This window comes from Cupressus sempervirens, chromosome 9, assembly GCF_028749045.1.
Source record: "Cupressus sempervirens isolate cs-2001-9-10 chromosome 9, ASM2874904v1, whole genome shotgun sequence".
Lineage (NCBI taxonomy): Eukaryota > Viridiplantae > Streptophyta > Pinopsida > Cupressales > Cupressaceae > Cupressus > Cupressus sempervirens.
The window spans coordinates 372,797,962-372,942,140 of NC_143126.1; the positions used below are offsets into that span (position 1 = coordinate 372,797,962).

Genomic DNA, 144,179 nt, shown 5'->3' on the forward strand with positions numbered 1-144,179 from the left:
AAGTAATCTTTACTTTTTAAATAAGAAAGAGTGTCCCATACCTTTTTCCTAAGTTCTTGATATTTGGAGCGTACATATTGACAATATACCAATCCTTATTCTAATCAATGCTAGTAATTTTAACCAACATGAAATGTTTACTAGCATTCAACACAGTTCCTGAGTAATAAGATTTCCTCCATAACTTCAGAGTTCCCCCTGAAGCTCCTTTTGAACTACTTGCTTTTAAACAATAATCTTTAAAAGATTTAAGTTGTTCAACCTTCTCATTTTCCATCTTTTTTTCTTACACTAATAGAAAATCTAATTTATGCTCTCTAACAAAATTCCTAACAACATCAAGTTTATGAATACTATTCAAACCCCTAATATTCCAAATGATAATTTTCATATCTATTTTTTAGGGGTAAAATCCAAAATAGTTGCATGTCTTCCATCAACAATAGTCTGCATACTTTCCATTTCTCTAGTTCTCCTAGAAGATTTCCTTCCAGGTTTCTCTAGAGTACCAACATTTGGTTTCACCTTAGCTAGCTAGTCCAATTTATTGCTTCTAGTCTCCACTCCTTTGGGAACTATATTACTCTTCTTTTCTATATTTTTCCTTTGACTAGGTTTATGTTTAAGATCCTTCCCTACCTCCTTTATCTCCTCAAGCTCAAATTCATTCCTAAAGGGAAAAAATTATTTGCACACAAGCATCTCAAGAGACTTTGGGGTAACATTTTGAATTTTAATTAGCTAGAGATTTTGAGAATCTCCTGGCCCCATTAGTTTACTAGAGTCAAACAGAATTTCACCCTCCTCTAATTCATCCATCTCAACTAGATCTTCCCAATTAACATCAATCTTCTGATAAATTACTAGCCGGTTCATCAAATCCACCATATTTTCTATATTTTTCTAAAGTAACATAGATTCAAGCATCATCCCATCCCCCTGATTTTCAATGTTCAAGTTTTCTTTCAATGACATTTTTCTAGTATCTTGAGGTTCCAAATTCAATTTATCCTTCATATCTTTCATATGAGTAACTTTAGGTTTCCAAACTTTCTTCTAGACTTTTACTTCTTTCTTTTTATCTTCCTTTTCAATCTTAGGGCTATTCTTGCCTTTATTAGGATAGTTTTTCATCCAATGGCCCTATTTTTTACAAGCAAAGTAGGTATTTGGAAGATCTTCATATATAATTTCTTGCATTCTTTTAACCAATTTTGAAATTAGTTCCACTTTTTCTGGGAGATTATTCAAGTTTGCCACTTTCATATATAATTTGGCACTCTGGAGTTTAGATTTTGATTCCATTGCATGATCCATAGCAACCAATTCCCCAAAGGAACTAGTAATTCCTTTAAAGATATCTTCATGCCAAAATTCTAAAGGAAGGCCAGGGAACCTAACCCAGATCGATGTGGCTAATAAGAAAGCATCCATTAAATCCATATTTGGCTCCCATTTTTTAATAGTGAGAGTACTTTGCCAAACAACCATGGACCTCCACAAAGAACCATATTCATATCTTCTTTACAATTAAAAACAAATGAGAAGAAACCATTCAACACAGGGGCTATATCAACATCACCATGGATAACCCATTTCCATTTAATCATTTTTTTCAAAGTATCTATATCTGGTCTAGCCCCTATAAATTTTTTCGCAAGGGTAAACTCCATGGAAGATATAAAAAAATCAACGATTGGGTCCAGAATAAAAATTTGGAACTCACCTTTCTCCTAGCAAGATTTTGAAGTGACCGGAGGGAAGGATGATTTACCACCAAGTTTCCTACCAAACAGGGAAGACCATGTCCTTTGATCACTAAACCCTATCTTTGACCCTTATGATTTCCTCTCAATATTGACCTCCACATTCTCCAAAGGATTCTTTTCATTCTCAAATACCTAACAAGGCACATGAAATGCAATAGAATAATCCAGAGAAAGATCTTGAACCTCGCAACTAGTGGTACCTGCAAACATAGTTTTTTTAGTATAATCCACATTATCCTTGATTCTACCTTTTGTCCCATTAGCTTTTTCCAAATTTTCCTCTATTTTTCCTTATATCCCTCCAGGATATTAGCTTTTGCCAAATTTTCTTCTATTTTTCCTTCTGTCCCTCCAAGATTAGTACCTCCTGCCAAATTTTCCCCTACCAATTTCCCGCATAGTAGGGAACCAACCAATTCAAAAATACTTAGAGCACTAGTCATCAACAATGAGTATGTACTCTCTACAATTTACAACCATGTATTCAAGGAATATGGAAGCTTATACAATGTATGATGATGTTATGTATATTATTTGGTCATGATCTTTTATCCCCAACCATTGTAATGCATTTGCATGTTTCTATGATTTTATTGGTGTAACCTATGAGGTTTCAATTAGTAATATTTTGGTGTTTTCTAGTTGCTTGTATAGGACTAAAGTGAATATTGTAATTTTATGAGTTGTATTTTTAGGAGCATAGGTTAGGTTATCTATGTGTATGTTTGGAAATGTCTTACAATGGAGATCGGAGCCCTAAAGAGGTTGTCTAGGTAACCCATTGTAGGTTGTATTAATAAGTGATAACATTTCATTAAATGGGTCAAAATGACTTAACATGAGTCAGTGCTTTACCTCGCCCATGCCTTGAGTGCTAGTACATGTTGGGATAAGTGTAGAGAGGATGCTTGGTTGTGACCTTGCCTCATTAGTATGTCTTGTCTGTAAGGAAGGATATTGATACCGCATAGAGTCACTAGGGGGAAAAGTTTAAAGAGACTTCCATGGTAACCTTAGAGTTGGCTCATGCAATGACACTTGCCCACTTTCATAGTAGATTTTTTATGTGTCTTTGTTGCCTTTGGGATTAGATGTTACTTGTGTCTTGGTACCCTTTGAGATAAATTTCTATCAGGATTATCCATTTGGGACTTGAGATTATCTCCTCATCATGGTGGGAGTGGGCCATTTAGGTCCACAAGGTCAATTGGTAGTTTTTCTTATACCATTCATATTCGATAGTTGGATGTCATTGTTGGATGTACTTGTGTAGTTGTTCCTTTCATTTTGATCTTGTGTTTATGTTTAGTGATCTAATGTACTTGATTATCTAAAGATCTTATGAGATTTTATATTTATTCATGATATATATTCTTTGAGCTTTTCATACCCTATAACTTGTACAGAGGATGATTTATCCATTCTAGTTATTCCATGTGGCATCTTATGTAATTGTATATTATTCCATTGGACTCATACTTTTGGTTATTCTATGATGTAAATTTTTTATGTATCAGATTTAGTATTGATAAAAGTTATGTATGTGATTCAATGACATGGAACCCTTAAGAGATGTAATTTTTTTATGGATTATTTTTATGTATGTGAGTTACTGTTTTGGCTATATTATCTCTTGTTGTTTTAATCTTTTAGAAAAAAAAAATTGGCAAACTTAGTGATACTTTAGGTTAATATATTTTAGGTTCCTTGGTGAAGTGTTACATCTGGTATCAAAGCCCAATTTTCTATATTGGGAGCTCTGGGTATATTGGAATGCCACTAGATGACAACTAATTAACTTAAATGAAACTTAAACAACTATATGTATCTATTACAACTTGAACACTTTGAACTTCAGACTCGATTTCTTGAACATATAGAAAAAAGGTAAAACTTGAATAACTCTTGAGTTGGATTTCAAACATATTTTCTTATGATCATTTTGTAAGGTAGTATGCCTTTGTTGACTTTGTGAATATTTTGGTGTTCTTTCTTGGGTTTTATAAGATAATGGTGTCTAAGACTAGATTGGTTGTTAGAGGTCATTGTACAGGCTGAGATAGAGGTCACCGGAGAGGTTCTCCTCGAACTCATATAGAGAGTCCTATTTAGGAAGGGAATAGTGAGGAGATCCATAGAGAAGAGAATGTTGACTCAAAAGAGGCTAATGTGAGACAAATGATGAGGACTATCCTAGAGTGCTTACCACCTCCAAGGGGTGTTGATCAAGACGAATCACATCATTCTAGGAATGAAAAGAAGCAAAGGTCCAGGAGGCCTCAGGGAGACCTCCATAGTGAAAGATAGAGTTCGGCTAAGGTCACTCAAATGAGGGATCTATAGAGATCCAAGATCAAACCTTTCACCAGAGTAGGCATAGGATATGTCATAGAGAAGTGGTTAATTGCAATATACACACATATTTTTTGATGCAATACTTTGACTCCAGTTTCAAAGCAAGGTATGCCATCACACACCTAGAAGTCTTTGCAGCTACATGGTGGAACATTGGAGAAAATAAATTGGGTGTGGATATGAACATTGTTACTTGGGAGTTATTCCTTAAGAAATTTTGTGATCGCTTCCTACCAAAGGAGTGGCACTAGCAGAGGGCAGATAAATTTCATAATCTGAGGTAGCATACCATGACTGTGGTAGAGTATGAGAAAAAATTCTATGATATCATGCCTTATGCAGGGATCAGTGACAATTCATCATTGATGCTACAGCATTTCATTCAGGGTATGTATATAATTTTTTTATGGATTATTTTTATGTATGTGAGTTATTGTGTCTACTATGTTAGCTCTTGTTGTTTTAATCTTTCAAAAAAAAAAATGTTTGCCAAACTTAGTGATACTTTACGTTAATTTCTTTTGGGTTCCCTATTGGGGTATTACAAGTGCAATACTTTCAAATGGTTCAACAATATAGTTATCTATCTGACTAGATACTATAACAATCTTTCCTATGGAATGAAAAAGAGAAACTTGCAAGCCAAGATGTGAAGCTTGCAACTCAAATAGAAGTATTGTCACTCTTAGTCCTCCTCATATCTAGATGATGTTTGTATGAAGAAAATAAGAAAAAGAAAGTTAGATTATCATTCCAAAGAAAGAAAAATAATATCTAATGCACTACGAAAATTGAGTTCAAATTAGAGATTAAAATTGTTGTAACATAGGAAAGAAGTTAGAGAAAAAGGGCACATATTATCGCCAACCACTCTACCAAAATGGCTAGGATAACACCAAGTGATTAAAGATCCCCAATTGGTATATCTAGAAAAACTCATAATTTTGTTCACTTTTTTTAAATATGAAATGAAAATACAAAAAATAATGAGAAAAAAGATTATGTAAATGCAACTACTTCACACCAATGAACTACTAACTTAATTGCAACCAAAATATCATCTAAAAATCCATACTAGGGGTTGTAAAGAAAATAGAAGGATGATAAATTTTATATAAGTCGTCTGTCATAATGTCCTAATTTTCTAAAAAATGATGAAATGTTGTGTTGTATTAACCCCCACATCCAAAAAAGTATAGTAATAGGTTGGCAAAATAGTTTTATGGTCAAGACGATAAACTAATGTTGGTTGAATTGCATCAAATTCCACCAATTTTTGTTCACATTGTGAAAGAAGGAGAAAAATTTAAAGTCCACCAATTTTAGATGAGTTCCCTATTCATTGTATTAGCCTATGATAACCACTACTAATAGGTTATTTGTGCTAAAAATATAAAGTGCCTAGGAAGGCAATATTAAAGTGGAAACATTTAGCCTGGGTTAACTATGTCAAAAGCCCCCTCAATAGGACAAAACATATATTGAAGACCACCAAAATAATTCTTATTTCTTCATATTTAGTTGTGATCAATTATTAAAGATGCCTTCATAAAGAACCTTTTAATTTTACCTAAGCTTGAAGCAAAAGAGAGAATATAAATTCTTATAAATTTGATGTAAATAAATTGCATTATATTGATGATTTGAATGGCCCCCTTTTCATTGTCAAGTCCTTATCACTCTGCTTGGTTTTGGTGTGTTCTAAGAGTTTTAGGTGTGAGTAATCTTAGTATCAAAAATCACGATTGTCTAGAGGGTACTTCCAACTTTACACCTTAGAAATGTAATTTATAGATGTAATTAGAGGGGGGTGGAGGTTGATCTTTGGATTTTTGTCAAGATAAAGGTTGCAACTCATACTAATTAACTTTAATTGGCTAGACAATAACAAAAGTCAACCATGAAGAGAATCACCTCAGAGTGGTCAATAATCATTTGATACCTCACATTATAGAGATAAAGACAGCAAAGGAGATGTATGATTTCTTGATCACTCTATATTAGATTATCATCCTTTCTTGCAAGATGCAACTAAGTGCAATCTCAACAACTCACATGATATATATATCCACAATGGCTAGTTATCTTATGAATATCAATGATATTTGAAATCAAATTGTTGCTATTGGGATGAAGGTGGAAAATGATGAGTAGGTTCTTATAGCTATAAATGGATTCTCTTCATCTTGAGGCCCATTAATGTAGGGTATCTTCACTTGTGAGAAGATTTAGAATGATTTCACCTAGGAGAGGACTTGATTAGAGATTGTTCCACTCAAAGTGGAAAAGTCAAAACCAAGCTCTCATTCAGAAGATGAGTAAAGCTGAGGTGAGCATCCAAACATGAAATAATTTCACCAGGGTGGCATTCCTATCCACTCGTAGAGTTCTAGTGTAGGGTGGTATGTAGACAGTGAAGTAGTCAAACTCATGACCTTTAATAAAAAGCCATTTAAACTAAAAGAATGTGAAGATGACATGCAAGTAGAGTTGGGAAATGATGCCACTTATCAGTTAGAAATGTACAATTTATTTTTATTTTGATAGTTAATAAGTGAGTATTAGAAAACATAGCCTTGAATTTGGTTGAGTTTTGGCTAGAGTTTAAGATAGCTACTTGCTAATATAGTCAAGCTTGTAAGGATGTCATGGAGTTTCCTTTCACCTTTGTAGAGAGAATCTCTAAACCTATTGTGCAATCACTAATTGATTCCATTTATGCATTTGACAAGAGTATTGAACAAGGCCAGGAAAAATTTATTGCTTAAGAATTTTCCTCAAAGATGTACTTGACCTTGATGAGATGCTTATCTAGTTGCTTCAGTTTTTTCTAAAAAAGATGGAATTGATCTTACTGAGGCTTTTTCTTGTGTCACCTGAGGTTTCCAAGTGCATACAATATGATGAGCCTATAAAATTTCATATTTATATTCATCTACTACAACACTTTACCCCATGGTTTCAATATATTACCAAGCCATTTCCATGTATTAACTTGATTTATGAAGCATTAACTATTATAAATGATTTATTGATTAGCATTTTTATGTGTAGCTTGTTGATGTTAAATTGTGATGATTTATTATGATAAATGGTTATTATTGAATAATAATTGTCTTGAGGTGATTAATATTTTTTTTGTGAGATATTTGAGTCATTCATGCAGCTGGGAAGAACAAGAAGCAAGTTGACACTTACCAATATTCAACAGTTACAGGAAATGCAAAACAAGTCAAAAGGAAATTTGGTAAAATGGTCATATCTCACTCAATTATTAATAAAATTAAGAATGACTTAAAGATTTGTAAATATGAAAATAAGGCACACAAACCTTTTGATATTTTGAGTTAGTTCAAAATAGTTAATGAGTAGTGCAGATCATAAGTTGATCGAGTAAAAGGTGGCACATTTTCAAGTAGAAGAATACCCCTTTCAATAAAATGATCATAACTTCCACGTTTCTTCATGAAATTGATATATTCAAAATGATATGGAAATTTAAAAAGGAGGATCATAACTTGATAAAAGGGTTCAATCTAACTCGAAATAATAAAGGAGAACCAAGTGTTTTGAGTGGACTTTTGAAAATGTGGAACAGAAAATCATCACACTGAGTCATTAGTTTTGTAATAAGTTGCTTCTTGTTTAAAGGAATGATGAGACACTTGTTAGATGGTTGTTACGGAGTCAATAAATATATTTAGATTTGTAATCAAGCATTATATATATATATATATATATATATATATATATATAAATAGATGTATATAGAGATATATAGATATATAAAAAGTTTTAGTATATAGTTCCTACAACCACTACTGTGCAATTTCTTGTAGTTTCCTACAACTATTACTATGTATTTATATTTATTTCTAGAATTTTTATAGTTTATTATTTGCAATGATAGAATAAGTTAGAGAGTTTTATAGTGCATATACTTTTTAGACTTGTTTCAGGTATATGTCCTCGGGTTGACAATTGAAATAATTCTTCTCCATAAGAAAGATGGCTACTCATTTTGGATGTCCAATCGATGAGTTGTGTTTTTAGAACCAAGTTATTGATCTAATTGGGAAGGCAAGACACAAGACACCCATGAATTCAAATGGAAGAATGATTTGTATGGGTTCATGTGTGCATCACAAGTTTTCTATTAATCTATAAAGATCAGTAAGATTTTTCTCAAGTTGGGGTTTCCCAAGTTTGGTGCAAATTTTATTTCTTTATTTGATAGATATGATCCACTTATCTTGGTCATGTATAATAACAAGTTTATTACTGTAGGAAATCCTAAATAACTTGGTGTGAGAAGAATTTTAAAATAAATTGGCATGAAGGATGAAGGAGGTGGGCAACTTACTGATGAATTTCTTATTGTACTAATATTTACATCTCAATATTTTTGAAGAGATTTGAGAATACATAAGGGAATGAGTGACCCAAGCTTATAGTTTTCAAGTTCACAAATTGTCAACATGACGATAATGGTCCTAGAAAAGGGGAGGTTCAAGGTTCTAAAATATTATCTTGCCTTGGTAACACATTTCTATTAAAGATGAAATGTTGAGGGTTTTTATCTAATTTCTCAGTCTGTGTTCTTCTCGGCAGAGTTAAAGTTATGGAGTGGGATACTATACGGAGTTGATGATGTGGCACCCTAATGCTCATTATGTAGGAGGGGCACATGCATGTATTTGACATGCATGTAGACCTAAGTTTAGATTTTCTTTTTTCTTTTTTCCTAGCCTTCTATTTTTTATCTAGAAAGCCTCAATTTGCGTGCATGTTGTTTTAGATTTAGAAATCTAAGTTTAGACTTTTTTCCTAGCCTTTTTAATATGAAAGGCAGAGATGTAATGCCCCACCCAAAGATCCTTGGAACAAGGATAAACAAAGGCACATATATATATATATATATATATATATATATATATATATATATATATATATATATATATATATATATATATATATATATATATATATATATATATATATATATATATATATATATATATATATATATATATATATATATATATATATATATATATATATATATATATATATATATATAAGATGAAACAACAACTTACACCAGAAAAAAAATGGAAGACTAACATAAACCAACACCAAAGATCCCCCAAGCATCACTACTTACCAACTTAGAATCAAGGACCATATGAATCATGAGAATACACAAAGAGATGTTCTTTGTAAACCTAAAGAAGAAGCTCCTAGTATGGTTAAACATACATGTACATTTCCAACTATCTCAAACATAATCAAGAATAATATGTAGAGACCCTCAAATAGTCATGCACAAGATGAAGGCTCGAGGTTACAACCACTCATCTACTAGACACCATATTGAACGACAAATGTTGAACCCTAAAATTTGGCTAAGTCTGAATTCTTGAAGCTCTAAAATTTTCTAGAATCTTTATCTAAATTCCTTCTTATTTCTTATACATATGATATATTTTGTATATCCCTTAACTATAAGAAGAAAGAACACCCAAAAGGGTATCCAAAACACCTTCTAAAACACCAAACAACTTGAAAAGTACCCATTGTTTGGCTAAGAAGGTCTTCCTCGAGACTATGTGTGATACTTTACTAGTATCATACAATAATTGATATAGTACCCATATGGTAGGTTACAAGTATTGTACGATACAACCTATAGTATCAATACAATACTTTACCAATATCATACGATAACTTTCACTACTGTATTGTGATACTTTACCAATATCCCACCATGGTGAGAAAATGTTGCCTAGATTTAGAACATAAGGCCGATTGGCCAAGAGGCAAAGTAGGGTTAGAACCTCCACACCTTGGAGTACCAGAACCACCAAAGTCAAGGATTAATCACTCAAATGCATAAAAGAAGATAAAATAACCCTAAAAAACAAGAATGAAGAAGCAAAAGCATCTATCCATCTAAACCATACCATCATAAGTGAAATGTGAATGCAAGAAACAACTGAATATAATGCACCTTTCTTGTTTCCTCCCTACCATAATGGCATCATGAGATCTCAAGGTTCCTAACCACACCACCAAGCATGAACTCTCAATCCACCAACAAGATCGTTAGAGTTTCTTCATGATAACTTTCTTACCAATAATCCATCCAATAACATCACATGAAATAAGAAATATCTAACATACTAATCAACAAATAACATTACATGAAACAAGAAACATCTAACATGCTAATCTACCAATAACATCACCAATCCAAAGTAGTGGTAAGAAACATCAACTAATCAATAAGATAGATCATCGTGATAAAGAAATGCATTAAGTAATATTCTAAACATCATCTAAACATGATATCAAATGCATCCAAAGAAAAACATAAATCACAAGGGAATATACTCCAGATAAATCAGAGTACCAAGTGAACATCTAGCACCATCCTCAATGGAAGTATACCATCTTTGTACAACGGTCCCCAACAGTGGTATAGGTAGTTGCACCTCCTAACCATGTGGTACCCACAGGCTCACTCTCATTATACTCATAGAGATAATGATCTGAACACAAATATAAAGAATAGTCATCCAAGGCAAACACTCACACCAAGCAAAACAAAGGACTAAAACCAAGATCATGAGACAATGTATTATAACAAGTCCTAGTCAAACTCTCTATGAGATAACTATGTAGGGACACTAGTGGAGTGTAGATTGCTTGGCATCAGGAAGCTCAAGCTACATATGATATGGATAAACTCCCCTTGGGAGGCCACATACCTTGCATGGCTCACATCCAATAGGAGGCCACATGCCTTATCCTTGTATGTTATAACTCAACTCCCTTAGAAGGCCACATACTGTAAGAGTGCTCTTATCTTATCATTAAGTTTTGTTACCCAATTATTAATTTTCTTATCACTTATTTAAACCTCTTCACGTCACCTTATCGACCACTTTCGAACAAGGTTACATGAGAGAAGCCACTCCACATGTACCTACCCTACATACCCATGATTCTCATCCAATAATGTCGTTCATATAGGCAATCAAATTCTCCAACCCAACGTCAAATGAATAGTCTCTCAACCGGCCTAAACCTAGGAGTTTGGGTCTTACAAGATCTTCTCATATGCAAGCGCACATTTTTTGTGTATGGGCACAACCATCCACACTAAATCAATGATAAACAAGAGTTGGATGAGAACACCAGAACACCAAATGCAACACACTCTTGACTGCGCATTCTATCGGGAGTACAGATTCAACAAGAATTCTAATGAAAACACAATAAAACCATGGTCGAATTGGAAACCTAGAATTCATTATGAATCAATGACCAAAATCAATATCCACCACATCATAACAACAAACCTCAAGGGATGTCTTGGCATGATCAACATGATGGGATCTAGCGTCAAAGGCAAAACATCATTTATCATTAGTAGAAAGAGGCTTGGGTGGAAGGAAACACCCACAACACTGATAGACCAAAGAACATGCCTACTCAAAGAATTCCCAGTGAGAACACGTGAAAAATCATTGGAATCCCCTACTTGAGCTTAGTTCGAACACTAATTACTAGAAAATCCCAACAAAATGGTTAGAACAATTAAGCCCTAGAAGGGTGACATAAATTACACCAAGAGAAGCCACAACAAGTAAAAAGGCACTAGGGATAGATGTACTAATCGTAGAAGTAGGTACAAGTGCAAGACTTCTCATATGAGTGAAAAATTATCACCTGACCAAAAGGAAACATCATTACTTCTCAATGTGGCTCCAAGAATGACGACTAGTTATGCACATCTGTATAAGTCTTTCTAAGAGAAGCACACACATAATGATGAAATAAGCATTATAAATATTATGCAAGGTGTACAACACCATATCCCAAAATTCTCCAATTGTATAGATTGCATAAGAACCAATCAATGAAATACATCTTTGTAACCATACATAAAACTACATGAATCTTTAGTATGCTCTCATAAGGACTCCTCTCATTCTCCAGCATCCAACCTATAGAAGAAAAGGGAAAATTGAAGGTGAACATGCACTAATCCAAGAACAAAGGCATCAACTCTAATGTATTACGTTTTGATGACTATATCAACCAAAGAAAAATAGACTAACATTAATGTTTTTAAATAACTAGCAATTTTGAAATATAGCAAACTCATATTATTAAAAAAAAATTGCATTCAACTCTTTATTTTAGATTGAACAAATTAATTTAATTTAGTAAAAGAACTATTTTTAATATGATGTAAAAGATACTTTTGTCAAACTTTATATATAATATTAAACATACTAAGAAAATAATTAAAAATTGATTTATAAAACTATATTACACAAGTACAGTGTATTGTATTATGTATATTTTTAAATACATTATGGAAATATGGTTGAACTTTATATCTCATATTTTGATTAAAGTGTATAGTTTAGATTTTAGGTTTTAACATATAATTTATTTATGATAGATAAAAGTAGTATGTATTTTAGTAAAAATATGCTTATATAAAAAGCTTAAAGAGATCTAATTTTTTACTATGTGCCAAGATACATTTGATCGATTTGATAAACTAAACTATGTCAAAAAGCTTCCTTCATTGAGCATTTTTTTCTTAATTACAATGCAATGAAATTATTCCCCTATTTTTGAGCTTGTCATTTCTCCCTTAGACCATCAATTTTCTTACCTCATTGTCTGAAGGTCAATGCATAGATGGTCATCCCATCAGCCATAAGGTTGGAAAGGGGATCCACTCTTGAGTTGGCTTAGGAGGAAATATGGTTTGATAAGTAATAAAGGATGTGCTCAAGAGTATGAATATTTTTTCCTAAAATTAGCTTAGTGGAAATTTTGGTTTGGTAAGTAATTAGGGATGTGATCAAGAGAATTGAGAATTCTACCTAAAATATCTTGGACATTCCAATTAGGAATTGAGTGATACCTACTAGTATTGATGGCTAGTGAAAAGTCCCTTTCAATTTCTATGAGTCATCCATCATGCATGGTATAATGTTCAATCATGGAAAAAGGAATGAGAATAGTTTTCTTAGTCATGTATATTTCATTATCAATTCTTGAAACTAGAGGGAGAGAGAATAAGAATAGTTCTATCCATTGAGGGTATTGTAAAAGGAAACCACTACCAAATGGTCTTGGATTGCTCTTAGAGACTCCATTGAAATTCAATTTCATGCATCCTATATAAGGTGGCATCAACAAAGAGGTGCGATCAACTCAAAAACCCTCATTTTTTTTAATTTTTTTTGTATTTTACATTTTAGATCAATATAACATTTTACACATTATATATCATAGCATATGAATTTGAATATTTTAGGATCAGGTAAAAAATATAACATGTTTAAATTTGGCTTTAGAAATTTAGTAAAATTCCAATGTTCTAACAATACAATTGTGAGTTTGATCATAGATAACTAATAGGAGAATCTACAATTTAATTCAAATTTAGATCCTTAGAATCTCTAAGGGTGGGTTAGCTAATAGTCAACTAAAACTAAGACTATGCAAAACTTGTATAATGTATATATTATTTTATGTACTTCTCTTTTCATTATATATTTATAACATGTACTTTTTAACCTAGTGATCATAATTCTTTTGGGGAACTTTCTTACCTTTTGAAGTGTTTGTTTAGGACTGTTTCTTTTTTAAATGTGTTTTATAACATTGCAAAGGTTGTTCCTTCCATTGTTACTAATGCTTGCCTTATCAATAATGGTGCTAAATCTACCTCTTTGTGCGAATATGGCATACCTATCATTGTTGGTTTTGACAATTCCATTGACTCTATGGTAGCCAAATCAAAGAGGGATGGATTGTGGTCAAAGGCAAACCTTCAAAGAAACATCCCTCTCATTCATCAGAACGATTCTTATCTACCACATGTTGGGAGTTAAGGGGAACTCATAATATTGTTATCTTGTTATTTGTTGGGTGGTCTATTTATAGTGTTTACCTTTTCATTGACCACCAACTTGTGTTGGTTGGGATTGTGAGTTGTTTGATATCCCCTTCTTTGTCTTAGCTATGTTTTGTCTATGACTTGTTTCTCTTTGTGGAGCATATGTGGTTTGTATGTACCTTAATTTTGCAGCTACTTTGTGCTCAAGTTTTAGGATCCCTTCAAAACCTATTTTCCCTTAATAAAAAATATATTATAAAAGAGGGGGTGAACTTACATTGAAAGTAAATAAAGTGTAAAGGGATTAGAATGGCATTGCTTATAGAATTGTTAAAAAAATATTTAGCCTTTTAAACCATTCTCCTCTCTTATTTTGATTAATAAAAATAAATAGAATTTATCATCTTATTTACAAAAAACACACTTTATATAATTTGTATACTAATTTCCACATTATACACAAATGCAATAGAGTTCTTGATTACGTGTCAAATACATCAGACTTTAAACTTACAATTAAATAATGTCGTATTGTAATTTTATATTATTTATAATTAGAATCATGATTTGTTTCATACTTCTTTCATATTTCTAGAACCATATTTTTCTCCTATGTATTGCAATTTAAGCTATAAAAATTGCTCTATATAATATTTGTATTAATTTATAGAAGTGTAATCAAAAATATAATGAATTGCTAATTTCATGTTAACATGTCATATATTTAATAGTCACTCACTTACACATTATATATTCCAAATTAATTCGCTATGCATTATTTGATTATAGTATTGGAAAAATCTCCTTCAAAACACTAAGCTATCATTCATTAAACTATCATTTCATGTTACCCCCAGTTGTACGTAATGAAAGCATTCAAGAATATCTTCTATAAAGTATACTTTGTAGATTGAGTGACCAAAAAGATCAATTTCTATTAAATCATAACTGAACAAGAGACACAAAGCGTCATAGTTCCTGCCATTTGTGAAAAGTAAAGCATGGAAACAAGCAATGAATATATTTTTTTATGATTATTATGTGTAAGTGTATCATAAAGGTTATCTTTACAGTGAAGATGTAACTATGCCTACAAGAAGTAAAGCATTGAAACAAGCATCAAATATAATTTTTATGATTATTAAGTATAAGTGTATCATAAAGGTTATCTTTACAACAAAGATGTAACCATGCCTAATGGAAAGGATAAAAAAAGAATCAAATTATCAAGTACTAAATTAGACATCAAGTAATATTGGTTCATTAGTTGAGATAATTTGTAAATGAGAAGCAATATGAGATAAATCACATAGGGAGAGGTTCATAAGATATGCAAAAAAAAAATTCATTTGCAATAAACTACATTTCTTCATAACTAAATATTTCTTGAATCTAATGTTATGATTAGTGAAAAGTCTCAACAATGAAAAAGCAATAGTAACTTAAAATTTATGGCTAATTTGTTCATAATTCAATAATTTGAACTAACCAATAATGTAATGTAACCACAAAAAATATTATGCGACAAGAAAATACTCATCTCATTCTTATTTTGACTACTTAGTGATTAAGTTAATCATCTTAATTAAGTATAAAATTGAACCTAGTCCATTTAAAGATAGTTTTAAAATGCTTGGAAACTCTTATCGATTTAAGAGACCAAATAGTCATAAGCTTTGTGTTGTCCCAGGGGCTGGGACAATGCTGACTTATTAAATTGCAAGTGGCAATGCCTACCAAAAACACTAGAAATGAATTTGGGGGATGGCAATCATGTTCCAGGTCTACATTAGGGCATGTGTGCCCTAGCCAGCCCGCGTCTTGATTCCAAATTTTTGCACAGAGTTTGTGGTGTTTTGGGGGTTAGGGAGTCTCTGTCGCGGGTGGACGTTGGTTGGGGACTAGTCTGGCTGGCAGTGTACCTATGGGTGGTCAGCTTTGTTGAATTTTGTAGCACCAAGGATGTGTTTTGGAGGGATACCTACGACATACGGTGTGTGTGGGGCTTTTGCCCCTTCTTCCTCTTCTTATTGCTGCATCCCGATTCATTGGTGAACAGGGGACCAACGGTTAGCCTCTTCGCAGATTTCTGTCGGCAACATGGAGATGGGTGAGCCATCTTCTTTGTTGCATGCCAATAATAAGACTCTAAATGGTAAACTCCAAGCAGGGGAAGGTGATTCCTCTCCAAACGAGGTGATACGATTAAAGAAAGTTAATGGTTGCTTGCAGAGATTTGAGGACTGGCCTCTTATGGTTATTTAACCAGAACAAGTCTTAGAGGATGTTGAATACTAGAGTAATCATGCCCTTATTTGTAAATTTTTGGACCTTCACCTTTCTTTGCCTATGCTGGAATCTTAGGCTCATCGAGTGTGGAACCTAGAAGGAGATATGGAGATTTTGTTAGCAGCCAATAACTATTTTATGGTTATCTTTTCAAGCATGATGGATAGGAATAAGGCTTTTGAAGGGGGGCCCTATTTCTTTAACCAGGTGGGGCTCTTCATAAAACCCTGGCACATGGGATTCAACTCTGTTGAGAAGATCCCCTCGTGAGTTCTGGTGTGGGTTTTCTTGCCAAGGCTTCCTTTGGAATTCTAGAGGGAGGACATTCTTCACTCGATCTCTTTTCTACTTGGAAAAATTGTGCGTTCGGCTACTCAGACACAGGATCGTAAGGTAATCTCTTTTTCCCACATTTGTGTTGAAGTTGATTTAAATAATCCATTGCCAAATTCTATGGAGATTTGCATGGGATCATCTTCCTAGATCCACCAGTTGGACTACGAGACCCTTCCATTCAGGTGCAAAATTTTCCATGAGTATGGCCATTTACACCACAAATGTCCCAAGAATAAATTCCCCTCCTTGGTTGTCCCTGGTCCCCCTAAGGAGGACGTGGGGAAGGCCCCTCTATCTAATGGACGTATTGACAGTGAGGGATTTATTCAGGTCAAGTCTCGTAACAAAGGCAAAGGTAAGAAGAGAACTTGGATGGACAAGCAAACTAATGACACCTTTAACAAATTTGACGCCCTTGGAGATATGGTTCAGGAAGAAGGTAATCTAGTTGAGCCCTCCCTTGGGGTTATAGGTCAACATGAAATTCCAATTGAGGATATGCAGAAGGAGGATCTGATTCTATCTGCGAGGGACCAACAGGCTAGACAGTTGGATATTGATTTGCCACCTCTTATTCAGGACACCTCCGAGGATCACAGGGTTCAAAGGGCTCAGTCTTGGTGACTCCTGATCCCACTACACCTAAGGGAACCTCGGATTTTGTAAAGTGCATTAGGGATCCTCCTATCCTAGGCATACAAAAGAAATCCTTCAAAAAAGGGTCTTTAGACAAACCATCAAAAAGTGGTAGAAAGATTGATCAAGAGAAGGTGAAGATAATGGGTGAGAATTTGGTTGAGTCTGGGTTTATAAAACCCATTGATTCTCATTTCTCCCAACCCCATAAATGATTGTTTTGTCATGGAATGTGAGGGGGTTGAACATCATCCCCAGACAAAAGGTTGTTCGCAATTTAATTGAGTCTCAGTCTCCAGATGTGGTCTTTATTCAGGAAACTAAGCTTACAGTGGATGGTTTGGCTATTTGTGCCTCGTGGATCTGGCCCCAGGGCTCTTGGCAGGGACTGGGTGCTTTGAATAGTTTAGGGGGGTGTCTTGCCTTTGGAACCCGAGGAAAGTTTCCCCCTTATGGTGGATTTCCAGCCAGTCCTCTATTTCTTTGGTTGCCTCTAGTTTTGAGACTAGAGAAAGGTGTCTTCTATCCAATATTTATGCTCCTACAAACTTTTCAAGTAAATCCCATTTATGGGCTCATATTAGATTCATCCAGTCCCTGGACCCGTTTCCTCCATGGATTGTGGCTAGTGATTTTAATGTTGTAACTAGTCTGGATGAAAAACGAGGTGGCTTGGCTTGGCTGGATATGTCTTCAAATTTGCTCAAGGATATGATTGGCTTCTTGAATCTCATTGATGTGAAGCCAACTAATGGTGTCTTTACATGGAATAATTGGAGATGCGGTGGCAAGGCTATCTTAGAAAGGCTTGACAGATTTTTAGTTTTCTACTATTGGATGAACAATAGGTGGGCCACCAGCTCTAAAATTCTTGACTGGAGGGGTTCCAACCACTGGCGTATTAAACTCTCTATCACCTCTTACAGTACCACCAAGAATCACTCTTTCAAATTTCAGCTGATGTGGTTAAGAGACTTGTCCCTTCCAAACTATATATTGGATTGGTGGTATGAGGGGAAGCTTGCCCATGGAACGGCTATGTTCACTTTTAGTAAGAGGCTCCAACATGTGAAGTACAGGCTTAAGAGATGGAATAAAGAACACTTTGGGAATTTGCATGCTCAAAAGCTTGTTGCTTAGACCAAACTGAATAATATTACCCTTCAAATTCGTGACCAAAGGCTAACCTCCAATTTGAGTAAAGCTGAGTCCTTGGCTCTTATGGGACTGGAAGAATGGAAGCTTCGGGAGGAGATTTTCTAGAAGCAGATCTCTCGCATTGATTGGCTTCAGGAGGGGTATAGGAACACTACTTTCTTTCATAACTCAGTCAAGGCCTAGAGGTAGGGGAACTCTCTCTCCTCTCTTGTAGCATCTAATGGCACTTAGATCTTTTCTTGTGAAGAAATCTTGAGGGAAGCTGTTAATTACTTTTCTAGTATGTTCACCAGGGAGGACCTTTCTGCTAGGGATGAGGAGCATGTCATCCTGGATTGTATTCCCCACCTTGTCTCCATTGAGATGAATGTGGCCCTCTTAAGCCCTATCTTGTTACCATAATTGGAAAAAGTTGTGTTTAATATGAAGAAAGGTAAGACCCCTAGCCCAGATGGATTTCCAATTGAGTTTTTTCAAGAATTCTGGGAGATAAGTATGATCTCCTAGATGTGGTCCAAGAATCACATAGGAACAAACAGATGTTGAAGTCTTTGAACTCTACCTTCTTGGCCCTCATACCCAAGAAAGAAGGGGCTAATCAGTTGGACCAATTCAGGCCTATAGCGTTATGCAACATTGTCTACAAGATCATCACCAAATTGATTGCTGAGAGACCCAAGCCTTTACTCGATTCATTGATATCTACTGAACAGGGTGGCTTTGTTGAAGGTAGAAAAATTTTGGATGGGGTTGTGATAGCAATGGAGGCGGTCCACTCTATGGCGACTTCTAAAGAGAAAGCTATGTTCATTAAACTAGACATGTCTAAAGCCTATGATAGGGTGAGTTGGGAGTTATTACAGAAGATTCTTTTGACTTTTGGGTTTGACAAGGAGTGGGTGGATTGGGTTCTTAGTTGTGTAACTTCGTCCTCCTTCTTTGTTCTCATCAATAGGGAACCTTTAGATCTATTTGGTGCATCTCAAGGTCTTCCGCAAGGGGACCCTCTATCTCCCTACTTGTTCATTATCATGGCGGAGCATCTTGGTAGATTTCTAAGATTTCAGGTGCAGTAGGGTCTTATCCAAGGTTGGAGCTGGAATAATGATAGTCCTTCGTACTCCCATCTTTAGTTTGTGGATGACACCAGGTTGATGGGCATGGCTAGAATCAATGAGGCAGTGAATATCAGGAAAGCTTTGGATACCTATTTGAAACTTCAGGTCAGAGGATTAATGATGATAAATCATCTATTTATTTCTTTAATACCCCTCAGCTTATACAGTGCAGGATTGCTAGAATTCTTAGATTCCAAATAGAGTCCCTCCCTTTGATGTATCTTGGGGTCCCTTTGTCCTTGGGTGCTCAACTGAGGGGTTACTAGCAGAGGATTTTGGATAAATTTCGAAATAAGATTACTGGACTTACATGTGGTTATCTTCTGCTGGGAGAGTGGTTCTGTTAAAGACTGTGGTGCAGTCTCTCCCCATTTACAAGTGTTGTGTTTAGGTCCCCCCCTCAAACTTTCTGAGGGACTTTGATGCTTTATCTCAGCAATTCCTTTGGTCTGGTAGCCTTCTATCCTCGAAGTGGAGTTTGGTTAAGTGGGAGTTTGTATGTAGGCCAAAGCATGCAGGTGGCCTTGGTCTTAGATCGATGGCTCTTGTTGTCACGGCTTTGGCTGCCAAGTTGTACTAGCGATGGTGCAATAATCAAGATCAAGACTGGGCCAAGATTCTTACCCATAAGTACTTTCCTGGAGCTAATTACTTTGATGTGCCACAACTTCCTTTGGTGGGCAAGGGCTCTTGTATTTGGGACACTCTTAAGAAGGGTACACATCTAGTTAAGGTAGGTCTCTTCTGGATTTGCAACAGAGGATCGGAGGCTCTATTTTGGCAGGACTCTTGGGACAACCATCCTCCCATTCTCTTTAGCTATCCCTAGCTTCAGCCTCTTTGTCATACTTTCACTAATGCTAGTTGGTTTAAGGTGGAACATTTTAAGACTATCAAGCAATTGGGTCAGGTGGAGGTGACTTGCTAGAAGGGTCCTCAGGAGTGGCTTGTTGGTGGCTCTAAAGAGGTATGTGCCCTCCTTTCTAAAGCTTTGGAGAATAGGTTTTGTAGCTCCCTCAATGAGAGGGACATTCTAGCTTGGAGTCTTAGCCCAAAAGGTAAATTTACCACAGCTCAAGGATATGCTACACTTGACAGGTACTTACATGGTCTAGATGAAGTGCAATGGTGGAAGAAGGTTTGGAGCAACTTCTCTTGGCCCAAATGTAATTTTTTCTTATGGTTGTTGGCTCAAAAGAAATGCCTCACTTGGGAGAACCTTCGCAAACAAGGTTTTCAAGGACCCTCTATTTGCTTTCTTTGTTCACACAATGAGGAGTGTGCCTCCCACTTGTTTTTTCTCTGCCCCTTTTTGAGAGAGATATGGCACAAATGGTGGGAAGCTTGGTGTCAGGGATGTATCCATTCTACTTCTCTAATTGATTTTTGGGATAGTTTGGGCAGACCTCTAGCAAAGACTCCTTTCTAGGTGGCCTGGATGGTTGGGCCAATTTTCATTCTTTGGAACCTTTGGTTGGAATAGAATCATAGAATTTTTTGTGACTCCAAACTTGGAAGCTTTCAACTATGGAAGGTGATTCTTAATAGGCTTCAGGAGACTATTTTTGCTAAGTGTGATATGTCTGTAACTATAGATCCTGGTGATCAAGTTATTGTGAGGAACCTAAATTTGGGGGATAACAGTTGGGGATGCACTCTTTGAAAAAGATCTCACCCTATTAAGCAACGGGTCTGCCGGGTTGGGAGGTGGACACTCCCTCCAGTTGGAATCTTGAAGATTTATACGAATGGCTCTTCTCAAGGGAACCTGGGTCATGTTGGTATTGGGGCTATAGGTAGAGGTAATGATGGTGATGTTATTTTTCTCTTCTCTATTTACAAGGGTCAACGTTCTAATAATCTGATGGAGGCCCTTGCTATCAAGATGGTTGTTGAGTGTGGATGCTCTTTAGGGTGGAAGAAAATCATCTGTGAGTTTGACTCTCAGATTGTTGTGGATATGTTGAACAACCAGAGCTTGGAGGATGTTAGTTGGCAACTTGCCTCTTTGGCTAGACAAATTCTTAGTCTTTGTAGCTCATTAGACTTTGTCTCCTTTCGTCATATCCCTCACGAATGGAACAAAGTGGTTGATTGTTTAGCAAAGTGGGCTTCAAAGAATGCGGGTAGATGGGATATTAGAGGTAGGGATGAGTTACCCTCAGAGTATTTTGAAATCATTGAGCAATTACTAGTGGAAGATAGGAGTATGTAGTGTTTTCTTGGGCCTTTGGCTTATGCTTTGTATCTTGGTTTTGATTGAATAAATTTTTACCCCTCTTTTTTCAAAAAGAACAATAAAAACACTAGAAACTTCCAAAACAATAGATCAACAACTACAACATGAATGAAGTTACAAAAGACAATTAAAACAAATGAAAACCAAATCAATTGAATTAGATGTTTACTTTTCTAAACCTACTAACAAAAACCTTGATCTCCAAAATTAGTAGATAAAATTAATTAACAAGGGAAAAATGAGAATATAGTTAAAGAAAAAATGTGTAGGCTATTTTTTTTTTGTTTTAAAAAATAATCAGTATTGATAGAATACATATAGGCCCTTCACAAGTGCAATCTGGTTTACATACCTATTGACCCTAAACCCTAAACCCCAAATAAACAATAATAACAAGTTGTCATGAAATTAGTTTTCCATTGTAGTAGTGATCTACAAATCATAGAAAAGAATATATTAGCATATTATAAAGATTAGGGCAACTCTTTAAAGAGAAGTATCACAGTAAAATTAAGAAACTAGTAAATTGAAATTGCACTTACATATTTTGAATTAAAATTTTAAAAAAATTAAATTAAATGTTATATGATTATCGTTCATTTTAATTTCAATTTTTTTAGAAGTAATTAATTGTAAAAAAAAATTATTTTTGAGAGCTTATTTTTTCCTTATTTTAATTATTAACATAGAAAATGAAAACATATATTTTTGCATATAAGTATTTTTCATGTATATTTTATTTTCAAAATTATTTAATGTAGAAATTAATATGAAGATATATTAAGGTTAAATGTTTAATCATTATCAAATTTAAACTTAAAAATTATGAAAATAAAATATGAAATATAATGATACAGTCATTAAAATAGTTTTAAAAATCTTTTTTTTTTTAAATTAAAAATGTAAAATTATATAAAATATAAATATAAGATAAAGAAAAAATAATTTAAAATTATAGAAAAATATAACAATAAATTTATTTAATTTATTTAAATAATTAAAATAACTTTTTAAATTATTGCAATTTAAGTTGACAATTAAACAATTTATGTTCCTCCATCAAGTACAATAGTGAGAAAATTTGATATTGGCTCGCTAATTATTCATAGAAAGAAAGACAATTGTAGAACCGTGTAAATATGTTTGAAAGATATTTATAATAATGATATTATGGCACAAAGTTGTCTTATCATTTAATAAAATAAATGTACATGACCTCTAATTAAATGCTCTAAAGTGACCACAACTATTTCCCAATTAAAATTGTAGAAAAATAGTTTTCTCATTGCTATTTTCAGTAAAGGCCAATAGAATTCTAAATAAATAGTATTTTTCAATTCTATTTAATATATGAAAATGATCAAACTATAGGATATAAAAACAAGTTCAATAATTATAAAATTTGATTGGATGAAATATAACAATAATAATTATAAGAATAATGTGTCATGTAATGAATCCAATAGTTACCTTCCTATTGCAAGAACTAATAAGAACATGTAATTGCTCATACTTCAATAAGTAAACAGTAAGCATTGACTTTATATATTTTTGACATCCACTTTATCGTTTGATTCTTTTAGATTAAAATTGGGAAATACTTTGTTGACTCTAAATAGTTATCCTTTCTAGATGAAGGATGAGTACTAATACTACCATTAAGTCTAGTGAATATTTCTAATCTATGCTGGAATTAACATCATTCTTATCATACAAACAAGGTCAATTGATATTATATCGATAATATTTACTTTGATATTAAATTCTAAGAAATTTACTTCTTACCTTGGATATATTCCTTCTATCTTACAGGTTGTGGGTTCCTAATTTTAAAACTCGGTGGGGCAGTCTAGGTGTTCATTTTTATTGTAGTCTTGATTTTCTAGTCAGTAACAGTTGGCAGTTTTTATCCTGCGACTTTCGGTTACGTTCTAGAATTATAAAGAGTTTCAGGTTCCTTGAAAACATGTTTCTACATTAAGCCTAAAAAAGTTTGCATTGGGTATAATGCAACGCTATTCTACTACATTATATTGACATGTCTAAAAACAGAATTCTTATTTTTGTTCTTACAAATAAGTTTTAGTATGCTTCCATATTTCTAAACATTTTTAAAATAATATATTACAAATAAGTTTTGGAAGATATAATTGATATTATTTAAGCATAAAATCTAAAATAAGTATTGTTCCATAAACGAAAACAAGAAATATTACTGTTTGTGACTTCCGCCCAACTTCAGTTTCCTCTTAAATTTTGTAGATCTTCTTGTACAAACATAGCAGGGGAAGACTTTGTAGGTTTGGTTATTATAACCTTTCCTTGATTCTTAGGAGGCTCCTCTTCCTCAGGTTTTGTTTCCTCTACTTCATCTTAATCATCTTCATATTCTTATCATACAAACAAGGTCAATTGATATTATATCGATAATATTTACTTTGATATTAAATTCTAAGAAATTTACTTCTTACCTTGGATATATTCCTTCTATCTTACAGGTTGTGGGTTCCTAATTTTAAAACTCGGTGGGGCAGTCTAGGTGTTCATTTTTATTGTAGTCTTGATTTTCTAGTCAGTAACAGTTGGCAGTTTTTATCCTGCGACTTTCGGTTACGTTCTAGAATTATAAAGAGTTTCAGGTTCCTTGAAAACATGTTTCTACATTAAGCCTAAAAAAGTTTGCATTGGGTATAATGCAACACTATTCTACTACATTATATTGACATGTCTAAAAACAGAATTCTTATTTTTGTTCTTACAAATAAGTTTTAGTATGCTTCCATATTTCTAAACATTTTTAAAATAATATATTACAAATAAGTTTTGGAAGATATAATTGATATTATTTAAGCATAAAATCTAAAATAAGTATTGTTCCATAAACGAAAACAAGAAATATTACTGTTTGTGACTTCCAAAGTTGCCAAGATCGAGTAAGGTATTTCGTTTTCTCTTCTCCATGACAAAAGAGACATTGTTACTATCTATTTTACAAAATATGTGAAAAATTAACTTGCATAGAAATTGTGTTGGATGGAAGTGGAATGATACGACACCAGCCAAGGAACCTGAAGCCAATTATTACATCCAAAACTATTACAACATACCATTGTCCCTCAATTTATAACTCCCTTACAAATTTCATTTAGTTATTATTCCCTTGTCATAAAGCTATCCATCAAAGCCAAAAGCATTGAACTAAGAGTTTACTACTAAGAGAGATCTCCCGTCCATTTCAATCAATGTTTCATAGGGCATGGCATTGTAAAAGGTATATATATGGTAGAGGCAACCAAGCTCCCAACTAGTTAATCCTCACGCTGAAATTCATGTTGAATTTATACCGATTAAGCCTCATGTGAGAATTGCCACATCTAAGAAATCCCCCGTCTATCCACAGAACGAAATAAAAGTGTCAAAAAGTTTGGTCATATTCAGAAGAAAAAATTAAAAAGGGTACTGTAAATTACTTACCTGAAAACTTAAATCTGCAAGAGCTTGACTACCATCATCTGGGCGTCTTACGTTTGGGTGAGCATAGGTCACTCCAACCTTGAAAACAAAGTCGACCACCATCTTTACATGTTAGGGAAAGAACAATTTCAATAAAATTGAACAAATTATCTACATATCTTGATGTTTAGTAATGCATCTCTTCATTTGAAAAAACAGTGAAGATGATGTCCCCGCCTTAATTATTAATTTCAGTAATTGAAAAACCTGCCACAATACGGTAGGGCACAACCTCACCTGTCTAACCACATTACGGCCTCTTCTGTCAGGATACACAAAGGCAAAGGATAGTTTTGCATCTCTTCTTCTTGCTGCAGTTGCAACCTCTTTCACCTGTAACAAACAGAGGTAATTTTATAAGACACCAAGCTCTATCAAGAACTCGTTTCCTTTACCACATGCCTAAATAGATGTCATATCACCTAGAAATCTCATTAATTTTCTTGCCTGAACCCTAGCCCCATGGTAATTTGGACTTCGAATGGGATTTGTTACTAAACTATGCTGCATGAACCCACGTTTGTGTGATGCTTATTAAATTTTAATGCCATTATTAATGACTCTTATTAATATTATAATGATTGTGATTTAATGCACTGATAATCTGTTATGGTTAGCCCGAACTGACAAATTTGCAGAGTTGTGTGAGAATGGTCGGTTGCAGGCATCAGAGCTACGAAGTAAAGTGGATTCTCTGATCCAGAGATAAGAGATTGACAACAGCTACTGTTGTCCTAGCATCTAGACCTTGCTTAAAAGTTCTGCATTAACCTTCACTTCATCTAATCCAATATCAGGTACGTGGAGTATGGCTAAATGGTCCTTAACGTAAACTTTGAAAGGAGTAAGAGGTTAGTTCCAAAATAAATTCTGCAGCAGAAACAAAAGTTTGGGGTTAAGTTATTAAATATATATTTATATCTAGGTATGATATTGAAATGTAAGCTAAAATGAATAATATATAATAGAAAAAAACTAAAAATAAAACATAAGTAGCTAATAAATATCAATAAATTATAAACTTATAATTTTCACTTATTGGATGTGTAGAAACTTGAAATAGTAAGTGCCAGATAAGTTCATTTTGGGCTACGCCATAAATCAAAAAGAAAAGCCAACCAACATGTAGCAAAAGGAAAAATTAAATGTTAAGGCATGGGAAGAGGCCGGCGGAGTCAACTTGCAGGAGATTTTATGTAGTGGTCAGTTGCCCTTCCTATGTCAAGGAGACCATCTGCACAAAAAGGTAATGGTGCCAGGCATGTACTATACCCTGAGAAGCATGGCTACAGCTACTAAGGCACATTTTTGCAGAATTGACCTGTAAAAAAGAACGGCATGCCACAGGAGCAGAACCCTCTACCTCTTTTATATGTCATTGAAAGCTTCATTCAAAAGGAGAGGACACAAGAGAAAGGCATTGGATGGAGCTAGTACAAGATTAAGAAGGAAGAAAATGCTAGCTGATTGGAAGGTTTTCCAGGCACCAAGTTGAGTCTGAGTGCCCATGCAGGTTCCATCTCTTCTTCTTCTATCAGACTAGGTACTTTCTAAGAGGGTTGTGTAAGTCATTTCTTGTACTGAACGCCTGGTTTGAAACACAATATTATATGCTTGCTGCTATTAATCGTGATTTGTGGGAAAGACAGAAAGTAGAAATTACCTGGAATTTGTTTACAAATTAGTTGATACCTTTGTTGTGACTCACCATTCTCTTATCATACAAGGAATATCAATTGGCCATCTGAACATAGTCAAACAGCACTCGGTACTAATGCTTTCATAGTAGATACTCTAATGCTCTTAGCTTTCATGCAAGACTAGGATAATTCATACAATTCAGAAAAACAAATATTATTTATACGACTCTTTCTACATAAGTCCAACCTTGGTTGGAGAAGGAAGAAGATACTAAAATGCAATTTATCTCTTATGGTTTGGTGGTCACTCTTAGCAGCCATGCTAATAGAACTTGCAGTCGGTCTACCTTATATATCCCTGACTGTTAGTTAAGGGGCAGCTGTTTTTAGTTTTCTTGGATGCTGTAATATCTTCTTTTAAGCACCTGTAAGATTAAATTCTATATGCTGCAATGCAATGCATGAAAAAATATCCTAGAAAAGAAGCAAATTTACAATTCAATAAAAATTTGCCCAGCCTGTTGGAATCATTTGCCGTTATGCCAAACGCTCAAACTGTCAAAACCCTATACAAATGCCAGATTTAACCCGACCTGCGGGAGGCAGTTGAGCCATGTCACAAGTCCCCAAGGAGGTGCTGACCACCAAGTCAACAATCTCCCTCTCAGCACCAACAGAGCCTTGAGAAACCACTAAAGAGAGACTCAAAACTGTGACCCAAGGCTCTGTTACCAATTGTTGGAATCATTTGTCATTGCGATAAGAGCTTGAACTGTCAATGCCTGATACAAACGCAAAATTTAACCAAACCCACGGGAGATAGTCAAGCCATGTCACGAGTCCCCAAGGAGGTGCTGACTACCAAGTCATCACAAACTTACATTGCTAGTTTCTTATTGATGAATTTAAAATATGTGAGTCAGATTATGTTATCCTCAAGAGTATCTCAACCATAATTTATAGTTAGAATGGATACATCAACAGATCACTCATTTACATATATATATTTTACTACTTCACCTCCAATTTGTTCAACATGGTTGGTTGAAGTAAACTAGAAATCTTCTTACAAGTAGATAAATTATAGTTATTTATTATTTGGGACAATAAAAATTGTAATATGATTCCATAAGTGGGTCTCATGAAATGTCACATGCACAATACCCCAGAAGCACTGCCATGCCATAGAGGCGGCCCAACTTTGATATAAACGAAGCATGTGAGAAATGTAGTTCTTAATTTTAAACAATCATCTCAAAATACATAAAACTCAGCTCAAACTTGACTGCTGGATGTACCTTAAGTAAATGGTAGATTAAAATGACAAAGACGTAAGATTTAAACCATCACAGCCTTGCATAACCATAAAAAAAATGATAGCAGTAGAAAGATTTAGGAACTCAGTATAGAAGTATGTTGTTTGGAAAATGCATATTGCAAAGACTTATAATTAATTGGAGTGGTTATTTTTACCATGAATGTTCAATCAATGAATTTGTTGTGGGAAGGGTTTATCAACTAAACTAATCAAGAAAAGGTTGGTCGACTTTAGTTTCAACAAGAGAGATTTTTTGGATAAGTTATATTCTACCCCTACACACTTTCAATGTCAACGATTCCTGTAACTAAACACAGAACAGCTGCAAGGTCTTTTATGCCATGTGAATAGCAGTCACAACTTAGCATATGCCTATATTTGCCTTCTTCCTTGGCATGTTTGATACCTTTTCTCATCTGATTAATATCTGGAAGAACTTCAGAATAAATAGGTGAACGAACTCTGTTTCATTTTACCATTATTGGGAATAGACTAAGGAGTCATCACAAGATGTCTGGTGAAGGGTCTATTCTACCAGCCTTCATTAGGTAGGCTTAGAAACTATCTGCTCTCAAATTAGGATTTTCTTTCCAGTCATAGTGCTAAGCCGGGTACAGGCACTGGCATTCACGATAGAGCTCGGATCATATGAGAGCATTAATAGAGGATTTTATTCAACATGCAGTCTAGGCTCTAGCCCTCTCTATTAGAAGTGATCACCTAAGGATAAAATCCTATTACCCACTTAAGATAAGTTATCTACTCAAGATTGAACATACTTAAATAGCCTATCATGTCAGGAGACTGTCAGTCATAGCACCTATTTAGTGATGATTACCACCAGTTGCAAGCAAACAAGGGATACCACGCATTGATATAGGATATTGGATGAGTTCCGCTGGAAGCATGTGAACCTAAGTACAAATTGCATGCTAGAGATAGATGTTGTCATTGCTTGGTCGATGGATTGTTAGGAAAGGAAGGTTTCTAATGAGAATGGATAGATAACAACCAAAACAAACATCAGTGTGTGACATTAATTTGGTTTACCACTCAAATGGTGATCGACTTGATGACCAATCTCCTTAATGGAGTTCCTTTGAAATGTCCTTGGTAACCTCATGAGGCTCCCAGTAAACTACCCAACCTAAATCCAAGAGCACATCATATTCATATTATAATAAACTTGCCCACATCCCACAAGCATTAAGAACCTCCACCAATGGGCCAGCTTCCCCCTTTGGACCAATCCCATAAGCAGCAGAACTGTCAACTATGATCAATTCCCTCCTTACATCAATTAAAGCACCTCTCCGCCCATATGAGGCAGAAATTAGTTCAAAGGAGCCAGTAAACTACATCTACTTACCTTATTTCCTCCACAACTCATTCACGGTTGACTATGGAATAAAGTAATAAACAAACTCATATATGCAAACACATAGTTTAACCCTCTGCACTCAATAACTAGTAATTCATATAACAGAATTGATTGTATATACGCAAGTCAGATGCATCATTATCCATAATGGCCATGAGGGCTAATTAAGTGCATTATTATTTATTATTGCACATAGGCAGATTGAATGCATAAAATGTTCAGCTTCCATACTGATCCATAGATGCAGTTTCAACTGTTACATTAAAATCCGAAGTCTGATTTCTCATATCAAATTAATCTCTTAGATTGATCTCCCACATTAAAATGGAGATCTATTTTACTTCCTTGATATCAAACCTTATTCATCTTGTTAATGTTATGAGACACTGAGAGGCAATGGGGGTAGGAGGGGGGTGAATCAGTGAAATCAAGAACTCAAATACTTTCACCATTAACTTCCACAAAATATATCATGCAATGGAAATAATAATGTAATAGCAAAGTAAATCAAACGTCCACACACACAACACTTTTAACACAAGTATTTTTCATGTGGAAACCTGGGTCAAAGGGAAAAACCATGGTGGGAATTAGTACCCACAAATTCCCACTACTGTAGTAATATGTTGCCCTATTAGGAGGATTACATCTACCCGGTTAAGAGTATTTAGCCCTGTTAGAAGCTCACAATAAAGATCTTTTAGGATCTCCCTGGCTAAGGGATTTAGAACTCATTCTGAGAGTCACCTTGTTAGAGGATTCAATTTTCAGACCTGTTAGGATCCTGCACACACCCTGTTAGAAGTGACCCTATTAAGGGATTTAGCTTGTCAACCTGCTAAAATCAACAAGTGGTGGATGATTTAAAAGTTGCACTCAATGCATGAAAGATCCAATAAGTTCCTGACCAATGCTCTTCTCTTGATCGCTTCTACCACAGAGTACTGCTGCCATAATAACAAATATCGCACCAACTGTATCCGAACATTGATCTTAAAGATCCCTTCTATACTATTCTTAAGGGGGTGGGAGAACCTTAAAAGCATTATCTTTAGTTGAATCCAAAAGCAATTCAAATTCCATAAGCGAGCGTTGTAACCTTGAGTTTTGTGCCTTGATGTCACCCCAATCTCGGCTAACCACTTTGACTTTTAAACAAACAACATAATATTTACCAGTTTGTTGAATCTATAGAAGTATACTCTATTGGTTAACTGTTCTTCACATTGGGACCAGTAGACTTCATCGAATCTTCACTTCTAAATTTGCAGTAGATATTCTTTCACAAATCAATTCAAATGCCTCTGACAAACATATCTTGTAAACCACTCAGCAGAATTCATTAACCATACTACCACGCATCCAATTTAGTACAGTTGACTGTGCTTTACCCAATACACTATACACTTAACAATTTTATATATTTGATCAATCTATCCATCAGTATAACTGTTCTATGACCTGTAGATCATCTAGCTGTCAGCAATGACAACATAAGAATGATGATCAAACCAATCTAACATGTCTAATCTTGTTGCACATCATCATCATGCCAACACATCTTCAGTTTACTCTTACAATCTGAAAAATATTCTTTTATTGCTACTGCAACCTTTTCAAACTCCCTTATCTCCAACTTTCCTTACATAAATATCATTCCCTTTTGCAATGATCAACCTTTCATAATCACTACCTTTTGAGTGAGCCACTAGTAGAATATTGTAAAAAAATTTAATGGTCCTCTGAGACTTTCATTTAGGTAGCTTCTAGTTTTGTCTTCATGGTTTCATAATAGAAAAATTGTCTTTGTAAATCTATATAAGGAGCCTTCATCTCCTTTATTCAGAAAAATTTGATCTACCATAACATGGTATAAGAGTGGGTCGATATAAGAGTGAGTCGGTGGGATTTCATAAAAATTGTTGTTAAAACAAATTCAAGCCTCTTCTGGTCTGGAATTTTTTTCAGAAATTAGTTTTTTTATTTTTTTAAATTAAAAACGTTGGAGGTATTTAATGAAAGTTTTGTTGTTCATCCTCAAAAGAGTTCTTGCTAAAAATCGTGAGTCGTCAAGGGTTTTGGTCATGTGATTTCCTAGTTTGAGCAAAAATCTCTAACTTTCAAAGGTTGCATGCACTTGTTGCTTGTGTGCATTTTGCGAGTTGCATGTTGCTTGCATATGTTGTTTACCATGTGTAGTCACATGGCTTGCCTCATGAAGGTTTCTCTAATGGGTTTTCATAATCTTTTCCCTCAAAAAATTTCTTCTGGCTTTTCAAAAATAATATCCCTTTAAAAATATTTTGGTAGGGTTTTAATATTTTTCCCCTTGGTAATTTGGGTTTATATGTTTTTCCTTTATTGTTTCCCTCAAAAATTAACGTTTTGCTCCAGTCAAGAAGGTCTCTCTAGGTTCTAGAAAGATTTTCCCATGTTTCGAATGTTTCATATATGTCTTCGATTTTGTGATTGCTATTTGTTTGGTTTTTTTTAATTTCATACAAAAAAATTGTTTCCGGATTCTGTAATTTGCTAAATTGGATGGGATTCCTTTGTGGGTTTTCACTATTTTTCCCCAAAAAAAAGTACTACTTGTAATCTTTGGTTTGGCAATTTTGACCTAAAAAATTGTCACCTTTTCCAATTTGTTTAAGTGCATCGTGCTCTTCTACAAAAATTTGGAAGGTGTGTCGCTTTTTCCTCAAAATAATGATAGTTGTTCTCAGTGTCTCTCTGGCTACAAGGAGGGTCAACTATGTTATCCAACATCAGGTTGGGCATTTTGTGATGATTTCTGATCAGAATCTTTGCAGACTCTAGGAGGTATAGTGGCAAACTCATCTCAAAGGTAAGCTCTTGTCTCTTGTTATAGAGCATTCTAAAGAAAGGGGAAAGCCTTCTCTATATTTTCTAGACCGATTTTGGCTACTCATGGTCATAAACATTTTACAAATCCACGGAACGTCTAAGCAGCAGCAGAATGATCTGAAAAATTAATGACCACATGTACAACCTTCTGCAAGGTAGTTAGACGATGACCATTTAAAGAAGATATTAGAATATTGTAATGTTTTTTATTGGTCATCTTAGTTAGTCTTTAGTCTATTGGGTAGTTTTTATTTTTGTTTTTAGTTCACGATATAAACATTGTCTTTGTAAATATATTAAAGTTGCTTTCAGCTCCTCCCTTCAATAAAAAATAGATTTACCTCAGTCACAACCTTCCATAATTACCACCCTTCGAAAGAGTCACACACCTATTAGTGCCCTTGAGAAGAGTCACTTCTTTATTTTCTTCCAACTTGTTTCTCCTTGCATTAATCCTTCTTTAATTCTTGTACTCCCCTCTTTCTTCCTTCCCCTTTATCTCCTTTCAAATGAACTCTCCTCCCTTTTATATCTTAGGCTGAGAGAGTCACAGCTCTTCATTGGATATATCTAGATCTTTGTGAGGCCTCGCCCCAACCCATCGTAGCATAGTGATACATTACTATTATTTTGATATTCACGACTCGAGATGTCGAGACATTATCTGATGCTTAGAACATACTATACTATTTCATGTTGTGCAATGTTACATTCAAATATATTTGATGTTTGTCATTTAATGTTTCATGTATATGTATGTTGATGAAATCAGTAATGTAGGATTGAGACTTTGATTTAAGAGACTTTAAATGGTTAAGAATTAAGCAGGATGAAGAAACCCTTATTGATGTATGTTTCAATTTATGTGGATTTATGATACGTATACATATATGTACATGTGATTTTACGTGACTACTGATGTGTGCAATGAGTGTGCAGATATTTTAGCCGAGGAACCCTACGGAGGAACAAAACTGATCTCTGTGTGCTAATTTTGGAAACCTTGTTGTTCGTAATTCACGTATTGTATTGTAAGATGTATGTATGTATCTTCCTATGTTCAGTGAATGTTAGTGTTCGTAATTATGTTCTTTTAGTGTCGCTTGACACTCGTAAATTGGTTATGTTCCTCAGTATGCTGATTTGGGGTTAGTTGTGTAACCTTTGGACCCAAGTTGGTTTAAGTTAGTGTCAGTTTGCTAATTAGGTTCTTAATCGAGGTTAGTCATCCCTTAATCCGGATTAGTGCTTAATCTGCATGTTAGAGTAGTTAGAAGGTCCTATTTTATTCCTAGATTTTGTTTGGCTCTAAACCTTTTTCCTAAGGCTTAAAACATGAAATAATTATACCCAAAGGGTATGGGTATGAGTTAGGGGTCTTTTCCAACCCCTAAGCCCCTTTTTTTGACTTTTGAGGCCACTCAAAAAGTCTCATTTTGCCTTTGTGCGAAAATTGAATATGACCATCTTGAGTTACCTCACCTCACCTCCACTTAGTGTTTAACCCTAGTGTGGGTTGAGTTAGGAGTTTCTAGAATTGCTAGTGGCTGAAAGTAGTTATTGCTCCTTTTGGTGGTTGAGTTTGAGGCTTATTTAGAGGCCCTTTTTGGACTTGTGGAGGTTGTTACCCAATCTCTACATTTAGAGAGGAGTTTTTTTTTAGAAGATTGAAGGAAGGAAGTGGAAACTCTACTCAAACTTGTTCATTGCCATTACCTCTTGTGAAGGTAGGAAATTCTCATCTCCCTTATTCAGTTTTCATGTTTGTTTCATGCTTATGCTACCTTGTTGTTGTTTCAATGTTTGTATGTTTGTGGGTATGTTGGGAAGATTTGAAAACCATGTTATTTTGGATTTTTTCCTTTCATGTTTATGTTTGCAATTTTGAGATTTTTCTTGCATGGGTGTTTTGGTATTACTCACTCTTGGAGAGGGCAGAAGTGACCAATTTTGGGAAAGGTCTATTTAGTTGGACTCCAACCAGTGTAGAGTCTCTTCTCAGGATGAGAAGAGGGAGAGAGGGCAGGGTGTTATGGGCCCCTACCCGTCAGCACAAACCTCGTATGAGTATGGCATGGTTAAATGGAAGAACGGAAGTTCTTGGTTAATAGCCCCGATTGGGCATCTCATTTGTTGTTGTGCTTGACTTCTCCTGTTGGAAGAATCCACCTTTCCCTAGTGTTGATTCATTGTGGATCTTATTGTGAAAACCTTGTATGTATATGCATGTTTGAATTGTTCTTGGTCATGTTTTTTGTCACCTAATCTGATTATGTTCCCTCCATGGTTCTAGAATGAATTGCAAAAAACATTATAAATTCCTTGATGAGGGTCATGAAGAAAATTCAATTTAATTGTTGAAATTTGGGATTGATATCCTATTGTAAATTGTATTCTAAACTTTGTTGTAAATGGCAACGAAGCCGAGTTTTCTTCCTAGTTCTTTCTCGGCTGAGCCTTTGAATCAAGTTTGCCAATAAAATTGGTGTTTTGAGTATAACTGGACATCATGTGACTTAATCGTGATTTAAATTTAGATGGATGAATCTCAAAAATAGGATGGAATTGATGATGTTCAATTTGGTAAAATTTCAAGTTTTCTTTTATGTTGAAAATGAAAATTATGATCATGGATGTAGATTCAGGTTGCATGATTATTTGAATCAACAAGTATTGCATTATTGAATAAAATGGATAATTTATATTCTTGGTATGTTAAGGTTGTAATTAGGCTTTATGGACTTTCATTTAAAAGAAATTATTGACAAAGGTCGAATTATTCCAATTTAAGATTTATAGGAGATCAAATGATTTTGGTATAAATGTTTTAAATCTATTCCAAAGAAAAAAATACACCTTGGAAAAAAATATATATTTTGCTTGCCTTGTAATTTCTATACTTAGTAAATTTTTCATCAAAAAAAATAATGTGTGTTGCAAGAGAGTAAAACTCTCTGCCTTTTGTATGGGAGTAGAAATTAAATGGGTTTGAGCAACAAGGAATATTCCTTAAATGATTCTTTTTATTTAAAATTTTGGAATTAAACAAAATAGTTGTTAAATTTACAAAGGAAATTTTAAAAAAATAAAAATAAAATATATTTATAACATCTCCTCCTAATTATCTCCTCGCCTATAAAACTTTATGAGTTTATTGTTTCCCTTTGGCCTTGGACGTCAATTTAGATTGGATTTAGAAAGGTAGTTATGTCCAATCAAGATCTTGGCTGTCTTGATGGGAGGGTGACGTCACCCTGCCACCCTATCCCATCCCCATCCTCCTCCTTATCTAGCGCCCAGTTTGGATGGTAAAACATTTATGTTGGGGGGGGAAAGTTTGCTTGTTGTCATAAGTATGAAATGGGTGGTCTTTTCCTTAATTATTCCTTTTCCCTTGTCTCTGCTCACGTGCCCACTGCTTGGGATGCGTTTTTCTCCATTTTGGGCTGCGTGGGAAGGAGTGTGACTGCTGCCATGTCAGTGACATGACATGAGTTGAGGTCTTTGGTATAAGTCTTGGGTTGTAGTAAAGTTTGCTTAATGAAATCTGCTTTAAAAAACTTCATCTCCTCCATGATCCAGCGTACTCTTTTTTGATGTGAAGGCTTGGATTGCGTGGGGCCTAGGTAGAGGTGTTGGGGGTCAAATCGACTTGACTAGTGGCCAAGTGGGATGATTAGTGGTTAGGGGTAGGGTAGCTTGGATTAGTATAGGTTAGAGTTAGTAGGTAGGTTAGTTGTTAATAAGTTTAGTTGTTTTATATGTTAGTTAAGTTGTTTGTTAATTTTAATTTGTATGTTATTTAATGTTTAAATTAAGTTAGTATTAGATGTTAGTTTAGATTAAGATAAGTTAGTTGGTTTGTTTTAATTTACTTATTTTATTCATGTCATGTAAATTAATTTAGGTGAAGTCAGTTCTAATTTGATTAAGTATAGATAATTGTTTTATTTATATTTAAGTTAAATTTTGTTTTAGATAGTGCTTGATCTAAAACTAAGTTGGGTTTTAAGTTATTATTTATTTTTAAGATAGTTGTCGAGTTGTATTAAAATGGAATTAGTTTAGTATGAAATTAATATTAAAATAAATTTAGTTTAGATTTAATTTAAATTCGATTAAATTTTTGTTGAGAATTAAGCTAAGTTGTAGATTTAAGAAATGTTAGTATTTAATAGTATCTTTGATAATTTGTTTAATTAGTGTCCTAATAACTAAAGTTATTCGAATAATTTTAAAGATATTCTATACAAGTATATAAAATTTCCACTGTGATAAAACTTTTTAGAAATTTGATTGTTAAGATAATTAACCGATTTAATGATGAAGGATAAATCAATGATTAATTCATGTGTGAAAATTTTTAAAACTTAAGATGTATCGTAGAGATCCTATACTTAAACTGTAATCACAATCATTTCAAAACTTGAGCAATATCATTATTAAAAAAAAAATTGTGTGTTTTTGCCCTCGTAGTTTGGGCATGACAATCTTTCCTTAATTAATTTGTAATTATGCTCTATTACACTACATTTATTTAATTATTTTGATACTTTAATTTTAATATTATTATTAAATCCTATTTTCAAAAGGGGGATTACACATGAAGATGTCTTTAATCAAGGAAGTTTAGGTTCTAACATTCATAGAGGAATTATTAAACTCTTACCTAAGGGTAGTGATAAGACCGAAGTTAAGAACTAGAGACCCATTATGCTATTGAATCTATCATATAAAATTATTGTTAGGGTGTTGGCCAAAAGAATAGGGAGGCTTCTCAATGAGTTTATATCTCCAACTCAAATTGGCTTCATTAAGGAGAGATTCATTCTTGAAAATGTGATAACCAGTTGGGAGGCAATGCATTGTGTTGGTTCCCAAAACTGCAGATTGGAAATCCAAGAGCCTGCCACTTTTCCGATAAGATTCCACAATCAATTTTGGCCAACGAACGAGAATCACATTGATTCCCCTGCACTTAGGCTCCGCTACACCCAGACAGGTAGACCTTCACCTCAAACGTTGACTGCCTGGTTTGAGGTTTTTCTATAGCGAATTTAAGCTTTGTTGTTCTCCAGCTGGCAAGGTTTTTGAACTCGATTAATATGGAGTTATGTGATAGTTTCAAATTAATGTTTTGTATAAGGTTTTTAACAATGGATTTAAGGTTTGTGCTAAGGAAGTTACAAATTTTTTTACTTCAAATATAAATCCAATACTTCAATGATAAAAGACCAATGCTTTAGCTTATTCGGGCAACAGAGTCAACTACAATGAATATTATAACGTACAACTTTATAATGTTCTATGCACTTATACTATCAACAGTTTAATAATCAAGATGTGACAAATCAAATATATATACGTAATTCTAAACTAGTCCATATTGTGCTTTAACTCCTAAGGTCGGGGAGACATACTCAACACAGATTCGAAAACAATTAAATATTTCACAATATCTACAATGATCAAGTTTAAAATGTCATAGATGACCCCGTCCACTTATCTGACATAAACTGTTTACAGAATTTAAAAAATGATTATAAAGGACCAACCAACTGGAATTTAATTCTCCATGCCATTTAAATAATCATAAAGCAATAAGTTTTGTAAGTATTGAAATATAATATTAGAATATATTATAAAGTCATATTTTGCTCCTTATTCTTCCAAACAAATAAATATATGACTGTTGAATACTATATTATGAGTACGTTATCCCTCCCTACAAATGCTTTCCTTCTTCTCTTATATGTTTGAATATCTTGTCTTTCTATCTCTTCCACTATTTATAGCCTCTTACTTTAAAGATGTGACTCGTCATATGAAAAGTCACAAATAAAAATTATCGCACCTCTTCATTTTTTAATAACTTTCTTTTGACTTTTGAATAACATAAATCCTTTCGGCACTTTCTTCACTTCATTGTTGAGTATTTAATAACAAATAGCAATTAAGGTAGGAAAATATTTCTCCATCCACACTGAGGGAAAAAGAAATGCTAGGCCATAACCTTTAATTGCAATCTCATAAGTTGTTCTTGAAGAATCCGTGAATTATACAGCTGCACATCTTTCCACCTCTGTAATATTGGTTGAGTCTGTTATAGATGTGTGTCGTGGTTCCTGACTTTTTCGTTGACACCATAATCACCTTTTCCTAATTCTCATCAACAATATTTCACAAGGTCTTTCGATCTTCAAGAAAAATTGAATATTTTTGCAAGGTTTTACAAATGGTGAAGGTTTTGCAAATGGGGTTGCAAGCTTTGGGTTTAACCATGAAGGAAACTCTGTAGTTAAGTGCGCTCAAGCTGGAGTAGTACTAGGATGGGTGGCCTCCCAGGAAGTCCCAGTGCTTCACCCCTATGAGCATCACCTAGATCCAATGAGTGCTAAGTATTCCATTTATTCTCATGTGAGATGGATTCATGTTGAATCACTACTCATGAAACATGGGTCATTAAATTTGACTCAAAATCACACAATTGTCATAAAATTTGTTGTCTTGCTTAATGTCTCTCTCGACTCCTTAAATGTTTGGCGCACTTACCTTTGTTTCCACACATAGACTTTCAGACTTGGTGCCACATAAATCTGATGAATAAAACTTCCTCATTACTATATATGCATGTCTTTATCTTCATTTGTTTCTAACAAAACTTGCTTTTGTATAAACTTGATATCCTCCAACTAAGCTTTGTCGATATTTTTGTGCCACCATTGCACATTGTTAGGATGGCTTTGTATAGATTCATTATTTTTTGCCCTCCGCTCTTTCTATGATGCACTTGGTTTCTCATGCCTTCTGAGGACATCTCTTAAGCATATCACACTTGACATCACACCTTAAATCTTTATTGCTTTGTCCATTATTGATGTCGACTCTGTTAATACCTTCTGTGTGTATTTTGATAAATATCTGCATAGATCATTGGCAGGTGATAGTCAGTTTTGTTACACTGAATATCAGATGCAAATGTATTGGTGGGAATAGGAATTCTTAACCGAGAATTCTCTTTGGTGTTCTAAATCATTGCACACAACAGTAATTTGAACTTTGTAATCCTAATCCCTCAAGTTGTGGAATTCAGACATGTTTTCAAGCTCTTCCTCCATATGACCCACAGGACCCAAACTTTGGCTCCTGAACTACATTGTATCCTTCTAATTCGCTATTAGTATCCCATAATTGTTGAAAAGGACACCACCCAGGATTCATTTATCCATACATAGAGGAGCCATTTCCAAAGGAAAGAATTTTTCAACCTGTAGAACCTACAATATTAGTGAATAGTTCAGCCTCAGAAGATATTACTTCCTTATGTTTCACAGTTATCATTCATCTTTGTATGAGCACATATTGCAACTTCAAAAATGATTATGGAACAAAGTAAATTCCGAACAGCATGTGGGAAAACATGACTGTGGTTGTCACAGACTTGGGACACTTCAGTGGGTCACTTTATAGGTTCATTTATAGCCCTTAATTAACATTGAGTTGTGATTGTAAATAAAAGACAAATGCTGACTGTACTCTGTCACAGTCTTCACAATTTCAATAATGATAAATAGGATTATTTCTTAGAAATGGGGTAGAGTTCTTATCCATGGTGTAGAAAAATGTATTCAGGCTCCTTACATTCATATTCTATATCTTACTCCCCATTAGGACCCTATTATGAAGCATGTGTGAGAGCCTTCCCTAGAGAGGCCTTGTTCCAAGGATATTGTTCCTTTTCAGACTTTATTTTGAAGAAGACTTCCGCTGACCTCTCATTAAAAACACACAATTAAAGTATAGGTGAGTATATAATTTCAGATTCTTCATATGACAATACTTTATCACCTTGAATCACAAATAGGGCTCCATCACACTGTGCTAAGAATGAAGGCCAAAATGCAATGATGCTATTGTTAGATTTTGAGGAGGCTCGTGATAGAATAGAATGGCCCTTTCTTACGGTTATGCTACAAGCTTTTGGCTTTCCCCCTTATTTTTGTGAATGGATTAGCATTCTCCTTGAAGCCCACTCCCCAATCATTGATGTCAATGGTGAGCTAACTGGAAGTAACGCCCTATTGCTCTTGCTCTGTTTGTAATTGCAGCAGATGCTCTGTTATATATTCTCAGTGCTCCTCAACTTGGACCTCCACTAAAAGGTATCACACTTCTTAATCGGGATATACTCCTTAATGCTCAGTTTGCAGATGACACTGCTTTATTTATTGAATTAGAAGAGGATAATTTTGATAACATGACAAACAGGCTTCAGTTCTTTTGCTTGGTCTCTGGGGCTAAAGTGGTTCCCCACAAATCTTTCATAGGTTGGCATTGGCAATGGCTTGGACCCAACTTTATTGTTAGGTATTTGGGAGTTCCTTTCTCTATTGAACCATTCCTCAAAGATATGTGGATTTAGCTTTTCTCCAAAATTGAGAAGAGATATTTGAAATGGCAGACTCGTCTTCTTTCCTTGGCAGGACGGGTGCAGGTGGTTCAAAAAGTCCTATCTACTCACCACATCTACTTTTCCTCTGAATGGCTATTTGCTTATCAATCTAACAGTCTTGAAAGGAATATGAGATTTTTTATGGTCAAATGGTTTGGGAAACAAAAGAAGACATTGTGTTGAATGGGAATGGTGTTGTCTACCCAAAAATAAGGGTGGATTGGGCATTAAAGACATGACCTATCATGCTATTGCTTTGGCTTCAAAATGGATCCTTCAAGCTCTCTCTAGGGAGGAACCCTGCAAGGTCCTAGTTAGAAACAACATTAACAGATTTGTCTTTGAAAAAGGTAAAAGGTTGGACCAATGTTCCTCTATGTGATGAAGTATTTGGAAACTTGCAGATGTCTATTTTTGGTTCAAAAGTCTTTCAATCCCTATGAAAGGATTGGTTCCAGGTTAGAAACCTTATTTTGTTCAGGGGAGCCAGTGGTGGTTCTCCTATATACCTTGTTATTGCTAGATCCCTTTGGTGAGGAGTGGAGAAAAATGGAAAAACTCTTGCATTAACTCAATGTTGCTCTGCTAAAAACGGTACAAATATGGTATTTCTATGGTTAAAGATATTCTGATTGACAATCAGTAGGGTCCTAGGATGAAATCTCAGCCATGTATAAAATTCCTAATACTCAGAAAAAGATTTATCCTATAATAACTAAAGTTGTGGGTAATTTCTTTCCTGGACATATCATGAATACTAATTAGTTCTTACAATGGGTGAAAAGGAATGATGGCACTGAATTTTTTAAGATCTGTACCAAGCAGATTTATAATATGTTAAAGGATGGATGCTTTACCTTTGAAAGAGTGAACCAAGGCTGGGGTATGAGTCTGTATGTCTCTAAATGGCCTTTTTATCTTTGAGTTTTTTTTGGCATTCTCCATGTGAATATAAAAAGTCTTATTTTAGATGGCTTTTATTGCTAAAGATACTGGGTGTAGGATATACCCTCCCTCCTGATAAAGACTGTACCATTATGTGTGGTATTTTGTTCTGTTCCCCAAACGAATGAGCATTTATTTTTTGAGTGTAGCTATACTTGTGGTGTATGGTCCATTTTTTTGGTTCAACCATTACATGGAATAGTAGTCCCGGTCTTTCATGGAGTTAAATCTTAGCTGGTTTCGTGGCATGATTTGATTTAAAAGCTAACACCTTTTGGTTTGTTCTTAACATGTGTTATTTTATGGCTCCTAGTGAAGGAGAGTAATTGAGAGATTTTTCAAAGGAGAAGGAGACAGCTTACTGAGTTTGGATGTAACTCATTCACTTTCAAATTATCACAGGTTGCTGCAGCACTTGAAATTTCCAGGGATAGATTCGTGATGCTGATGAGGAAAGGACAACTATTGATACACAAGAAGGATATAATCTTTTGCCAGTATTTCTCTATTCACAAAGACATGCTCAATCAAAGGGAGCTTGAAAATTTGAACCAGCTAATCATAAACCTCAATCTTGATGACAGACAAGCAGGCCCTAGCAGCAATATTCAAGGTCAACAAATTCCTGAAGATGATGCCAATGGAGAAGGATAAGTATCTCTCCGCTGACTGGAGAGTTTATTATGCTTTTCTTGGTTCCAAATGCAAACCAATTTTGTTCTTGTTAATTCCATTCAGTTATCTAGACAGAAACATATAATATTATTTTGACTCATGATGTCAAAGCCAAATCCTAGTTGGTAGCCTGTTAAGTGATACTTGTTGTGAGGGTTTTACACCATCACCCCAAAATTTTGGGGACCCCCTTGTTTTTAATCGCCTTGGCAAATTTTTGGTTTGTCCAACAATTTTGATTTGATTTTGAGAGTTTTAAGTATTAGACGCCTTCAAGCTAAAAGGGAGAAGGGCTAGGTTTATTTTCACCCGGATTCAACTTGATTTTCCAAGAACAACCAATTTCATCCTTAGGCCGGACAAAATTTCAAAAGCAACACTCAACAGGTTAAAATTGCAAAATTTGTACTTAGACATTTTCTTTTGAAAATTTGGATATACTTGTGTAAATTTGGATAATTTTCAAAAAGGTGAAATTTTGTTAGATTTGAATTTTGGAAAATCTTGAATTTTTCTTTGGTGAAAAAATTTATTTTTGTGATGATGAGATCAAATTGCAAAATCAATTTTAGACTCTAGAAATAATTTTTATTTTTGAAACTAAAATTGCTTAGCAAAATCGATTTGAATGGAATTGCAAAAAATTGGCTTCAAATGGACTAAATTTGCCTTGAAAATTTTTTTAACTTAATGAAATTGGTAATTTAATATTGAAAAATGACTTTAGGTTAGCCAAAATCCGATTTTAATGACATATTAATTGCTAAATCATCATTAAATGGAAATATTTAACATCTCCAAGGTATCATTTACTTTCTTTTGCAATTTTGGTCTAATTGGCAATTTTTAAAAGTAAATTTCATCTTGGCAAAATTAATATTTAGCTATGTACTTAATTGTGGGACATAATTGTGCATTAATTATTGTTTTTCTTGCTCCCAGGGTCCCAATCGGCCAGCTGGGGAGGGCAAACAAATTGGGTATAAGAGGAAACTCTCACCGGCTTAGGATTCTCCAAGAATGAAGCCGATTCCAATTTATATTATAAAAGAGATAAAAATGATATGGTAATTCTGATATTGTCTATTGATGAATTACTAATAACGAGTGATGATCATCTCATAAAGCAGTGCAAGAAAGATCTAACTAGAGAATTTGAGATGAAAGATTTGGTACTCCTCTATTACTTCCTAGGACTAAAAGCACGACAGAATTCTAACAGTATCATACTTAATCAAGGGAAGTATACATTAGACATTTTAAAGAGATTTGGAATGTGGAATTGCAAACCTATGTGTTCTCCAATGGAGACTAATCTACATAAACTTAAAGAAGCAACAGTAGAATCACCTTCCATAGATTCTACTCTATACAGACATTTGATTGGGTCCCTTACGTACTTAGTAAATACAAGACCGAATATTTGCTATGCAGTTAATGCCTTAAGTCAGTTTATGTGTGAACCAAAGGAGATTCACCTAGTTGCGATTAAATACATTATGAGATACTTACAAGGCACTCTTAATTTTGGACTCAAATACGAGAAAGTTGCCTTAGACTTACATGGATTCACTGATTCAGATTGGGGTGGAAGTGTTAAACACAAAAAAAGTACGTTAAGATGTTTCAGTTTAGGATCAACAATGATATCTTGGATATGCAGAAAGCAATCTTCAATAACTCTGAGCTCCATAGAAGCCAAATACATTGTAGCAGCAATGGCCTCTCGAGAAGCAGTCTAGCTAAGGAAGTTACTTGTAGGATTATTTGGGCAAGCCATGAATCCTACGATTATTCATTGTGATAATCATAGTTCCATCAAGCTTTCAGTGAATCCAATTTTTCATGACAAATCCAAGCATATAGAAATTCCTTACTATTATGTAAGAGATATGGTAGAAAGGAATTCCGTAAAATTGGAATACATTTGCACTGCAGATCAGACAGCAGACATACTCACCAAACCTCTATCTAGAGTGAAGATAGAACACTTCAGGAGGAGACTTGGTATGGTTGAGTTCTAATCCATTTGTAATCTTTAAAATTTTAATAAAATAATTTTGTCAGGCTATTGATTGTTATGGGCTTCACCATTTGTATTCGTTATTTAAGAGGTGACGATCTCTGAGATAATAAACACTTGTATAAAAGGCATTATAAGAGGTGACGATCTCTTATATAATGCGCTAAATAGTAGAGTTCTACTATAAGATCTAGATGAGTTTAAGATCGTATCGTGATATAGACATTGCTATGTCTATGAGTCACAATTTGGATAAAGGAAGAATTTTAGTATTCTCCAAGTTTATCCTATATTCTGGTAGATCTTAAACTCAAGATTATGTTGTGATATAGAAATACCAGGTTCTATGAGTCACAACTTGGATAATTGAAGAAAGTTACCCTTCAGATTTATCCTGTAACTTGTCACTAGTAGCACTGATTTGTCATATCACAAGTTTGGTGATATGACATTGTATTATGTGTTCTATGATTTCACATACTAAGAAGATTCTGACAGATATAGAGTATTAATTCTTGCTTATTCATATGTATTGATGTTGCTAGATATAATATCTCTCTATGAGATTATCAAATTAAGAGGGAGTGTTAAGTTTAATAACCTAATAATCTCTAGGTCTAAAAGTGCAGACCGCACTTGCTCTTCTAAGTCTAAGTATCTACGTATGGCCTTATGTATGTGTTCCTACCTCTCTCTTCTAGGCAGCAACTTTCCAAAATTATTTAATATTAAACAAGTGAATCTAACACAATGCATTAGTCACTAACTAATGATGGATTAGTTAGCATATCGCCAATTTTAGGAGTCATTCAAGCCAACTTAGGGAAGAGACCTGCCCTTTAAGGGTCAAGTCTTCTAGTCTAGATATTTAGAGGAATAGTGGTGCAGTTTTGAAGAACACACAAACATAATTCAATCTGCTCCTCCAAGCATCATTATCCAGCAATTTATAGTGCAAAGATATTCTCTTTTAATATTAGATCAAAGTCGACTATTCCTTCTTGTATCAGCATTAGAGAAGTTCAATGTTCTTCAAACATTTCACATTTAAGGCTATTTCCTCAAGCAATATCATACTAATCTATTGCAGAAGTATATAATTCTCTTATCAGAATTATAGGTGTCAACCTCCTCAATATTCAGATTATTAGAAGACCATTCTCAGCAATCAAGGACTGAAATAGAAGTCTGATTCAAGGATACAAAATTTGTAGAATATTTACAAAGGGTGCCAGTAAACAGCATCTCCCTATCTTATTTCCTCCAGTTCATATGTGATTGATTACAGAATAAACACACTCATAAGTGTGAACACATAGTGGTGCAAGAGCACCTAGGGTAAGGTAAAGCCCTAATCTTGATTTTGGTTTGTAGATGGTCTAACCAACCATTGGGATAATAAGGACTAGTTATAAAGTCCCAAGGTGTGTTTAGGTGGTTTGATTTGATAGGATTTTGGATTAGAAGTCTAATTTTGTCAATTAGGTCCTAATAAAGGGTAATTGCAAAAGTTGCTCTAAATGGCAAAATGAGGTAAAATGCCATTAAAGGGGGCAAAGAGTGTGTAAAGGTGGCCCTTAGATGTTCTAACGTCATCCTAGAAGGTTTGGTAACATTCAATCCAAGTTTGAAGAGCCTAGGAGCAAAATTGCAAAAGTTGTCAAAAAGTTGCATTGACAACTTTGCAATTTTTGCAAAATTGTTTGACACTTATAGGCAGTTTTTGAAAAACCAACGAATTGGGCAGTTATGGTTCAAACTGCAGGCTAAAATGGAGCATGAAGTCTATTTAAGACTTTTCCAACTCATTTCAGGGGTTGGACAGTTGGTTGTACAGACCATAGATGGAAAACTCGCAGATTAGTCGACGAGTTTTAAAAACTCGCCGAATACTTAAGCTGGGCGAGTAAATCCCAGAAAAACTCGCAGTTGGAAAAACTCGGCAGTGAGGCAAAAACTCGCCGATTACTCGGCGATTACTCGTCAAAAACTCGACGAGTTTTTGGTTAAAACTCGCGATTTACTGGCCCGCGGCTTGTGACAGCTAAAAAGGGCAAAAAGTGATTTGTATAGTTTAGCACCTATACACTGTATGCTTATTTGTTGGGGTTACCAAGAAGCCCTGATTGTAAAGTTGAGTCATGCTTCACTCAGAATAGAAGTCGTCCAATGAAGGAGGCATTGTACTTTGTACTCACTATTCCCTTATTCTCTTGTGTCTAAAAGTTTGAAGAAATGTTTTTTTTAAGGTATTTTTGTCCTGAATCTACCACATACCATCTAGTGTTCCTCAAGAAACCTAACTCTTTCATAATATAAATAACATCATTTAATGCACCTACAAGAGGTCTCATTCTTTCACAGTTGTAATGGTTTCAAAACCCCATGCTTTGTACCCAGTTGTAAATGTGGTATCATAAATACCCATCTGCCCATTGGATCATGGTCAATGAAGAGGGACCCGCTACAACTAAAGTTGGTTTTTCTAGATATTATGCAAATTAAGGAATTTGGCCTAATTTTGTACTTGATCAAAGCTCAGTGTTGGTTTTAATAAATACATGCTTTAAACTTAAGCAATAAATTCTGCCAAACCTTTAAGTTAGGTGTTACATCATTAGATAAGACACAGTCTTCACTGCTCATAAATTCTTCTTCCTTGTGGTTGGTGACTCTGCAATCTACAGGGTGCAAAGTCCCCAACATGTAGCGTACTCACCAATCTACCACTAATTAACTTGGGTTCTCTAAACTATGCTTGTTTCTTTTGTATTGTCTTTAATTAACTTATTAGATGCATCTTCTCATTAAATTTTGCAAAATAAATGTATTTTAAATTAAATTTCAGCGGTTTTTTAGGTTCCTGAATTTTTTTTTTAAATCGCCGAGTTTTTCCCGATTAAACTTTTGGGAGGCTTGGCGAGTTTTTGCCTTTGGCGAGTTTTCCAACTATGGTACAGATAGCACTTGTAGTAGGACAATATATGCATTTGAAGCATAGTTTTGGAGTTTGATTGGAGTTTTTGGATTGAATAAGGAACTGTTTTTAATGGAGTAGTATCTTGTGTTTATGCCTTGAATCTGTGTGCAGTTGTTTTGTTTTCAAATAAGCATTTGATAGGGTATAGAAAATTATTTGTTCCAGTAATCCTGTTGTCCAGTTTTGTGTAGCAAGCATGAAATGCGCTATGGCTTGAGTGTCTTTGGTGTAAACACCATGGCTCTTGGAGACCAAGCAATAGCCTCTGTAAATAGTGTAAATAGTATTTGTAGAGGTTGTGGAAGGCCAAGTGCTATTTTTACAAGTGAGCCCTAGGCAAGCAGACGAGCTTGGCAAGGTGCAAGGAAATGCTTGTAAAGAGATTTTGTGATGAATAGAAGATTGGCATGGGTCAATCTTGAGTTGGCAATGTAGGAGTAGTGTATGAATGGAGCAAAACTCAAAGGAGGAGGTTGGGAATGGAGTTTGACGGATGTGGTAGAGAAAACACTAACATTGCCTTTAAAACCCTTCAAAAGAGGGTTTCCTGAGTCCGTACTTTACAAACTATACTGGAGCCCAAGACCTACAAAATCTTCAAGGGTTGGCCACAGGGAACAAAAGACTAGAATACACCAAATGGCCTTATTAAGGGTTTTTGTGAGCTATAGCACTTTCCTTGTTTCTAGGACGGTTAATAGGGGCTCTTAGGGCTACAAGGGCTAACTAGGCAATTTGGTGATTTGAGTGAGGGAAACTTGAAAGAATGGTGCAGAATGATGGGAAATGAGTCAAGAACCTCAATAGGAAGGTTCGACCCTATTTTTGAGTCACTTGGTGCATTTAGGGTAATTTTGGCAATCTAGGCCAAAGAATGCATATTAGGTGAATTGGGAGAATGGTATTGAAACTTGAATTGTTGGGAGAGCTTCTCAGAGAAAGGGGATTGTAGAGGGATCCTCTAGGTTAGGGTTAGGAGAGAAAACCCTATAGTGGGCTAGGAGTAGCCTAGGAAGAGCTAAAAAGCTCTTAGTTGAAAAAGCTCCCCATCACATAGTTTAAGTATTAGCCCTCTAACCCTCAATAAATAGTAAATACTAATGCATATAACAGAATTGATTGTTTATGGGTGTATCAAATGCATCATTATTCATAATGGCCATGTGGGCAGATCAAATGCGTTTTATCTATTATTGCACATAGGCAGATCAAATGCATAAAATACTTAAGTTCCATAATGATTCACGGATGCAATGTCGATAGCTGTATACATATCTTAAGTCTGATTTCTCATATCAGAGTAATCTCTTAATCATTTTCCTTCATCAAATGGAATTCTATTTTATTTGCTTGATGCCTATTCTTATTCATCTTCACAGTCTGTTCTTAAAATCTGACAAATAATCTTTTATCGCCGCTGCTCCCGTTTCAACTTCCCTGCTCATCTTTAACTTTCCTTACAAAAATACCCTTCCCTCCCTTTTTTAATCGTCACAACCTTCCATAATTAGCACCCTTTGTAAGAGTTGTGACCCTTCATCATTGCTGGGCCCTCTGAAGGAACCACTTTTCCTTTCCTTCCTTTCTCCTTATATAAATCCTTCTTCAATTCCTATTCTCCCATCTTCCTTCCTTCCTCATATCCTTTCAAATGAATGCTCTTCCCTTTCATATCTTTTGTTGAGGAAGTCACACGTCTTCATTTCATCTCTCTTGAGTAGTCATTCAATTTAATTAACTTGTAATATTATGTTATATTGTTTTTACTTATTTATTTTTCTAGTTTAATTTTATTACTACTAGATCCTATTTCTGAAAGGCTACATTAGAGAATTACAAAATCTGGGTGAAGAGTACATGATGAGATTTATTGACCCTGTGCTTTTTTACTAAGTTGCTAGATTCTCTCCTGGACCTAGGAATTCCTGGTTCAATTATCTCAAAAGTCTGGTCCTTGTCAGATTCTATCAAAAGTCTTCTGTAGAAACCAAATTTCGCTGGAAATTTTCTGAGAGGAACCCAGGCAGAATTTAAGAGACTTTTAAGCAACTGTAGTTTACAGCAGATGAACCCAGACAAAATGTAGGAGAATTTTCAGAGAATTTGATCAAAATACACCCTTTTGTTTACTTTTTCAAGAAATGCTTTTGCCTAAGTAGACTAATATTACTAATCATATTTAATTTGAATTCAATGCTACTTGGGAAGAGGAATCAAGATGTATAAAAGTGCCACATATCTATAATGAAATGTATGTAATACCATAATTCGTGCATATAGCCTAAAATGTATAGATAATTATGGATTCAGCAAAATCTAAAAGAGATATTTACCGTGGATATTTCTGGATCCAAAGCTTGCTTTCTTGGCTTCATCCAGTCTGATCCAAAGCTACTTTCTTTGAACCATCCAGTATGATAGTTAATGTGGGAAGCTTACAATGTGGCAAAAATCACAACCTTGACCTCAAATGGACCTATAGCATTACTTTTTATGAATTACTTGATGGTTTTTTAATATTTTCTGATATTTGATTAATAATGGCTGATTATTAATGTTAACATTATTATTTTTGAACTGAAATATTGATATGGTGGTGTATTTTGCTATGTTAAATATTAGCATAGTGGTGTATGAACTTATTTGCTGCTGTATATATATATATATATATATATATATATTCCTGTATGGACAAACCCAAAATGAATCCAAACCCAACCCCAAAATAATTTGAACGAATTTCGAACCTGAATCTGAACCGTCAACTTAGCTTTTTTATTCATGGTTTCTTATATAGACACATATGATGAAAGATGAAACAACACTACAAACCTAATAAATCTTCCCAAACCAGCTACAATAAAGACATGAAACATAAAAAAAGAAACGGGTCCAAATGAAAAAGAATTTATAAAGGAATCTTGTTAAACATTATTAAGTCTTAATTATTTTCTCTTTGTCAAGGCCAACTCTGAAAATAATAACCTTAAAATTGAACAGAGCAATCAGTAATTTTTAGACAATAAAACATAATAATTTAACTGTCCAAACGAAATTATATATAAAAAGGAATCTCATTAAAGATGTGGTACTAAAAAGAATCATTTCCTTCTTACCAAATCTGTTAGCTCTCTAAGTGTCGCATCCCTCCAGGTATAAATTTGCACTTCATCTTTTGGCTCCTTACCTCTAACTGCAAAGTCTTCAGGGGTATGATGACTCCCAATCTGCCAGAAGTGCACAATAAAATCCTTTTCAGTAATCCATAAAAATAGCTTTGCAATAAGATGAAAATCCTGAACCAAAGGCAAATAAAATTATATTGGTTTGCAGTTTGATGTTCCTCATTAATGCCTTTAAATACAAAATGGTGTACCTTCGTGAATACCCGAAGCAACAATGGGCAAGTCTGCATACAAAAAATAAAACAATATGAAAACCAATATAATATGTAGAAATACAGGATCAAAATCTGCTAGCAACCATCCTTCATGGAACAAAGGTAAAAGCAACCTCTGTCCCACACAAGAAACCTAAGAGGCCAATTTGCACCAATTCACTCCTTCATTTGGAAACACGAACTCTCCCAAGACCCTGGGAACATTACATAAAATGGAAAGAAGAAATAATCAAGGTATAAATGCCTTCTCTTAATCCAATCATTGGAAACATTTCATAACAACCTTTAATTTGATGATGTGGAGATGAAGAAAAAGAAATTCTGTGTTCCAATATTCTGTAGTCATATCCACAATATTTGATCTCAGATCAAGGAAATTTGAGGAAGAAGAAATTCAGAGACCTTTCAATTCTTAACAGGAAATATTTTGGAAAGTGCTTCTGACCTTGCAAAAGTAGGTTCTTCGAATCCTTGTAAAAATTATGCTTGCTATTCCTGTAACTAGATTCATGCACTTGTCCCAAGTGCCTTGAGTTTATTACACAAATAATCGATAGTTTTTCACAAAGGTATTCTGCATTGAGAAACTAAAGTCTGACCCTTTTTATCAACTTGTTTGAATATTTCTGTAAGTACTGTTGCAAAAACTCAGCAATACATACATTTGACTCACGCAGAGACACTGAGACACGCAAAAATCTTGGCAAATAAAAAACAACACGTAAAACACACAAAGAAGAAACACGAGAACCATAAAGAATGAACTTAAGGCCACACAAGTCTATTTTGATAGCAATTTGTCACAAACCAACGATTCCATGCCATTGCCATCCAAGGCTCGAAATTCAAAATTTCAAATATGGAACAACTACACTCAACTTCTTTCCCATCCTAGTGGCATACAACCTTGAACTTAAGGTACATATGAATTACCTTATCAAGAAGGAATGAATCCTCAAGCATGTCATCTTATGGTGCTTATGTTATTAGTAGTTATTGCTTCTCTCTCTGGTTCAAAGAGATTTTCTTAAATGAACATTATATCCACAACTTTAGCTAATCTGAATATGGATCAATTGTTGGCAATGTTGTCATTGATGTCAAGAAGGAAGAAAGAAGAGAATGCTCGCATAGTATCATTGATGGAGAGCAAATGAGCATGGCTATAAATGAGGATGATAGAAGTGTCATCATTAATGTTAAAGGTCAACCCCACTGAAGAAAACATGCATAAGATTGATATCACTCCTGACAATATTCTGATATACAATGTGAGAATATAACCTCACAGCATTGGTAATTCTAGGCAAAAATGCGGAGAATGACAGGTATGTTTATGTTTGATATGTTTGATCAAGCAAACATAATGAGCACCAACCATTCATAAGAAACAATGCACAATATGATTGACTTCCACATAGTCAGCAATCATAATAAGCAATAATACAAGGTGTGATCTGTAGCAGAAACATACAAAAAATCAGCAAAGAAATATTTGTTAAAAGCAGCCCTTACATTCCAGAGAGGCAAGCAATTATATATATTTATTTTTTCCAATCTAAGTTGCCAGTTCGGATTCTGGTATGGATGCAGATTCAAGATTCGGGTTCGAAATTCGTCCTTTTTTTTGGGGTTGGGTTCAGATTCATTTTGGGTTCATCCATACCAAAAACATATGTTTTTTAAAAATATGTGTGTGTATATATGCAACAACAAATAAGTCCATACATCTCTATGTTAATAGTAAAGCAACATAGCAAAATAGACCACCATATCTAGGTTTCAATTCAACAATATATTAATTGCAGCACTTGGCCATACATACAACATGATACATTCGCTTGGTCACCTACATGGAACATATTTCCATATCAAGGGAACAGGTGAGAATGAAAGTAATTGTCAAAACATAAGTGTAGTTATCTGAATTTTTATTTTGTATTGGTTCGAGGATTTCTAACCAGGCTAGATCAAAAGTTGAGATTCAAATTTGAAGTCCTGGATTCAAAGATAACATATCTTTTTTAAAGACATTCATCTATAATCGTCAATTTGGATGTCATCTATTATCAATTTGGATTTCTTCTGAGTTTTCATTTTCATTCACAAATGCATAAAGAACAAAGAAACCATCTTTTTTGGTTTTTTTAGTGGTCACTTTAGGGTTGGGAGGATCGACTAGACCAAATTAGGCAAAAAAAACAAACTTTAAAAAAGTCCAAAAGTATGTTTTGAGATCAAATTCAGCCCAGTTCTGGCCACTGGACACCATCTTCTACAAAATTTGCTGCAAATTCTCCCTGGGTTCCTCTCACAGAATTTGTAGCTCTGCAAGAGAATTTGGACAGAATTTGATAAGGACCAGACTTTGTACAGAATCAAATCAGACTTTGAGGGTTGCTGGAGAGAAGCTGGTAACTTAGTTTCCAATGAACAATAATGGGATTTGTTTATAATAATCAGCGACTTAAGAATTAAATTAGCAGCAATCATAAACCAAAGATAGCGACCGCATAATAGCAATTATTATATAAGGATAAAGCAGTAATCACAGAAACAGCAGAAGCACTTTGTATCAAGGAAAATACATAACAGCATAGCAATTGGTCAACTAAAACCCAGCAATGAGCATCAACATGAAGAAGATTATTATTTATTATATCTGGCTGATTAAATATTTGTGATATATTTAATTTTAAGTCTCTAAATTTGAGCTTATTGCTGGTGTGATCAGACCTTGTCTGGGTGTATCAATGTTTGAAGATAATGGAAACATGGTGGGAATAATTTTAGAAGACAATGAGCAGATTCAATGCATGGGAATAAATTCAAGAGGTTCAACCTATTAATTTGGTAAAATAGTTGAATAGCTAATGAATGAGCAAGACACTCATATATAGTTTACAAGGACCACATTTCTATTACGAAACAATCATTGTTATTAGAAACATTCAAATAATGAAAGAATAAAAGAATATTAGAAACAATCTGATATTTATGAGATACACAATATTAACCATTAAAAGAATAATAAATGAGATATTCAGAAATATTATTCTAATACCGTCCCTTAATAGCCAATCTGTCAACTACACCAAGGAACCCCCTGAACTTAACAAATTTATCTGGAAGGAGTGACTTAGTGAGAATATCAGCAATCTGGTTCGTTGTAGGAATATGGTGCAAATTCATGAATCCATCTTCAACCAATTGTTGAATGAAGTGAAAATGAAAGTCAATATTCTTGGTTTGTACATGGAGGACTGGAATTTTGGCAAGTTTGAGCACCCCTTGATTATCATAGAAAAGGGATGACAGGCCTACATAAAACATATGGATGTCGAAAAGCATTCTTGGAACACAAATTACCTCACAACCTGCTCTGATTGTTCCCCGATATTCAGCTTAAATTAAAGAAAGAGATACCACTTGTTGCTTCTTACTAGTCCAAGTGATAGCACCTATGCGCAAACTGAAGACACAGAAGTGGACTTTTTGTCATCAACATAGCCTCCCCAATCGCGGATCTTCATTTTGTCCATAGAGGATACGCTTTGTTGCAGCCCAATGATCTGAAGTGGGAGCTGCCATGTAGCAAGACATGCAACTCCCTGCAAAGTTGAGATTAGGTCTAGTGGCACTGAGATAGATCAAAATGCCCACTAGTTGTCCGAATGCATATTCATTGTCAATAGGAGAACTAGATGCAGGTATCCGAGTCAGATTAGTTTTCCTCAAAATATTATAAATTCTTAAAAGAAATAATCTACTCTTAATTTTTGAAATAAATCCACACTTTTTAAAAAATTTGATTTTTTGTTTTTGGCAAAACCTGACTTGTGTTTTCTCGTCGCTATTGACACCATTTCTCCAGCCTTTCTAAGTCAGGAGTTTCTTGGTTCATGGTCGTTGTTTGCAAATGAGCTTGTTTTTTTTAGAAGACCTGAAAACAATTTTGAAACTCCATCGTGGTATTTGTAGCGAATCAGCACAATGGTAAGCTTTATTTGAACTTACACCTGGTATTGTTTGGGTTTGCATCCAAACAAAGAAGTCTTAAGGGTTCTGTCTCAGGCTTGGTAGTAACAGAAACCAAAGCAAGAAGATCTTTTCGTTTTATTTTTGTAAGTTCCGAAATTCAAATAATTTGAAATCTATATCTTTTAGCTGCATAAATCAGAATTGAAATTTGATCAGAATTTCAGGTTTGTCCCGATGCAATCAAATTTCCAGATTTATGCCCTAGCTTGTAAAAGTTTTTGTTATCAGATTTTCCCTAGGTTGCATAAATTATTTTCTTGCTTATAGAATCCTATTTGGGGATATTACAAGAGTGCGTAAAACCAAAGAAGAACTTTAAGGACAGGGAATTGTGTTCAAGGCTTAGTTACATCACCATCGAGAACAGGGGGACAGGTTTCCAAGACACTGGGACAAAGGGCCTCAGTTTGTGTTCTGTATACTATACATATGGTACTTAAAAGCTAATTATCAAAGATGCATAAGACTATTAAAAAGTAAAATAGAAAAATAGCAAATGCCAAATACTAAATAGTGAATGCCAACAAGGGATGCCCAAACATCCACAGGACACTCACATGTCCCCCTTGACATCCCCGTTCCAAGAACACTAGGGTTTGGGCGGATGCATCCTCAAGTAACATTTGTTCAAGGAATAAAAGGAAAATGTTGGAAGTCTTTTGTTAGTGCTCATGTTTGGTTTTGTTACAAGTTGTTCAAATATTTTAACAACTCACCATGTTCGTAATTAGTTGTAGCCGTACATGAGAGGTTCAATTATTTATATATGTAATGATCTGAAATCAGATGGGGCACCATATTGACTGTGTTTTACTTATTTGCAACTTCTCTGAGTCTGCCCATATTCTTATTAGAAAAATCTTTAAAGAATATATGTTAAGAGAATAAAGGTAGCAAATAAGTTAATATGCAAATTTGGGAGTAAGAAATATGACCATTCAAATGATTGTCTCTTTTTGAAGAGTCCAATCCTTTCCTGAAGGTATCAAAATATAAAGGAGATCAAGATCTTGAAAGGGAGTATAGTGAATAAGGCAGAGAACAAAGCACACACAAGACTAATGAGGATCCATTAGCAAAGATCAAGTGTTGATTTATAAGGCTTCTACGTGCACATTTGAAAGTACAGGTCTACTGTAGAATTAAGAAGCATTTTCAAGAGCACATTCAAGAGTACTGCAAGAAATTTTAATAGCAGTTTTATAGAGAGATTTGTGATAAGTTTGGTGGCAAATTTGTTGTCATCATAATAGGAGTTTGAGAAAGAGGGATTGTGAAAAAAAATTATCCATCGTCTGTTGGAGAAGCAACATTGACAAGGTGCAAATTCGCAAGGAATCGATGCCTCTAGTAAGTTGGTAATTACAAATTCAATGAGGGGTTGGTACCTCGAGTAAGTCGGTGCCTACAAACATTGTAAAAGAAGAATTATATAAAAGCATTGATTTGACATGGTTTTCTCCCATTAGGATTTCTATGTAAAACATTGCATTCTTATGTGTACGATTGTTGGAATTCAGTAAATAATATTTTTACAATTAATAAAGTTTAAATTAGTAAAAAGAGACATGTTACCCTAAGTTTCCGGGACAAGGGGATGAGGAAACGGGTTTCAAGGGACGGTTTTTTTGAGCTATATATATATATATATATATATATATATATATATATATATATATATATATATATATATATATATATATTCATGAATTTGAGAATTACATAACACTGTCACATTCATATAGCAACATAACTTAAAAATCATCAATTTTATTCATCAAATCAGAATAGAACATAGCATCAAATCGAATCATCATCAAAGAATTGGAACATAGGATGACATCAAATGAGATAATCAATCTGCCATAGATGGACAATATGTTTAAAATTTAGAGCACTTTCTTGTGGGTTTTGGAGGAAAACTGAATTTGTTGTGCCAAATCTTCCTAGAAGGGTAGCAGCCATCTTGTTTGGGCAGTAACCAGCTACAACACTTTTTTTCTAGGCAATTATTGCTGCTATCAGAGCATTTTCAAAGCTGAAAGCCCTTTCTTGTGGGTTTTGGAGGAAAACTGAATTTGTTGTGCCAAATCTTCATAGAAGGGTAGCAGCCATCTTGTTTGGGCAGTAACCAGCTACAACAATTTATTTCTAGGCAATTATTGCTGCTATCAGAGCATTATCAAAGCTGAAAGCCTTTTTCTTGTGGGTTTTGGAGGAAAACTGAATTTGTTGTGCCAAATCTTCCTAGACGGGTAGTAGCCATCTTGTTTTGGCAGTAACCAGCTACAACAATTTATTTTTGGGCAATTATTGCTATTATAAGAGCATTATCAAAGCTGAAAACAATCTAAGTATTCCTCAACCTAGCAGCAATCATTTTCAGGTCTGGTTTGTTGAACAAAAGTTGAAGTTTGAATTTTCAGTCATAGTTGGATGCGAAGTTTGTAATGGCTTCCAAAAAAATAAACTTTCAACATGTGTTAAAATAATACATTTTATTATTTTAATGTGGGGCCTGTGAATGGGCAGAAAATCACCATTTATTAATTTTTTTTGAGTTAAATTTTATTTTAAAATTGGAAACTTCGAGCAGTCCCCGAAACGGATTGGAAACGGCTATGGAGTCCCAAGGATGGTCAACACCGTCTGGAGACACATTGATTGTTTCCAAAGTTTCGAGGACGGGTTTCCAATTTTCTTGCTTGGGTGGGGACGGCTTGAAAATGTTTCCAGCCCTCCCCAAGTCCCTAAAATGGGTACGGTTTCCAAAACTCGAGGCTTAGGGCTGGTAATGCATCCCTGAAAAACATAGCATTATACTGATTCACACACCTCCCCTCTTAATATAGCTGTGTGTTCTTCAACATCAATGTCATCTAGGTCAATAACATCATGAGTCTCCTCACCCTCCACCTTTTTGATGTGAAGGTGAAGATTATATTGGATAAGGAAAGATCATCAAGGCACACTTAGATCAAGTTTTTTTTATGAGAATGCTTTCAAACATGCTCCAATTGTGCTCAAACTAGAAGCAATGCAAGGCTGTCACTAAAATCAGAAGGGCTGCCTAAACAAATTTGGTGTTCAAGCTCCATGATCTTCTCACTAAAAATCTACAAATAAGTGTTTAAAATTTTATAAATATAACCTTATAAATCAAGCTAGATTTGCGTTCATTAAAGAAGTATATGTTTCAATGAATCATTTGTAGTTACATTGTTGTTGGATTACCTTGTTTCAAAAGCATAGAAATGAAGAAAAAAGCCTAGCCTTTACCTTGTAAACTACAATTCATCTATAATTCTCTCTTAAGGCTCTTTAAATGTGTCATCCTCTCTATGCATGTGGCAAAGCCCACCACAACTTTCTCATCATCTATAAAAGAATTGTGACATTTTTGGGATTGTGTAGTTTCCACCATAATAATGTAGTATGGTCATAGCCCTGGACTCTATATGGATTCTGATAACCCATTGGCATTTCATCCTAATTGATAAAAATAAAGGCCATAGGCAGTCATAAAAAGAAAATTTTGGAATTTTGAAAAATAAAAAACATAATTCATAGATCATAAATTATTAAGTTACCTTGAATACTCTTTCTGCACTCTTGATGAACGCATCATCAAATACTATCCTTGCAACATTCTTCCTTTACACCCTTTTGCAATATAAAGAATCCTCCAAGCACCCATTGTTCACAAACATTTTCTACAAAGAAGGTACTGTGCATTATTTGCAATGTAATAAAAGTTGTGGGAAGTCATGTCCCCAATCCCATGAGCTCCTTGGCTTTGGTTTGTCCTCTCATCAAGCTAAGCACCCAAAAGTGGTTGTAAATAAACTTGGTGAATTTCTATCATTTTCAACTATACTTTTGAACCATTCAAGCTTTGCAATATCCAAAAAGCAGCGAGATGCCTCTCTTAGAGAATTCTCCCTGTGGCTACATGTACAGTTGTGCTACTGTCAATGATGATTTGATCAGCATTCTCTACCCAAACCTCCTCAACCACCTCCTCCACCAAATCACATAACTTCTTTGCATTCTTTATTTACCCTCCTACCAAATATAAAGAATACTTCAAATATTTAAAAGAATTAATGCTGCATCTCAAATAGAGTAAAGGTATAGCTTTACCACAGATGATGTTATAACATAAGTCGACCAAAGATGGTCTACAAAGGATTAGTGTTAATCCGAGCAGATAATTATTTAGTAATTTATGTTACATGTAAAAGTACATCTTTATTTATGTATATTATAAATAAACAGTCATGTATATATGCCTTCTTGCAATCCATTTCAACTGTAGAATGGACCAAATCAAATATCTCAAACTTGAATTTGTAAAAATAGTGTTTCCCTCCTCCATTCTACCATTGTCCATAACCTTTTGATTTCCGACTTAAGTGACCTTTTAATTCAACTTTATTTTTTGGCCCAAAAAAAAGTCACTTTCATTTCTCTCTACCAATACCCTTTTTAACAACTTAAACAGTTAATCCTTTAAATATTAAATAAATTATTATTTCCTAAGTTGCTAATTCGGGTGCGGATGCAGATACAAGAATTGGATGCACAATTGCACAAGTTTTTTGGGGGGTTTGGATGTATTTTAGTGTGTATGCATATATATTGTTTTAGGTGTTTTTGGGCAAAGTTATCAAGCATTGCCTAGCTCAAATTTCCTTGTTTAAAGAAGCCATTGACCCTTCTTGTTTCACCATTCAGTATCTATTCAAACTCCAGTTTAGCGGGAGTTCATCATTGCATTACTGCCCACACACAAAACTGCAGTTCAAGTCGGCAAACAGCAGTTCTTTAAGGTTTTGTTTATTGTTTCTATTAACATAGGAGTTTGTAAACTGTAAACCAATGCAATCTGCTTTAAAATAATCTTTTGTTTTAGCAAAATAGATTTTCTATGAACATTTCTGAATTGAACCATGGCATGCATTCTGATTCAAACTGCAGAATTTTCTCATTGTCTCTGTTATTTTAGCATCTGTTATAAATTGTTCATATGAAACATGTGTTTCTGATACCTTCAAACAGGAACTTCATTAAATCGTGATCAAATCCCCATATGGATTTCACTTTAATTTATACTATTCTCTATAGATTATCTTGTCATCACATGGTCATTAAGAACACGCTGTGACAATCATGATTCTTCATCTTTGCATCAAAACAGCTACTTAAAAATTGTTGCAAACTCTGTCTTTTTCTCATACTATAGTGACTGAAGTACCCTCCACAGTTTTGGTGTTTTTATTTTTTCAGGACTCCCAATGCACTTGGATGCGCTTTGGATGCCCCTAGAGGCGCCCAGGAAGTGCATCTCAGGGCTGCTTTTTTCAGGACACCCAATGCACTTGGATGCACTTTGAATGCCCCTAGAGGTGCCCAGGAACTGCATCTCAGGGCTGTGGATGTGCTGGAACGCATCCAGAGCCCTGAGATACGCTTCCTGAGCGCATCCGCATATGCCTTCGCATCCAAACCCATCTGCATCCATGTCCAGGGGTGGGCCAAGAAACATCAAAACTTTAAGTTCATAAAATATTTGTGCACTCTCTAAAGAGGACAGTCTTTTCTGAGAAACTATGAGTGCTCCCAAAATGTCAAGTCTGTAAATAGAAAGTACCATCGCACTCCATTTGGCTCCAAGAACTCTGTCACTGTCAAAATACTTTTATAGTATAGTTGGCACTCTACAAGAAAGTACGTGATTTCCAAGGATATTGGAATGGATGAAAAAAGGAAGATTAAAAAACTTCCACAGAAGCATCTATTTCAATCAAACAAGTATTTGGTTTTCCTCTTATTGCCTTGTGTTCTGTCCATAAAACAGTCCTTTGATGCCGTCTCTTGAAACCATGATATAAAAATGTACCCCTAGCAATATCTTTTCCATTATCTAGAAGTGTATCCTCCACAATTAAATTTAGTAATTTATTTGAGGAGCTACCCTTTCTTTCTGGGTCTTTACAACAACCTCCTTGTCCAATACCACCCTACTTCTTGAGTCTATCATATTAGCTAATGACATTGACTTCCTCTCATCAGACCAGAGCAATCTCTCTGATTATTAACTAGGTTCATGATCACCTTCAATCATCACTAGTAGACAAACTACATGCCAAAGCTCCCTTTCAAATCCCTCTTACAAAAAAACAACTTTGGGGGTTCACAAAGGAGTTAGAATTTTGGAAGATAAACTATTCAAGATGCCCTTCCACCATATTTCCATAGGTCGTGTCTATGTTTAATCTATATTAAACAAATTATTTAGCTTTTCTACAGATCATAGGTATTTGTGCCCAAACTTATTGCAGTCTTAAAAATATACTCATAATCAGTTGAAAATTAACAGTAGTAGCTGAGCAAAGAAATGTTCAAAAGAGGGACTAAAATTTCCCTTTCCAACCATTAGTGAGATTTCAAACAACCATGGCCAAAATTCTCAAACGAATTTAGCAAATCCTTCACCAAACCAATGCTCAATGCTCAAAGTGTTCAAAGGCAAGTCAATCCATACAACATAGCCTTCATTTCTAACATTCATACAAAGCTTGCTTTCATTTCTAGTGATTTAAGCAAAGCTTTGAAGCCCAAAAAACAACAAATATAGAAGTGTATTTCAAAGGCTCAAGCAAATCTTCATGTCAAATATCCAAGATTAGCAAATAGTCAACAAAGATGGCTCATACTTCCTCAAATTCAACAAATAAACTGCAGATGTGACTCATATTTCCCAAGATTGGTATTCTAGAATGAAAAATGAGAAATCCTCAACAAATATACCAAAAACTTCCCACAAGATCCACAAGTACTTGACAAGTTTTACCCCTGCCTTCCAAACTATCATAACAGACATTAATTTGAGGAACTTCTATGGCATGGACTCAACAACAGGCATTTTTATAAAGGAACAAGAAGAAGAAAATCCAAACAGATTCCAACAATGTAACCAGAATGTTGGGTTTTAATATCAATTCAAATCATTAACCTAGTCACAATGAATGAATATATTATGTTGGGCTATCATTTAGGCCTAGAAAGACCTAAAAGCTCACCTAAGGCGTAACAACTCTCAGAAATCTCCATCAGTTGTCAGCCTGAATGATGAGAAATTAAAGCATTACGCATTACTACGTAAATGCAGTCTACAGAAACTTGCACGGATGTTGCAACATCACTTGAACAAATCCTTTATAAGACAATATAAATACATTCATCCTGAAGGTACACAATAATAGAGGAAGTGGACATTAAATTACTCAAATTTCACAAATTACATCAAAATATGCAGGTTTTGGATTAAAGGCAAAAACAGGTTTTGAAGGGACCCGAAACCCTTTACAACAAAAGCCTCTTACAGGCAAATACACATGATAATGACAGTCATAATAGAGTTCCAGCAAAAAACAAAAAGGCAACTAACAACAAGAAATTGTGCGGCATCAACAACAAAAACGATGAGAGTGAAACAGTCCAACAAAGACCCAGATATCAAAAAAGACCAAAACAGAAAAAGCCAGGAAACTAGACCAAGTCCAGGAGAAGACGCTCTGTTTGATTTTCCAGATCTTCCAACTTCTGCAGAGTTTGAAGGATGGAGTCCTCTTTTGGCCCTCGTTCTCTTTCTAGGACCCGTGATTTCATCAATTTCTACCTCGTCCTTGTCTAGATTAATGACCTGTTTTTGCAGCATTTCATAGAGCTTTTTATGGTTCATCTTGGACGCCTTTAGTTGCTCATGATTATGGAGCAAAATGGTAACCAGCATAGTTTCATTCTTTTCTGTACTTTTAGTCAAATTCTTAATAACCGATCTACTCAATTCAGTATTCTTCTCATCACCAGTATCCTTTCTAGCATCCTTCATTTCCATTTTAATTGACTGAATTTCATTTACAAGTCAGTTGTCAAACTGAAGGGAATTAGAAAACCTAGCTTGAGCGATGTCAAGAATCTTCAAGTTAACCATTTCCTTGTCCTTATTTCTAGTCTAGGACTGGTCCAGCAGCATAGTATCCAGGGCTTTGACAGTGTCCTGTTCATTTCAGTATTACAATCCACCCTATTATCATTAATGTCATTTAGGGCTTTCACTGCCATGGCTTCCAAATTGGCGTGCTGACTACAGTTCGCATTCTCCTAAGACCTGGGAAACAGCCCCTTAGCTTCCTCAGTGTAGTCCTCCTCAATCTCATTGCTGGCATAATTTTCATACTCTAGAATCTCCTTGTCTTCCAAACCATACCCTTTGTCAAGATCAACATTACCCTCCGCATTATTACCATCTTTGTTTTCCAGTTTTCCTTCTATCTTATCCTTGTGGGGAGAGAGATCTTCATTACCTTCCCCACATTCATCTTCCATGTTAATCTTTTCCTCTTCCTCAGAGTCGGCATGTTCATCATCATCAGGAACGCTTACCTCCTCCCCTTCAGAGCTACCACTTTTCTCAGTATCCTAGCCCTCTGTTTCCAATGAAATTGAAATATCCTCAAAACTATCAGAAGGGGTGGATGAAGCAGTCCCTTCTGATTTGATCACTTAGAATTTTTTCTTCTTCTTAAGGTCCTTCTCTGAATCAAAAGAGTCATCAGAGGAGTCCTCCGGGTCCAAGTTAACAACCCTTCCTTTCGTGTCCTATTTCACCTCCCTCTTCCTTTTCCTGGTAATCTTCTCATTGGACTTCTCCTAGTTTTTAGTCTCCAGCAAATCCTCAACTTTGTGCTTCTCACAATACTCAGCAGTCAATCGCATTAAACCCTCATGAAGAACAGGGTTAGACGAGTTCTTGCAATGCTTTTCAAGGCTTTTAACCAGAGAATTGGAGTGATAGAAAGGAAAGAGACTTTAACCTCATGTCTAAAGGGATTAAGAAAAACAAAGTGGTAGTTACGAACTCTTGTGAACCTACCATCAAGAGTGATATACTCCATAATCGCTCTAACAACATTTCGTCATTTCTTCTTAATCAGGTGGATTTCTAAGAAACTAGCACGCTTCTTAACCAGAAGGCCCTTTTCCTTTTTCTTAGTTGGGAATTTGTTTAGGGCTTCCTTCGCATACTTTATATCTTTAAAAGTAAAATTTACTAGAATTAGACAACCCAGTAACTTTAGAAATGTCAATGTTGATAGTAACCCTTTGATTTTGCAGAATTACCTTAACATTCTCCCACATCTTCACAAATTGTTGAGTAATCTCCTTGTCGGTGCCATGGACCTTCCCAAAAAACTTCACCACACCACCTTTCTTTAAAATTCTCCAAGTGTTTTTATGCTCCTTCCACTGACAATCCTCCGGCTCGAGAAAATTAGGATCAATCCCCATGGTCTATTTCGTTCTGTGAATATTAAGCCCTTGTAACACTAGTCTTTGCATACTGCTCACTTTACTAATACCATCCTCTTTACAATCTGAATGAGTCTTGAACCCCACACAATCCCAAAATCCAAAGTTGTTCCTCGTGAGCTAAGTATTGGTGTTAAAAAAAATTAAATCTTTCCTTCATTTTGATTAATAATGACCCCTGCCCAGGAGTTTAATCTATCATGATCAATTATATTAACGATCTCGTCTTCCATCTTTTCCATGCCTTTCCACTTTATAATTTCATTACTCCTTGTGGCCAAATTAACCAGCCCATCAGCAACTTTATTTGCTTCTCTAAATTCATAAGACACATAAATTTCTTCAAAAGTTTGGATTTCAGTTTTGATTTTGCCTATAATATGACTAATTGTGATACTAGGATTCTGCTACCCTATTATACAATTAAAAAAAAAAATTGAATCTCCGACCAGCCAAACTCATTTATTGCCATTTTCACTGATAGTAGTGAGAGTTGTATTGCTTCCGCACAGTGACTGGTTTGAGTACCCAAAGGCATCGCAATCGCACAAAAACAACTCCCAAACTCATTTCTCAATATACCACCACAGCCAGCAACAATTGGGTTCCCTTTGGCAACACCATCAAAGTTGCTTTGACCCAACCATGTGAGGGAGAAGTCTAGACCACATCTTCCCTATTTTTCTTTGTATCTTTCTTGAACTTAGAAATTTCCCAGCTCTCAAGGCTTTCCTTATCACTCACCTTACAATTGTTGTTTTCATCATTAGAAATATGAAAATTCTCATTAATGAAAAAAATAATTCATTCCACATTATCTTTAGCCTTCCTATCCTTATCCCCGAAAATATGATTGCTTCTCTCTTTCCATCAGCCATTGATCTTCCGATTGATGAGAAGCAAGGTTAGGGTAATCCTTCATTGGTTTCTCCATCAACCATTGATCATCCCAAAAATCAATCTTTAGACCATTACCCAGAACCCAACCACTCCCAGTTTTCACTTGATTTCTACTCTTCTAAATACCATTCCAAATGACTAAACCATTAATTTTCTCTTCAGAATCTAGGAAGGAATGCAAATTATTAAAATTTGAAAGATATTTGGCTTCAAGAATACTACTCCATTCTTTGTCTGAGTCAAACACTCTTCATAGTTGTTTGGCAAGAAGAGCTTTATTTGTCAACCTTATAGCTCTTAGCCCAAGCCCACCAAAATTCTTCAGTTCATAGACATCTTCCTATTTGACCAAATGATATTTGTTCTTCTCCTCAGCCATCATCCAAAGAAAGTTTCTCTGGATCTTTTCTATAGCGTCAGCAATTTTTGCCAATATAGAGAAAAGACTCAGTGCATAGATAGAAAGATTTTGCAAAGTAGCTTTAAGGACTTGGATCTTACCAGCTTGACTTAGAAGAGCCCCTTTCCGTCCTACAAGTTTAGCATTGAATCTGTCAATTAATTTGTTCTTGAAGTAGGCATCCACCTTCAAACCCAAGTTAAGAGCAAGATAATGTTCGAGAAAGCTCCTATCTTGCAATCAAGAATCGCAGCGATCCTGACTTGGCTATAAATAGAAGTATTCATGAAAAAATAGAGCTCTTAGACCAGCGAATAAGTTGACCAGAGGCTTTAGTATAAGTAGTGAGCACTTCCTTATCTTTGCTTCTTTTATTGTTGATCTACCCATCAAGATAGTGTCATCAACAAATTGCTCATGAGAGCAAGCTCTAGGCCCAAAAGAGGGATTAAGACCTTTTATTCTATTAGTTTCAACAAAATAACATATAAGTCTCCCCATAGATTCAGCCATAATAGCAAAAAGGATAGGTGAAATTAGGTCACCTTGTCTAATACCTCTAGAAGGTTTAAAAAGAAGAACCATTCACTAAAGTAGACGTAGAAGAAGTGGTAATAAGTTGTCTAATCAGATTGACAACTCTATTATTGAAACCCATCAAATGAAGCACCCAAAAAAGGAAATTCCAATCAACTCTATCATAAGCCTTGAACAGGTCAAGTTTCATAAGGAATCCTCCTTTGTGCGATATCTGGAGGGAATGAATATTTTCATACACTGTAATAATAGAATCCAGTATTTGCCTTCCTAGGACAAAACCATTTTGTTGCTCCGAGATAATAGAAGGAAGAATAGCTAGCAATCTTGAAGTGAGCACCTTTGAGATAATTTTGTATAAAGAGTTGCATAGACTTATTGGTCTAAAACCATCCACTTTATCAACTCCAGGACTTTTAGGAATTAAAGCAATGAAAGTCGCATTGAGTTTAGTAATCAAAGTTTGGGACCCAAAACACTCTTTGACAGCATTAGTCACGTCACCTTCGACAATATGCTAGAACTTTTGAAAAAAGAACATCGGAAAGCCATCAGGGCCTAGAGACTTTTCCCCTTCAAAAGAAAAGACCGCCACTTTTATTTCCTTAGCCGGGGGAATGGTTGTATGATTCTTATTCTGATAATCATTTATACCTTTGGGAATTACTTCAAGAAGACTCTCCTGCAAATGAACATCCAAATTTTCTTGCTGAAGTTTAGAAAACTAATCAATCATAACCTTTTTGATTTGGTCATCCTTATTCCAAATACCATCCTCAGTTTTAATGGTGTTGATTCTTAAGGCTACTTTGTGCTTGGAGGCAGTCATTAGAAAGAATTTGGTATTTTTATCACTAGCTTGAAGAAATAAGACCCTTGACCTTTGACTCCAATAGGTTTCCTCTTTGGAAATAACATTATGGGCTTTTGTATGAAATCTCCTTCCTCTATCTTTAGCTGCTCTATAAATCCAATTTTTTGGATAGCTTCTTGAACTAAAGACAGCTTTGAGAAAATCTCCTCCTTTTCTTTAAAAATGTCTCCAAAAACCATTTTATTCCAAATCTTGACTTTGGTTTTAACATTACTAGGTTTTTTAGCAGCTTTGAACATAGCAGTTCCTTCAACCTGTATATTCCACCATTCCCTTATTCTATCATCAAGATTTTTATGGAGCCACATTCTTTCAAACCTAAAAGGACAATTGACTTTACCCGAGACAGCCTCAACATAAAAGCACAAAGGTGAGTGATACAATCCCACACGAGGAAGCGACAACTTACAAGTGTAGCTCGACAATCAATCCAAAAAAATTAAAGCTCTATCAACTCTAACTTGTATTTGATCCTTTCCAACCCTTCTGTTAGACCAAGTAAACTGAGAACCAATAAGATCCACGTCTAGCAAAGCATTATTATTAATAAATTCTATCAAGTCAAGTCTGCTATCTAGATCCGGAGTCATCCATCTTGATTTTTCATTATCTTTGATAGATGTGTTAAAATCCCCCATAATCATCCATATGTCCATTAAATGCTGATCTCTAAATGTTTCAAAATTATTCCAAAAAGTTTTCCTACTCAATCTCGAATTGGGGACATAAATATTAGTCGCTATCCATTCAAATCTATCTCTAATGAAAATGAACCTAATAGCAAACAAATTATTATTATTAAAGAGAAGGTTACCTACCACATGATTTTCATTCCAAAAGATAGCAATATCACCAGAAGCTCCTTCAAAGTCACTGCCTTCCACTCCACCATTCTTAAAAATCTTAATTATCTCCACCTTTTCCTTTGACAATTTGTTTCTTTAATCATGACACTATCAAGTTTGTCGTCTTGGACCATGTTTCTTAAAATTTCTTGTTTATGAAGACTATTTAATCCTCTAATATTCCAAGAGATGATTTTCATAACTTTAGAGATTGGCAGACCTCCTAGATGGTTTTTTGTCTTCCATCCGCTATTTCCTGTTGGCATTCATGATCTCGTTGTTTTTTGCTTGACGGTCTTCCACGACCTGGTTTATTTAGACAACATCAGCTTTTCCAGCATCTGCTTTCACCTTTTGTCTCATGTTGGCACCTCCTTTAGATGTTCTAAAGCTTTCTTCATTGCTGGTCCCCTTCTTTCTTCTTAGAGAATGAGTGAATCCATTTGTTTAGTGTTTCTTCCTCAAGATCTAGAATCTCCTCTGACCAGACCACAATCTGTGATTCATTCATTTCTATCGTAGCTGGGATTTCCTCCCATTCTCACTAGGTGAGTTATAGGTTTCATGGCTTTGATGTTTACTCTTCTGTTGATTAACATTACCCTCAGGTTCATTAAGATCATCTATGTCTTTTAAATTAATATTGACCTCACTTTCCTCAATTACTATTTTTATGGGGTTGTTTTCCTTGATTTCCCCTTCTTCATGATGTTCTTCATCCTCTTGATTCACCTGTTCTGATGTTAGATCATTCTCTTGATTCCCCTGTTCTAATGTTAAATTTCTCCCTTGGATCAATTCTTCTTCTGTCGTTTTTTCCATCTCTTTCACATCTTCCTTAGATTGTTTTTTCTGCCATATTTTGTCCTGCTCCTTTCCCTTTGTTTTGAGTTTTTCCTTGCCACTATTTGAGGACACTATTTTACCCAACGTGTAGTGCCTCTCCCATTTGACTTTTGTAAGTCATCCGGATGGCCGCAACTTTGTTGATCTCTTCTTGAGAAGGGATCATGACTATGACCATGAGTGGTCTACACCGTTGAGGTGATTGGATTTATGTTTCTGTATCAGTTGCTTTGCTTATGCTTATGGCTGATTTATGAGATTATGATGTGATTTATGATTCACTGAGGTTTGTGCCAGTGGTTATCAGGATCGATGTGGTATCATGATGTTGTTCCGTGATTACTTTGAGATGTGTGCAGAGATTGCACTATGCACTATTACCATGCTACGTTGGACTAGGTTCTTGTAGTAGTGGTTAGTCATGTTTATAACTGTGTTCGCTTATGTGTTTTAAGTGCCTTTTCATGTTGTTTAAAAACCATTATTAAATGCTTAAATAATTAGAAATGGTCTGTCCATGTTGGATTCATTGGGTTTGTGTTGCGGATATTTACTTTGTTATATTTTGATTCGAGAGATACTTGTTACTCATCAAATGTTATACTTTGATTTCAGTATCATAGATGTTAGACTACTATGTTGTTTAGTTGATCATATTGCATGACGATGCCATTTTGAGATGACAATGTGTTTTATGATGATATCTGGTATTTGGACATATCTCTGATTATGTTAGGTGATGGATTTAATGCTATGGTTATTTACTTCATTCCTGCGTTGTTATGCTTTATGCAAGTGTGAGTGATGTAAATAGATTATTTTAATATAATTAAATAAATGGTTAAATTAGGTGATTTAATACATTTATTGCTTCGGCTATGTTATTATATGCAATTGCATTTGATTGTGTTGTGTAATGTGTAGGATTTATATCTCTAACAGTGGCACATGGAGTTAGTGATTCAAATATTCATATTTTACCAATGTCATTCTTGTTTGGTCAACGTATCTTTATTTTAATTGTTTAATTAAACTTTTTGGCGACTATTAAATCCGAACTCATTTGCATTATGTGATTAGCCCAATAAGCGTGTCTGTGCATTTAGAGGTTCGCATTGTCGCAAAAGTTGTTAAAGAAATTTTTGTGTTTTTGTGTTTTCGGGCTTTTAATTTATTTATTTTAATTTCTAGCAGCTTTGCCACAAATGAATTCCTATTTCTAGGAATAGCCTATTTTCATTTGGGTCGATTCGAGGTTTAACTAGGTTAGTCGGTTATTTGTCATAATCGATTATTCACTCAAAAAGTGAATAAGTATCCAAAAAGGAATTTAGTTCCTCACTTCTCACTTTTGAATTAGAAAGTTTGAGGGTAAAACCCAAAATCCTCTTCATGAGGATTTACTATTTTGTTCCTTGTGGGAGCTACGAGCATGGGATTGTCGCGAGGTTGGGCTTGTTGGATCCAACTTAAGGAGACCTTGGAATGTTGCGATTTTCAGCTACTTTGGCAGGCTTTTTATTTTATTGCTCAGATTTCCGTTTTGCCCTTTTGGCTGCAAGGTAGGGCTCTCCCATTTTATTGTTCTGGCTTTGTTTCTGCTTTTGTTTTTTGTAGTTGTTTGTTAGGAGACTGAGAACTAGTGTTCCCTTCTGTTTTTGTTTGTTGGTTCTGCCCGGTTGGTCGGGTATGAGCATTTCCCTGTTTTACAGAATGATGGTTTGGGGTTTTGCGTCGTTAAGCTGGCTGTTTTTGCATACGATGTCCGAACTCATTTTTGTATTTTTGGGGTTTTTGTACCCAAAGGCCAAATGGGATTTAATTTCGGAATTTTTCCAAAATTTGGGGTTTTTACCTCGTTTTGTGTGCCGCCCTGTTTTCTCAAACTTTCTTGGCATGAGATTGGTCGTGAATTTGGATCATCCATTTGGACGTCAATCAGACCTTTATTGCACTTTTATGTTTGCATTGGGATGCATGTTGCATCCGTACTCCCGACTTTGTGTTCGGTTGAGTGATTTTATACTTACTATTATGGTTTCTCTTGGACCTTTGTTCTTGTTTCGTGGACATTGGGATACGTGTAGAATCCATAGTCTTGGATTGAGGCCAGTTTAGTGATTTCGTGATGTATGGTTTTATTGTTTCTTGGGATTCGTGTAGTATCTGTCCTGCCAAGTTGTTTTCGATGGAGTGATATTTTGTTTGTGTTCTCATCCAGTCCTTGTGTTATGATCTTCGTGATGGTGGTGAGCCACACACGAGTACGTGTGCGTACATATCTATCGGGTGACCTATGAGGCCCACCCTTCCGTGGACTTGCCGGAAGTTATGATCATTGGGGTTTGGATGGGAGTATGCATGCCTACGGGTACTTGTCATAGGATGAGCATGGGTAGGGTAGGGTAGCATATGGAGGGGGCTTCTATCTCGCAGCTCGACGATCATGACACCGGAGGTTGGCAGAGGGAGCTTTAAGTAAGTGATAACTAAATTAAAATGTGTGAGTGTTAATAAAACTTAAGATAATGAAAAGTTCCACATTCGTGTGATGGTTCCAAGTGAGTCCTGTTGTCACCAAGAGCCTCACACCGCCCATGCCTGGGACCCCATTGTTAAAAGTTGCCTCCACCGTGGATTTCCCTGTTTGGCCGAGCGCAAGTCAACCTCACTCAAGAAATGGTCAAATGATTAATCCCTGACTGTCGTGAAAATGCGCTTTCCGCATCCCGTGGAGTGTTTTTATGTGATGGTGTGGAAATATTTCACGAACGACAAAATCCTTCATTCCAGGAAAACCCCGCTTCTTGCCTATTATGGAGCGCAAATTTGAGTTGATGGTGGAATGTTTCCCGCAGATAATTAATCCCTGACTACCATGAAAATGCACTTTTCGCATCCCGTGGAGTATTTTTATGCGATGGTGTGGAATGCTTTGAGAAAAAAAAATCCTCCATTCTAAGGAAAAGCCCGACCCGAAAAGCATGGAGCGCACAGTTTTAAATCAGTGAGAGAATTTGTTTCAAAAAAATAAAATCTTTCATTCCATGAAAACCCTGACCTCCTAAAACGTAGAGCGCAATTTTAAGATAGCGAAGGATGTTTTGCAAAGGAAAAATCCTCCATTCTGGGAAAAGTCTGATCTCGCGAATCATGGAGCACAGTTTTAGTTTGGCAGAGAAATATTATGAAAAAGGATTAAATCCTTCAATTTGTGAAAAACCCGCTCCAACAAGTTTGGGGCACTCTTTCTGGATACAGTTCTGATTTCAGCTATTGAGTTTTATGGACAAACAAATCAACAGGTGTACTTAAAGACCATCCTAAAGTATACCACAGCACCCTTACAAATACTCTTCCATCCTTGTCTATGTTAGTAATTCTTTATAAGGAACACATTTGTTCCTCTGTTAATCAATCAATCATCCGGAAATCCATTAATCTGCCAACTCTTCTTGAATCTTGTAACATGGTATCAGAGCTATTACTTAAATTTTTTCGAAAAAATTTATAATTTCTTCTTGAAATTATTTGTTTAAATTTTTTCAAAATTATTTCCGTTGAATTTCTCTAAAACCCGCTTAGGGTTTTCGGCCTAGAGAAATTCCTGAACTCGGGTCTGCCTGTGTTTGTTCAGCACACTCTAGCCCCATTCATCCATGCACATCGATCCTTGAAGAAAAATCTGCCATTTTTTATCAAGAAATCTGAAGTTTTTTCAAGCTTTTTTCAGCTAGGGCCGTTTTTTTTCGAAACCCTAATTTTTGGGGTCGAAAAAATATTTTGTTTGCAAATTCTTGGTGGTTTTTTCGAGAGCTCAACTAGGTTGTCGTCCGTTTTTTCTGGGTGCCTCGATTTTTGTGCCTCGATTTTCGAGCCAGCGGATCCAAAAAAAGACAGCAAATTCCTTCTGGGTTTTTCAAGCTCTCTTTTGAGTCATTCTCTGATTCTTCTGGGTCTTTCGTATTTTTGCCTCGAAGAATCAGAGAATGACTCAAAAGAGAGCTTGAAAAACCCAGAAGGAATCTGCTATCGTTTTTTGGATCCGCTGGCTTGAAAATCGAGGCACAAAAATCGAGGCACCCAGAAAAAACGGACGACAACCCAGTTGACTATTATAGAAAGTATAAGATATTATCTTAACGGATTTTGTGCCTCAATTTTCGAGCCAGCGGATCCAAAAAACGATAGCAGATTCCTTCTGGGTTTTTCAAGCTCTTTTGAGTCATTCTCTGATTCTTCTGGATCTCTTTTGAGTCATTCTCTAATTCTTCTGGGTCTTTCGTATTTTTGCCTCGAAGAATCAGAGAATGACTCAAAAGAGAGCTTGAAAAACCCAGAAGGAATCTGCTGTCGTTTTTTGGATCCGCTGGCTCGAAAATCGAGGCACCCAGAAAAAACGGATGACAACCCAGTTGACTATTATAGAAAGTATAAGAAGAGTTGGCAGATTAACGGATTTCCGGATGATTGATTGATTAACAGAGGAACAAATGTGTTCTTTTAGAAACAACGTAGACTGAAGACGGAATTAGAAAAAAACTAGAGACAGGATAGGAAACATTCCTATCTGGACTGAAGAAAAAAGAGACGGGATAGGAAACATTCCTATCTAGATTGAAAGACAGACTACAGACAAGTAGTTGACTATTATAGAAAGTATAAGATATTATCTTAATACCCTCCCTTAATGGTCAACGTATGGATGTCGGAACATTCTGTGATAATTGAGACCCTCCCTGGATCTACAGAATGTTGAAACCAAGAAGCTTTGCCAGAAGAGTGCTATGACTCAAAATAGGTTGCATTTACAAAACTTCGTTTTTGTGGAAAAAACGATAAAACCTAGAATCTCACACAACCTTGCGTATTACAGACAACTTGAAATGATTTTTGAGGAGAAAATCAACAAACCCAGAATCTCAAGCAACCTTGCGTATTACAGACAACTTGAAATGATTTTTGAGGAGAAAATCAACAAACCCAAAATCTCACGCAACCTTGCGTATTACAGACAACTTGAAATGATTTTTGAGGAGAAAATCAACAAACCCAAGAAAAACAAAAACAAATTCAGAAGGCAAAAAATGCAGCTTCGCCTTGATCAGGACCCGGAGAAGTCGGACGTTGCTTAACACCCAGAACAAGTTGAACGGTGTTTCGATATTCGAAGATTGCGATGATGCGCTACTTCCAGGTTCCATAATTGCGACTATTTAATTTGGAATTATGTTCGAGCAGAATATTTGTCAGAGATGCCATGGCACATTTTCCAATGAAAACTGTGAAAATCTGTGAAGGCACGTTCTTCGAGGCAAAAATACGAAAGACCCAGAAGAATCAGAGAATGACTCAAAAGAGAGCTTGAAAAACCCAGAAGGAATCTGCTGTCGTTTTTTGGATCCGCTGGCTCGAAAATCGAGGCACAAAAATCGAGGCACCCAGAAAAAACGGACGACAACCCAGTTGAGCTCTCGAAAAAACCACCAAGAATCTACAAACAAAATATTTTTTCGACCCCAAAAATTAGGGTTTCGAAAAAAAAACGGCCCTAGCTGAAAAAAGCTTGAAAAAACTTCAGATTTCTTGATAAAAAATGGCAGATTTTTCTTCAAGGATCGATGTGCATGGACGAATGGGGCTAGAGTGTGCTAAACAAACACAGGCAGACCCGAGTTCGGGAATTTCTCTAGGCCGAAAACCCTAAGCGGGTTTTAGAGAAATTCAACAGAAAAAATTTTGAAAAAATTTAAACAAATAATTTCAAGAAGAAATTATAAATTTTTTCGAAAAAATTTAAGTAATAGCTCTGATACCATGTTACAAGATTCAAGAAGAGTTGGCAGATTAACGGATTTCCGGATGATTGATTGATTAACAGAGGAACAAATGTGTTCCTTATAAAGAATTACAAGGACGTTGTTTCTAAAAGAAACAACGTAGACTGAAGACGGAATTAGAAACAAAACTAGAGACAGGATAGGAAACATTCCTATCTGGACTGAAGAAAAAAGAGACGGGATAGGAAACATTCCTATCTGGACTGAAGAAAAAAGAGACGGGATAGGAAACATTCCTATCTAGACTGAAAGACGGACTACAGACAAGTAGTTGACTATTATAGAAAGTATAAGATATTATCTTAATAGTCTAGAAGTAGTTTTGCCCGTATAACAAAGGCTCCAGATGATTTTTTTTTGGAATCAAGTTTTGTTGAAAGAGAAGAAAGTCGAATAGAAGAAATTATTAGTGCTCGTGCAAGGCAATTTAAGGCAACATACTTCGATTCAAATCCAAGGACTAGAGCTTCAAACAATTTTTGCCAGTTGATAAATCTTTGTAAGAAGTTAGATGGGTCTTGTGTGAATAGAGTAAATCAAAGGAGGACAAATAGAGTAAGGTTACCTATGAAAGTTAGTATAATTTCAATGGGAAAACTGAAGACAACGCATAATCTTGCAAGCTTTCAAAATCCTTCACTCATTGAAAAGCCCGCTCTTGTAAATGATTCAAGCACAGAATTTGTTAAAAAATCATGAAAAGCAGGAATATTGAAAATTTTGAGAAAAAATCCGAAAAGAATGAAATTCCTTGTGAAGAAAAAATTGGGTTCAGAGAAAAGGCGATAAAAACGATTTTCCTTCAAAAAAGTTTTTTTTTGGATTTACATTAAAAAATTAAATATTAGTTTTACTAATATTTAATTTGATTTTTTTTTGTTGAATAATAATCCAAAAAAATAAAAGTGGAGAAAAAGTTGCAAATAAATTTGATTTTTTTAATTTAAATATGGAAATTAATTAAATATTGATTTTTTAATTGATATTTAATTAATAAAAGTAAAAAAAAAAAATCAAAATGGAATAAGAAATACTTAGCTTCATCATGAAGTTAAGAGGATCAAAAATAGCAACTTTTTGAATCAAACAGCAAAAAAGCGACAAGTGGCACAAAAGATGGAAACCTTGATGGTCAAGCAAAGCAACTGCCTAATTTTAGTCTGCAGCTTTAAAGGCATCTTTTTGAAGAATGGTTTATGTAAGATACCCTCTCATTCATTTAGACTCACACAGAAATTTGAAGAGCAAATCGAGAATAGGAGTAAGATTCGAGGAGTTCAAGGAAGCGGATTTTTTGAGAAATTTTCTGAAATTGTTGAGGAGTTTTTTGGGAATTCATGACAAAAGATTTTGAATCCTATGAGAAAGGAATTTTCTTTGCAGTGAGTTGTGAAATTTCATCTTTTTTGCAAAAGTGTTAAAAAGTGAATCTTGAAAGGAGTATGGAAATTTTGGGGAAAATCCAAAAATCTTCGTCTTATGGACAAGTTGTATCCGTTGTTTTTAAATACTTTCCTTGCATAGTCTTATGTGTGTACGTTTTTTTTTTTTTTTTTTTTTTTTTTGCAGGAAAGGAGAATGGCAGAGCCCAGGGGAACAGGAGAAACGCGAGGACAACTGATAAAGAGTGAAAGGAGAGGATTCTATCCTGAATCCAAAATTGTGTCAGAGTGGGCAAAAATCGGAGATACAAGCCTTGGCAGCCTTGATTTGAAAGATTTTAACCGGAGAATGCTCAGATACAATGACTATCACTCGACACACCTGGCCACAAGAATTGTGAGAAGCGGAATTTTTGCTACAGCTGGTTTCCCTCCTTCTTTTCAGCATCCAGAGTTAATTGTGGAATGTACCGAGCACTACAGTCCTACAATAGTGGATTCCTTATGGCATTAATATAGAGTCCTTTCCATTGCCCTAACCCTAATTAGGGTTGATGTGGCACAATCTTGGCCATCGGTTATTGTGATCATCCGGGCCACCTATTGTAATTGAGGACCTATATAAAGGCCTCATTTGTCATTTGTAAAGGGGGAGACTTTTATGAGATTGTTGCTATGAGTTACTGAGATAATAAAGTTTTCATTGGAGTTTGGTGAATACTTGATGTGTCTTAGTGCTTGCTTGTTCTCCTAAATTTTTTCAATTAGATTAAGTTTAGCATAGTCAATGTGTGGTGATTACAATGGAGAATATGATGGTGTATTGATGAATTCCTTTGGTTCATACTTTTGACGTTTTAGTGATTCTAATTCGTTGTGTAAAGTTAGCCTGAACACCTTTCATGCATATGCTCAACTTCTATCATTTGTATACATTGTTCTTTATGATGGTGTATGCGGTGATATGAAAATCTTTGGCATAACCCTTGAAGATTGCACTAGTTCACGCTTAATTGTAGTATAACTTGGCGAAGCGGAATTCAATAAATTGAGGAATTTGTCCCTAGAATACTATTTGTTGTTATCACTACCCTTAGGATTAGAATAGAATTCCTAAACCCCATCTTATTTAATTTCTGCATATTTTGTGAAAATTCCAAAAAGCACTTCATTGCAAAACCTTAAGATAGCTCCCACATCCAGTATGGCTTGAAATGAATCTAAATAAACACGTAAGGCCCCTTGTGATCATCAGCAAATCACATCAACCACCGATCTTATCCACAGTCAAGACCTAGCATTAAAGGAACCTTGAAGTCATTGTATGATCTTCTAGCAATCTTAGCATACACAAGACTTTATTCAAGAGAGGATAAGATATTTCGGTATTTTGTTCTACTGTTTGGTGAGTCATAAAACACACATCAACAAGTCCCTTGAGAGTGTTGCCACACGTGATCCAACTCTCCATGATGTCAGCCCCTACTTAGTAGCCTTATGAGTGTCTGACCAGGACCCATACTACTTGCATTGTCTTAGATTCTTGGTTACAGTCATCATTACTGCCTAGCATGAGTGATAGCCATGGATGTTTGCTTTGTGTATGTTTGTGGTTGAATCATTATCTCCATCAGCACGGCACGAGTGGACCTACAGGTGCCACGTGGTTGGGAGGCGTAGCTACCCATACCATTGCTAGGGACCAATCTACAGAGACAGTCTTTTATCCTAGTGCAACCATTGTTGGATGTTTTCACTTGATGCTTCGGGTTCCGGAGTATGCTTTCTTGTGATTTATGTTTTCATTGGAATGCTTGGATATCATGTTTAGATGATGTTACGCATATGATAGATGATGTGGTTGATTTATTGGATTATCTAATGTTGTACTTTTAGCATGTTATATTTCCTTATGCTCATGTTGTAGCATGTTTAATAGTGACATCCCTATTACGATAGTACTGACGATCTGATCGATGGCTTGGGATGTTACACGCAGGAGATGGCTAGGATCCACGATGGTCTTATGATGCTATTGACGGTTGGGAGGAACCACGTACTTAGTTTGGTTGTTTAGTTATTATGATGTTATTTTTATACATTGCAATGTTACCTCTATACACTGTGATGTTGCTTTCAATATGTTAATTTACTGCTTTGGTTTAGATGGATAGATGTTTCTCTTTCTGGTTTCATGGCATCTTGTTGTTTATGCACTCGAATAATCGTTCCTCAATTTATGTGGCTCTTGTACTCCCCAGTGTGGAGGAAATTTATTTCCTATCTTTTTACCTTTATGTTTTCTGATTTGTTGATTTGTATCCTCGCACGAAATTGTGCTTTCTCGCGCAAGAATGCAATTGTTGGCGTGGTGTGCTAGGTATCTTCGCTCAACTTGGTGAATCCTCGCGCGAAACCCACACCAGTTTGGGTGTTTTGGTTGTTGGGCCAAGCATATCCTCGCGCGAGATGTTGTTTCCTCGCATGGCCTAGTGTACTTTCTTGCGCGAACAGGTGCTTCCTCATGCGAGACTATCAGTTGTTATTCTCTCGCGTAAAAAACAAGGGGCCTCTCCACTGTTCTTCGAGGAATGCAACTTGGACTTTTGAGTACTCTTTTGGATTTCTTGTGGTTTCATGATTCGACAGATCAGAGATTTTGTGTTTTGATGTCGTCTTTGATTTTCATTCTTGAGTTTGTGTGTGTCAGTTCGATAGTGGCATTCGGAGATTCGTTGGTTGTTGGGATTATGAATAAGTCTTCCGTTTCAATCTTTGTAATCCCTATATGATGTTGTCATGTGCATTTGTACTTGTAAAAAAAAAAATCTTAGCTTGAATTGAATCCTTGTTCCAAGGATCTCCGAGCAAGGCATTACACAACGACCTAAGTTTTTGCAATAAAAACAAGAAAACAAGATGGTTTCATAATCCATTTCTTGTGCCCATTTCCCAAATTTTGAGTGAAAGAAAATAACTTGAGGCAGTTCTAAGTCTTCTTCAACGTTAACACATATTCTAGCATAAACTCTTCTAGATCTAGAGGTCGTCATCGGGTCAATAGATAAAAGTTCCCCAAATGAGCTAGCTGCCCCTTTAAAGATTAACTCGTTCCAATATTCTAATGGGAAACCTAGGAGTCTAACCCATACAGGAATAGAAGAAAATAAGGATTCATTCATATCCATGTTAGCAGACCATTTAGCTAAAGCAAGAGACACTTTTCCCATCATCCAAGGTCCCCCCGCACAAAACATTTGATAAATCTTCCTCATTTGTAAACTCAAAGGAGAAGAAACCCTTGGTCATAGCCGCTATCTCAACTTGACCTTTTAGAGACCACTTTCTCTTAGTAAAGTTTCTCACCACATCAACATTAGGTCTAGTCCAGCAAACTTACCCACTAGGGTTAGTACCATAATTTTAACAGAATGATCCATCAATGAATCAGGAATGTTAATAGCATAGATGCTTTTAGAAGAGTCAGAGATACTGTTAACCTTAGGAAAGGCTGATTTACCTGAAGGTTTAACCCCAAACAATGAGCTCCACTTGGTACCACCTGGGTTAATCTTTGGACTTTCTAACAGCACATTCTTCGCAAAACTTTTCAACCCTAAGGAGTTAGCCATTATATTCCCTATTGAAACCCCCATGTGTCCCTGCCATTTGGAGTTGTTGCTAATCACGTGCCCCATGGACCCCAAAAGGCTGCTAGAATCCCTCTGACACAAGCTTCGATATTTACCATCGATTCCATTTGCCACAGGGCCTGCATCTAGGCTAGGATCGAATCCAGCCCCATGCCCACAAAAACCAGAACCTGGAAAAACTCCTCTTCCTCACCCTGCTCCTCTCCCACTCATTTCGCCAACAATTCAAATTGTGATATCAAAATATGCAAGTTACAAACATTGAATTAATGGAAATTGTACAAATCATATTTCCAATTTACATTGTGTTGTCCCATCTTCTACATATAAATTGTAGTTCTTACATCTATCAATTCATGTCCATATTAATACTAGTCCTCTATTTGTCTGTATCTCTATCTCTTTATATCTGTATCTCATTAAGTGCTAACATTTTCTTTGTAGCTTAGCTCCTTATTATCTTTCATCCAAATGACTAAAACAAACAAAACTCATTCTTGGAAAAATGGTTGGGATTCATTCTTAAGACACTTGCCTAAGATTCATTGTCTAGTCTTGTTATATATTGTTTTGTTATGTTACCAATTTGCAAATAACTCACCATTTGTTCAACCACATCTTTCTCCCTTAAAGGTTGAGTTGTCATTCTTCTTTGACTTACATTTCAACCTTACACAAATCATTTTCCAACTAGACTTTGGTAAAATCCATGCCTCGGTAACCCATTATCATTATGTTCCAAATGTGTTTAGACATGCACTCACAAAATTTCCTATGCAACTATTCACCTTGTCTTCTCCAAATTTCTAGTTAGCATTTAACTTCCTTAACAACCATGCTTCTTGAGGAGTGAGGTCGCTCAAACCTTATATTGATGCTTCATTAACCTCAATCACCCAATATAGAAGCCCTTTTTCAGGATTATATGGGTACGCCGTTTTGTGAATTTAGAAAAAAGTAGTGACTTTTTAAGAAAATAAATTATAAAAACTCCTGAAAGGTCAAACTGGGGAGGAATGTCATTGCCTTTGCATATTTTCCAATTAGCATTCTTTAGAAATGATTTTGCACAACACTTTTGTTGGTGCTTGATTGAGTAATGATTGATGTTCCACAACGGTATAAGTATGTTTATATCTATTAGAATATTATAATGTTTCTTTACTGATCATCTTAGTTAGTCCTTAGTTTATTAGGTAGTTTTTATTTTTATCTTTAGTTTGCAATTGTTTCATAATAGAAACATCCTTTGTGTACATCTTAGAATCTATATAAAGAGCTTTTATCTCCTCTATTTAATACAACATTGATTTACCATAGCATGTTATCAAAGCGAGTCCATGAGATTTCATAAAATTTGGAGAGTTTCTTAAGAAATAATCGAACCTCTTCTAAATCTGGATTTTTTTTCCAGAAATTTTATTTTTGAACTTTTAAATAAATATCATTGGAGGAATTTTATGAAAATTTTGTATTTAAAGATTTTTGCTAAAAATTGCAACCCTGGTCAAGGGTGTTGATTGAGCAATTGTTTTGCTTGAGAAAATATCTGATTTTTGAGGGCTACATATTCTTGTATGGTTCTTGCATGTATTTTTTGTGAGTTTCTTGTTCCTTGCATATGCTGCTTACCACAAAAAGTCTCATGATTTTTCTTCATGGAAGTTCCTCAAATGGGCTTTCATAATTTTTGCCCTGTAAAATTCCAAAAGGGTTTTCATAAATTTTCCCTTGAAAAAAATTTGATGTGTTTTCATAATGTTTTCCCTTATAAAAAATTGATGGGTTCACATAATTTTTTTCCTTTAAAAAATTTTGATGGGTTTTCATAAACTTTTTCCCTTTAAAAAAAATTCTAGTGGGTTTTAATAACTTTGTCCCTTGAAAAAAAAATTGGGTTTAAAAATTTTCCTCAAAAATTAACTGTTTGTCAAGGAGGGCTCTCTGTTTTCTAGAAAAGTTTTACTGTTTTTCCCTTAAAATCAATGTTTCGTATGATGATCGATGTCTCGGATTTTATGCCAGCTATCTACTTGGTATTTCAATTTTATCCTCAAAAGTAGTTTCAGGATTCTGTAGTTACAAAGTTGCATGGGATTCCCTTGTGGGTTTTTACCTTTTTCAGAAATTAACAATGGTGTAATCTTGGGTTTGGTGTTTTCTCTCAGAACTCTTGATTTTTTGCAATAGGTTGTGTGGCATCATGCTCTTCGGCAAAAATTTGGAGGGTTTGCCAAGTTTTCCTCAAAATCATAGCAATTATTCTTGGTGTGAATCTCTGGCTACATGGAGGGACAGCTCTATTATCCAACATCTGGTTGGAAGTTTTGTGATAATGTTTGGTCAGAGGTTTTGCAAATTCTGAAGGGCTAGTGGCAGAGTAAGTGGTAAGCTCTTGTCTCTTGTTGCGGAGCATTCTGAAGAAGGAAGCAGCCTTCTCTATATTTCGCAGTGGTCATTAACATTTCGCAAATCTAACAAAAGTTTCAGCAATAGCAAACGTTATGAAGAATTTATGACCACAAGACATATATAGTCTTATGTAGGATAGTTGGACAATGAACACTAAGGGGGGGTATTAGAGTAGTGCAATGACCACTTAGATAGTCTTTAGTTTATTAGGTAGCTTGTATTTTCATCTTTAGTTCATGATTGATTCATAATAGAAACATCATCTTTGTAAATCTATATACGGGGCTTTCAATTTGTTTATTACAAAATTGATTTACCGTAACAAGATCATCTCAAGGTCTCAAGTACTTGATGGGAGAGTCCCGTCCTTCAAGGTCTAACAGCCTAAAATTATTTTTTAATTTGAAAATATTAAAAAATTTAAAAGCTAGGTTTTAAACAAAATAAAAGATGAAACCCTCTAAATTGAAAAAACAATGTTAAAGAGGGAAAGGACTGTGATTGCCTCCTCCATATTTTTCAACTAGCATTTGCCTTCCTTCCCAACCATGCTACTTGGGGAGTAATGTTGCTGAACACTTATTGTTGGTGCCTTGTTGAGTAACAATTTGAAACATCAAGAGTCTTTGTGATGTCCAAAATATCTTATGGACTTAAGCACTTGGTAGGGATATACCATTTTTAGGAATAAGCAACTTTATTTAATACATAAAAATATATAAAATTAACTTTTGAGCAAACTAAAAGAATAAAAAGAAAGTTAAAAACTAAAAAGCCTTAAAAAGTCAAAACTTGGAGGATTGTCTTTACAAATTCAGAAAATTATATTTATTGTTTAAATGTTCAGCTTCTTTTAGTTTATTGAAGCTATTTTAATAAAACTCCCCATCATCCTGAAAATTAATCATTTATTTTTCTATCCCTAAAACCTCACACCGCATCTCAAGAACTTGGAGTAACACTACTAAATACAATATTGTATTCCCTATTTTTTCCCAATAGCATATGTCCATGTTCAGATTTTTCAACATGCATGTCATCATCTCCATTTTGTTACGAGTGTAGGGGAGAGGACCCAATACTTGAACACCCTAACTTCGCACTTATCAAAACCCTGCATAAAAATTTCAAATCACTCCCAGTTTTTTACAGCGGGTTACTTGGCAAGTCGTCTACTGATAACTAAGGTTTCAAGTCCACGTCACCCATCATGATGCCACATCAGCATACTTTTTGCCAAGTTGTCTAAAACAGCCCCAAAAAAAGTGAGACCAATGGTCGTGCATTAAGGGTACCCATAGTTGAACAGCTGATGTGGCATCACATCATTAGTTAATTTTTATAACTCAAAGTACATTTTATTCAATTTTGGGCAGTTAGCATCACAAGCATTGGTACAATGTTCTCAAAAAAATTGGACATTAAGTCAATAAGTATAGGTATTAAGTGAACAATATTTATCACAACTATTGGAACGCATTCAAGTATTGGGTCCTCTCCCCTAAACATCAATTAATTGTCAATGCATACCTTGTTGAGAACAAAAGTTTCCAATCATTTGATATCTACCCTCCCTTGATTTGAAAAGAGGATATTTGTAGATTACTGATGATTTCGGAAGTATCAAGCTTATGCTTTAATAAAAACACCCATATTTGTGGAGAGCAATCATCAATGAACAACAAAAAGTATCAGAATCTAAACAACTTGCTATGACTTAGATCATGAATAGACACTTGATGACACTTGTCATAATCAAACTTCAAGTAATGTTTCTTACCAACAACACAAATGGAACAAATAATTTAGGTATTCTTAATAGCTTGTACCCCACAAACCATCTATTGCTTATTCAATGCCATTAGTTAAAATATCCAAACTATTGGTGCCAAAGTGATCTCTAATCTTCAAAAGAAACAAGAAAAACAGGGCAGCTTAGTAGTACACATCAAAGACAAACATACCTTGTTTCTCAAAACCTTTAACTACAACTCTATTGGGGTTAGACTTGTCATTGACCAGTAAAAGTTTGAAGCTATCAATCATGTTAAATTCAATTTCCCCATTACTCACAAGCATATGACTCATTGACAATAAATTATTCATCTCAAAAACAAACAAGACACCCAAGACTTGCCATATTTTCTTGTGGATAAAAGGAACAATGCCTTTGCATTTGATTTGCAAAGCATAGCTTTTCTCAAGGTTGATCACCCCTAGATGTTATTTGACCAATGAGACTAGATCTTTCCTCCTCAAAAAGATTGGCCTTGCTGCACCTAGATCTTTGGAGATTTTCTCTAGTTTTTTGGATGATGCAGTTGTACTAGTAGTCTTTACAATTGTGGGATTCGCCCCAATTTGTTAATTGCAATTTTTTGTCTTTCTCATTCGTTGGAGGGATTTTTGCATTCTTTGTTTGGAAGAGAGAGCTTTCTTTTCTGCATCATCATTACTGCTCATTATAATACTTCTTCCTACACCTCTAGTGCTTCGTTTTTTGTCTTTGAGTTGCATTTAAAAGTATTCAGCTTTTCATCATTCTACATTTATGTGTAGCTTCTCCGTGAAATATTGGTTTTGTACCCAATCTTCTATTTTTTTACAAGACTCTTGGGCATCTTGCATGTTTTGAACATGTCTAGACACATTGTCCTTGACTAACAATGAATTGAACCTTTTAGTTATATTACACCCACTTCTGTTCTATACAACTCATGTTGATAGGCTTTTTGATCTTGAAGCATCTTCCACGCTATGAAGCATGACACATTCAACAATTGCTTTTTTATAAGTATTATTTGCCTACTACCCATTTCCCTCACCTATTTGGTCTTACTCAAATATTGCCTCTAGAAAAAATAGAAATATGGAAAAGATTTCAACTGGGAAGAATAAGATGAGCAATGTAAATGTGGGTACTTTCTTGGAAAAGTCTTATTGGAAGACTAAGTATTTTACAAGGTAATTGCTTCCTATAACTTATAAAATACTTTGAAATAAATGCACTTTATGTTACCAAGAGATTTAACACCACCTACGTTTATAACAGACCAAGAGACTTCATTAGTTATGTCAAAAACATATAATGATTAGACCATTCTAGAAAGCATCCTACATGCCGGCCCATTAGAAAATGGATTATGTTTTTCAAATCCTCGATAAGGGAAATCCCTTCTTGTTGTCTTGAGCATCTTACATGTCAACTATTTTTAAATGATTTGTGTCATTTTAAGCTTCCCAAATATTTCCTTAGTGGAAAGTAGACAAGACATTCTTGTCAGCATGCTCCTGAATATTTGTATTTGCAAGAATAATTTTTGAAACATTATATGGTTTCAATGCACCATCATCTTTGATCATATCAGCATGCAATCTTGACAGCACAAAGCTTCTCTGCAAGAATCAGAACTCGAAAACATAGCAGTAGAAGCCATCAAGAACAAACAATCTGTTGTTCGTTTTCCCATAATATCCTCCTCCTAATGGAGTGAGGCCAATATGTAAACAGATATTTGTTTCAATGCAACAAGCGAAGGATAAAGATACCTGCTCAGGTGGTTGCAAAAGGAGAGGGCAAGCAAATATATATTTCAGCAGTTGCTACAGCCAATCAGGAGCAATAGACCTTTCCTCCATTTATAAAGGCCTTCATTGCCAGGCAAACTAGTGCCAACTATGTTTGGCATGAAATAAAAATAACCAGTTTTTCTTTATTTGCACCTTATGTTTGCAATCTTTCTATGCACTATATTCAACATGACATAACAAAAAAAAATTCTGTATTTTTACAAACAATTCAGCATTTTTTTGTTAGGTCTTTCCCGTTTTATACCCAAACAACTAAATTATGTTTATCATTTAAGTTTACATGTCAGTGCCACGTAAATAGAATGCTACTATGGCTGCAGTTGATTGATCTGCAACACTAGTTGAGCTCACAAACATATCTACTTGGTCGCACCATTCTGTATTTTCTGCAGTTCTAATAGATCATAGCAGAAAAGAAAAATAATATTGCATTTAACTCTGTATCTCAAAAAAAATATGTAAAAAGCAGTCTATTAGCTGGTTAAGCAAAGTACTATTTATACCAGTCGAAAGTAAGTTGTAACACATAATAAATAATAATAATTAGATTTTCGATTGTTACTTTCCCTGGACAAGTTGGGACTCCAGACTATAACCTCCTATTGCATACTGGGTTGCTCTACCACTGAGGTACCAATATGTCTTTGTTTTGGGCATGTTTCCAAATTACAGTTCAAATGTAGCTAATTTTCTTCAGCACGTCCCCTAAAGACAAACTTCAATGCAAGGTAATCATGTGAATCTTTACCATACGATTTTACATTAGATTAGTTAGGACCCAGGCCCAGGCGCAGTTGCTCCACCACTCAGCTCCTGGCCATCCTACAAGTTGTTTCTAGTGCCATCTTCTCGAAATTCGTGTATTGCTCGTTCTAACAAATTCGAAAGTTTTGTGGCTAATCTCTCTGAAGCAATGCATGTGTCGCTCATTTCCATCTAAACAATAGATGGCCATTTTAATGTCCGACTTAAGTTGCACAAGGGAGACCACCAGAATCCAACTAAAGAGTTGGGTGTAAAGGATTTAGGGTTCATGGTTTGCACTAGCATTTTATTGCAGTCAATACACCTCCTAGTTAAGAAACACTAGATTTTAATATAAATAAATTCAAAAGAAAAAAAAACCTAAAATTCATGTTCAGTGGATGAACTGTATACAAGTCAGTGAAAAAGTATAGAACGATCGTGAGTGCTGATTAATAATACCTTTTCGCGATCGACGAGAGGAGGAGGAGGGCGAAGAGGGCCTCGAGACTGCATAGGTGGCGGAGGAGGAAGAGCCCCGACTCGCGCACCTCTGTTCAGCATATCCGCCATTGATTTTCTTCTGAACTCGCGCACTCTTCTCTGTTCTCGCTGTATATTAATCCTTTCAGATCCTCTAAGATTTATATTCTTTCTGTTATTATTATCGGGATTTCACTTCAATGCTCTCTTTTATTTGGCAAGTTTCCTTGAATACGCGAGAAACTTTTTTATACCCGCGTTCATTTCTTCCATGGTTTAATGTTTGATTTAAGCATTCTTACCGAGGGTAAGAAATTTGGACTTCAATGCAAATCTTTATATCACGATTCAATTGTTAGGTAGTTTGAATTTGAGATTAAGAACATTAATCAGTTTGAAATCCATCTAGTGTGCAAATTAATAAAAAGAGACTATTCACTAGCACTTGCATTTGCAAGAGGTTCAAGGGGTAAGTCAATAGATAGAGTATTTTATGAATATTATCATTGTCTAAAATTGCATAGAACACTAAAAGGTTCAACATATTTTTCTTATAATTTTTGGGATTTTTGGTCATGAAACAAAAATGGTCAGGGTGGTCTAAAAGTGCTTCACAACAAAGGTATTTCTCAACTCCTCAAGTATCTCTACCTATGAGATTTTCAAAACACATATATTTTCAACTTCTCAAGTTATCATTTTCACAAACTGTGTATCAAGTTGATTTGATTAACCTTTACATTTTAGGTGAGTTTTTAACATGTTTTTGAAGTGGTTCAATGCTCATTATAATTTTCTTCATTAAGTTATGGATGTGATTGTGTAAAATGAATTTATTAGAGATATTTTCCATTTTAATAATATTGATTAACTTATGGATATGATTGTGTAAAATAATTTTATTAACAATATTTGAAAATATATTTCATGATTCATCATTAGTGGGAAAACTTTCGAAGTTTAGGGTTACTTTTTAACTTTTTCATCCTATGATGAATTACCAAGTGTGATTCCAAATCATTGATTATAATAAAAACAATAGAAGATAAACAAGTAAATGGTGTACTAATGACTTGCATAATGTTTTTTTCTCTATGGCCTCAAAGGCCTTCAATTAAGCTTGTTGGCATGTTGAGACAGGCTCATGATGGGGCAACACGAAAAATACATCATCTATCCTGACACAGAAAGTGACATGGGAGACGAAAATAACATGTTACCCGTACTGAAATATACATGCACAGCATCTATGTTATACATCAATATGTCTTAACGAAGGAAGTGAAAGGTAGCGAAGATTGTCGTGGGTTCTGCGACAAACTTTTTAAGTGTGTTTATAATTCTCCTGCCTGGTCACCTCATGGGAAGCTTTTTAAACTTCACTTGCCATTTTGTAAGAAATGTATTAAAGTTTTGTAATAATAATTAAATGTTTTTTTTTTTCAAATTTTTATTATAATTTATGTTAATAATTATTTTATTATAATAATGTGTTATTTAAATCTTTAAAATATATATATAAATAAAAGGTTAAACCAATAATATTAATTATTATCATATATGAAAGTGAATTACATAAAAAAATTAATTATAAATTGATAGTTTTTGTAATGAGTTTGATTTAATTTTATTTATTAAGTTTAATTTTACTTTTAACTTTTAATATAAATGTTAAAACTTTAGCTTTAACACTTTTCATATAATTGATAGTAAGTTCTATAATCATTAAAAAAAAAAAAAAATTAAAGTAAATAATAATTAATAATAATTAAATAATTTATACATAAAATAGAATCATCATTGAAAAATTAAAGAATAGCTAATATGTTTTTAGATTTATTTAAGATATCTATAATAATCGTATAGTCATTGGCTTCAAGAAATTATTTATGATTTGATATAAATGAGTACTTTTCCATTTATACTTACAACCAGATATATTTGTTCACAAGACTTATTCATCATTGTCGCTATCTCAAATCATATATTTAATAGCAGAACCTCCCTCTCTCTTTAGGTAAAAGAGGTATGTCCATCTTGATAAGTTTCTATTATAAATATGAAGTTTTGGCATATTGATTAAGGTTATAGGGTTTAGGGACTAGTGTAGGGTTTAGATTTTATGGTTATAGGGTTTTGGGTTTTAGGCTTAAAATTTAGGCTTTAATGGGAAGAGAAATGGGGAGAGGGAGAACAAAAAGAGAATGAAAAGAGGGAGAAAGTGGGAGAGAGAGAGAGAGAGAGAGAGAGAGAGAGAGAGAGAGAGAGAGAGAGAGAGAGAGAGATGGGAAGACATGGAAAGAGTGAGAGAGATGGGGAACAAGAGAGGGGGAAGGATAGGAGGAAACATGGAGGGAGGAGAGAGGTAAAAATAGAGAGGGGGAAAGAGATGAAGGAAATAGAGAAAGCAAGAAAGAGAGAGGGGGAAAGGTTGAGAGGAGAAACAAAGAGGGGGATGGGAGATAGAGGGGGTTATGTATAAGAAGGGAAAAGAGAAAGAAAGAAGGGGAAGGGATATGTCAAAGAGCGGAAGAGGTGGGGGGAGAGGGTGGAGTTAAGAGGAGGGAAGGGAGATTCCCCTCTCTCTCTCTCTCTCTCTCTCTCTCTCTCTCTCTCTCTCTCTCTCTCTCTCTCTCTCTCTCTTTCTCTCTCTCTCTCCCAAATCCTACAAGGCTAATCCCTTAATCTTAAATCCTTTCTCCCTTTCCCTTCCCCCTCTCTCGCCCACCTTTGTCCCTCTCCCCACAAAAAATAAAATTAGAAATATACTTTTTTTAAGTTGCACATTTATTACCTAAAGAGTGAGTTTGTAGTGTGAAACTTATCTATTTCTTGTCTTCCCCTTCTTGCTTACTACTATACCTTTCCACCCACCCCCCCCCCCCACAACTCTTCATTAATCTCTCGTTTTCTCTTATTTTCTTGATTATTATGTCACTTTCTATTAGTTTTATCCCCCCTCTCTATCTCTCCCTCTCTCACCCATGTCTCCCCCTCCACCTCTCTGATGATAACTAATTAACCACTTCTCTCTATCCTCCTCCATACATCTCACCCTTTTCCTTCCTTGTCTACCTCTCACATAGCTCTATCCCCTTATAGGCTTCTTGTCTCTTTATCAACCCCTCATCTAGTTATATCCCTTCATCTAAACTTACCTCTCCCTCAACCTACCCTTCTCCTCCTCTACTCTCTCATTACCTACATATCTCCCTCTCCCACTCTACATAGGATTTAGGATTATGGTTGATGGTGTAAGGTTTAAGTACACAACGTTAAGGCTCTCTCTCTCTCTCTCTCTCTCTCTCTCTCTCTCTCTCTCTCTCTCTCTCTCTCTCTCTCTCTCTACACACACACACACACACACATATATATATATATCCCTTTGTCTCTTCACATATCCCTTTCTCTTCCCATTCCTCCTTGAACCCCCATCTTACCTCTTTTATTGCCTCTCCCCTTTTATCTCTTTATATGTCTATTTCTACTCGCCTATCTCTACTTATTTATGAAATTTTCTATTTCTCTCCCTCACTCTTCATTCTCATTATCTCTATACCTCCTTATGTCTCTATTTATCCATAACTATATCTTACCATATATATACTATAGAATTACAGTGTTAGAATTATGGTTAGGGTTAGGGTAAGGATTGGGTTTAAGATAATGATTATGTTTACTATAAGGAATGAGATTTTAGAATGAGGATTATGTTTAGAGTAAGGTCTATGTTATGGTATATCAAATTATAGGATGATATATATGTTCCTAAAACCTTGTAACATGGATCCTTTTCCCTAAACAATATGCAAAGAGGGAAAGGGATATATAGAGAGCTGATAGGAGAGAGAAGATGAGGAGAGGGTAAGGGTTCAAGAGAGGGATGTCTAGAGGGAAAAGAAAAAACAAAGAGGGAATAGATAGAGTGGGATATTTATATGGTGTTGGAATGTGAGGTTGATGGTTATTGTTGATCTTAAATCTATTTTGGCTGACAAGTTTATGGTAGGGGTTTGAAATATATGTAAAATCAATTCAATGTGGATGCATACTTATGAATGTATAACATTGTATTTATGTAATAGAAATGTAAAACTACTCAAATAATTGATCAAGGAGGTGAGGATAGTTTACAAAGTCTTGACAATATATTCTATTTTGGTTTCATTTTCACTTTGTTGGTAGTGAGCTAAATTATATCGACAATTAACCTTGTTATATTTCAAGGCATAACTACTTAGGCGATTAGGCTATTAGTAGTACCCTTGTTCAAGTAGTTGGCCTTGTTGTATAAAATTACTTTCTTATCCTCAACTTTATTTATCTCTCATCCATCATCCTATCATACTCTCTCTTTTATCCAAGATCTGTTTCCCCTCTTTCTTTCTCCCCCTCTCCCTCTCTTCCCCCTTTCTCACTTTTTCCTTGATCTCCTTACCACTTTACTTTCTCTATCAACCAATCATACCTTTTATTGGCATAGAGAATAGGGAAAGGGAAGTAACTATTGTGAGGGAGATATAGAGGGAGAGAGAAATAAGAGAGGAAGATAGGGAGAGGTAGAGAGAAGGAGAAGGGGGAATGATATATAGAGGGAGAGATTGATAGATAGAGGGAGAGATGCATAATCATAGAAAATACTAAATGAGGAAAAAAAATGAGTTGCACATATCCTTGTTTCAAATGTATATGGTATTCATACAATAAAGACACCTCTCCATGCATCTATCAAGTGCTCTCTCTATTACCAACACCTATATTCCTATCTCTTATTATATAATCTCTTCAATTATCTCTCTCAATTTATCTCTATAAATTGTACTATCAACAAGGGCACGAGAGATAGATATTGAGAGAGCTTAAATGGAGGAAGAACGATAGATATGGAAGGAAGGGAGAAGATAAGAGACAAAGGACCAAATATTGATAGAGGAGTAAGAATATATTGAAGGATAGGTGAGAGACCAAGGGGGAGACAACTAAGGTTATGGATATGGATACAATAATCATATCACACTATCTTTCTCTCTACCCCATCTCTTTATCACTCTCTCCCTCCATGTCCTTACTACTTTGTTTTTTGTCCCTGCGAGTTGTACCATCAATCTTTCCATATAGAATAGAGAAAGAGAGGCAAGGAGGGTGGGACAAATATATTGGGGGAGAGGAATAAGATAGGACGAATCCTATTTCTCACTATTTACTATTTTCCATTTCATTTTATCTATCATCTACAACTCTCCCCCTCTCTTCCTCTCCCTAACCTCTCTCCCTCTTTCCCCCATCATCCTACCATACACTCTCTCTTTCCTTAATGATCTCTTTCCCCTCTTTCTTTACCCATCTCTCACTTTCACCCCCATCATCCTACCCTATACTCACTCTTTCCTCAAAGGTCTTTCTAGTGATTTGGGGCTTTCTCTTCTTTGGAACGTTCAACCAATGTATTTAACTTGATCTCTCTATATTTATCATCTCTCCATTTTTATCTTTCCCTCTCTTTATTTTAATTTCTTTATATCTAAATCTCTTTCCCTATATCTCTCTATCGCTGCATAAATATCTTTAACTCTTCAGTATACTTTTCTCTCTCTTTATATCATCCTATCTCTCCCACTCTACATCTCAAGGTATGCATACCTCTTTTCCTTAAAGATAAATATTTTGATATCTAACCTTTAATTTGAGATATCCTTGTAATTTGGGGTTTTCTCTTCTTTGTCACATTCAACCAATGTTGGGAATATTAGAAGAGTATATATACCCTGAACCCTGTAACTATCTCCCTCTCCATATCTGTCATTGTTTCCCTCTCTCTCTCTCTCTCTAATATTAGAGAGAGAGATAAGATAGTGTTTATGTATACCTATATCTATCATTGTATGGCCTATAGTATGGTTGGGCCATCTAAAATTATATCATTATTTATATGACCTAAACCTTGTACCATGGGTCTTGCACCCTAAAATATATGAAGGTGAGGAAGGTATAAAGAAATGATGGGATATAGAAGAGGAGGATAGGTGTAATTTTTATTTTAGAGGCAGGTCTAGATGGAGGGAGAAAAATAGGGATGGGGTAGATGGAGAAGGAAACTACATGGGTCTACTTAGGGAGGGGGTAGATCTAATTCCTTGATGAACCACTCCAATAATGAATAAATAAGATAGATCTTGAGAAGAAAATGCATGAATGATTAGGACTCCTAGGAACACATGGTAGTTAAGATATCAGCTTTCTAGAAGTGAGTATTTTTTATAAAAATCTATCAATCTTGCACCCTAAACCCTATGAAGGGAGGGAGGAAGAGGGGGGGGGGGGGGGGGGGGGGAGAGAGAGAGAGAGAGAGAGAGAGAGAGAGAGAGAGAGAGAGAGAGAGAGATGAAAAATACACATAACTCCCTTCTCCCCCTCCTCTTCCTCCCTCCCTCACTCCCCCATAACTCTACAATATACACAATAGCATCTTATTTAATTTGAGGTGAAATCAAATGATAAAAACGTAAACACTTATCTCTCTTTCTATACTTCTCTCCCTCTCCTTTCCCATATATATCTATCTCACTCTCTTCCATGAAATTTGTACCTTCTCCTAATCACAAATTCCTTAAGATAATATTGGCTATTTTTTATCCCATTCAACTCATCTACATAACCTTCTTTGTCTCACTCTCATGCATCTATCTCTACCTCACTCTATTTATCTATATCTAATTATTTATAGCTCTTGTATTTAATCCATCTCTCCCTCTATTTTTTATCCCATTCAACTCATCTTCATCACCTTCTTTCTTTGACTCTCGTGCCTCTATCTTTGCCTCACTCTATTTATCTATATCTAATTATGTCTAGCTCTTGTATTCAATTCATTTTTCTCTCTGTCTATCCATCTCTCCCTCTATTTTTTATCCCATTCAACTACAATAGCTTCTTTCTCTTACTCTCATGACTCTATCTATACCTCACTCTATTTATCTATATCTAATTATGTCTAGTTCTTGTATTCAATCCATCTCTCTCTCTATCTATCCATCTCTCCCTCTATTTTTTATCGGATTGAACTCATCTACATCACCTTCTTTCTCTCACTCTCGTACCTCTATCTCTACCTCACTCTATTTATCTATGTCTAATTAAGTCTAGCTCTTGTATTTAATGAATATGAGAGGGATATAGTAGGAAAGAATGAATCTTGAAACCCATGAGATGTAGTTCATCCTAGTACTTTGTGCTATCTCTCTCAACCAATTGTACCATATTTATTAGAATAAATAATGGATAGAAAGAAAGAGGTGTGTGTGTGTATGTGTGCATGTGTGTGTGTGTGTGTGTGTGTGTGTGTGTGTGTGTGTGTGTGTGTGAGAGAGAGAGAGAGAGAGAGAGAAGATCAAGCTATGATTGGTAGAGAGAGAGAAAGTAAGAGAGAGGTGGGGAGAGAGGGAGAGAAATGGGGGAGAGGGAGAAAGTAGGAGAGAGGCAAGAAAGAGGAAGAAAAGGGAGCTAGGGATAAAGTAAGAGGGTCCAAAAGAGGGAAGGGGAAAGGGAGAGAGATAAAAGTAGATAAGGGAGACTCACACCATACTAGTAGCTCCCAAGGAGGTAGCTCATGAACACTGTGAAGAAAAGGTGGAGATTATTTCATCACAAGAGATGGAGCCACTCCCAAACTTGCAAAATACCTACCATTGCAGATCAAAATGACGAGGTTGCAAACATGACTAGATGGTTCAAAATTTTGTGGATTCCTTCTTAAAGAGAAAGGATTTAATGTCTAGCCTTTAATTTTTGGTGGAATCAAGGTAAGAGTATGAGAGAGGAAAAGAGAAAGGTATGAACGTGGAGGGGAGAACTTGACATTGGGTGGGACCTATCTCTTTTCACCTCCCTCACTCACTCTCCTTTTCATTTTATCCTTCTTCCCCACCTCTCTCCCATGTCTCAGTCTGTATTTATATATGTCTATGTCTACTTCTTTATGTTTTCCTATTTTTCTAAATCTCTCATGATGAGTTCCTATTGGTTTCTTTATTATTAAACAAGAAAAGTTTTATCTATTTCTAATGTCATGATCTATTTTCAAGACCTCTTTCTCTTGTATTAAATGACAACATTCAATGATTTTGTCTATTTCTTCAATAGAAATGATAGCCAGGGAACCTTTCTTGGATTGTGTTATGAGATATGGTTAGAAAGATGGGTATGTCATTCCCTCCATACTACTCTTCCCCTATTTTTATTCTCTACCTATTTACCATCCCTCTCTCCCTCTCTTCCTTTCCCCAACCTCTCTCCCTATCTACCTTGTCATCCTACCATACACTCTTTTTCCTCCATGACCCACAGGGATCCTAAGACATATATTGAACATACCCACAACAAGACCCATTAGAACATGTTAGAACCTAATATATATTTTAGAGGTTATGGTAATAAAGTTTAGGGTTATCTACTGTGTGTGTGTGTGTGTGTGTGTGTGTGTGTGTGTGTGTGTGTGTGTGTGTGTGTGTGTGTGTGTGTGTGTGTGTGTGTGTGTGTGTGTGTGTGTGTGTGTGTGTGTGTGTGTGTGTGTGTGACCTTAGGGTTTAAAGTTTAGGGTGGGTTGGATGGTTTAGGATGTTAGGCTTAGGTAGGCTTTAGGGTTAGGGGACAAATAGATGGGGATGTAGCCCAAGACTGGGTAAAATCACTTTTAATCTTTGTGTATTCTATTCAATTTAAGTATGCTTTATTCCTTTGTAGTAAAAAGTATGAGACCTAGGAGAAACAAGATAAAGTGGAAGAGAAATGACATAAATAGGGGGGAGATATAGGTGATATAGGGTTTCAATAAGGAATGCAAATATATTTATGGATAGGGAAGTCAATAAAAGTACAAACCTAGATAAATTATAGAGAAGAGAGAGGGGAAAGAGAGAAATAAAGTATCAACATTAGAAATACCATCAACCTTATTTAACCCAATCCATGGACCATAAATGTTGTATCCTAAACCCTATGTAGAGAGGGGGGTAAAGAGATAGAGATTTGATTAAAAAGGAGAAGAAGAGGAGAGAGCTAAGTGGGAGGGGGAAGATATCAAGGGGAAGGAAAACAACTCAAGATGGGGTGGATAGAGAGGAGATAAACCTATGGGGGATAGAGACATGAGAGAGTGGGTAATCCTAAGATACCCATTTATCTTCTTTTGGAAGGGAGAAGTTGGTCTTCCTACTACTTTATTTTATCTGTCTACTATTTGTACCATCATTTTTTTCATATATAATGGGGGGAGAGAGAGAGAGAGAGAGAGAGAGAGAGAGAGAGAGAGAGAGAGAGAGAGAGAGAGAGAGAGAGAGAGGGTGGTGGAAATAGAGAGGGAGAGAGGAATAAGGGAAGAAGAATCCCTATTTATCAACATTTCACTTCCACCCTTTCCTTTTATCTATCTCTTTTTTTGTATCTCTATCCATCTCTATACCTCTCTTTATTTTCCTTTCCACATGTCATTAACTTGATCTCTTTATATTTCCCTCTCTTTATTTTTATTTGCCTATATCTACAACTTTATGGTTTTTTTTCACATTTTCTCTTCTTAATGATATGTTGTTGTAGGGCTATGATCTGATCTCATTATATAGGATATGTTGTTGTAGGGCTATGATCTGATCTCATTATATAGGATATGTTGTTCGTGTGTTGCCATTCCTTTGTTTGTTTTTATTTCTCTCTCACCCATTCTAGAGGGGGAGAAAAAGGTTAGAAGTATTTTCAAGGAGGGAGGGGAAGATATATAGGAAAATGAGTAGAAAGAGAAGAAGAGACCTAGATAGATTATAAAGAAGAGGTAGGGAGAGGGATAGAAAGATGTATTTTCTTCTCCTATCTCTCCCTCTTTCCCTTATCTCCACATTCCCCTCTCTTTCTCTTTCCATCTCTTTTCCTCTCTCTCCCTATTCCACTCTTCATGTCTTTCTCTAAACCTTTAACTTGTAGCCATAATCGCTAAACATTTAATCAATTCTCATTTTTCTCTCTCTTCCCCCCTTAATTGTACTCTCCCTATTTCACTTCTTTCCATCTTCCCCACATCTCTCTCTCTCTCTCTCTCTCTCTCTCTCTCTCTCTCTGTGTGTGTGAAAAGATCAAGCTACAATTGGTGGAGAGAGAGAGAATAAAATAGTAGGGAAATGGGGAGATAGTGAGAGGAGGAAGATAAAAAGTGTAAAGCATATAGGCAAGAGAGGGAAAGAGTGAGAGAAGGGTAACAGATTTATGATTTATGCTTTGTGCTTATACCAAATGTAATCATCATGGTTATCTCTAGATATAATTTATAATTTGATTTAGTGCCTACCCTAGTTCCAATCTTTTCTGGACATTGATGCTATTATTATCAGACTTTGATGGACTAGTTTTATGTTGATGGTTTAGTGGTATTGTTTGGACACTATCAGATATTATGATATGGATTCAGTTGATATATGATGAGATCATTTAGACTTTACATTTCATGTATGTATGATGATCATTACATTGTTTTCAGTTATTAATGATGATTAGTTAGATGGTATATTATCTCATGTGTTTTATTATGGATACTTACCCCATACTTGCATGTGTATGGTGTGCATGTTTTCATATTGTATGGCATTTCTGATGTGGTTAAGGAAGGGAGTCGTAGTCACCTGCTTAGTCAGGATCTACATGATGCACCACTTCCTGCCATTGTCTGTTTAGCTTAGCATTATATATTGTATGTACATGCATGGTTTTTTTGCAAGTTGCAGGTATCGGGTATCGACTTCCCTGAATTGCCAGGATGAGCGTACCCTATTATACTATCTCAATGATAAGAGGAGGGAGATAAATTCTCAAGTCCAAATCCCAAACCCTTAAACCATTTTTCCTAGTCAATCAGGACAAGTATCAAAGTTGAGTACCCACTGAATGTGTCGAATGACATATTTCATGATTTTTAACCCTTTAGACTGATTTTGTATGATTTGTTCTATGATGGGTTTTCATATTTTATCTTGGAGGTCTATGCTGAATTTTCTATTAATTAAGTCTTAATAAATAGATTTAATTAATAAATTAATTATTTTGGAGAAAATTAATAAGATATCATGATCTTTGATATTTTGAGTATAATTAATTAAATGAGAATTAATTGAGAGTAAAGAATTAAATAAAAGAAAATTAAAAATTAGAAATTAATAATAATAATAAAATAATTAATAAAGTAATAAATAAATAAATAAATAAAAGTTATAAAAAAATAAAAATAAAAGTTACAAAAATTAAAATGGAAGTTATAAAAATTTAAATAGAAATTATATAAAAAGTGAATTGGAGTTATAAGCTTGCATGAGAATTAACGCATTTTTCTATTTCCCATGTGTCAACAACACGGAGGTTAGTGTATTAATTAAGCACATGGTGTCTACAACCCTATGGCTCATCAAAAAGGTTGGAAAAGACCCATGCTTAGTTGGTGACACCTTCTAGCTGTTTCTAGAAGCATTCTAGAGGTTTCCTGAGAGCTCTTTATATTCAGGCATCCCTAGAAGCTTAGATATAGCATTTGGAGTGCAATTGGAGCATTGGAGGATTCGAGAATTTTGAAGAAGGGAGCTTGCTCTGCGGGTTTTCTGAGGAAGAGCGAATTAGCATCAGAATCCGGATAGATTCTTGTGATTTTACTTATGCTATTTTCGCGTCTTGCATTCCCTGTCTTCTTCGTGTCTTCCATATGTCTTCTAAGGAATTTCATATTTTTATTGTATGCATTCTCAATATGGGCAATTGAATTTATGTGGAAATCTTTATATGCATGGATCTGAAAGAAAACGGGGCTAGGGTTTAAATTCATAACCAAACCCATTAGATTATTTATTGGATAAATTTGAAGATCAAAGATTTAAAGGAAAATTTTGAAAATTAGAATTTCTAAGTAAACTGTGTATATTCTTGAATCTGCATACACATATACGTATATATCATTATATATATCATTATATATATATATATATATATATATATATATATATATATATATATATATATATATATATATATATATATATATATATATATATATATATATATATATATGTATGTGTTGTGATGGTGATGAACTCTGCGTGTATAAATACACACACACACACACACACACACACACACACATATATATACATATGTATATATTTATTTAATAATCGAATGTCAAATCGCGATAGAGTTTCATGTTAATAGTATTTCATATTGCATGGGAACGTTTTTATAAAAAAATGTTATTGAAAATTGCGTTAAAATATATATCTATATATATATGATGTCAGGCGGGTATTATATACCCCACCCACCGCAGGCTTGCGAGACCGTAGTGTACCTGCGATCCACAGTGTACCTGCGGTGCAGATGTATTGGGCCATGCGATTTTAAAATCGCATTGCGATTTGAGTTTGGTTTTAAATTATATAAAGTTTTATTTGCAACGTTATTTCATATGAGATTTGGATATGTATCTCGATTTTGTTGCAATATCATTAATTATTAAATGTTATTATATAAATATATATATGTATATATAATTAATTATAAATGAATATTATAAAGTTCTAAATTAATGGATCACTCTTTTAATGATTTAAAATATTGATATTGAGCTTGTCAATTATGAAGAGATATTAATAATTAATTTAATTAAACTCAGTTTAATTAAGATTAGTTATTAGAATATATAATCGAAGTTTTGATTCATTGAGAGTGTCAATTTTCAAACAATGTTATATAAACAAAATATTATTAGATCAATTAGAAAATTGAGTCTAATAGTTTTGGGGAGAAACTTTTATCTATCAAACAAATACATGGGTTAGGAAAAACGTGAAATTTCTCCACAAAATATAATTTGGAAAAATGTAAACTGAGACTTTTAAATTCAAATTTGAAAACTTAGCAAAATTAAAACATGTGTTTACATTGTGTATTCTTTATACTATTGTTTTGGGCTTTGGGTTGACTAGTGTTGACCAGTATAGGACGTCTACCAGAGGCTTGGGGGTTATGTGATTGTGATGTCATGATGATGTTTTAATCTCGATCTTTATAAACCCAACCATGGTTTGTGATGGAATGCTTTATGTATTGGTTGTGATTACTGATTGTTATAGTTGAGATTCTTATGTATGAGACACTTGACCTAACCATTATTTTGGTCATCGATTAGTTATCCTTGATTATTTTCTAGTCGCCATGATGGGACTGAGATGTGGATTTATTCTTGATGATGTCATGTTGTGACATGTTTGACTCAACCATTTTTGGAGTCTTCGATCAGTATGATTGAGATATATATTTTGGTTATTGAGAACCATTGGATATTTGATTATCAGTGATACTTCAGTTGCCAATAGAGAGCTGTTGTGTTCATGATTTTCTATGGATGTTAGCTCATGGAGATTTGATGATTTTATGGATTATCTTTTGTGTTTTTGAGATTTATGAGTCCATGAGCATTAGGGTAGGATATCTGCATGTAGTGTCGGGAAGTGGCTTGCAATGGGGGCCGGGGCCCTAAGAGGCTACCAGGGTAACTCATTGTAAGTTGGATTAATAAGTGATAACATTCACACCTAATACTAACTGAATGAACCTAAAAAGATAAGTGTTTTTTTCTCGCCCATGCCTTGAGCGCTTGTACAGGCTAGGATGGGAGTAGTGAGACGCATGGTTGTGACCTTGCATTCCATAGTATGCCTCGTCAGTATGAGAGGATACTAGTGGCCGCATGAAATCAGTATGGACCCGTGGAGTTTAGCTAACTGCCAGGGTAACTTGTATGTGATAATTGCGATGACACTTTCCCGCTTGCATAGTAGGTTCCTACATGTCATTGTGTGCCTCTGGGATTAGATGTCAGATTTTGTGTTTGGAACCTTTGAGTTAGTATACTTTTAGGATTCCTGGACTTATGGAGATTTGTGCTATGTGATTTTGATAGCCTGTTTGGGACTTGAGGTTATCTCCTTAGCATGGTGGGAGTGGACCACTTTGGTACCACGCGGTCGGGTGGTAGTGTATTTTCCACTCTTATTATTTTGAGATTCATTGAGACATCGTGGCTGATGCATCCTTCATGATGGTGGATGTGTATCCTTTTTCATTGATGATTAGCATATGTTAGATGATGTTATCTTATGCTTTTATTTGCATGTTAGATTACTTCTACATATGATGTTGTATATATTAGGAGTGACATTCCTACTATGTAATACTGATGATCTCTTCGGTGATTTGGAATGTTACGCACGAAGGGATGGCTAGGATCCACGATGGTCTAATGATGCTATTGATGGTTGGGAGGAATCATGCACTTAGTTTATTACAATGGATGTTTATATCTTCTATGATGGTGTATCATGTGATTATCTCTACTTTGATGTATTATGGATTAGAATAGGATGATGTAGCTTATTCTATGTATGTATATTCTTTGAGCTTGTCATACCCTGTGACATGTACAGTGGATGATTGTGCATTCTGGAATGTAATTCAGAAAGGACATTTGTATATTGGATGTATCATTATTATTTCATGTGGATGTTGTACTAGATGGATTCATGTATGTAATTAAACGTTAAGGGATCTTTAAGAATGTAATCTGCTATTTATGTTATGTTTACTTTCAAATGGACATTACGATTGCTTCTATTATTGTCCATAAGTTATATGTGGTATTTACTTTCAAAAAAAAAAAATTTGCTTCTAAACTTAGTGAAATTCTAGGTTAATTCTTTGAATCCCTTGGCGGGGCATTACATTTGGTATCAGAGCTCGAGTTTCTACATTGGGAGCTCTGGGTATTTTGGAACAACTGGAACTTTGAACTATCAAGTGTATCTATTCAATTTGAAACTAGGTGAACTGAAACAGAACTTGAACTGTTACTTGTATATTTTTCATACTTCAACACTTAGTTTCAAAACTGGAAATTTTACTTAAACCTAAACATAGAACTGAACATAGTCTATGGCAACATGTGATTTTAATAGTACTTTGTACTGTTGTAGGATGGTATCTAGGACTAGGTCTTCTATTAGAGGCCATGGTAGAGGCCGTGGTCGTGGCAGAGTTGTTAGTGCCCATGAGTTTGCCCATGAGGGATCGGCTCGTGTAGAGAGCAGGGAAGAGCACTCTAGTAGGCAGCAGGAAGAGAGTCGTAGAGAGGACCAAGCTGAGTCTGAAGAGGTTGGTTTGAGACAGATGATGCAGACTATTCTAGAACGTCTACCTCCTATTCAAGAATAGCCTAAAGTGCATCAGACAGAACAAGAGCATAGACCCAGGTCTAGGAGTCCTTGGAAGGAACGTCAGAGGTCCATTGTGTCCACTCAGATGAAGGATCTTTAAAGATCCAAGGTTAAGCCTTTCAATGGGCAAAGTTCTGGTTATGTGGCCGAGCAGTGGCTTATTTCCCTCAACAGGATTTTTGCCATGCAGGAGTTTGACAACAATGTTAAGGCAAGGTTTGCGATCACTAATTTAGAGAATTTTGGGGCCACATGGTGGACAATTGAGGAGAAGAAGTTGGGAATCAATATGAGCTGTGTCACATGGGAATTATTCCTAGAGAGTTTCCATGAACGCTTCCTACCAGAGGAATGTAAACAGAAAAGGGTTGATGAATTTCATAATCTCAGACAGTACACTTTGTCAGTGACCGAGTATGAGCGTAAGTTTTATGAGCTCATGTCTTTTTCAAGGTTCAGTGAAAATTCAGCTCAGTTGACACAACACTTTATTAGGGGTTTGAATAACCGTATTATTGGGGGAGTTAAGGTATTTGAACCAAAAACCCTCAAGGATGCAGTGCATCGAGCTATCCTTGTCGAGCAAAGTGTCAACCTTGGTCAAGGTGGTTTTGTAGGAGCGCCAGCGGCATCAAGATCTAAAAGCAACTATAATTCAGGTGGTAACAAGAAGTTCTCTTTCTCTAAGGGGAAATAGTATTAGTAGCAATCTCAATAGACACAACAACAGAAGGGCTCAAATTCTCAAGCTCAAGGCAGCGGTAAAGGTTCTAGCACCAAGAACAACCGCAATGCTCAACGCAATAAACAGAATCAAACCAATCAGCCAGCTCAGAGTAGCCAGTCTTTTGTGAGCAGGAACAGTCACCAGCAATCTAATGTACCACCTATGGGAAGAGGTTCTGGCAGAAATATAGAATGTTTTCCATGTGGTTAGATTGGACATTATGCAACTCAGTGTCCTTAGCGAACACCTTAGTTTTCAGGACCTAGACCTACAGTTTTAGAGCCTACAGTTGGTGATGCAGGTAGAGCTCATAGAGTATTTGCAGCAGTTGATCAGCGTCAAGCAGATCATCAAGGAATAGTGGTTGAGACCACAGTTGCTATTAGAGGTATATCTCTTTCAGTATTGTTTGATTCAGGAGCTATAGATTCATTTATTTCACCATCTATAGTTTCTAAATGTAAGCTGGATGCGGTGAAGCAAGATCGTGGTTGGCAAGTGGAACTAGCCTCAAGCATTAAGGTCTCCATAGATTTTGTAGTTCATAAGTGTGGGCTTAGTTTAGGAAGCTTCGATACGACAGTGGATCTTCGAGTCATACCCCTTGGTTCCTATGATGTGGTTTTAGGCATGGACTGGCTTGGATCTCATAGAGCCAATATAGATTGTAGGAAGAAGATTATTATGTGCCAAGATGACCAAGGGAATGATGTGCAGATAGTTGGGATACCGAGGCCTATATCTCTACGGATGATTTCTGCTATGCAATTGAAGCAAAGTTTCCGTAAGGGATGTCAGATATTTGCTGTTATGGTAAATGATCTTGATGAGGAAGATCCTGTGAGGAAGACTTTGGATCACCTGATTTTGCAAGAGTACGCAGATGTATTTCCAAGTGAGATTCCAGGCATGCCTCCTAAGAGGGACATTGATTTTAGTATTGATCTGATTCCTGGAGCAGAGCCTATCTCTAAAGCTCCTTATCGCATGACTACTCAGGAATTGGGTGAGCTATGTCTTCAGCTAGAGGAACTTCTGGCCAAAGGGAGCATTCGACCTAGTGTATCACCATGGGGAGCTCCAGTGCTCTTTATGAAGAAGAAAGACGGTTCCTTGCGCCTTTGTATCGACTATAGATAGTTGAATAAGGTGACTATTAAGAACAGGTATCCTTTGCCTAGGATTGATGACTTATTTGATCAGATCAAGGGAGCTACAGTATTCTCCAAGATTGACCTTAAGTCAAGATACCACCAGCTTCGCATTAAGGAAGCAGATATTCACAAGACTGCTTTTCGAACTCGCTATGGGCATTATGAGTTCACAGTGGTACCTTTTGGGTTGACTAATGCTCCATCGATTTTCATGAGTTTGATGAATGGTGTGTTCCGATCTTATCTGGACAGGTTTGTACTCGTGTTTCTTGATGACATATTGATATATTCTAGGACTCAAAAGGAGCATGAGGAACACCTGCGGTTGGTATTGCAGTGTTTGAGGGACAATCAACTTTATGCCAATGCAGCTAAGTGTGAATTCTTCAAATCGGAGATTCAGTATTTAGGGCATGTTATTTCAGATGATGGTATTTCAGTGGATCCTGCAAAGATTCAGGCGATAATAGAATGGCCTACACCGTCTAATGTGTCAAAAATTCATAGTTTCATGGGTTTAGCTAGTTATTAACGTAGATTTGTCCAGAATTTCTCTAGGATAGCACATCCTATCACTTCTCTTCAGAGGAAAGGAAAGAAGTTCGTATGGACAGAGAAATGTGAGGAAGCTTTCCAGAAGCTCAAAGAGCTTTTGATTAGTGCACTGATTCTAGCTTTACTAGATCTAGAAGGTGATTTCATGGTATGTATAGATGCTTCTCTTGAAGGGATTGGGGCAGTGTTGATGCAGAATGGACGGGTGATTGCGTATGAATCACGCAAGCTCAAGGATCATGAGATCTTGAGTTAGCAGCAGTAGTTCATGCTTTGACAAGGTGAAGACATTTCTTGTTGGGGCACAAATTTGAGCTACACAGCGATCATCGTAGTCTTCAGTACATTTTTACTTAGCCTAATTTGAATGCTCGCCAGAGTTGATGGATGGAGTTTCTATGCGAGTATGATTTTGAGGTTAAGTATATTCAGGGTAAGGAGAATGTGGTGGTGGATGCTTTGAGTCGTAGGAGACATGTGGTATCATCAATGACTCTTAGTGTGGATTTGAGGAGTTAGATTCTTCAGGCACTTCCTACGGATTCCTGGTATCAGGAAGTGTGCAGAGAGATTGATTCAGGAAGATCTTTGGAAGGTAAGTTTGCAAGTTACGTTCGAGAGTCAGATGGTCTTTTGAGACATTTGGGGAGGATTTATGTGCCATTTTTGGATGAGCTTCGCACCTTGATACTAGCAGAAGCCCATCGTACACCTTACTCAGCACATCCAGGTGTCAAGAAGATGCATGCTAATTTGAGACATTTGTTCTTTTGGTCTGGGATGAAGCGAGATATTGCTGATTTTGTGGCTAGGTGCCTTGAGTGCCAAAGAGTTAAGGCAGAACATCAGCACCTGGCTAGACTTTTGCAGCCTAATCTCATTCCGTCTTGGAAGTGGGATATCATCTCCATGGATTTCATTGTGGGATTACCTATGACAGTTCAACGTCATGATGCTATCATGGTCACCGTTGATCGGTTGACTAAGGTGGCGCATTTTTCACCGATTAGGTCTTCCTACACAACAACTTCTGTAGCTAATATCTTCATGCGTGACATTGTGAGACTACATGGTATTCCTAGAAAGATTATTTCTAACAGGGATCCTGTATTCACATCTACATTCTGGACATCGTTGCAGCATGAGCTTGGAGCGCAGCTAAAATTCAGTTCGACATATCATCCAGAGACAGATGGTCAGACAGAGAGGGTGAACCAAGTTTTGGAGGATATGCTACGGATGTATGTGATGGATAGGCAGACACATTGGGAGGACTATCTCTACCTAGTGGAGTTTGCTTACAACAATGGGTATCATAGTTCTATTGGCATGGCACCTTTTTAGGCATTATATGGTCATCCTTGTCGTACACCATTGAGTTGGGACAGTCTTGAGGATCGCATCCTGTTGGGTCCTGAGATGCTTCGTGATATGGAGCAACAGGTAGTGCGTATCCGTGAGCACTTGACTACAACACAGGATAGGCAGAAGAAGTATGTCGATGCTCATAGGACTGATAAGCAGTTTGCTGTGGGAGATAAGGTTTTCTTGAGAGTGCGACCGTGAAAGAGTTTGATTCGATATGGAAAGGGTTCTAAGCTAGCACCTTGCTTTGTGGGACCATTCGAGATTCTAGAGAGGATTGGCCCGGTTGCTTACTGCCTCGCTCTCCGCCCAGCCTAGCTCGCATTCATGATGTTTTCCATGTTTCAGTGCTTCGACAGTATATTCCTGATATTGTGCATGTTCTTGATTGGAATGTGTTGCAGGTAGAGGACGGGCAACTAGCTTTGGAGCCGGTTCGTATTCTGGAGTAGTGGGGGTTGACCCTCAGGGGGTCGAACTATCGAGCAGGTAAGGGTCCAATGGGACCCTACTGATGATTCTTCAGCTACTTGGGAGGATGCAGCTAGATTGAGGGAGTTATATCCCTATTTTTTTGTAGGCTTCTAGGAGTAAGCCTAACCCAAGGGGGGGTGGATGTAGTGCCTACCCTCGTTCACATCTTTTCTGGACATTGATGCTATTATTATCAGACTTTGATGGACTAGTTTTATGTTGATGGTTTAGTGGTATTGTTTTGATACTATCAGATATTATGATATGGATTCAGTTGATATATGATGAGATTATTTAGACTTTACATTTCATGTATGTATGATGATCATTACATTGTTTTCAGTTATTAATGATGATTAGTTAGATGGTATATTATCTCATGTGTTTTATTATGGATACTTACCCCATACTTGCATGTGTATGGTGTGCGTGTTTTCATATTGTATGGTGTTTCTGATGTGGTTAAGGAAGGGAGTCGTAGTCACCTGCTTAGTCGGGATCTACACGATGCACCACTTCCTGCCATTGTCTGTTTAGCTTAGCATTATATATTGTATGTACATGCATGGTTTTTCTGCAGGTTGCAGGTACCGGGTATCAACTTCTCTGAATTGCCAGGATGAGCATACCGTATTATACTATCTCAATGATAAGAGGAGGGAGATAAATTCTCAAGTCCAAATCCCAAACCCTTAAACCATTTGTCCTAGTGAGTTAGGACAAGTATCAGAGTTGAGTACCCACCGAATGTGTCGGATGACATATTTCGTAATTTTTAACCCTTTAGACTGATTTTGTATGATTTGTTCTATGATGGGTTTTCATATTTTATCTTGGAGGTCTATGCTGAATTTTCTATTAATTAAGTCTTAATAAATAGATTTAATTAATAAATTAATTATTTTGCAGAAAATTAATAAAATATCATGATCTTTGATATTTTGAGTATAATTAATTAAATGAGAATTAATTGAGAGAAAAAAATTAAATAAAAGAAAATTAGAAATTAAAAATTAATAATAATAATAAAATAATAATAAATTAATAAATAAATAAAATAATAAAAGTTATTAAAAATAAAAATAAAAGTTACAAAAACTAAAATGGAAGTTATAAAAATTTAAATAGAAATTATATAAAAAGTGAATTGGAGTTATAAGCTTGCATGAGAATTAACGCATTTTTCTATTTCTCATGTGTCAACAACACGAAGGTTAGTGCATTAATTAAGCAAATGGTGTCTACAACCCTATGGCTCATCAAAAAGGTTGGAAAAGACCCATGCTTAGTTGGTGACACCTTCTAGCTGTTTCTAGAAGCATTCTACAGGTTTCCTGAGAGCTCTTTATATTCAGACATCCCTAGAAGCTTAGATATAGCGTTTGGAGTGCAATTGGAGCATTGGAGGATTCGAGAATTCTGAAGAAGGGAGCTTGCTTTGCAGGTTTTCTAAGGAAGAGCAAATTAGTGTCAGAATTCAGGTAGATTCTTGTGATTTTACTTATGCTATTTCCGCATCTTGCATTCCCTGTCTTCTTCGTGTCTTCCATATGTCTTCTAAGGAATTTCATATTTTTATTGTATGCATTCTCAATATGGGCAATTGAATTTATGTGGAAATCTTTATATGCATGGATCTGAAAGAAAACGGGGCTAGGGTTTAAATTCATAACCAAACCCATTAGATTATTTATTAGATAAATTTGAAGATTAAAGATTTAAAGGAAAATTTTGAAAATTAGAATTTCTAAGTAAACTGTGTTTATTCTTGAATCTGCATACACATATACGTATATATCATTATATACATACATACATACATACATACATACATATATATAGATATATATATATATATATATATATATATATATATATATATATATATATATATATATATGTATGTGTTGTGATGGTGATAAACTCTGCGTGTATATATATACACATATATATATATATACATATATATACCCATATATATATATACATAAATATGTATATATATACATATATATATTTATTTATATAATAATCGAATGTCAAATCGTGATAGAGTTTCATGTTAATAGTATTTCATATCGCATCGGAACGTTTTTATAAAAAAACGTTATTGAAAATTGCGTTAAAAATATATATATATGATGTTGGGCGGGTATTATATACCCCACCCACCACAGGCTTGCGAGACCGCAGTGTACCTGCGATCTGCATTGTACTTGCAGTGAGGATGTATTGGGCCGCACAATTTTAAAATCGCATTGCGATTTGAGTTTGGTTTTAAATTATATAAAATTTTATTTGCAACGTTATTTCATATGAGATTTGGATATGTATCTCGATTTTGTTGCAATATCATTAATTATTAAATGTTTATATATATATATATATATATAAATATATATATGTATATATAATTAATTATAAATGAATATTATAAAGTTCTAAATTAATGGATCACTCTTTTAATGATTTAAAATATTGATATTGAGCTTGTCAATTATGAAGAGATATTAATAATTAATTTAATTAAACTCAGTTTAATTAAGATTAGTTATTAGAATATATAATCAAAGTTTTGATTCATTGAGAGTGTCAATTTTCAAACAATGTTATATAAACAAAATATTATTAGATCAATTAGAAAATTGAGTCTAATAGTTTTGGGGAGAAACTTTTATCTATCAAACAAATACATGGGTTAGGAAAAACATGAAATTTCTCCACTTAATATAATTTGGAAAAACGTAAACTGAGACTTTTACATTCAAATTTGAAAACTTAGCAAAACCAAAACATGTGTTTACATTGTGTATTCTTTATGCTATTGTTTTGGGTTTTGGGTTGACTAGTGTTGATCAGTATAGGACGTCTACCAGAGGCTTGGGGGTTATGTGATTGTGATGTCATGATGATGTTTTAATCTCGATCTTTATAAACCCAACCATGGTTTGTGATGGAATGCTTTATGTATTGGTTGTGATTACTGATTGTTATAGTTGAGATTCTTATGTATGAGACACTTGACCTAACCATTATTTTGGTCATCGATTAGTTATCCTTGATTATTTTCTAGTCGCCATGATGGGACTGAGATGTGGATTTATTCTTGATGATGTCATGTTGTGACATGTTTGACTCAACCATTTTTGGAGTCTTCGATCAGTATGATTGTGATATATATTTTGGTTATTGAGAACCACTGGATATTTGATTATCAGTGATACTTCAGTTGCCAATAGATAGCTGTTGTGTTCATGATTTTCTATGGATGTTAGCTCATGAAGATTTGATGATTTTATGCATATTTGATGATTTTATGGATTATCTTTTGTGATTTTGAGATTTATGAGTCCATGAGCATTAGGGTGGGATATCTGCATGTAGTGACAGGAAGTGGCTTGCAATGGGGGCCGGGTCCCTAAGAGGCTACCAGGGTAACTCATTGTAAGTTGGATTAATAAGTGATAACATTCACACCTAATACTAACTGAATGAACCTAAAAAGATAAGTGTTTTGTTCTTGCCCATGCTTTGAGCGCTTGTACAGGCTAGTATGGGAGTAGTGAGATGCATGGTTGCGACCTTGCATTCCGTAGTATGCCTCATCAATATGAGAGGATACTAGTGGCCGCATGAAATCAGTATGGACCCATGGAGTTTAGCTAACTGCCAGGGTAACTTGTACGTGATAATTGCGATGACACTTTCTTGCTTGCATAGTAGGTTCCTACATGTCATTGTGTGCCTCTGGGATTAGATGTCAGATTTTGTGTTTGGAACCTTTGAGTTAGTATACTTTTAGGATTCTTGGACTTATGGAGATTTGTGCTATGTGATTTTGATAGCCTGTTTGGGACTTGAGGTTATCTCCTTAGCATGGTGGGAGTGGACCACTTTGGTACCACGCGGTCGGGTGGTAGTGTATTTTCCACTCTTATCATTTTGAAATTCATTGAGACATCGTGGCTGATGCATCCTTCATGATGGTGGATGTGTATCCTTTTTCATTGATGATTAGCATATGTTAGATGATGCTATCTTATGCTTTTATTTGCATGTTAGATTACTTCTACATATGATGTTGTATATATTAGGAGTGACATTCCTACTATGTAATACTGATGATCTCTTTGGTGATTTGGAATGTTACGCAGGGAGGGATGGCTAGGATCCACGATGGTCTAATGATGTTATTGACGGTTGGGAGGAACTGTGCACTTAGTTTATTACGATGGATGTTTATATCTTCTATGATGGTGTATCATGTGATTATCTCTACTTTGATGTATTATGGATTAGAATAGGATGATGTAGCTTATTCTATGTATGTATATTCTTTGAGCTTGTCATACCCTATGACATGTACAGTGGATGATTGTGCATTCTGGAATGTAATTCAGAAAGGACATTTGTATATTAGATGTATCATTATTATTTCATGTGGATGTTGTACTAGATGGATTCATGTATGTAATTCAACGTTAAGGGATCTTTAAGAATGTAATCTGTTATTTATGCTATGTTTACTTTCAGATGAACATTACTATTGCTTCCGTTATTGTGCATAAGTTATATGTGGTATTTACTTTCAAAAAAAAAAAAAATTTCTTCTAAACTTAGTGAAGTTCTAGGTTAATTCTTTAGATCCCTTGGCGGGGCATTACATTTGACATCACAACATGGTTAATAATAGAGTGACAATGAAGGTAATATTAATATTTTACATAAAAATAATAGGTTAAGAGGGTTAAGGATTTTCTACTATTATACACTTCATACCTTAGGGTTGTATGACTTAGAATGTTAGGATTAGGTAGGCTTTAAGGTTGAAGAGAAAGATAGAAAGATGGGGAGAGGTAGGAAAGATGAAAGACAAAAAAAAAAGGGAAAGATTGTGAGAGAAGGAAAGAGAGTTTGAAATGTAGAGAGAAATGGAGAGAAATGAAGAGAGATGAAATAAATGAGAAGGGGAAAGAAACATGTAGATCACAAAAATGGAGAAAAGATTTAGGTTTTAGGGCTTATAGTTTTAGGTTTTAATATTTATGGAATATAGTTTAGGATTTAGGGTTTCAGAGAGAGGGTCCACCACTATCACTCTCTTCCCCCTCACTCACTCTGTCCTTGACCTTCCTACCACTTTACATTATCTCTCAACCAATTGTACCATATTTATTGGAATAAGTAATGGATAGAAAGAAAGAGGTGTGTGTGTGTGTGTGTGTGTGTGTGTGTGTGTGTGTGAGAGAGAGAGAGAGAGAGAGAGAGAGAGAGAGAGAGAGAGAGAGAGAGAGAGAGAGAGAGAGAGAGAGAGAGAGAGAGAGAGAGAAGCTAAAATTAGTGAGAGAGAGAAAGTAGGAGAGAGGTGGGGAGAGAGGGAGAGAAATAGGGGGGAAGTAGGAGAGATGTGGGGAAGAGGAAGAAAAGGGAGATAGGGATAAAGTGAGAGGGACAAAAAGAGATAAGTGAAAAGGGAGAGAAATAAAAATAGAAAGTGAGAAGAGAGAAGAAAATAGTGGGGGGAGGATTAGAGGGGGAAAAGACAAAAAGAGAAAGGATTTATGGTTAATTGTTTATAGTTATAAGATTTAAGTTTTAAGTTTTAAGTTTTAGGTTTTATGATTTATGGGTGGGGGGGAGAGAGAGAGAGAGAGAGAGAGGGTTTTATAGTTATATCTCTAATATTCTATATATTACCATTTCCCCTTCTCTTCTCTATCTTTCCTTGTAACTATTTCTCTAGACATCTACTCCTTTATATTTTTGTCTTTCTCTGACCTACACTATATTAATATCTCTCCCTCTACTTATCTTTATCTATTTCTCCCCCTCTCCCTATATCTTTATCTCTATTTGTACCTTACATTGCTTGTCTCTATTTTTTGATAATTTCACCTTTTTCTAGATACAAATAAGTATCAACCTAGGGAAAACCCTCAACCTTGTGCACCCTAACTCTTGTACCATCAATTTTGAACTCTAAACCATATAAAAAGAGGAAGAGAGGGAGATATAGAGGTTATGAGAGAGAAAAGTGGAAGGGTTAGTGGAGGTTATGAAATGTTATATTTGTAATTGGCTTTTTTTTTAATAAGTTTGAAGTTTATAATTATTGCACACAATGGATTATATCTATGCACTCCTTATACTAGCATGTATAAATATTTTCCTCTCCCCCTCTCTCTTCTCTATCTATCTCATAACTCTACCATGCATTCTCTCTTTCATTGTGTTTAGTGAACATAGGGAGATAGAAGAGTAAGAAGAAAAGTAGAAGAGGTACAATTAGATGGAGTAAGAGACCTAGGAAAAGAAGGATAGAGTGTAGGAGTTATGACATGTACCTAGAGGGGAGAGATAGGAAAGATGGGTTAAGTATTATAGCCATGGTAAGTATTTTTGTCAATGTTAGGATTTTTGGTTTACAATTAGGATAAGGGTTTACAATAAGGATAAGGGTTTAAGGTTTATGAATAATTCAAGATAACATATAAATAATTCTCAATGGTAACACAAAGGCATCAAGCCTTTCTATTTGAAAGCCATAGGATGGTTATTGCCTTTGTTATGAGAATCATCTCAAAAATTTATTGTTGGCCATTTTTTCCCCCCATTCGGCCCATCCCTAATAATTGATCTGAGAAATCTTCAATGGGTTGGATTCTTTGATGTGGGTTAACATGCGATTTGTCAGGAGTTAACATTTTGTGTTACCCATTTTTGCTATTTTGGAAGGTGATTGTCATGCCCTTTCCAAAATAGCAAAATTCCCTATTTCAGAAGGCTTCCTTTCTTACCTATCCAAAATATCAAATTTGCTATTTTGGAGAGCTTCTTTCCTTGCCTCCGCAAAATAGCGACATCAGATTATGAAAAATGGGCTTGTGCTACATAGCAGTGGGCAAACTTGCGTATTATCCCCATTTTTACCATTTTACAAGGGTTATTTTTGGTGACCCACGAAATCATGAAATAGATGTTGCCTCTTACATCATGCATTGGGAAATGTGCCAGCCAATAGGTTTGTGCCACATGGCATTGGGAAAATTTTTTGTGTTATCCCATTTTTTCTCCTAGCGAATGGTAAAACTAGTTAGGCTATTCCATGTGGTAGGGTTAAAATTTGCATGTTATCCCATCTCACAATTTCTTTTGTTGATTGTGTAACTACCTCTAATCAATAGAGTCTTGGTAGATCATCATGTGGTGGTGAACAAGAAGATAGATGTGAGATGAAATTACCAAGTTAGATACATAATGATTATTGGCTAATTTTCCCCCCATTCATCCATAATGAAAGCTCCTCCCTTATATGTCATAGATGGGTTAACACACACGATTGTCGGTTAACATGTCGTATTATCCATTTTTGCTATTTTGTTGTGCCACTTTCATGCCTTTTGCGAAATAGCAAAATTTTGCTATTTTGCGAAGCTTCCTTCCTTGCCTTTGCGAAATACTGAAGTTTTTCTATTTCGCAAATCTTTTTTCCTTTCTATCACTGTGGACTAACATGTAAGGTTATCCATGTAAACCTTCGTGTTATCACATCTCTCTATTTTCTAGAGGGTCAATTTTGGCTACCCACAAAATGGAAAAACCTTTCGTTATTTCGTTGGGTTCCCTTTTTAGATTTCTCTTACAAAGTTATAATTTTCAATGGGCTATTATATGTCATAGGTGGGTTAACATGTTAGGTTACCTTTATTAACCTACACATTATCTCATTTAGTTATTTCATAAAGGGTCAAAATAGTAGCTTGCAAAATAGCGAAACCTTTCTCTTCTTTGCTAGGTTTCCTTTTTGCTCCTAGCAAAATAATGAAACCAGTTAATCTCTTCCATATGGTAGGGTTAACATTTCATGTTATCCCATCTCATAATTTCTTTTGTTGATTGTATAACAACCATCATTCATCTATGTAAGTACATTGCATCATAAAGCCATATACATATAGAAGCATTATATTATTGTAATGTTTGATGATATATATTTTTTGTATTGATAGGAATACCTCATTTAAACGATCATCTTGTTGTTGGAGGAATGCCTATAATTATTTTTCATTTAAATTTGATACATATTTCTGTCAATGTACCATATTTTTCTATATAATTATTCACTCTTAGATTAGTGGATTAGTAAGAATGTACTTCCATATAATCTCTTATATCATAACATGATAGCTTCTTTTAGCTAGAGCAAAGATGCTATTGCAGATTCTTCCTAAGGATTTTGTTTACATTTTCTATTGATGAAGTGAAAATAATAGTAAGGATCTCATTAGTCCAAAAAAGCTTAGACATTATTTAAAATTTTGATTTTGGTAGAAAATAACAATAAATTGAATCATATATAATTGGTATTGACTATGACAAATGTAAAAATATGTTTTCATTTACATTTATGATGACAATTACCAATACCTATTGTGTGGATCTTTATGACAATTTGGTCATTTTAATGCCTTTCATTTTACTTTTTAGAAAAAAAAAAAAAAAAACAATTGTCACATATTTTTGGTTTAAAAATAATTTAATAAGTTATTCTAAATTTAAATATTGTATTAATAATATATGCAAAAAAATCTCTTTATTAATAAGTTTCTAAATTTATATTTTTGGTTTTAAAATGATTTGATTAAAAAGTTATTGTCACTTTTTTAATTTAAAAATAATTTAATAAGTTATTCTAAATTTAAATATTTGATTAATAATATATGCAAAAAAAATCTCTTTATCAATAAGTTTATAAATTTATATTTTTGGTTTAAAAATAATTTGGTTTAAAAATGATTGTCACATATTTGTGTTTTAAAAATAATTTAATAAGTTATTCTAAATTTAAATATTTTATTAATAATATATGAAAAAAATCTCTTTATTAATAATTTTCTAAATTTATATTTTTTTCAAGAAAATATCTTAAATTCTAAAAATTCTTAAATAAAATAAGCAAGTTCTGAGTTTTAGAATTTTGTTTTACTTGGAAAAAATTACAATAATATACATAAATAATTGTGCAGTCTTAACAATTTATCTTAAACTTTATCAAGTTTTAATCAACAATGTAAACAATTTTCATTGTAATTATTGAGTATATCAATATAAACTAGATTTACATTTCTCAAGGCAGTCTCACAAAACACTCTACTGTAGAAAGAAATCAACAAAGGTTAATATATTTTATGTATGCAATCCATGTTAGATCCCCACAGACGCTTCAATGCTATTACATTAAACTTAGCACTCAAACAAATACCAAAACTATAAACATAAGTGGTAGAAATTAAAACTCAAATACTATTTCTTATTGTGATCATCATCGACATCCTCATTTTCTTGATGGCTGTTATAAAGTCTCCATCCCTAGTAACTGTCCACAATAGCAGCAGAAACAACTCCCACAAACCCCAATAGAGAAGTCCATTTTTGTGTCTGATCAACACTTGTCACAGAATTGGACGACAATGATTTGATCCCTTGACATCATTTTTTCTTTTGATTAAAGCTTGCCCCCAATGTTTTACCTCTTATCCTAGGCATAAAGGATGGATCATTCAACTTTTTCTTATCGTCTCCTTTGATTCATTGAGATATGTAGTCGTTGCTGATAAATTTGACACTACCATTTTGAGAACGTAGAGACAACGATTGTTCTCACACCACACAATGCCTCTTTATAGAAATCTTGCAGTAGCCTCATTATAAAAAATGTTATCTCACGTTTTGTGCATTGTTCTCAATTGCTCTCCAAATTGCCCCTGTTAATGTAAAATGTAAGCCACCATATAGGAAAAATGTAGCACCAAATTGTGGCATCCATAAATCTAGGATTAAGGTTTAAGGAAGATTGATATGAACTATTACAAAAAATAGTTGTAGATAGAGATATTTCTGGCAATGTTCTATTGGAAGATAAATTCGCCCTTCCAGTGCACTTTGGTTTTGCCCCATCGATGCTTCATTCACATCTATGAATCTAAATCTAGTTTCCAACCATATCACATATTTGATTAGATCTATAAACATTCATAATATGTAGCAACAATGGTTTGGAAAATAAAGGTTTATGATAGATACTTATCTGAAGCATTTAGGCAATGACAATGGAACTATGTCTTTGTATTAACTATTGTATGGCTTCCTGAATTTTCCCTCTCAATTCACCATTGCACCTCCATGACAAATGAAAATGCATACAATTTTTTAATATTTCAAATATGTTTGAATATTTGAGTGGGAAAGAAATTTTTTAAAACTCCCTCCATTTTGTATTGTGTATTGTTTTTGCTACGATGTACTTGGGAGTCCGTTTAACATCGTTTGTTGGGAGTCCATTTGACATCCATTTCCACATGCATATGATGTATCATATTAGTAAAACATGCTTACCATGTCACTTTTTGCATCAGGATAACTAGTGCCCACCAAAAACTCTACAAGGGATGCTACCTTACCCTCCCCTGAGTAGAAACTTAGAACCACCATTGAGTTTGGTAAATCTTGTGACTATATTATTGAATATTTTTCTAATAGAACATGTTTTAAAGGACACATATTTATTTACTCAATCATTATGAATGAAACTATATTGTTTTCAATTCCTTTTATCTTTTTAGCTTTATAAAATTTTAAGTTAAAATTAAATTTCCAATTATCAAAAGCATTTTTACTACATAATATTTATTATTTCCTATAAGATATTAAGAGTGAACTTTTATGTTGGATAATAGTATTTATTATGAACTTTTATAATAAATTTATTTTCTATTTGTCCAAACATAGACTTAAGTAATAAAATATTTCAAATGTTTTTCTAAATAAGTGACCGTAATCATTAATATATTAAATTAATTTATATTTATATTTAAAACTTTATTGAAGATTTTTATTAAGTTCAATTAAATTAATTTCAATAAACTAGTTAATCTTTTATAAGTTTTTTTTTTTTAAATCACTTTAAAATTTTATTTTTAAATATTTGAGAATATTTCTATTAATAATCATATAAAAAATAAAAGATAAGTTACATGAGGTTTAACTTTTTTTTTTGTTAAAAGCTTTCAATAGTAATTATATTTATATCTATATATATAAATAATTTGAAATATTTTAATTTTTAGAAAAAAAAAACATTTTGATTCAATTAAATTTTAAATAAACATATTTATTCTAGATTATTGATGAAGTTGATTGAAATTTTAAAAGAAAAAATTGGTACGATAATTTTATAATTGTAAAAAATATCAATTCAAATATTATAATAATAAGTAGGTTGGAAGTAGGATATTTTTGTTTCGAATATATTTTAAATAATAAATATATTAAGTTATGAAAATTTTATTAGAATAATAATAATTCTCTAGTTTAAGTTAAATTATTGAAAATATTTGAATTGCTCATATAAAATATTAAATTAGATTATAAAATTTATTTTTTTAAAATAGTAGAAAAAATATATATATTTTTGGATTGGTAAATGACCGAAGCCTAGATTAATTATTATTATTTGTTAGAATTAATTACTAGTATATGTTAAGCGAAGGTAGATTCCAACCCAAGACCTCCCACATGAGAGGCTTGCAAGTTACCGTTGTGTTGTAGGCTTTTGCCTAAAATAATAGAAAATGTTGAACAACAACATTGACAACTTTTAGCAATTTTTGCAATTTTGAGTGTTTGACCCTCAAACTTGCTCCAAATGTTGTCAAACCTTTCTAAATGCCTTAAATGGTTATAAAACATGTAATAAAGTCCTTTAAACACTTGTTTGACCATTCTACCCGTAAAACACAAAAATGCCCTGTATAACCTAATTGAGCAACTATGAGCAACTTACCCTGAACAACCTCACCATAGGACTAGTCTAGCCCTTTTATTCACCTAGTTGTGTGGCTAGCACCACTACAAGCTAAAATAACCTAGGAGCCCTAGGTCTTTCACAAGTCTACCTAGGTGCCCCTGCACCATACTCCTCCATAAAAGAAAACTATGTCACTCTTATGGACTATTAAAACTGTAACATTGATAACCATATTGGTCTAACTATGCAAATTGCACAAGCATTATATTGTATGAAATGACTTATCTAGACATGATTGGCGACTTCTTCAGATAACTATGGTTAAGTATTAACTTAACTAAACTTAGTTAAGTTTGTCTTTAAACCTTTGTCTTATTTAAATCGCTAATTATGAGAATGCAAGGTGGGTCGACCTAGGAAGGGTCATGTCCCTTAGAGGGAGTTGCCCTTTGGTTGATGTATTAATATAGGGTGTGGTTGAAGTTTAAGGAAACAAAAAAATTAAAATAGTCTACTCCTTGATCATTACTACCCTAGACAAATAGTTGTAGGAAAAAAATAAAATCAGAATTATATTTTTTCAATTCAATCAAGTTTGAACATTGGAGATCATAAGAGAAAGAATAAGGATTGAAGGTATAATCCAAATCTGATCTATAACAAAATTTGTAGAAACTTTACATGCTATCAGAGCTTAGGTAGTCAAACCTAGGCTTTGCAAATTAAACGATCAGACTTAATATATCTAGCATCATTTTTCTATCTTTAATGGCCTGCACAATCAGACATAAGGACAAGTTTGAAGGGAAAGAACACTTTGATGCTTGGAAATTCAAAATCATGATGATTCTTGAAGAAAATGATGTTAAATAGTTTGTTGATTTAGCATCCAAACAACCTATTGTTGAACCTAATAAAACTATCTGGAGTAAAGGAAACAAGAAAGCCATGCATATCATATTAGATGGAGTAAAAAATGAAATAGTACCCATGCTAATAAAACATCAAACAACATTTCATATGATGAATGCATTATCAAATTCATACGAGGTCAATAATGCAACTAGAGTCCTCACACTAAAGGAAACTAAATCATATATATAGATAAGGAAGGGAGAATCAATGAATTCTTACTTCCTAAGGGTTTCCAATCTAAGAGATGAACTTGCAAGTACATGAACCAAATTGAAGATAAGGAACTAACATTGATGGCTATAGATGGGTTACTAGATTCATGATAAACATTCACACAAGGAGCAAGTGCTAGAGACAATATTCCTGACTTCAATAGACTTAAGGGATATTGTCTTCAAGAAGAATCTAGAAAACTTAACAAAGGGGGAAAGTTGAAAACTGAAGATGAAGAACTTCATGTTCTCAACACAAATTCCTATAAAGGTAAGAAGAAGATCTTCAAGAAGAAAAAGGATAATAAAAAGAATGGCAAACCTAAGAAAGATCTATCCAAAATAAACTGTAAAAAATGCAAAAAAAATTGGACACTAGATCTAATTGCCTTGAGAATTCTAAGCAGCATGTAAACTATACAAACATTACTAAGAACGAAGATAACTATGATCCTGAGAATCGTGTATTATATTTGGCTCTATCAAATGAAGTCTCAAGTAAGGCATGGGTGATTGATAGTGGATCATATTGACATATTAATGATACAAAGAAGCACTAAACTCTATATCAAAAAAAATTAATATAATTCATCACAATCTGTCAAAGGAATTGTAAATTGCACCTTGAATCTTAAAGGAGTACTCTATCTACCAAGAATAAAAAGGAATCTAATCTCAATTACAACACTTGAAGATGATGGACATGATATTGCATTTGTGGATAGTAAAGTATTGACCTAGTCTAAGAAATCTTCATTTAAGAAATTAAAGTTGATTGGTGAAAGAAAGGGATACTTGTATGAATTAAATATTGAACTACTTGACCTATTCAAGCTTTAATTCATGAAGTAGCTGATATAAATGAAGTATGGCACAGAAGGTTGGGTCATCTAAATTTCAAAACCTTATCAACTATGGAAAAGATGGTAACTAGTTTACTTGAGTTGAATAAAGATCACCCAATCATATGCAAAGGATGCGCTCTGGGTAAGAACACCAAAAGTCCATTTCATGATAGCACTACAAAAACTAACAATGTTTTGGAATGAATCCACTCAGATTTATGTGGACCTATGTTTGTTCCTTCACTTGGAGGATTTTGTACTATATACTTTTTATAGATGATTTCTATAGAAAAACTTGGATTTACTCCTTAAAGTGTAAAGAATCAAAAGAAATCCTTAAGAGATTTAAAGAATTCAAAACCTTAATTGAAAACTTATCATAACACAAAAGTAAAACTCTTAGGACTGATAATGGAGAGGAATACACTTCAAACTTGTTTAAAGAGTTTTGTAAAGAAACAAGAATTAAGAGGGAGTATACCATTCCTTGTAACCTACAACAAAATGGGGTAGAAAAAAGGAAAAATAGAACAATTATAGAAGCAACAAGAGCTATGATATTTGATCAAAATTTAGAATATTATATTTGGGTGGAAGCCTCTTGTATTGCTGTCTATATTCAAAATAGGAATCTTCACTCCTACCTTAAAGATAAAACCCCTGAAGAAGTTTTTACTAAGGTTAAACCCAATATAAGTCATCTTAAGATTTTTTGGTGCCGTCTATATATATATATATATATATATATATATATATATATATATATATATATATATGTTCCTAAAGAAAAAAGAACCAAGTTAGAACCCTCCAGGAGGAAAAGTATTTTTGTCAGATATAGTGAAACATCTAAAGCATATAGGATTTTTATAACTGATCAAAAAAATATTCAACTTTGTAGGGATGTAATATTTGAAGAAGATTTAGCATTTAAAAGAGCTCTAAATTCTGAATATCCCTCTCCTTTAGTTCTAAAGAAATTACTAAATCTCAGTTTTAGAAGGAGAATATTGAAGAAATTGAAGGTGAAAAATCTCAATTTTGAGGAAACTCAAAATTCAAAGAAAAGACCACTTTGGGCCATTAAGATAGTAGAGGAAGCAAAAGACTTCACTGCATCATTTGGAACCTCCAGAGAAAGCAAAAGACCCAAAAGATTTTCTAGTTACGTAACAAACATGAGTGATTTGTCTAAATCAGAACCAACCAATGTTTTAGATGTTATTGAACATAAAGCTTGGAAGGATACCATGATAGAAGAATACCCATCCATTATGAAGAATGATGTTTGGGAAATTATTCCAAGACCTAAAGGAATACTATTGTTTCTTCTAAATGGGTATTTAAAATCAAGCATGCCGTTGACAGTAGCATTGAAAAATATAAAGCCAGATTAGTAGCTAGAGGATTCTCTCAGAAAGAGGGGATTAATTATGAAGAAACCTTTGCTCCTATTCCTAGATACACCTTTGTAAGAGCAATCCTAGCTATTGCAGCATTGAATGGATGGAAAGTACATCAGATGGATGTAAAAACAACATTTCTTAATGGAAAGTTTATAAAAGGGTATATTTGGAGCAACCTAAAGGATTTAAAACTCATAACCCTAAATTTTTTGTTTGTAGGCTCAGGAAAGCTCTATATGGGCTTTAATAGGCTCCAAGGAACCAACCAATGTTTTAGATGTTATTGAACATATAGCTTGGAAGGATTCCATGACAAAAGAATACCAATCCATTATGAAGAATGATGTTTGGGAAATTATTCCGAGACCTAAAGGAAAACTGTTGTTTCTTCTAAATGGATATTTAAAATCAAGCATGTTGCTGATAGTAGCATTGAAAAATAGAAAGCTAGATTGGTAGCCAAAGGATTCTCTTAGAAAGAGGGGATTGATTATGAAGAAACCTTTACTCTTGTTGCCAGATACACCTTTATAAGAGCAATCCTAGCTATTGTAGCATTGAAGGGATGTAAAGTACATTAGATGGATGTAAAAACAACATTTATGAATGGAAGGATTATAGAAGAGGTATATTTGGAGCAACCTAAAGGATTTGAAACTCATAACCCTAAAATTTTTGTTTGCAGGCTCAAGAAAGCTCTTTATGAGCTTAAATAGGTTCCAAGGACATGGTATGAAAGAATTGATAAGTATCTTACCGACTTAGGATTCTTCAAGAATGAAGCTAATCCAAATCTATATTATAAAAGGGATAAAGATGATATGGTAATTTTGATACTATATGTTGATGATTTACTAATAATAGGTGATGATCATCTCATAAATCAATGCAAGAAAGATCTAATCAAAGAATTTGAGATCAAAGATTTAGGATTCCTTCATTACTTCCTAGGACTAGAAGTATTGTAGAATTTTGACAACATAATACTTAATCAAGGAAAGTATACATTAGACATCTTGAAGAGATTTGGAATGTGGAACTATAGGCCTATGTCTTTTCCCATGGAGACTAATCTACATAAACTTAAGGAAACAATAGCAAAATCACCTTCCATAGATTCTACTCTTTATAGATAGATGATTGTGTCCCTTATGTACTTGGTAAATACAAGACCTAATATTTGCTATATTGTTGATGCATTAAGTTAGTTTATGTGTGAGCCGAAGGAGATTCACCTAGTTGTAGTCAAACACATCATGAGATACTTACAAGGCACTCTTAACCTTGGGCTCAAGTATGAGAAAGTTGAATTTGACCTACATGGATATATAGACTCAGATTGGGCTAGATGTGTTACTAACAGGAAAAACACTTTAGGATGTTGTTTTAGTTTAGGTTCAATGATGATATCATAGATATGTAGAAAGCAGTCTTTAGTAGCACAAAGTTTTAGAGAAGCTAAATATATTGCTATAATGATGGCCTCTCAGGAAACAGTTTGTCTTAGAAAGTTACTTGTGGGATTATTTGGTCAAGCCATGAATCCTATGATTATTCATTGTGATAATCAGAGTTTGATCAAGGTTTCTATGAATCTAGTTTTTCATGATAGGTTCAAGCATATTAAAATTCCTTAGCATTATGTAAGAGATATGGTAGATAGGAATACTATAAAATTAGAATACATTTACACTGCTGATTAGATGACAAATATTCTTACCAAACTTCTCTCTCGAGTGAAGATAGATCACTTTAGGAAAAGATTTGGTATGGTTGAATTGTAATACATTTGTATTCTTTACATTATTATTCAAATTTTTTTATTGTCAAGCTATTGATTGTTATGGGATCCACGATTTGTATCCATTGTTTACGAGGTGACAATCTCTGAGATAATGAACACTTGTATAAAAGAAATAATGAGAGATGACAATCTCTTAGATAATGTGTTGAAAAATAGAGAACTATTGTCAGATGCAGATGAGTTCAAGATCATTTGTGACATAGATATTTCTATACCTATGAGTCACAAATTGGATAAAGGAAGAAATTTTTCTTTGGACTTTATCCTATGTTCTGGTAGATCTTAACTCAAGATCATGTTGTGATATAGGATTGCCATGAAGAATTTAATCATTCTTCAAATTTTATCTTGCATATTGTATGCTTTGAAATAATATTATCACTAGTATCAATGATAAGTCATATCACAGGTATAGTAATATGACATAGTATCATGTATTCAAAGATACCACATGCTTAGAAGATCTAGATAGAAACAAAGTATCAATCTATGCTTATTCGTCATAAACTGATGATGCTAGATATGTTATCTCTCAATATGATTATCAAGTTAAGAGGGAGTATTAAATCTATAACATTGATAACCGTATTGGTCTGGCTATGTAGATTGTACAAGCATTATGTTGCATGAAATGCCTTATCTAGACATGATCGGTGGCTTCTTGAGATAACTATGGTTAAGTATTAACTAAATTAAACTTAGTTAAGTTGGTCTTCAAACCTTTGTCTTATTTAAATCACCAATTATGAGAATGCAAAGTGGGCTGACCTAGGAAGGGTCATGTCCCTTAGAGGGGCTTGCCCTTTGGTTGATGTATTAATATAGGGTTGAAGTTTAAGGACACACAAAAATTACAATATTCTACTGCTTGATCACTATTTCCCTAGACAAATACTTGTAGAAAAGAAAACATTTTTACAATTATATTTTTTCAATTCAATCAATTGTAAATATTAAAGATCATAAGAGAAAGCATAAGGATGGAAGGTATAATCCAAAATATGATCTATAATAGAATTTGTAGAAACTTTACATGGACAAGAGGTCTTGAGGGATGCCTGCCTTCTTGAAATCTGCTTCAACAACCCAAGATGTTTTTGACTCGAATTTTCCCTTCCACTTGATGAGGTGCTCGATGTACACCTGGTGTCTTGTTGCCTACTAAACTCTGTATTCCAACACTTGTTCAACTTCTAACTTTCTTGGTATAAGTACTACTGTAGGCTCCAAATTAGTGCTGACCCCTTGACTATTCTAAGGTAGTGTACCCTTGAATTCAACCAAATCCTGCACATTGAAGATAGGAGAGATGCTCAAATTTGATGACAAATTAATTTCATAGGCATTAGCTCCATATTTGGCCAAGATTTTGCAAGGTCCCACTCTTTTCATTTGCAACTTGGTTGGAATACCCTTTTGTAACCTGGACTTGTTCAAATGCATAGTGACGTAGTCACCAACAACAAATTGAATGTATTTCCTTCTTTTATCCTCCTTGGCCTTCAATTTTTGTATATTGTCTTGAATAGTCTTTTTGACTTGTTCTTGAATTTCTTTCATGGTTTGGGAAAAATCCTCAGCATGTCCACTTCTATTCTCTATTCCTCCAAGATCCCTCAACTCACACATACACCTCTAAGATGCATTCCATACACAATTTCAAAGGGGCTTTTACCCATGGTTCTATTCCTACTATCATTGTAGGCATAGTCTTCTTGGGGAATGATGACATCCCAAGTTTTCCCATACTCCTTAGTTAGGCGCCTTAAGAGATTACCTAGCACCCTATTAACCACTTTAGTCCAACCATCTATTTGGGTATGGTAGGCTGATCCAAATGACAAGTTTGTGCCAAGTCTACTCCACAAGGTTTTCCAAAAGTGGCTCATGAATTTTACATCCCTATCTGAAACTATGCTCAATGGAAGCCCATGAATTCTCACAACCTCTTTGAAGAAAAAATATGCAATGTGTCTTGCATCATTAGTAGTTTTGTATGGAATGAAGTGCCCCATCTTGTTGAACCTATCAAGAACTACATAGATACTGTTATCACCTTGTTTTTCCTTGGGTAATCCTCCTATGAAGTCCATGCTCACACACTCCCATTGTCTATTTGGGACTAGTAAGGACTAATAAAGACCTTCATTACTCATCCCTCCTTTAGCTTTCATACACACCATGCATTGTTCCACATACTTAGTCACATCTCTAACTAGTTTAGGCCAATAGTAGAATCTTTGGACTAGTTCTAAGGCTGTTCTCACACAAAGTGCCCACTTAGACTTCCATTGTGCTTCGCTTGTATTAGGTTCTCCCTTATTGAACCTCTTGATACACATAACTATTTACCCTTAAAGAGAAATCAATTTTGTAATGTAAACTCAGAGAATTTGCTATGAAAATTATTTGCAAAGTTAGAACATACCTTGTATGCCTCTGTAAAATCTTCATCCTCCTTATAGAGACCATTTAAGCTCTCTATCCCAATACTATGCAATTGTACCTCTTGAATTGTTAGTAACCTTCTACTCAATGCATCTGCCACTTTATTCATCTGCTCTTTCTTATGCTTGACTGTGAAGGTAAAAGCTTGCAAGTACTTCATTCATTTCAAATGTCTATTACTCAACTTTTCCTATTTGTTAATGTAGCTAAGAGATTTATTATCTATAAAAACAATAAATTCCTTGGGTAATAGGTAGTGCCTCCACTTCTTAAGAGATTGAACTAGGGAATAGAGTTCTAGGTCATAGGATGAATACTTCTTTTTGGGCTCATTAAGTTTTTCACTAAAGAAGGCTACTAGCCTACCTTCTTGACTTAACACTCCACCTACTGCTAGGCCACTTGCATCACACTCTATGGTGAAAAAATTCTCAAAACTATATAGTTACAAAATAGGTTGGGTAGCTACTTGCTTCTTCAACATTTCAAAGGATTTCTCAGCTTCTAAAGTCCATTTGAACTTAAACTTGACCTCACCCTTTATGGTATCTAGCAAAGGTGGAAACATGCCACTAAAATTCCTAATGAATTCCCTATAGAATTGAGCTAGACCACTAAAACTCCTTACCTCAGTAGTTGTAGTAGGTGGTGGCCAATTGAGGATTGTAGCAACTTTCTCTTGATCCATCTTCAAAGATCCTTTAGACACCACAAAACCCAAGTACACTAGTTCTTGCTTGAGGAAGTCACACTTTGCAAGTTTTATAGCAAGTTTCTTGTCATGAAGTCTTTGCAATACTACTGCCACATGCTTGATGTCTTCCTCCTTGGTCTTGTTGAAGATGAGTATATCATCTAGATACACCACTACAAATCATCATGTGAAGTCCTTAAGCACTTTATTCATGAGCCTCATGAATGTGCTAGGAGTATTTGAGATACCAAATGCCATCACAAGTCATTCATAAAACCCATCTATTGTCTAAACTTTTTTTTTCCGCTCATCTCCCTCCTTAAACCTGATTTGGTGGTATCCACTTTTTAAATCCAATTTTGTGAAGTACATAGCTCCTCCACGACAATTCATGAGATCCTCAATCCTAGGTATGTAAAACCTATACTTGATTGTGATCCTATTTATGGCCCTTGAGTCCATACATAGTCTCCATTGTCCTCCTTTCTTGGATGCTAGCACAATAGGGATTGTACATGGGCTTATGCTCTTTTTTATCAGACCTTGGTCCATCAACACTTGCACCTGTCTTGCCAATTCTAGCTTTTGGTCTAAAGTGAGCTTGTATGCTTCTTTGTTTGGTAAGGATGCACTAGGAACAAAGTATATTTGATGGCTTATGACTCTTCTAGGAGGTAGGGTAGTAGGAGTGCCATCACTCATAATGTCCTTGTAATTCTAAAGCAATGCTTGTACTTTCGCAAGTAATGGCTCCGTCATTGTCTTGTCTTCTCCACTAGACTTTAACACTATTGCATAACATTGAATCTCTTCATCTTTAAGGTCCTTAACAAATTACTTCCCACTACATAGTAATACACTAGGTACCTTAGACTATGGTTCTTCACCCTTCAACAAAGACTTAATTTTAAATGTTCTACCTCCTTTCTTGAATGATATGGAATTTTCCTTACCATCATAGATTGCCTCTCTATCATACTACTAGGGTCTACCCAATAGTAGACATCAAGAATCCATGGGCAAAATCTCACACAATAATATGTCCTTATACCCTACTATGGAGAAGTCCACCCAAGTTTGTTCATTGACTAGTATACTCTGTCCTTTGTTGAGCCAAGTCACCTTATATGGGTTCACACCTGGTACTTTAGCTAACCTAAGCTTCTCAACTACCTCTTCTGATATTATATTATTAGTAGAACCTAAATCCACCACAACCTTGCAAACTTTTCCAAGGATCTTGCATCCAATCCTAAACAGAGCTCTCCTATGCTTGGGTTCATCAGGATTGTTTGATCAATATCCTTCTAAACATAAGGTTCTCACCTTTCTTAGACTCTATGTGATCCACTTCATTCTCATTTTAACTATCCTCTTGTGCATAGGCCAGTCTCTTGTCATGGCTTGAAGAAGAGGGCTTTTCAGGGCACCTATATGTAGGGTGGTCAAGTTGACCACAATTGTAACACTTAATACTATAAAAGTATGAGTTACTTTTTCCTAATCCTCAACCTCTATTAGAACCTCCTTAGTTGCCTCTTTCTCTATCATATCCTCCTCTAGGAGTGCTTTCAGGGGATTTCTCTGTCAACTTGTTTTCACCTTGATTCCTCTATTCATTTCATCTACCTTGGTAACTTCCTCTTTGTTCTCTCTAATTTCTGCCCTTGCCTCTATCCTTGAAATAAGAATCCCCTTTCTTCTTATTCTTTTCCTCTTCCCTTAGGGTTAACAGATGACACCTTTGAACATTAGTAGGTGTCCACAAGCTAAGCTCCTCTTGAATATTCCACTTCAAACCACCCAAATACCTAGCTACCTTTATTGGCTCCTCCTCTTGCTTCTTAGATCTAAGGCATAGCCTCTAAAATTCCTCTATATAAGAGGCCACATCTAAGTCCTTCTCTCTTAATCCTTATCTCGTTTTGTGAAGTTGGATTTCAAAGTCTTTTGGTAGGAAGTTCTCCTTTAATTTGGTAACCATGACATTCTAGTTGGCTATAGGATTCTTTCCCATGCTGGTCCTCTCATCTTGGACATATTTCCATCAAGTTAAGGTTGAGCTTCTAAGTCTTGACTTAGATACTTTGACCTTTTGTGGTTTGACACCCCTTTATGCCCAAAATGGTTCTCCATGACATCCAACCAATCCATCATTGCATCTATATCCATCTTTCCACTGAATAGTGGCACACCTTCCAAAGCTTTCCTACCTAGGTCTTTTATAGATTTTAAGAAAGGTTCCTCATTCAAGATAGGGTCTAGCTCAGGGACCACATCTTCTTCTGTGACCTCCTTACCCTTGTCATTGTCTTCTTCTTCCTTATTTTTAGCTACATCAACAACTTCATCCAACTTTGTCTTCACCTCTTCCAAGGCTACTTTAAGGAGCCTATTTTTCTCCTTTTGCTCATCAACTTCCTTAGCTAGTTCTATATTAGTCATTGTGCTTGACTCACCCACTGTCTCTCTAATAACTGTAGACATACACCTTCTTCCCTAGTCTTTGACTTGCTCTGATACCATTGTGATGTGACTCCCAATCTTTCTCCCACCTTAGCTACTCCCACGGATACCTTAGGTCTTTCTCTTGACCTAATAGGGTTATTAGTCACCCTATACTCCTTAAGACCCTAACAAAGAGATCCTAGGCTTTTCAAGTGGTGTATATCAATGTAGAACAACAACCTTTCCTCATTGCAACCAACCCCAAATACTCATTTGAAAACCCAAATGGATGGATGGACATCTAGAGAGGAATTTTTAATTTCTTAAAGATCCATAACCATAAGCAAACTTGAAACCCTAATCGAGTTCCAAAAATCAAACAAGAATTCACTCAGATGCTTGTAATAAGGCTACAAGAAATTAGCCCTCCTAATGGAGGAAATCACAAATAACTTGCAATATTCCTTAACAAGGGGTCTAACAAACCAATGATCTAGACACCCTTTTTAGATAAATTAGAGATTTTGGTGGGGTTTTCGAACTATCAGTATAGTATGACTACAAAATATGCCAAATGACAAGGGTTTTCAAGGTTTAATAGGTTGCCTTCAAGGAGACAAGTTTTTTTCACCATAGAAATACCACCAATGCCTCCCATTGAGATTGGAGCTTCATTACACACCCACCTAACACTAACCAAGCTTTGATTGAAGTATAAAGAACATTCAATCACTCTGACACCTCTACATTTGACTGTGATCCCTAGCCATGAATCTTTGGCTCGCCTAGGGCATCGCCATAGAAATTTTTTATTTGCTTTCCAAGGGCCCTCCTTTTTTGTACAATATGTACAAGGATTCATCTCCCAAATCCCAAGAGGTTGTACAGATCCTATGGTGGGAGATGGAGTTATGACTCCATTTTGCTTAGTCACTTGCTTCAGGACAACAAACAGTGAGTAAACAAAACAATTTATTCAAGCATTCAAAACTAGATGAAAGCACAAACTAAAATTGAATAGAATTACAAATCAAACTACTCTAACACTTCAAGTAATGAAAGTTCTCAATCTAATCCATCAAAATGCCAATAACCCTCAAAAGGATAAACTGTGATTTTATCTTGTTATTCAATTTGTACAACCAACATTCACTCCAAGTTCCCCCTGCAACAAGGTTGAGGAGGGACTTATAAAAAAATCCCAAGTCTCTCCCTAACCATTTTAGATAGTTACAAGATTCTAACTACAATGTTTCTTGAATGCAACAAAAAGTTGTCAATGTTGTCATTGACAACATTGACAACTTTTGAGCAATTTTGAGTGTTTGAGCCTCAAACTTGCTCCAACTATTTTATAAGCTTTCCAAAGGCATTAAATGGTTATAAAACATGTAATAAGGTCCTTCAAACACTTTTTTGACCATTCTGCCCCTTAAAACACAAAAATGCCCTATATAGCCTAATTGAGCAATTATGAGCAACTTACCTTGAACAACCTCACCTTAGGAGTAGGCTAGTTCTATTATTCACCTAGTGGTGTGGCTAGGACCACTACAAGACAAAATACCCTAGGATCCCTAGGTCTTTCACAAGCCTACCTAGGTGCCCCTACACTAAGCTCCTTTCCTAAGAGCATATATATTTATGGCCTAGTCTCCTTCAATTTCTAACTTATTTATTACCAAATGTTTGTATAACAAGAGGCCTTCTACTAAATCATAAATCTCTACCCTAATATTCATAGCTTCTCCAATGTGTCTTGCTATATTGGCAATTTCCTCTCCTTTGTCATTGTGAATGCACCATCCTATGCCAGCTTTACCTGGGTTGCCTCTCGACACTCCATCAAAATTTAGCTCGAACCATCCTTTTTTTGAAAATTTCCATACACATTCTACCCTTGAAGATCTATCTTCATCTACCCATTTTCCCAAAAAGTGTGATATCTTTAACCCAATCCATCATCCATGCATCTTTTTGTCCCAATAAGTCATCCTAGCTTGTTTGATGTTATAATTAGACAACCTATTATTTGTTAACTTGATAACTAAAATTTATATCTTGTTGATAAGTTGATTAAATAATATCTTGCTATCTTAAAAAATCTTCTATTCCTCTCCTCCTATAGTTCTCAAATAACTATGTAAGGGGAGGAGATCCAAAGTTTGTGAAAGATACTATCTAATCTTAAGAGAGGCCAAGACATCAACATGCTGAGTATGAAGTTAGGGAAGGCCATTGATAGGCCTAATTGAGAGCAAAGTCATTGCTACCTCATAGTTGAATATAGGTAATGAAGGAAGAGATGGTCTATACTTTCTTCCTTAGCTTCACATAATGGACATCTAGTTGGACCTTGAAGTCCAAAGTTTCTCAATCTTTCTATAGTGAGGATCCTCTAGTGAAGGACTATCTAAGAAAAGAGTCTTGCCTTAGGGAGACAAAACTTATCCCAACACAATATAAGAGGAAGAATGGTTTTAGAAAAACCTTGAAGTGGTTCTAAATACTTATAACCTAGTTTAGAAGTGTACTCTCCATTATTACTGCTAGCCCAGATGAGGAAATCCTTCCCTCCTCTGAATGAGATTTTCCTTGAATGAAGAATTTATTGGAGGAGATTTTTATCTTTTAGTGGAATATCCTCAAAATATAAATCTTTCCATTTCCAATTTAGTCCATTGTCCTCAAAAGTTACATAATCCCTAAACTTAGATCCCCATTTTGATTCCAAATAGGATTTGGATAGATGGAGGGAAGGATATAGACCAAGGGCCTTATATCCTCCCCATGAGTCTATCTTGAATAGAGCATCCCTTCTATCCCCTAGATTCCATGACAAATTATTCTTTATAATGTGTTTGTATTTCAATTGGAAATTATAGAACCTTACTCCTTTAGAAGGACACATCTCTTTGAAAAAATTAACCAGATCTGGGGATGAAAGGTATTTATGAGTCAGTATCTTAACCCATTTTATCTTGGGGAATTTGATCATTCACCAAAGTAACCTTTCTCCTAAAGCTTTCCCTCGAAGTTTGATATTTTTTATGTTTTCCCCTCCTAGTTCTTTTAATCTATAGACTTAGTCCCAAGAGGGGAGAGAAAACTTTATTTTCTCTACACTTCCTTGCCAGAAAAGGGACCTTAGACAACCATTAATGTCACTTAGTTTACTACTAGGAAGATCCATATAGGAGAGTTGATAACTAGGTTGAGCTAACAGGACTAAAGACATTGTGGTCTTCCTCCTTATTGACAAGACCTAAAAAGGTATCAAGTCATAATTTTGGAGAGAGGCAAGTACATTTACCAAGAAATTGTTAGTTTTAGACCCATTTATGCATTTTATACCAAGTTAACTAATATCATACTTAGAATAATATTCCTTGGCATAGGAGACAATTAGTTATGCTCTACCTAATCATTTCCACCTTGGATCCAACTAGGGCGATCAAATGGTTTCAATAATAATAGGAATGTTTATTTCCTCTTCTATTTTTCACATGACAAGAGGACTCATATGAGAAGCTGGTTGGAGCAATATGTGACTGAAGAGTGTATTGGAGCTTGGGAGAAGTAATGAAAGTGAGTTTGGAATGCTTGGAACTTCCTCCACCAGAAGAGGAGGAGGTCTTAGAGGTGGAGGATACACCATCCCAATCTCATATGCCAATAGACTAGACAATGTTCTATTTGTTCATTTATGGTATTATTATGGTTTTATATATACTCTACTAAAATATACCTAAATTTTGAATGATGGTTTTTATTATTAATACACTTTGTTTTTCTTTATTTTGTGTTTATTTCTAATTTTAATTTAATGTCTATTGGTTCCTTGTTGTCTAAATTTTTAGTATCTTAATGTCTTTAGCATGTTTATGTCTTTCTTAGGGTTGTCTAACCTCCTAACAAGTAGTATGGAGTTTTGTTGTATGTCTATCCATGCTATTTCAAGTCACACAAAAAAATAGGCTAACTAAGGAATCTCTCCCAAAGTTTTATTCTATTTAAACATTGTAATCCAATGGTTTTGCTATGAAAAGGGCAATATTGGTGGACTATCACCCAACTTTGTCCTCTCAATGTCCCTTGAGTTGGGTTGTATTACTTTCCTATGGGTAAAAGCACAAACCTGTGTCACCTTTTATAAAGAAACGTGATATCAGAATGTGACATGTGTTTAAAATATGAAGATGATGTAAACTGATGAAATGTGTAGAATTGTATGAATTTTATGCCTATAATTTTTATAATTTTTTTGACTAAGAATTTATTCATTTTATTTTATTTTGAAGTCCCTTTTTTAAGTGTAAAAAATATAGGATGTAGTTCCCGTCAAACAAGTATGTGCAAATCATCTTTTTTTGTTTTGATTTGAAAATATTTTATAGATGACATGTATAGCTAGTGAAAAAAAAAAGAAATAATTATTTTTTATGTATATTTTCTTTATTATAAGTACTCAAGTTTGACCTTGTCAGAATCCAATAGTTTTTTCCTCCCGTCAAAACTTCCCTATCAAATCTATACCTTCTTGAAAAAAATTACATATTCGTGAAGAGGATTCTCTCCTCTAGTGATAAATATTATTTTTTGATTTTTTGATATGATTTACTATTTTTTTTCCTTTTTTGAGGGAGCATCTTTTGAAATGTTAAAATATCGGCTTATAATATTTTAAGATTATAACATATTATAACTAATCAAAAGACTCAAAAATTTATATAATGATGATATTGAATCTGAAATCTATAGAAGGGTATTGTTAGATTTTGAAAAAAGTTGAGTTTTGATAGAGAAATGAGATTTGACCAAAACAGATTTTTGTATCACAAATGGTGACACAGATCTGTGCTTTTACCCCTATTGATATATGACTTCAACCTCTTGCTTATTAAACAAAAATAGTTAATTGGAAATTTATATTAACATTAAATATCAAGGAAGAAATATAACATGGATAAGTATATTCATCATATTCTAATAAAAAAATTGATTTAAAGATCCATGCCAGTAAATACCCAACAATATGGATTTTTATCTCTCAAGTATGTAAAATCACAAAAAAAAATGTACAAAAAATATTTAGTGGATTACATTATATTGTCAAGGACTCTATATTAAACTTTAGACATTATAAAGGTATTATCATATCTATTCACCTTATGTCTATCACTTTTTGTATTATATAAAACTTTATAATACCACGTGCCTTTTGCATATCAATGACATTATAAATTATAAGTAAATATACATAAAATTCAAATAATAGGTTGCCTCATAACTAAAGGCAAGTACTTAACCACTACATGGCACTTCTTAATGTTTTGAAACACCATGTAGTCAAAATAGAATTAGGTAAATAAATTTTTGATTCTTGAGAATACAAAAATCAAGGCTACCATTTTTAGGATAGGGTCAAACAAAATTTGAGGTCTTGGATCTAAGGTCAAGGTTGCATGTGAAATTCCAAGCTCACACAACAAAATGCACAGTTCAACATGTTGGAGCCCCATTAAAACAAATTTAATATCGTATTTGTGTGTGTGTCTATTTTTATTTTATAGGTAAAAGGCCATGAGGCACCATGTTGTGTTTAGATTAAGAAAACCATCTCAATTGGGCACTAAAGATTAGTGATGGATAGATATCCATGAACTATTATTAACCTTAGAACAACCATATTTTGGCCAACTTTCAAAAAAAAAAAAGATTATCAGAGAAAATGGTTTTCCAATTTAATTTCTTATATAACCAATGCTAGCAATTGTTAGCAAAGGGTCAATCATAAAGAAAATGTTCAGACATTTCATATTCTTTTTTTGCAAAGTGGACATCTAGATGGTCCTTCAAAACCCATATTGATGAACCTATGTGTTGTTATGATATTTCTTTTGAAGAGCAGCCCAAAGGAAGATACCTACTTTTAGAAGACATGTCAACTCCCAACATAGATTTAGATGGATGTCAATCTTATCCCATTGTTGAGAATTAATTATCTTTTCATACCCTAGTTTGACTTTATAAATAATTTGTATTTTCTTGAATAATTTTTGAAACATTATATGGTTTTAATGCACTATCATCTTTTCTCATTGCAACATGCAATCTTGATAGCATAAAACACCTATGCAAGAGTTAGAATTGGAAAAAGTAGCGATAGAAGCCAACACCCTGGAGAAAAAAAAATCAAGAACAAATAATTAGCTGTTCATTTTCCCATAATATCCTCCTCCTAATAGAGTGGGCCACAATGTAAACAAATATTTGTTTCAATGCAACTAGTGAAGGAAAAAGATACTTGCTCAGGTGGTTGCAAAAGGAGAGGGCAAGAAAATATATATTCTAGTAGTTGCTACAACCAATTAGGTGCAATAAACCTTTCCTCTATTTACAAAGGCCTTCATTGTTAGGAAAACTAGTACTAACTATGCTTGGCGTGAAATAAAAATAACCAAATTTTATTTATTTGTACCTTATGTTTGCAATCATTTTATGCACTATATTCAACATGACATAACAATAATATATTTTTTCATACTTTTACAAATAATTCAGCATTATTTTTGTTAGGTCTTTCCCATTTTACACCCAAACAACTAAATTATATTTATCCTTTAAGTTTACATGTTAGTGTCGTATAAATAGAATGTTGGTATGGTTGTAGTTGATTGATCTACAACACTAGTTGGACTCACAAACATATCTACTTGGTTGCACTAGTTCATATTTTCTACGATTTTAATAGAGAATATCAGAGAAGAAAAATAATGTTGTATTTACCTCTGTATCACAATTTTTTTAATGAAAACAACAGTCTGTTAGCTAATTAAGAAAAGTACTATCTATAGCAGTTGAAAGTAAGTTGTAACACATAATATGCAATTTGTGTACCACTCATTTTATTTAAAAAAATTGCAAGCTTTGTTGGTAATCTCTCTAAAGCAATGTGTGTGTCACTCATTTTTATCTAAACAATAGACAAACATTGACATGTTTGACTTAATTTGCACAAAGAAGACCACCAGAATCTAACTAAAGAGTTAGGTGTAAAGGATTTAGGGTTTATGGTGTAAACAATTCAAATGCACTTTTATTTGGACTTAAATGCAAACCTTAACCTCACAATAACTTGGACTTAAATGCAAACCTTGATCTCACAATTCAATTAGATTAGAGCTCTTAGGTAGTTTTGATTTGAGATTAAGAATATTAAGGTACATTTTAATTTGAGTTCAAATTTAAATATATTTATAAATCAATCTTAATTTAATTAGTCTTTAAATATCAATGCTAGTGTGCTATATAAGATATTGGTCTTATAGTCATTTAAATGGGATGGAAGGAAATCATAATTTTATTGGAAAATATAATTTATTGTTTATTGTAATCATTGTATTAATATATGAATACAAAAAGAGAAATACATAGATGTTTTCATTTTGTGTGTTGTGTCATCAATCTTGTTTAAACATCATTGAGTTTGTCCAATAGAACTTGACTACAATTAAGACATTTCAAGGATTCCTTCACTTAGATAGCAAGTCTTATTAATGTTTTAAAGCACAATGTAGTATAAATATAATTAGGTAAACAATTTTTTTACTCGTAAGAATAAAAAAATCAAGGCTAGCATTAGGCAAGAGCCTACAACACAATGGTAAATTGTGAGCCTCTTATTGAATAGGTCTAAGGTTCAAATCTATGCACACTTAATTAAAAAAAAAAAAAAAAATTAATCACAACACATAATAATTAATCTTAGCTTCAACCTCTTATTGATAATAAATAAATAAAAATCAAGGCTACCATTTTTAGGATAGGGTCATGCAAATTTTGAGGTCTTAGATCTAATGTCAAGGTTGTATGTGAAAGTTTAAGGCCACAAAAAAAATGTATGGTTCAACATGTTAGAACCCCATTAACACAAATTTTATAGCATATTTATGTGTGTTGGATCCTAAAGTAGATGTTAGATCAAAACATTCCAAGACTATTTATTCTTCTTTGAATTTTTTTTTATATGTCTAATACTTGTCTAGACACGACTCTCTTATGAAGGTTAGTTGTGATTTTGATTTAAAAAAAATTAATTAATTACTCTAGATATTTCTTGTAGGATATTTTTGTCTTACCGGAAAAATTGTATTATTTTATATGCTCATTAGTATTTGAAAGATTTGAGCAATACAAATCCACAAAATAGAAAGAACACCTGCATGCAAGAACAAGCCACAAAGAAGCAAAGACAAAGACAAGGCAAGGGTTTGACTCTAAAAATATGGAAGAATATATTACCAAACTAAAAGAATGAATTTAAATTTATAATTGATCAATCCTTATAGGAGGAGATTGTAAAACCTAAAAGGGAAACCTTAAGAGGTAAATGACATTTAATAATTAATATTTAATTATTAAATGGGAATGCATGTGCATAAAGGGAAACCTTAAGAAGGGAGTAAAGGTAATTTAATAAAATAAAATAAAATAAATCCTTTACTCTAACACCCCCCCTTAAGATGAGCAACAATGCAACTATAAACAATGCATGAAAAAGAAAGGAAAATACAATGCTGAAAGCAAACTTGGGTCCCGACAATAAGGCATGATGAGGTATCCAATCACAACCAAATCTCTATGAAATGAAGAAATAGAGAAAAGCTAGTAGGAAAAGTGAAAAATTCACCTAGCAACTAAGAACTCAAACACAAGCACAACTGTAGACCAGAAAGAGAGAGTATGAACAAAATGATGATATATTCATTCAATATGCATTGTAAGAGTACACTAGGAGTGCCTATATATAAAGGCCTCTAAGATACATCTAGAATGCCTCATAATTAGCTACATGATATGTCATAAACCAGGCACATGTCCACTAGATGTGGGTTCTCCTCCATTAAGCACATAAGTAAGTGCAGTGATGAGAGGATAAGCTTACAAGGGTGTGACACACAAATCAGTTTTGTAGACACCATGTGCTAAAATAGAGTTGCGTACTCTTGTGTTTTCAATATGACAACTCAAAAAGGTGTGCAAACTCCTAAGTGTCTGAAATAATAAAATAATATAAAACAATTTAAAAAAAAAATTAAAAAAATGCAAAATAATAAAATAATGCATTAACCTAAGTAAACTAAAGTAAGTGTAAATAGTAAATATGTATTTACAACAACACCCCCCCTTAGGTGTAACTTAGGGGAATGCCCTTAAGCTTACAAAAACTAGGATGAAATGTAAGATGGGTCCTAGCTACTAGGCCATGTTAGGTACCCATGTACATAATGAAATGCAATCTCTCGTAAAGTGAAGAAAGAGGGAAAACCTCATGGGAAAAACCCTCCCCCAAAAAGAGAGATAAATAGGGATGCATGGATGGATGGAGTAATCAAGACCCCCCATTACAACATACATCTAGTATGTACAAAAGTGAAGAATGAGAAGAACTAGACCTCTTTGGAAGAAACAAAGGCAAAGGTACAATCTTAAAGATGTATAGTGGCCATGAAACCTGCTCAAGTATCCTTGTGCTGATGTTGATGCTCACCCCTTCCAACTATGCTGAAAATAATGAATGTAGATCTGGCAAGGATGTCTATTGAACCTATACCAATTAAGAATCTATCTCCTTAACTAACAAAGAGACCTCCTCTAATTGTTGTACATAAGTATCCACAATCATGCCAACCTGTAAAGATTGATCATGTAGAGAATGGACATGAGGGTCAGAGTGAGCCCTCGCAACAACTGTAGAAGGATCACCTTCATTAAAGAGAAGATGTAAATCATCAAGGCTGTCTCCCAAATCTGTGGTGTGTGACTCCATGAACAAACTTGCAATGTCTGCCATGTAGTTAGCAACTAAAGCTAGAGCTGGAAGACAAGATGTACCATGTTGTGTTGGACCTTTCACTGTGGCAATGTAAGCATGTGGACTAAACTGATGATGTAACCTCTCACTACAATTGTTAATAGAACCCCACGTGTTTGAATCTATTTAAGCATTATTGTTGGTGTCACTATTAGTTTCCACTATGTATGAAGTGTGGAGAGGAGTAGAGGATAAGCTGGGTGAACTTTCCTCAAAGTGAACATCCTTCACAAAAATCTCATGAGTCTTTGGATCCATAAGTCTGTAAGCTTTAGCATTGTCTTCATATCCAATGAAGGTACAAGGCCTAGGTGCTGGTGCCTTGCATCCCTTGGAAGATAGGGTTGCCCATGCTAGACAACTGAAGACTCTAAGGCGACTCAAAATTGGTTTTCTACCACACCATGCCTCAAAAGGAGTCTTGTCATCTAAGGCATTATGAGGAGACCTATTAAGTATGTGAGTTGCATTTCTAATGGCTTCAACTTCTAATGTTGGATCAAGAGACTTGGCTTTTATCATGAAACTTGCCATGGTTTTGAGAGTCCTAATCCTCATAGCTATAACATCTATCTTGTGTGGACTGAATGCTGGTGGGTTTTGAAGATCAATCCCCTCAAGTTTGCAAAAGTCTCTAAGTCTTTTTTCTACATATCTATTCTCATTGTCTACCCTTAGAACCTTGATGGTTTTCCTTAATTTGTGTTCAACACGAGTCTTAAAGTCTTGAAGCTTATGAACCACTTCATTGTTATGATGAAGGAAGTAGACCCAAGTAAATCTTGAAAATTCATCAACAAATGTAAGTATGTAGCGGCCTTGGCTGACTGAAGTCACTGTAAAGGGACCTGCTAAAACCATGTGAACTAATTGAAGAACAACTGGAGTTCTATAAGACTTCCCTTTATCATACTTCTCCTTAAGATACATATCTACTAAACATGATGAACACTCTCCCTTAGAAAATTTGATGTTAGGTAAACCTTTGATCATGTATTTTGAGCAAAGTCATTGAAGAGAGTAGAAGGCAAGATGACCAAACCACTCATGCCATCAATTTATTTGTGAAGTAGAGTGAGTCAAGGTTTGAGAAGGAGACTTAGGCACAAAGTGGGAGAAGGAATAAAGCCTTTTGTCATCATTGACTTTCCCCACTGCAACCAATTAATCATCTTTAAGACTGCGCATCATCACTGAATCTGGAAGGAACTCAATTTTATGACCATCTCCAAGGTGAGTGATTTGATAAATTGATAGGAGACTAGAGCCAAGGTTTGGAACATAGAGAACATCATTGAATTCCCCATTGTCCATTTCCACGCGTCCTTTCCCTTTAACTTCCATTTTAGTATCATCTCCCATGACGATGTGTGGTACCTTTGACTGCTCAATGAAGAAAAATCTCCCTTTGAAGAATCCATATAGTAAGAGGCACCTAAGTCAAGTATCCATTCTAAAGAAGAACTTGTGTTTTCCATAAGTGCTTGCCCTTTTCCCTTTGAAGAGATGGGAGTTGAATCCTTGGAAGTACCTGGCACTTGAATCTTGTTCTTCCTGAGTAGATTTTCTAACTCATCAATTCTTTTAGTTTTGCAATGATGCTCGTCATGATTTGGCTTTTTGCAATATGCATAAAAAAGTTTGTCCTTCTTTTCATTACTTCCCTTCTTGTTGGAAGAAGAATTGCCTTGTTGTGAGGAGGATTGTTGTGTCTCAGATTGTATTTTCTTCTTCCATTACTTCTTCTTCTTGTTGTTTTTCCCTCCTTGACTTGATTGGTGCTCATCGCTAGCTATCGAGGCTTTGGTCTTTGATGACTTGAGAAGTCCTAAATCCATCAAGTGAGATTGTTAAACAATCAACATCTTTGCAAATTTATCAAATGTATGCTTCTAGTAAGTAGATCTCGTGATCAACCTGTGAGTATTAAAACTCAAAACAAAGGAAGCATACTCTGAAGGTAGCCTCTTCAGGATATGATGAATCAACTTTTCATCCTTCATGGGATTTCCACAATCTTTAGGAAGTTCCCTATACTCATTGGCTCTATTGATGTAATCCTAAATTGTGTCAAAATTCTTTGGATCCAAGAGAAGTAGATCATCCTCAATCTAAAATCCCTTTTCTTCATCTACCTTACCATACAATGTTGTAAGTTTATCCCAAGCTGGTTTCAATTCTATACAACTGGCAATGTGAAACAAGATATCTCTATGAACACAATTCCTGATAACTCCTAAAGCCTATCAGTCTTGATCTTGCTAAGTAATGAGTTCTTTAGCATTAGTAGATTTGGTAATTGTTCCATCAACATAAAGACTATATTATTTTTCTATTAATCTACTCCATGCAATATCTTTCCATGTAGAATAATTGCGTGAAGTTATAGGTGGACATTTAGATGAACCCGTGATGTAGAAATGAAAAAGAGCACAAAAGAGAGACACAAGAATACAATATGCACCCTACCTGTTCACTCAATTAAAAGACCCCCCCAAAAAAGATGCTATTGACACTTTATAAGTACTGCATGTACAATGGGCCACTTGTCAAAATGAACAAAGTGGACTTTCCAATTTTTCTTTTACAACTACCTTTTGAGGCCCAAATCTATCACTAAGCAATGTAGCTTAGATGTACAATAATTCTAAAAAGTAATCAAAGCTTTATAGTGTAGAAAAGGGCCTAATTCTAAAAATGAGATTTTGGTCCACACAACCCAGAATCTGATTGGAGATTTGGAAAGTAGACAAAACAATACGCACTTTCAAAAAAAATGAAATCTGAAAAAGTGACTAGATGTGCCCGTACGGAGCGTTTGAAGTTGTAAAATATAGGATTATGCAGGTATAGTTGCCAGAAAATGCAATTTCTGACAAATCCTTGCACCAAAACTAGAAAACAACACCACCACTAGAAAATTTAGAAAATTCTACCCAATCTCAAAAATAATCGCACCTAAATCGAAGTCCGGATGTCCAAGTTATGGGATCACAAAGTCAGGCTACCAAATCTAAAAGCAATCTGTAGAGGGGTCTCACACGTAAACTGTGTGCTTAAATTTGACAGTCAAATGCATGTCATAGTAATTGAAAAAGGTCTAAAAATGACGGTCATATGACCTTCAAATTTAACCTAGTGCTTTGTTGACGTTAGCAAAAAAAAAAAGACCTCCTGCTAATGTGTTAGGATAACTAGGCGTCTGTACTGTATGGACCATATGACTTGTATGGATGCGGTGAAGTGGTAGTCAACATGGTTGAACACATGGCAAGTATAGTGGGTCCAAATGGAGGATGATGTATGTTGACATGGACTGAGGTGACTATGTAGCTTGCATGGTTGTCAGTCTACGTGTTAAAAGTTTTTTTGTATTGCATGTCAGGCAACATCTAGTTGTCTTGCCTTGTGGCAGTGTATGCAGTTGCTGAATGTCCGATAGTGTCTGCATGGAACATGGGTGCATGAATCATCAAAACACCATTGTCTGAGAAGTTGAACCACACTGGAACTATTGAAAATGTCGAGAGTATCAACACCATCACTGGCAACAATTATGTGGGCTAAGAACCTCCTTTACAGGCTAAAAAATGAATATGCAGGTACCAAATTTTCTAAAGAAAATCCCACATTGATAAGGGAAACATCTTCCAAGGTGTTTAAATAACAAAGGCCACAATTTTTATAACAAAGAACTTGCGCAGAGAGTGTGGGCTGGCCTGTTCACCAGTGGAATAAGGATTGGCTGGGGGAATAGTTGCCAAGAATATTTTCTGGTGGAAGAGTAGTGTTGCACACTATAGATTTTTTTCATTGTATTATATATAAAATATTCTTTGCAAACAAGAATATACTCTGTGTAGGGCCGAGATTTGACAGCCTGGTTATGCAAAAAAAATTTCTCTGATGGCTGCTCGAAGAGCAAATTTTTTTAAAAAAATTGTTGGCTACTTGAAGAGAATTTTTTTTTTTTGAAAATTTTCAATAAAAATATTATAGAAATATAGAGAATTTAAACTTAGATCTAAAAAATTAAATTGCAGATCAAATAATGACCATACCTGAATTGCAAATTGGGGCCTTCGAGTTTTGATTTGCAATTTTTTTTTGCCTGATGGTCGACTTTGGGCCAAGGTTGCTAAATTTCTAGTCAATCTTCACCAAATCAGCATTCCAGATGCAATGGCAAGGTTAGATCTAGCTCTAGACGCTCCCAATTTTTGTAGTACTCCGAATTTGGTCTGAGGTGCTAAAGCAAGAGTGGTCTTGAACAGCTATGCGATGAGAAAATCTCCAAGCTCTGATACCATGTAAGAATTTTTTGAAGGGAAAAATTCACCTAGGAACTAAGAACTCAAACACAAGCACAACTGTAGACCGAAAAGAGAGAGTATGATCAAAATGATGATATATTCATTCAATATGCGTTGTAAGAGTACACTAGGAGTGCCTATATATAAAGACTTTTGAGATACATCTAGAATGCCTCGTAATTAGCTACATGATATGTCATACAACTAGACACATGTCCACCAGATATGGGTTATCCTCCATTAAGCAAGGAAGTAAGTGCGGTGATGAGAGGATAAGCCTACAAGGGTGTGACATGCAAATCAGTGTTGTAGACACCACGTGCTAAAATAGAGTTGCATAATCCTATGTTGTCAACATGACAACTCAAAAAGGTGTGCAAACTCCTACGTGTCTCACAATATAAAATAATGCAAAATAATAAAATAATGCATTAACCTAAGTAAACTTAAGTAAGTGTAAATAGTAAATACATATTTACACCAACAGGAAAAAAAAACCCTACTCCAAAAAGAGATAGAAAGAAAAAGTACAAATGATATATCTCAAGAGACTCTCTCAAAACCATAAATATAGTAAAACCCCCCATGATAGAGGCTTGAGACTCCATAGTCCCCCCAAAATGGTAGAACTCTTGTGTCAATGTAGAAAACAATGTGCCTCCAATCTGAAAGAAACAAAGGCACTGGATAAGGAGGATGAAAATTTTGAATGTAAGGTGAGGCTAGAAGTCCTAGCTAATGCTCAAAGGAGAATGCACAAGAATCCTAAAATGGAATCTCTAATGGAGGTTGGATAACAGGTGTGTTAAATCTATCATCTGAGAGTAGATTTATGTCCTCTGATATATCCTTAATGAATGCATTAGGTGGCTCAATTAATGGAGCTGCAAT

At 34.8% G+C, this 144,179-nt stretch overlaps 1 protein-coding gene across 1 annotated transcript; it reads right to left on the bottom strand.

Annotated features, from left to right (window-relative positions):
• Window positions 1-24,652: 24,652 nt before the first annotated feature.
• On the bottom strand, window positions 24,653-87,087 carry SAP18 (SIN3 associated polypeptide P18). Its single transcript, XM_089800173.1, has 6 exons — window positions 86,932-87,087; window positions 51,003-51,035; window positions 50,743-50,853; window positions 25,582-25,677; window positions 25,306-25,383; window positions 24,653-25,221 (listed from the first exon to the last, which is right to left on the bottom strand). Exons 1-6 carry the CDS (start codon window positions 87,040-87,042, stop codon window positions 25,186-25,188), a joined length of 465 nt encoding a protein of 154 aa, XP_089656299.1. The 5' UTR covers window positions 87,043-87,087; the 3' UTR covers window positions 24,653-25,185.
• Window positions 87,088-144,179: the final 57,092 nt, after the last annotated feature.

Coding starts and splice junctions, on each gene's coding strand:
- SAP18 (XM_089800173.1), bottom strand. CDS start 87,042: ATGGCGGATATGCTGAACAGAGGTGCGCGAGTCGGGGCTCTTCCTCCT. Junction 51,036..86,931: donor CTCTCGTCGATCGCGAAAAG/GTATTATTAATC, acceptor TTTTGTATGCAG/ACTTGCCCATTGTTGCTTCG. Junction 50,854..51,002: donor TGCTTCGGGTATTCACGAAG/GTACACCATTTT, acceptor CACTTCTGGCAG/ATTGGGAGTCATCATACCCC.